The following is a 134,095-nucleotide window of genomic DNA, read 5'->3' on the forward strand; positions in this document are numbered from 1 at the left end:
ATTGCTGCTGCATCAGTGGTGAAGTCAAAGCCGGGCCGCGAGGCAGAGAGCATGACTAAGTAAATGATAAAAATACAATAAAAAGTGAAGTGAAACAGTGAAAATTGCATTGATAAAATTGCTGTCCTAAAATGTTAATGTCCTCTCCAATATATTAATGCACATTGTTAACATCTGGCTGCTGGATTATAACTGTTTAAACATGTTTCAAAAAAATCTACATACTGTATGTTTGAAAATGGCAGATCTACAAGCATTGTGAGCTCATAGATCGGCTATTTTCACATAGCCAAATATGTTTGACAATGTTTTTATTTTTATTTTTAAGCTACGTTCAGTTATCTTGCTGATAGTTACTGTGTGTGTGTGTGTGTGTGTGTGTGTGTGTGTGTGTGTGTGTGTGTGTGTGTGTGTGTGTGTGTGTGTGTGTGTGTGTTTGTGTGTGTGTGTGTGTAGGACTATTGTTACCTATACTGCATCCTGCTTTTATCCATCATCAACATATTTTCAAATCAGGTTGCATCATCCATTAGGATAATCTTATAATCTGTTCTCTATAATCTTAAACATGCAAACACTTCAACATTATAAAACAATTGCACATCAAACAGTACAGGATATAAGGTTATTGTGCACACACTTCCTGCACTGTCCTGCATCTCAGCTCTGCTACGCTACGCGGCCGTACAACAGGGTTTTTTTTCTTTCTTTTTCTTCGTTGTGGTCACATGTCTAGAGTGTGCAGCTGTAGCTGCAATGTGGCTCTAGACTAGTGGTGTTCAAAGTGGGGTCTGGGGACCCCCAGGGGTCCATGAGGGGATCAGGGGGGTCTGGGGACGCCCAGGGGTCCATGGGGGTCCCTCTAGGAGCCACCCTGTATATTTATTGACATTAATTAATCTAATTAAACCCTCACTAACAGAGGAGAGGAGAATGATTCACCGTTTTGTGGGGCTGAAATCTAGCCCAAGGAATGTTTTTCATGCTTGCAATGGATTCAGAATCATGAAGAACCCCTAGTTTGACCCCCCACATGCTACTTAAAGCAGATTTACTTTTCCTGTATAGTTAAGTCGATGGGACAGTGAATATACAAATGGCCATAACCTTTTTTTCGCAATGTTTCCGGCAGAGCAGGCCTCTCATTCTGTGGACCTTAAAACCCGTTTAATCCCACCGGTCACAATAGTGACCGACCGTAATTATTTTCTTCATTTATGAGGCTATAAAATGTTATTGAATGATTCATTCATGCATTTCCAGCAATTATTGAAAAGGTTAAAGGGTCCCAATCAAAATATGTGCAGTGTCACATGTTAACGTTAAACTTTTACTTCCTGTCTGCACCAAGAGGAGAGGATGGAAGCATCAAAGCCCCAAAAGAAAATGTTAGTAAAGTATTTTAACATAAAGATAGGACCAGGATTTTTGGTACACGTCTTCTTTAAGATGTCTGGTATTGGTGTATTCCTTTGCAATTACTCAAATCTGTTCAGTGTAGTCATAAAACGAACAAACATATCGACGGTAACAATAGTGACCCGTGGGATAATACATTAGCAACTACTGTAGCTATACACATACTAATACACATACCGTAGCAAATTATTCTCTTTCTGCTGTTTTCTTTTACTTTAACTGGGGAATTCCTGGGGACCACCGACTCCTGGTGCTCCAGAACGGAAGCAAAAGTGGTCGCGCCCCCTAGTGGCCCCCGCCACTGCAGCACACATAAAATGCCGGCAGCGCACATAACATGCCGTAACTCAGGCTAGGAGCGAACGGGAGAGCTGGGGCCAGTACCCATGCATGTGCATAGACTCGCCCCCCGAGCCACCTGACTAGGGTTGGGACCCGAAACCGGTTCTTTTTAGGAACCGGTTCCATGATAGCGGGTCCAGAACCGGGTCAATCATTTTTGCCGGTCCGATTCTCTTAACGGGTCTCATCAGCGCGCATTAGCGGTGAGTGGTGACGTCAGGCCACCTCTACAGAAGGAATGCTGGGAATGTCCGCCTAACCAACGCTTAACGTCAACGTTTAACCCCCCCGGCTCCACCGAGCGCGTCGAGCGTCACGTTAACGCTCCGGTTTTAATCATTGAAGGGTGCTCCACTGCCGCTCCACCGACGCTCAAGCAGGAAGGCTCGCTGCCAGCGTGCCTCGTTGCAGGAGCGGAGGAGAGCTCCGCGATTTTGATTGACAAAGAGAGCAGTTGAGTGCTGTGTCTACTTTGCTGCTAGAGCATAGCACTAATCAGTGCTAAGGGCTAACAACAAGAATGCTGTACAGATGCATGTCTCTGCCACTGTTTACAATGTGGAAACGACGTTTCTACTGAAAACAAGAATTGACACAGTCAATATATAAAATGGTGGGTTAGAAAGTCAGGGACTTTGAACAAGCAGTCTATCCACAATGAGACACTAGGTCTTGACTTTGATGCCCTTGGGATAATAAAGGTATCTATCTATCTATCTATCTATCTATCTATCTATCTATCTATCTAGTATTGATTTTGAAAAGAGGGTAAGAGTTGTTGTTATGCCTTAGTTTGTGTCTGGCTTACAGTACAGTTGGCTTGCTATGTACCAGAGGAAAAAGGCATTCTTTGATACAGTATTGAAAAGAGGGTAAGAGTGTTGTTTAAAAAAAGAACAGGATTTGACATTTATGAATTGACACTTTTCTGTCATTTGCTATTTGCTACCGTATAGAGGATAAGAGAACATCTACAAAATACAGGATTCCTTGTAAGACAGACAAGAGAACTGAAATGTAATAGTTTTTTTGTCATTTGATAGTTCTACTGTATTGAAAAGAGCATAAGAGAAAACTGTATCTACTACTAATATTAGAAAATATACTAACTACTGTTTGAACGCCCATTAGGCTTATGTAAACAACTACTGTTAATAATGTATATATTCGAACCGTTAAGAGAACCGTTAGGTACCGGAATCGTTAAGAGGGAATCGCTAAGGACTCGGAATCGTTAAAATCCTAACGAGTCCCAACCCTACACCTGACGGTCGCTTATCTCCCAATTATTGATGTCTCCCAATTATTGAGTCTATTGTGTTTGCCGCTCTGACATCATGCTGACTCTCACACTCTGACATCACGCTCTGACATCACTGTGATGTCAGGGGAACCAAATCCCTTTTATGCCCATATATGGAGATATGGAGATCCCTGTGATGCTAGGGGAACCAAATCCCTTTTATTTGTGATGTCATCAATATTGATGACATCAACAATATTGATGATGTCATCAATATTAAGCCCATATCTGTGAATATCTATGGGTACCAGGGGTCTCTATATATGGGTAACTGGTCCGATATATATCACTGGCCAGATGACCAAGATATGGTTGGGGTCCCTACAGTTAGAGATCTTAAGCTCTAGTAGACGGGTAAAAACAACAGTAATCAGCCCGATTCTGACATATTTCTAACCACAAATCATGACACGTTCAGAATCTTTCACAAATCCACAACCAAGCCTACCGGTATATACCCATTCTCAGAGCGACAGTCATAGCTACAAGGCAGTGCTCTGAAAAAAAAGTTCTATCCACGAGTTTCCAACGCCCCATAGTGCATTGCGCAAACGTCTGCACCGAGGTTCCGCCGCCGATTTACAAGCTCACAACGGGTTGCATCTGCGACGCGACGCGACGTGAGCTTGTATGTCTGCTGTTAAACCCGGAAGTTTGGTCCTGATAGTCTCCAGTAAACCCCCGGGGAAACTTGTGGATACAATTTCATTTTTCTCATCTTAGCAAATTAAAAACTTTGTCCTGGTGAATATATTCCAGGTTACTTTTCTCTGGATAAAGAGGAGAACAAGCTGTTGAGAGCAGGTAGGAGTAAAGGTGAATTGAGTACCTGAGATGAAAAAGTCCATATATATATATATATATTGATTTACCGGACTGTAAACCACAAACCTGTTAAATTGTTAATGCACTCCCCCCTCATTTTGTTCAATTGTCTGTTTTAATGTTAGTTGCTCCCTAATATATATATATATATATATATATATATATATATATATATATATATATATATATATATATATATATATATATATGATTTAAGTAAAACAAATCTAATTCAACACAATGAGGGGTGGTGTGCATTAAGAATTTAACAGATTAAAAACATCTAGTTTGTGGTTTACAGTCTGGTAAATCAAATAAATATCTATATTCAAAACTTTAAAATATGGTCTTAGACTCATCTCAGGTACTCAATTGATGCTCTTTGTGGTGTGATTGTTCTCTCTGTAGAGAGCAGCACCTTTTTTATTCTTACATTTGTTTTTTATTTCACCTTTACTTTACCAGGAATTATTTTTACCATTGCGATTAAAAATCTCTTTTGCATTTAAGGGATTCCTGGTCAAAACAGCAGCACACAAAGTTACACATAAAAATATAATATAAATAATATCCAATAAACAGGACAAATGCAGGACATGAGCAGCACTGGTCAGGTAGTCCTTTATCCTATGTTTAACAGCCATGCTGATAAGAGAACCAGTTTAACATGAGTCTGTAGCTTTACACCAAGTTTCACCAGAGATATTTTGTGCCAGAACTCTGCATCACATCTCAGGTTAGGCCATGGCTACACAGAGCTGGATTTTTCATATATCCTGTTTTTTCAGATATCTACATAGAAACATATCTAGGTCCACACGGAGCTGGATATTTCATATATCCCGGTTTTTCAGATATCCACACATCCATATCTAGGTCCACACGACAAAGATATCTAGGTCTAACAAGCACACACACAGTAAAGTCTTCAGAGATATCCGGGTTCCCTGCCTACACGGATCCAGTGAATCGGATATGTTTCAATCTCTCCACTTATTTATCCGGTTTAAAAAATATCCAGCTTTGCGGCCGAAATATCCAGCTTTGTGTGGCTGCAAGCCCCAACAGCACCAAAAAAATGTCTAGATTCAGAAATATCCAGCTTCATGTAGCCGGCACCTAACAACACTAGTGGGTCTTGGAGTCAATAAAGAACACAAAGGTTATGCCGGTGGAGAGAGACACTGCCTGCACACTGCAATGCCTTATTCTTGTCAAACACAGTGGTAGAACAGTAGTCAAAATGTTTACTTTAAGTAAAAGTATCAATACTGCAGCATAGAAATACTCATATAAAAGTCATATTAATAATCCGGAAATCACAATTTACTTGAGTTAAAGTATAACAGTATTTGTATGAAAATGTACCAAAAGTAGAAAGTATTCATTATGCAGAATGTCCCGTCTCACACATTTTCAATTGTAAAATCTGAAAGATCTACAAGCTCACAACTCCAGTGAAATACTCTAGTACAGTAAAAGTACCTCAAATGTTTACTTAACTACAGTACTTAGTTACTTTCCACCACTGGTCAAACAGACCCAACAGGTGTCATTAAAACAAAGTGCTACTGTACCTGAGCTCCACAGCAAGTACAATAGAATCCATTTCGTCTCCATGGTCGTGTGTAGGACAACTAACAGGACAACTGCATGTTGTGGTGCTGTTATCCAGACTGCAGCCTTCACTGAACAAGACCCTCTGTCTTATAGCCCTTTAGTTTTGGCATGTGGTTTTTCTCAGTACCTACGCAGCGTTCTTACTGGCAGTGGTGTGAAACTAACAAGAGGCGCAACGCGCTGAATATCTGACCACAAGATTGATGGGACAGGAAACATTGCTGCAGCTGCACTTATACAATTTACCCCTAAAGAAGCCTGAGACGTATGTAAGACCATGATGAAACAAAACAATAAGTTACACATAATTAAATGCAGTGGATTTCACTCCTCCAAACATGTAATCAGTCGTGTCTGGACTCTGGAAATTAAAAAAAGAATAACAATTGCATTCTCTACAGAACCCAGTAGTTTCAAGAAACTGTAATTTGAGCCCAACAAATGATCAAATAAGGTTGCATCAGACACATGATGATACTATTCATGCACACACTTCAACATTTTAAAATGATTGCACATCAAATGCTACAGGACATAAGATTATTGTGCCCCCACATTTCCATGCACCTCAGCTCTGCTATGCACTCGTACAACAGTTTTCTTTCACAAACATGTCTAAAGTCTCTCAGGGTGCCTGCAGCTGCCATGTGGTTTACTAAACAATGCTTGTGACTCCAGCAGACGTGTTCGTATTCACTAAGCTTGGTTACGCACACGTCTTATTCTTATGGGTAAATACACACGTTAAATTAACAGCAAACCATGCGTAGCTGTTTATTAGAATGCCTTATTATTAATGCTAAATAGTAGTGCCAAACCTCAGATAAGATATTTATGTGCCCAAGCATAGCATAATAAAATAAAATAATAAATCTGTTATATAAACTATTGCTTAGATGCATAATTAGACATGATGCACATCTAATTAATAATCCACCAAATGTCTGTCTGTCTGTCTGTCTGTCTGTCTGTCTGTCTGTCTGTCTGATGTCTGTCTGATATGCTCGTTGGCGTGGTCTAGACTGCCCATATTTGGGCATACCTGACACGGAACCATAAAATGGTCACAGGCAGACAGATACAGCGATCTCCATACATGGGTGTGAAAGGGACACAGACAGTTACAACGGGTATTGCATAACTGGTTGGGCATTCATTTTCCACTTGGTTCCCCAGTAGGCCAGTGCCCAACGGGCACCGCTCTAGTTTGAGTTTATATTTCAGTTGACACATTTAGAGCTGGAAATAACTGTATGTCCATCAGCAGGGGTGGACTGGTGTGACAGTGGACCCGTGTTTATCTTCTTTTTCTTGTTTAAACCAAATTATTTTTGCCAATGTTTTATGATAGTTACAGTAATTTTGGGGCTGGGCGGCCACTAAGTGAAGAGCATAGATATAAAACACAAAGCATAGATACCTGAGGCCGAACGTCTGGGAAAAACTAAGGGATTGCTGTCAGGCAAAGTGATTATTGGCCAATCACAGCGCGACTTTTCCGGGATGTGTGATATGCCCCAGAGCCAATTGGGCGTCTACCTTTGTCTATGGTGGAGAGGGGCCAATCCTTGTGCCAGTCCAGTGACACCGGCTGACAAAGCAGAGAGACATCACATGATGGCCCACCGGCTTGTCTATCATCGGAATACCGCTGTCAGTACTTTTTCCACTCGGGGTGCTTTATCGGTCCCCGGGGGTCCCTCGCCACTGACATTTATTATTAAAAGTTAGTTTTCATTATTAAGAAACGTTTTCTATTTTTGTAATGTTATTTTCCAGTGTTGAATTATGGTTTGAAGAGGAATTTTCTGCAATAAGAATTAATGCAATACTGTTATTTATTATAAAATACATACCATTCTGGAGTAAAAACTGAAAAGTGTGAGAACCACTGCTCTAGACCAGTGTTTCTCAACCTTTTTTTCTGCTAGGGCACACTTTTCACAGCCAAAAGAAAGGGGTCCCTGGTACAACATGGGGGTCCCTGGTGCAACATCATTTCGGATAGGGGTCCCTGGTACAACTTATTTTCAGATGGGGGTCCCTGGTACAACTTATTTTCAGATGGGGGTCCCTGGTACAACATCTTTTCAGATGGGGGTCCCTGGTACAACATCTTTTCAGATGGGGGTCCCTGGTACAACTTATTTTCAGATGGGGGTCCCTGGTACAACATCATTTCAGATGGGGGTCCCTGGTGTAACATTTCATTTCAGATGGGGGTCTGTGGGCCAAATACAAATTAACTTTGGGGTCCTTGACATGAAAATGTTTCAGAACCAGTGGTCTATTTTTTGCAAGATGACAAAACAGGAGTTGTGTTTGTGGTGATGAGTGTTGTGGTTTTACTCTGTAGCCTACTGGTGGATTCATAGAAATAGTGTGTGTGTGTGTGTGTGTGTGTGTGTGTGTGTGTGTGTGTGTGTGTGTGTGTGTGTGTGTGTGTGAGTGTGCGTGCGTGCGTGCGTGCGTGCGTGCATGTGTGCGTGTGTTGTAGCTGCATTAACCCATTTAGTGCTCCAGACATGAACGGGTTAAATGTCCAGCGTGCCTCTCGCAGGGCTCCATACGCGGCCAGTATCTTATTTTGAAGGCCAGAAGTCCATTGCGTAAACACTTCCGGGTTGACGTCATGACGTCATTCAACCGAAGCCATCGTCACCCCATGCCGTTCCTAAAATGGCCGATCGATGCATTTGTTATTATGTTATTGTAGCGAGAATCTAATGCCATCCTTGGCTTTAAAAGTGTTGTTTGGAGAAAATGGACAAAGATGAGATCCACCGTCGGCCTCCATGTTATGGGATTACTATTTTGTGCACGTGGATCCGTGATGATGATGAATCGGCGAGGCCGATCGTGCCAGGACGTTCCAACGGACTATAGGGTGGGAGAACCGGCGTTACTCTATATACAGTATTTTACGCGAGTATACTCGGGATCGGCACTCTAAATACTTGAGTATTTTTCACGAGTATACTCTGGATCGGCTACAAATGAGTTTAATATGTAACCCTAAAGAAGTCAGAGATGTCTGTAAGACTTTGATTATTAAAGAATAAATGCATGCAAATCTCACTACTCCACACATGTAATCAGTGGTGTCTAGGAAATCTTAAAAATGTTAAAACCATTTTGTTCTCTAGACTCTGCAGAACCCAATAGTTTTACAATTTTAATAAACTGACAGATGATCAAATCCGGTTGCATCACGCATGAGGATAATCCTATAATCTCCTCTCTATAATCTTAAACATGCACACCCTAAAACATTATAATCTTAAACATGCACACCCTAAAACATTATAATCTTACACATGCACACCCTAAAACATTATAATCTTAAACATGCACACCCTAAAACATTATAATCTTAAACATGCACACCCTAAAACATTATAATCTTAAACATGCACACCCTAAAACATTATAATCTTAAACATGCACACCCTAAAACATTATAATCTTACACATGCACACCCTAAACATTTTAAAACAATTGCACATCAAACAGTACAGGATGTAAGATCATTGCGCCCACGCATTTCCTGCATCTCAGCTACGCTAAGCTACACACGCGAACATCAGGTTTTCTTTTTTTTCCGCTTTGTGGTCACATGTCTTAAGTCTGTCACAGAGCCAGCTGCGACACAACTCTATACCAGTGGTTCTCAAAGTGTGGTCTGTGAACCCCCAGGGGTCCTTGAGGGGGGTTCCAGGGGGTCGATCCCCTTGTGGGATGTTCTATATTAAAAAAATAAAAATAACACCCAATGTGAAGTGAGCGGTGGTTGTGCATGCATAACGTAATTGGTGATGTAATATGGCTACACACACACACATATTGCTATGGCAAAACGCTGAGGAAAAAGACTAGGATATAGGTCTAGGATGTAATTGGTGATGTAATATGGCTACACACACGGCAAAACATGGCAAAACGCGGAGGAAAAGTGGCTACAGATAGGTCTAGGATGTAACTGGTGATGTAATGTGATGTAATATGGCTACACACACACATATCGCTATGGCAAAATGCTGAGGAAAACACATTGCTATGGCAAAACGCTGAGGAAAAGTGGCTACAGACACACGCACAGCCACTCTATGGAGCGGTTTACCACCGCTCGCAAAACAAATAAATAAACAAAAGTAAAAATGGGGACTATTTTTTGTAATATTTTAACAACACAAATCTTGTATATGGGGTTCCCTGTCACAAACTATTTTCAGATGGGGGTCTAATACATATCATTTTCATCTTTGACATTCAGGTTTGAGAACCACTGCTAGACAACACTTTGTTCCAGCACAAAGGTCAGAGGTCAACTATAGATATCTCAACTCAGTGGTTCTAAAACGTTTTTTTTTCAAGGACCCCCAGTTGTAAAAATAAAATAAAAATCAAACCTCGGTTCGAAGTGAAGCGGTGAATTTGTATTCTATGTGTTCTAGAGCTATGAAATCTGTGTTCTAGATCTATACATTCTGTGTTCTAGATCTATACTTTCTATGTGCTTTGGTTCTATATTTTTATGAATTCTGAATGAATGAATGATTTTATCTGGAGGGCCAAATTGTCATGTGAAGCTTGACCAATCCTCGATTCTGAACGCACGGGACACAAAAAGCCACTCCTTGGAAGCACCTGGTCAGGCGGATGGCAGAGGAGCAGGGCTGCGGCGCCTTCTTGCAGGAGGGCGTCTACTGCTTCGTGGGCGGGCCGTCTTATGAGACCATTGCAGAGTGCAAATGGACATTAAACATTTAGAAAATATAAATAATATATAAATAATAACTTGATCGGATCGGTGATTGATCGGTATCGGGTGATCAAACTTTTGTGATCGGTGCTCGGTGATCGGTTCCAAAAAACCTGATTGGACCATCCCTACTTGAGAGACATTTGTTTATACAGTGCTATTGCATTGAATATGGTTTGGAAAATGTTTTCTGTAGCTCTCCGTCAAACACTGTCCAGAATGTTAACTTTGTTAGTCAGCAGCAACATCTGAGATGTTGGTTGATCTTTGTCATTTCAGGATTCACCAACTGGTGACATGTATTCTGCCCCAGCGACTCAATCTCCTGAGTCAGTCTCTCCATCGCTGCCTTCTGCTCCATTAACTACACAAGTGACTCCCTCATCTACAGCCCCAGCGAATCCATCTCCTGAGTCAGTCTCTCCATCGCCGCCTTCTGCTCCATTACCTCCCCAAGTGACTCTCTCATCTACAGCTGAACCTTCTTACACCATCTTGACTCCTTATGACGGGCCTGGCAGAGATATGATCCTGCGAGAACTAGCGTCTGCAGTCGAGTTTCAATCACTACCACCACCTGCAAACTGCATCAATGTGGTGCGCAGCGATGTTTTGAACAGTGCCTTTAGAGCCTTCAAAAGACAGAGATTCGACCCCAAATTCAAGCTGGACATAATCTTTGTCGACAGCGCTGGTCTCGGACACTGCTGTGGACACGGGGGGACCAATGAGGGAGTTCCTGACACTCTTGATGAAGGCTATACTCGACTCCCGTTTCTTTGTTGAATCGTTGGAGAGAAAAAGTCTTGGCCTTGATGCACTTGGTATGTATGGAGAACATCTCTCAAAGTAGAAATGTGTTTGCCTTGTGTACTTTGTGTCTATGTTAAGAATGGAAAATGGATGAGAAAATCCAACACCATCCATTGTAGATTGTAATCTGGAAAACTTTACTTCCAGGTCTCAGTAAAGATGCTACATTCAGAACTAGAACTAAAGCACATAGAAAGTATAGATCACAGAATGTATAGATCTAGAACACATAGAATACAAATTCACCGCTTCACTTCGAACCGAGGTTTGATTTTTCATTATATGTACAGTGTATTGCATCATATAGCTGTACTTGTTTTCAAGCTGTAATAAGGGCAGCATCCGTCCCTGGATAAATAAAGGAAATAAAAAAGAGAGTTTAACCCTTTCAATCCGTGAAAGCATCTGTGTCATTTTAATGTTGCCACATAGCCTAAATAGCGCCACTAAAAAGTGGAGAGTCATAGGGTTCTCAAGGAGACAAACACAGAGAAGGGAGGCCACTGTCCAGTATAATGCAAACTTAGTTTTAATGCCTTCAAACAGCTATTTTCCCAGGGCAGCATTGTGCTGCCTGAGGAAGAGTTATCATAATGAAACGTGTTGCTGAAATCTGGAAGATTTTGAGACAATCCCCCTCGTTCAACCATGGCACGATTGCCAAGAAATATCCTCTTCATGCCAGCATCTAGAGTGAGTTGTGAATCTGCCTTTAGCAGCACTGGTCGCACCCTGGAGAATCGCCGAATCTGTCTCAGCACTACAAGTGTGAATGCCATGATGTTCCTTAACTGCAATATGTGAATGTGTTTTTCATTTTTAGTTATAGGTTTTTGTTGCCTATATTGTGTAATTTATGTAGATGTAGGGCAGGATATACTTTGAGGAGTGGTGCAGAGTGCACATGCTTTAGCCTCTCTTTAATATATTTTTTTCTTAGTTCTATTCGTTGAGGCTATATTTTATTTTAACTAACCTTACTGTTAATGTGCACTAAGTGACTTATAACTGACCTAAAGTTGTATTGCCTTGGGTTGGCCTGTTGGATATGTGCTTAAAAGCATGCCATTTAAAATGTTAATTTGTTTATCGCAGACAATGCGATAAACCACAATGTGAGAACCACGGAATATTTTCGTGGAGAGTTTTTTCCAGTAGCTTTAACCTCCTTTCGTTTAATTATTCAATGAAAGCAATTGCATAAAATATGCTCTCACTCAAGTTTGCAGACTTTGCACTAATGAAGGCCAATTTGTTTTGCCTTGCTCAGAAAATAAATTATATTTTTTCACCAACGACGGAGTGCCTTGGAAATCCTTTCTCTGTAAGTCTGCTGTCTACACCTTTAGAACTTAGCAGTACTTCATAGATTTTTTTTTTTTGTGAACTTGCAGTTTTGTGTGGTGAAATCCTCAGCATGTAACTCAGATTGTGTGTAGTGTAGCCTAATAAATAAATGGTCCATTTGGTTAATGTAAAATGTACGCTGAGGATTCAGCTGCGAGACTTGTCTCTATAATCATGAAATATTAATTTGTCAAACAAGTCCGTTGTTTCATTTATTCCAAATATATTTACAAAGAAAACCTTTTGCTGGTACGCATATTAGCCGCTGCGCTTATTTATTTATTTAGCCTGGCCCTGTTGTAGCCGATTTCCTTATGCGCCTGTTTGAAGGGGTGTCGTCTGGGTCGGGTCTCGGAATCATGGAAATAATCGGAATTCGGGACAATTTTCAGTGGTGCAATTAGGGTACGGGTCCTTAAAAAAAAGAGTGAAAGTCGGAAACGGGGCGGAATCGGACAAGACCGTTACGGGGCCACTCGGGTTTGGTTTTGTAATTTGATTAATATTTTCGGAACAGGTCGGAATCGGAATTTTGATTTTGGATCCATTTCTTTGGACCCGTGAAGAGCTCTACATGGCTTGCTAGTGGATGAGGCAGCCTAGAGGGCGGAGCCAAAGAGTACACCTTCCCTATGTCACTGATCACATGACCCCAACAATCAATTCCAGTTCTAGGCAACACAGAAGGGGGGAAGGGGGACCTTTTTCTTATTTCCACACAACAGCTCTAAGGTATATTATGACATGGCTCAACGTTGAACATGAGTGGTAGGCTAATCCTCCTTAACCCATTTAGAACGGGTACACATTATAGTGTATTATTATTTTATGCTTTAACTATTGAAAAATAGCAGCTATAGCTGCGAGCTTGTAGATCTGCTATTTTAGAAAAATCGTGAAAATTTGAATTTTGACCCGATTCTATAAGTGTCTTATGAATCCTTCTAAGGTTTTTTGAAAAACCTATGTTTCTATGTCAGCAATCTGGCCAGCCATCGTCAAAGAAAAGGTCCTTTTCACTTAACTGGAGCTCAGTTAGTCTGTTCTTGAGAGACTACTATGTCAGTGGTTCTCAAACTTTTTCATGTGAAGGACCCCCAAAATGACATGTATTTGGCCACGGACCCCCATCTCCAAATATTTAGTTCCAGGGACCCCCCAGAAGCTAAATTTGAGATACAAACGTTTGCTTTAAAAATACATATGTTTAAAGATTTGCACACACTTTCACAACTTTTTCAAAAAATAGCAGATCTACAAGCTCGGATGCGAGCTTGTATATCTGCTATTGTTCAATAGCTAAAGCATTAAATAATTCTAGGCCTAAATGGGTTGGGCTACAGTGTGATTGGTGGATCCCCAATGCTTGTCGGCCAGACATTGGTTGACCACCTCCAGGATGTGAGAGTTCTCCAGGGCCGCCGCCACTCTCTCCTTGTCGGCCAGCTGCTTGTTCAGGTCCTCCTCCGTGTCGTGGGTCCCCGGGGCCACGCGGACGTCCACCTTGAAGCGGTCGGGCAGGGAGCGCCGCAGGCGGACGGCCACCGACAGGCCGATGAGCGTGGCCATGCTGCAGTGGGGCACGGTGGGCGTGAAGCCCACCTCCACCGCGCCGCCCGCGTCGTCCACCCGCACCCCGGACTGCTCCACCACGCCCAGCTCCTCCAGAGACAGCTCCGGGTGCTCCGGGTCGGCGATGGAGCGGATCAGGTCGAAGATCTCCCTGGCGTCGATGGGGTCGCGCACGCCCTCGTCTTCGCCGGACGCCGTCGCGGGCCTCTCGTCAGACCGCCGGAACACGTGAGGGTTGGCGTTGTTCGGCTGACCTCCCACGGCCATCTGGGATTATGAACTCGGTTCAGCCTCACTCGACTTTAACTTTGCAGAACCGGTGGCCTGATGTAACGATACGTGACACAGGACCTGCTCTATGACGCCATCTTCTCCATAATAGGGGAGGGATTTTAACCCAATCTGTTCTGCATTGATTTCCGGTCTAAATCTACATTCATTAGCCTCATAGCATAATTTCCTAACTCTAATGTTTTCAGGAGAGACAAAACATAAATGAAGGCAGATAAACATGACACGCAACTGAGATGCATTTAATAGACATCAGACATTGCTATACATTTTGTACTACAGTCACTACGGTGACTACGTGTTGCGTTCTGTCGGTGTTGTTTGGTGTTTGTCTATTTTTTGTTTTTTATGTTATATGTGAAAAAATGATTTGAATGCAAAAATGTAGTATGCCAAAGCAAATTCCTATGTGTATTACACAATGGTTAATAAAGTAATCTGAATCTGAATCTGAATCTGAAACAGTATAAGTTATCGGTTATGTGTACAGTACACATATTTGCAAAATGCGGACACAGATTGGAGTCGTCTTTGATCTGCAAAGAGCACTCGATTAGAACTGCCTTCAATTTTCTTTCCAAAGAGTCTCGTCATTAGGGCTTAGAATGTGGCCTATGTTCTACATACAGTAATATGGAAATGCCTTCCTTATGCCTGGAGCCATAAAGACCTCTGAGGCTCCCTCTGGTGTTGGAATCTTGAAACGGCAGTCCAGTCAAAATCACACGTGCATTAGCTGTGACCAGTGCAGAACGGAAGTGACAGTTTTTTTTTATCTTTTTCTCAAATCTCCAAAAAAGGACAGAAAACTCCGGTTAACTCTTTTCCTTCAGGGAGTCCAGAATGCTCTTGATTCTCTCGCTGGCCGCTGGATCCCTCTTCCTGGTTTTGCGACCTTTGATCCCTTTCGCTGCCTCCTTGGATGGAATAAGAAGGGCGGCCAGTCCCCACGGCGAGGCCTTATTAACGGCGTCTGGCACCCTGTTTCGCGGCTGCTGGAGCAGCCAGGAGCTCTCCTGGCATAGCGTCACGAAGCGTCCGAGCTGCGTGGCGTTAACGTTCTTACTGACGTTGAGCGAGGGCTCGAAGGGGTTCTGGATGTGCAGAGGGGCGTCCCCTGGCTTGTTCTGCTCAGTACCCTTTCTGATGTTAATGGACGTTCGGTTGAAATCAAAGGTGCCGTAGAACTCGAAGAAGTCACACAGCAGTTGCTCCAACGTTTCCATGTTGCCCTGGCGGCAGACCTGCGTGAAGTCGCTGACAAACGTGCAGTCGTTCCCCTCGATTGCGCACCTGTCCTCGGGACCTGCTAGATCTCGGAGGAGGTCCAGGGTGGGGATCAGGGCCGTGCTCCTGCGCTGCAGGTAGAACAGCGCCATGACGGTGAGGGAGAAGTTGGTGATCCAGGCTCCCGGGATGCTGCTGGTGATGCCGTGGACCCTGGCCCAGCAGCGCACGGCAAACACCAGGCTGCGCACCCGCTGGTCCAGCTCTCCATACAGGTACAGCAGCTCTGTGCTCTTCATCGCCACCCTATTGTTGGCTGTAAGGTCACACTGGAAGCCCGAGGGCTGGTGGGCGAAGCGCACCAGTGGACAACGGGCGTTCAGGATCTTCATCACCCCGACACAGCCGGCCCCGAAATGGTTCACACAGTCCCCGACGACGGACAGGATGTTCTGGGTGACGGCACGCTCCGAGTTGGCCTGCTTCATCTGGTACTCCAGGGAAAAACCCGCTTTAGGCAACTTCAAGTTGCTTCCACTGATGCCGTCCAGATCCAGGCACATGTCCAGGTCACAGCCCAGTTTGCCCAGGCCATTCACAGATGACCCAAAGGGCCTGATGGTGCATTCTGGGAAATATGCGGCGGCAATGTCTTTGAGCAGGGAGCAGACCAGGAAGCGCAGGCGCGTGTTCTCCTCGGTCAACTGGTAGGCTTCTCTCAGTGCGGTGATCTGTTGGTCCATACTGTCCTCTGCAGACAGTTTCTGTACGAGCAGGCTGACAGGGATGGTGGTCTGTGGTTGGCACTGTACCCCCCCTGCCTTGCTGTTTGGTGGGTCCGCGGGGCCGAAACTCCTCAGGGACAGCAGCCTGGATTTGAACGGCACCATAGACTCGTGGTTGACACTGGGGACAGCAGTCCCTTCACGTAATGAGGCGATGCTTCCCTTGTTTGTGTACTCCACTACCGCATATATGCCATAGTTTTCATAAAAGAAGCACTTGACAATATCCCCGTATCTCGATAAATATTTGAGGATTTTCTTTTCGTTGTTGTTCTTGTTGGGACAGCTGATGAGCACAGACCTCTCAGCCTGCTCTAGTCTCTCTGTCTGGACAGCATCAAACGACTTGTATTCACCTCCTTGTTCAGTTAGTGTCGTTAAATATTTCTTCAGAGGTTCGTCTCCTGCCGCAGCAGAGACCGTGGTCCCCAGCCGTCCAAATGGCACACATCTCTGTATGCTGCGGTTACAAAAACGACTGAACATATTCAGTGTAGCCTGCCTTGTTTCAAGACCATTCCAAATAACCGACATAGCACTCTGGAACCCACGTCAAGGTTTGGAGCTTTGCCCAAATATGGAGATGACTGATGTCATGGTAGCGATGTCACAGTCCTGACGTCATAGGTGAATGACATCATGGACTGGCCACATGCCATCCAAGGTCCCCGTGGGAACCATGCCATGATTAGGTCACATGTTTTTTTTGCCAATCCATGAACAGTCCAGGACAGTGACTCCATCTTTAACCCATTTAGGAGGGGAGCCTCTTTTGGGGTTCTTGTTGCTATGTACAGCAGTGCAAGGGCGTCAATTGGGTATGGCAGGGGTATGCAGTTGCCATACCCTGGGTCCAGGGGTGAAAATAAAAGTTACTTTTAAATATAAATCCATGAATGTCTTTGTCTATCTGTGCTGGTTATTATGTTGTTAAATTACAGTAAAATAACTACAAATGCAACATTTAACAAAATGGTTATGAATATATTCTCCACACTTGTATTCTCCCCATCTTGATAAAATGGTATATTCCCAAGTTCCGCAGGTCAGCTGCAAAGGTGCAATACATTATTGTTAATTGTGGCACATTTACTAACATGCTAAGTTTAGCTTCACTTGAACAACCGTTCCAGGCTGTGCCATATCCAGCCCACAAAACCGAAAGAAAAAAAAACTGACAAAATTCTTCTCATGAGGACTCCCATCTTTGCCATACCCTAGCTTTTGCTGAACTGACAAACAGCAAATCTACAAGCTCACAACACAACATCATATGCTGGGAGCGGCACACCAACATTGAATACCTAGAGTTATTAATATTCACTGTTGGCAGTGCAACTTCATTCTGAATTCTTCACAGAGTTGCAGAGTCGATCCAACGGAGAGGTAACCTTCCTGCGATCACCAACCAACCGGCCAGCATCATATGCTGGGAGTGAGAGTTATTAATATTCACTGTTGGCAGTGCAACTTCATTCTGAATTCTTCACCGAGTTGCAGAGTCGATCCAACGGAGAGATAACCTTCCTGCGATCACCAACCAACCGGCCAGTCTAGTGCTCCAGAGAGAAGCGTTGAACAAAGGCTTTGAATGTATCCATTTGCAGAGGGCACCGCTGCCATTTAGACACCAACAAAGCCTGCAACATGACACACTAGATCAAATGAAACAGCAAACTTTAATGACTAAACATTGGCGAACCGAATGCAAAAAAATTATTTAAAAAAAATATATATATATATACGATTTGGCAGAACAAAAACAAATTTGATATTCAATAAATTTAAATGAAGAAGGCTATTCCAAAATATTTAATTGGTGCAGATTTGGCCGCACATTGGTCATATTCGATTCTGTTGCTGGTAAATGGCACTGCCCCTGCAGGACGTCCCCGAAAAGTCACCGTTGTGTGAAAAAATCAAATACCAATACCAGAGGAAATGGACACCACATTGAGAACAAAGGAGGACATACATTATGGGCCCAATTTTCAAACTCGCCCTAAGCGTGAAAATGGCATAGCGACACCCATCATGCGCGTAATTGCTATTAAGAAATGCAAGCTGAATGTAATCAGCGCGCTAAACGTTATGTTTTTGCGTCGCTCGCATATTTAACGCAGGGGGAGTTATCATAAATAAAATAAGGGGTGGTTAGGGTTAGGGTTACGCATTGCTGGGGCGCAATGCGTTCATACGTGCTCGGAGCTGCTTTTATGCCCAAAAGTACATGTTGATGTGACCACATGATCGCGCCTCCTCGGTTGTTTCCCAATGCGCGTCCATGTGTGCACACATGAACACACACACTGCACACCATGACGTCAATTAAGTCACTGTTTAAATAGCACGACTTGTTGTGGCAGAGTGAGAGAGAGAACAATGGAATATATGCTTGGCAGACTGCAGGCGTGATAGTGTCTACAGCAGGGGTGCCCAAAAGGTAGATCGTGATCTAGCAGTAGATCACCAAGGGTGTGCAGGTAGACCACATAATATGTCAATATTACATCAAGAAGGGCCTGTCAGCTCCCTTCATGGCTTCTAAAGTAGGCAAACCTCCAATGCAAAACTTTGTTCAAGAGTCAGTAGCCTTACAAAGAAGAATATAGGATACAGGAGCTCTGAGGATCATGAGCCTCCCATCCCGACTGTCATGCAGTTCTCCACATCGACCTACCAATGGCAGCTGGAAAGGTTTGAAGCCTTTGTTGCAGGCCAATGGCAGATAGGCTACAAGCTACATTAGCTACATTGCATGAGGGGTGAAATGTCATTCATTGAATGATGGACCACCCTCTTGAAAAACAGTAATATGGAGGCATTACATTTTAACATTTTGGAATTTATGTTGTTTGAACCATGCACTCTATAGCACACGCAAGGAATGAGCAGAAATTTTAATTCCTTTTATCAAAACATTGCTCCAGGACAAACCTTTTCAGCTCAAGACCTAAATACTAAAGAGCATGATATCTGCATTTATAAACAACTTGACAGTGGTGAATTCTACCCTGAAATGCGGATTATTTCTATTTTAAAATATCCTTCAAAGGACATGTATAATCCAGAAAATCTTATTATCCAGCTTTGTTTAAAAAATAGGCAAACTATCACTTTTGATGTCATTACTGCAGTTCCTTTTTGATCACCCTCTCTGACGAGGCTGTGTTTTCTCTTCTCTAGAATTTTCAGACTGGTGCTGGACAACCAGCCCTAAATCACACCCGCAGCAATGGACATGGCCATAGGGTGGCCTTCCTCATCACCGTGTGCGTCCTTTGTTATCTTCATTGCCACAAAGCCCAGTCGTCTTGACAGTGGCCTGCCTTTGAGAACACCAGCCTATGCTCAGTGTAGGTGCTCTGGTTGGTCTCTCCATCGCAGTGAACGATATGGTTCAACATCTTAATATACATTTTGAGTCTGTACTTGACATTGTGGCCCCAATGAAAACTAAAAAGAAACATGACTCCAAAGCCACTCCCTGGATAAATGATGAAATGTGCTCTCTTAATTGCCACAGAGCTGAGCGAGCTTGGAGAAAGAACAAAATCACTGTCCATCTAGAGATCTTTAAGATGGCAACAGCCACCTATAACAAAGGCATGCGGCTGGCTAGACAGGCTTACTTCTCAGGAATTATTAACGAGAACAAAAATAAAGCCAGAGTCTTGTTCTCAACAATTGATTGCCTTTTAAACCCCCCATCCCCCCCATCCTACAATCAGTCGCTCCCTGCTTCTAAAGTTGGGAATTGGCCTTTATCCAGTCCAAAATTAACACTTTATCTAAAATATTTGATCAGGTAAAACTGCATTAAGGAAAAGCCATCGGATATATTTCACTAAACACTTGATACTTAGCTATCCTTTTGCTGTTGTTAAATAGCAAAAATGGAAGGCTTGCACTAGATCTGCTATGTTCACCTGACGTTTGCCTATTTTTATTTATTTGTTTCAGAATGTGCCTATTATTCCCAGAATGAAAACACTTCTAACATTTTTATAGTCCATCAAAAAGTGTACATTTAGGCTGCCTATTCTTCCATATCTATTGGCATAGGCTACTGCCACCGCCTGACACAACATGGTAGTGTAATGATGAGTTATTATTGCTAGACTGGACTGCATGGACTAATCTATATGAATCAATAAATAAATACAGATAAAACAAATCAGGAGACAATAATAATAATAATAATAATAATAATAATAATAATACAATGTAAATAAAAAGAATGAATAGGGGGATGTTAAAGTGTTCATTTGTAATCCACAGGCAAAAGGATCTGGCTTATTGGAAGCAGTTACATCCAACGTGGGAAGGAGAGGATATGGCTTATTGGAAGCAGTTACATCCAACGTGGGAAGGAGAGCGCCAGGAAGATCATGGGAACAAATCTAGGACTGGATGCCCACATCTGATGGTTTGGCTGGGGTGGACTGAGATGGACCCAATTCCTCGACTTCTTCTACCAATCCCTGGGAGGAAGAACAGCCCCGGATGTCCTTCTTATTCATTGTGGAAGCAACGACCAACGACCTCGGGAAGATGAAGAGTATAGAGCTTGCCACAATGAAAATGAAAAAGGACTTGCTGCTCCTACACAAGCGGTTAATCCCACATGAAGCTTGTCTACTCCCAGCTCGCCCAGAGACGCCAGTGGGGTGCTGCCAATCCAGGGGCAATTAACAAGGCCAGAAAATGGGTGTACAGTGAGACAGGGACATTTTTTAGAGTTGTGGGAGGGATCGTTGTGGCTCATCCTGACATTAAGTTTGACCACCCTGACCACTTTGTGGGTGATGGAGTCCTTTGGCAAATGCTATAATTTTTAAACAGTATTGTTCAGTCCCTTAAAGCTACAATCTAGAGTGGGTGAAGCTGCCTCTTAAGCTTGTGATGTTAGTTAATTTTGACTACTTTCTCAAACTCCAAGCATAATTGGCAGCTTTACCTACACTACATCGTAGATTTGGAGACTAGAGTTTTTATACAGTATAAATAGTCTATATATAAAACAAGCCCATAACGTGGCCAGGGCACATTTCTTTATGTGAGACTTAAAAATTAAATGTAAAAAAATCCATCTCACTGTTCACTCATTTTCGATGTTCTTCCTCCCTCCACCTCCCCTTTATCCTACCTACCTACTTACTCCCCCTTCTGGTTCCTTCTCTTCTGCCCCAGCCATACCAACCTCTCCATGCCCACGTCGGATGTGACTGCTTCTAATGAGCATATATACGCACGGGGGATTTGCTGTTTTTCTATCCCACCAGGACCTCTCTAGTACTGATGGTTTTATTTACTACCAGAACCTCTCTAGTACTGCTGGTTTTCTTACCAGGACCTCTAGTACCGTAGGCTACTGCTGATGTTAAATTATATTCTACTGGGACCTCTGGTACTGCTGGTTCCTAAAAAATAAAAAAATAAATCCTTTGTGATACCTTTGTTGGTTGTCTGATAAATATTGTATCTTTATTATATCTGCATTCATACATATCATATACTATTATTTATGGAATTTTAGCACTTCATTCAGAGATTGGTATTCATTCATGCAGACTTTAAATGTCAGTGTGCAATATTCTTTTCAGAGCAAAATTAGTTCTGCATGGAAAGTGCTATAGGTTAATTGAATAAATTGTATTTTCATATTTTTTTTTCTAAATGTCAATTAGCAAAAGTAGTCCTATTTAGTCCCTTTGAATGCAAACACCCGAATAAAGTACAACAGCCTAACAATTGTAAAACTCTTAGAGTAAATTGGCAAGTTGACAGTTACAGTAAAGCAAACACTTTTCCCAGTGAGGTTTGAAAGACGACTCTTAACCAGGTTTGGTTTGGTTTAGTCTAGTAAAACTCTAGTCTAGTTAGTTCCCCCTTCTCTCAAGACAGAATAGTAGTTTCCATTACGACAGATTGAAAAGAACTGTGCAGCCTACTGCAAATAAAAAGGTTAAATAAAATGGTTTATTAGTGATTGGTGATTTTCTGTAGTAATGCCTACTGTAAGATTGAACTAAATGACCTGCAGTGCTCTAACCCAGTGCTTCTCAACATGGGTGAAAGATTCCTTTAGGGGCTTCCAGGGGGTTCACAGTTCATTGTGTTCATCTTATGTTATTCAACTTTGTTTCATAAGATACTTTATATGATAGGCTCCTTGATGTGGACATAAATACTCATATTTTAACTGGGGACCCCCCCACCCCAACAAGCACCTTTGTTTGGCTAAATATTGGGAAAATATAACTAGGCCTACAAGTTGGCATTGTGAGCTCGCAGATCTGCTAGTTTCAAAATTACTTCGGGCCTATTATATGACAATTGGCCAATGTTGTTTTTTTCCTTTTCTTTTCTTTCTCTTTTTTATATAGTTTGTTTGTCACTTTAATTCCCAATTACTGATTTAACCTTGAATTCCACCACATGGGACACTGAATTAATTGTATAGGAAATATGATTGCACTTATAGATCTGTTATGTTTTTATCTTTTCATGTGCCATTTTGTTGTGATTTGTGTTGCAGAAAGTGTTGTCACAGATAACACTTTCATACATTTCTAGAGGGCTTCAAAGACTTGCTTGACGACACTACATGTTACTGCTGATGTGCCTCAATCATGCACTTTGTCCTAGACTAAGAAATATTTGAAAAGTATCAAAACCAACTAAGAGCCTGACACACACAACACTCCAGCACAGAATGATGACCACATGGCAGAAACACCTTGGCAGGGCACCTTTATAGACTCTTGAGCTCGTCACCAAACCGGGCTCAGCTGGTCGTCACAGGTGATGACACTCACACCAATGATCACATCCACATCAAGGCTGAGAGGAGAGGAGAGGAGAGGAGAGGGGAGGGGAGGGGAGGGGAGGGGAGGGGAGGGGCGTGCGTGCGTGCGTGTGTGTGTGCATGCGTGTTTTGTTTTTAATTTTATTCAGTGCAAACAATCAAACATGTATACCTCAAGCTGCTGACAGACAATCCACAAGGATTACTTACACAAGACAGAACATACAATGACAGAACATACAACAAAAAAACAAACATAAATTAACAAAAGAAGAAAAATTAAAAAAGAGAAGCAATGAAAAACAATATCAACAATAAATAACCATAAAAGAAGGGGAAAAGGAGGGGGGGGGGTGTACCATACCATAGTGCAAGGCTCTTCAACAGGGGGTCCGGGACCCCTAGGGGGTCCTCCGAGTTACTATAGGGGGTCCTCCAAATCTTTGTGTGGTAGAAACTTTTTTCTTCTTTTTTTATATTAACCACTTGAACCCTAGAGTCCTTATTAGAGAACTTTAGTCAAAAATAGCAGATCTACAGATCAGCTATTTTTGGCAAAGAGCGTTGGCGTAGAGGGGAAAAAGAGACGACTAATTACAGAGTGAAAGGTCAAGTTTATTAAGTATTGACGGTTCAAGTGGTTAAATATCTGGAAACACAAATTAACATGAATCCAAAATACACTGATGATTGTGCTGTCAAACAATGAAACTTTAGTATATGGAATCTATGTAAAGGTTGTAGGGGTCCCTGCTTCATCTCTCGCTCAACTAAGGGGTCCTTGGCCTGAAAACGTTGAAGACCCCTGCCATAGTGCATACCAGCTCAACTATAAAATAGCTATGTTTACTACAAACCTACTTACTGTATACCGGCATAGGCATAGATGCAAAATAATCCATATGGGGTTGCCAAACGTGCCAAAAGTCCTGCTGTTTATTTTTTAATATTAGAATGAATTTTGTCCAGAGTAACTGGACAGTTGATTTAGCCAATGTGAAACTGCAGGAGGGATAGAAGACTTCCGGTGTATGGTAATACATTTCACACACATGTATTGCTTGTACACACACAAAGGACTCTATATTTGGGCATAGTGACATCATAGTAATGGCGTGAGTGCCTAGAGAGGTTAGCTTAAAACCGGACTACACAGAGTGCAAATATCGAAAGAGACACTGGATGTTCATTGTACTCTACCAGAGCTATACCTTTCAAAGGGACATTCGGAAAGAAGTCAGCGAAAACCCTTCCTCTATAAACACATGAAGAGCAGCCACAAATCGACATCGACTGCCAAACCATGAGGAATGGACAAACCTCCTCGGCCGCCAATCAGACGACCGCCAGCCCCGTATCGAGCCAGGAACGAGGTGACGCCGTCACTGACCAACCAATATCCTACAGTCTCCAGCGGTTGACGGGGACCGTATCTCGCCCCGGAGAAATAAAGACACGTCGGCCGACTCCCCGCCGCGTCTGTGATCAACAACGCGAGCGTATCCGCACCACAGGAGCGCAGCAGGAGCCTTTCCCCTGCGAACAATGTGACAAGAGTTTCAGCAAGTCGGCTAATCTGAAGGCACACCTGCGTATCCACACGCGAGAGAGACCATTCCGATGTGACCAATGTGACAAGAGTTACAGTCAGCTGGGCGATCTGAACGTACACCGGCGCACTCACACCGGAGAAAAACCCTACCTGTGCAAACAATGTTGCAAGAGCTTCACCAAGCTGGGTAACCTGAAGGCCCACCTGCGCATCCACACGGGGGAAAAACCATTCCGATGTAGCCAGTGTGGCAAGAGCTTCAACGAGTCGCGCAATCTGAAGGCGCACCGGCGCATTCACACGGGCGAAAAGCCTTTCAACTGCAAGACGTGCGACAAGGGCTTCAACGAATCGGGTAACCTGAAGGCACACCTGCGCATCCACACAGGAGAAAAACCCTTTCGATGCGACCACTGCCCCAAGAGCTTCAACGAGTCAGGCACGTTGAAGGCGCACCGGCGCATCCATACCGGGGAGAAACCTTTCTATTGCACGCGGTGCGGAAAGACCTTCCGTCAGCTGGGCTCTCTGAAGAGACACCAGCGTACTCACAGCGGGGAAAAACCCTACCGCTGTAGCCGCTGCGGCGAGAGTTTCAACTCGATGGATCAGCTGACGACGCACCAGCGCAGCGTTCACGCCGTCGGAGAGAAACGCTGCCACTGTAAACGGTGTGAGGTTTCGGTCAGTTACACATGCGTCGTCCGCATAAGACCGAGGAGCTGACTGCTGGGAGGACTGCCCATAAGTCCGAAATCTCATTAGTCCTTCATCTCATTAGTCCGAATTTAGTTAGGGTTAGGTTTTAGGCATAGTTTTACTGAGGTTATGAAGGGGTCACCAGACAAAGACAATTTCTTCATAGTATCGTGCATTGGTAGCTTGCTGCTATTTTTGAGCGGTGCAAACCGCTCCTATACGTGGCTGTGCGTGTGTCCGTAGCCTTTTTCCTCAGCGTTTTGCCATAGTAAAATGTGTGTGCGTAGCATCATTTTTGTCTAGTGATGTCATATGTCGTATGTCTGTAGCCTTTTTCCTCAGCGTTTTGCCATAGCAAAACGTGTGTGTGTAGCATAGCCTGTACATCCTAGACTTAAATCCTAGTCTGAAGATGTTATGCAAGCACGACCACCGCTCACTTCACATTGGGTTAGATTTTTTACTTATTAATTTATTTTTTTGGCTGAAGATTGTCTGTTTTCCTCTATCTGGGCTGGAAATAAATACATTTTGCGCAACAACTTATTTTTGCTTACTCTGTACGTTTGCCTCACTGATGTAGGCATACTTTTCAATTAGTATTCTTTTATTTGTTTTATGTTAGTGATCTAGTGCAGCATTTTTCATCTTCATCTTTTCCTGGATCAAGTTTGGGTCCATTCACTTACTATACAGGAAAAAAAGGATCCCCCAAAAATCTTCTTTAAGTAGCATGTGAGGGGTCTAACTAGGGGTTTTTCATGGTCCTGAATCCATTGCAAGCATTCGTTTTGCACAAATAACATTCATCGGGTTAAAAACGGACACCACAAAACGGAGCTGACCCCAGAAAAGTGATGACTCATCACTAAACCATAGTTCTATGGGTCCGTTTTTAGCCCAAGGAATGTTTTTTGTGCAAAACAAATGCTTGCAATGGATTCAGAATCATGAAAAACCCCTAGTTAGACCCCACACATGCTACTTAAAGAAGACTTTTTGGGGGTCTTTTTTTCCTGTAGGCTATAGTAAGTGAATGGACCCAAACTTGAACCCCCTGAATTTACCTTGATCCACTAAATATATAATTCACAACTTTTAATATGTTTTTGGATGACCCTAGGAATCATAAAAAACCTTGAACCATTACTATTGGGATTTCTTTTGGGTCAGGCCCTTTTTTAGCTTAGATTGACTGGCCTAAAGTTCTAGGAATAACAAAGCCTTAGATGATGTCACGGGCAGGTCAGGTTTCTGAACTGTCCACAGGCCTCTTCTGAGACACACACTGAGTAGAATGCATATTATTTACCATAATAAGTCGACGACAACTCCACACATATTGAGACGACAACTCCACACATATTGAGACGACAACTCCACACATATTGAGACGACAACTCCACACATATTGAGACGACAACTCCACACATATTGAGCAGCCAAAAGTGTGCGTTTAGAATCTCCTCCTAGAAAATACTCAAGTGATGAATTATTGACGATTGATTAAAATTTGATGTATTTTTCTTTTTGCATTTTAAGGAAGAATTTAAAATGTTTTAATTAAAGAGTCAAATCACAATAAGTTGTCGCAAGACACTTCACATGTAGAGGAGAGACTCGACAGACCCACCCTGAGCAAGCAACAAAAATACTGCAGCTAAAGCACCGTTCTCACCAGACACTATAACTATGAAGATAACTAACTATTGTTCACCATTTTCTTTGTTTTTGTCGGTGTGAACACTGCCACCCACTTGACTATACTGTTATAATTGTTTTACTAAACCTATTCATGCCTAATAATTACCAACAATAAATGTAACAAAACAAATCCAGTAGACACTACTATCCTGAAAAACAAATCTGACGTAAGCATCCGAGTACTTAAGAGCCATGGTCGTCATTCGCCGGCAGTGTAAAGCCAGACAGAAAAGCGGTGCTGGTGACAGGCCACACATCTGTTTAGTTTCATTCATTCCTTTAGGAGATTCCCATTGGCACAGGGATGGAAGCACCAACTTCAACCCTTCAGGATGACGAAGATCTCAAGGTGATGATGGCAGGGTCCAACCTGATCAAAGTCAGGTCGACTTACTGGAAGAAGCAGAGACACTTCCGCCTCCTTGAAGACAGCATGACCATCTTGTACCGCTCCAGGAAAGGCTTGGGCCTCTTTGGGAAAGGCCATTCCACCTTCTCTGCGACTGACGTGGAGTCTGTGCGGGAGGGCCACCAGTCTGAGCTGCTGGCGGCGCCGGAGATCGCGGCAGAGTTCCCCGCCGACCTCTGCTTCACCTTGGCGTTCCAAGGTCGCCAAGGCACTCTGGACCTGGTGGCAGAGACGCCCGAAGAGGCCCAGGCCTGGATCTGTGGCATGCGCAAGCTAATCGAAAAGGCCGAAAACATGGACGAGAACGAGAGGCTCGACCAGTGGGTGTGGGATTGGTTTCAAAAGGCTGACAGGAACAGCGACGGGCGGATAGAGTTCAAGGAGACGTGCAAAATGCTGAAGATGATGAACATGGACATGGACGAGGACCACGCTTTCCGCCTCTTCACCATGGCAGACAGATCGGCAAACACCGGCCTGGAGATCGACGAGTTTGTCCAATTCTACAGGATGCTGACCCAGAGGGACGAAGTGTGGAAGGTGTTCCAGGACTATTCCGAAGACGGGGAAATCTTAACCTTGGAGGAGCTGGAGAGCTTCCTCGCCCAGGAGCAGCAGGAAGGGGAACGTAGCGCAAAGTACGCCCGGGAACTGATCGACCGATACGAGCCGTCTGATGAAACCAAGCAACAGGGAGCCCTGTCTCTGGATGGCTTCCAGATGTACCTATGCTCCCAGGAAGATGGCTCCATCTTTATACACGGCCGTCGGGACCTCTACCAGGACATGAGCCAGGCACTGAGCCACTACTTCATCTCCACCTCCCATAACACCTACCTCATGGCAGACCAGCTCATCGGGCAGAGCAGCCAGGAGGCCTATATCCAGGCATTCAAGCGCGGCTGCCGCTGCATCGAGGTGGACTGCTGGGACGGCAGTGACGGGCAGCCAATCGTCTATCACGGGCACACCCTGACCTCCAGGATCCCCTACAGAGATGTCATTGCCACCATCGGGGAGTACGCTTTCATGGCGTCAAACTTCCCTGTCATCATATCAATAGAGAACCACTGCGGCGTGGACCAACAGACTATCATGGCTCAGTATCTGGAAGAGATCCTGGGCGACGCGCTTCTGAAGAGCACACTGGACGGGGAGGTCCCCGAGAAGCTGCCCTCGCCACAGGAGCTCCAAGGCAAGATTCTGGTGAAAGCCAAGAAGATCGGCCGCCTGGAGCCCAGCTCGGGCGATACGACGTCGGACGAAGGCAGTGACGAGGACGAAGACGACGAGACCTCTGAGGACGGAGACAGTGAAAGCCAAGAAAGAAAGAGAACCGAAAATAGGGACACGGCTACGTTGTCCAGCGAGCTGTCGGACCTGGTGGTTTACTGCAAGACTGTCAGCTTCCACGGCTTTGAGCACGCTCTCCTGCATTCCAAATGCTACGAGATGTCATCTTACTCCGAGAACAAGGCCAAGAAGCTCGTCAGGGACGAGGGGACACCGTTCGTACGACACAACACGAAGCACCTGAGCAGGATCTACCCCAAGGGCACAAGGACAGACTCCTCGAACTACAGGCCACATGAGATGTGGAACGGGGGATGTCAGCTCGTGGCGCTCAACTACCAGACGCCCGGGCTCTCCATGGACCTGAACGACGGAATGTTCGCTCAGAACGGCGGCTCCGGCTACGTCCTCAAACCCGACTTCATGAGGGACAACGACACACTGTTTGACCCAGAGAGACCAGAGGACCGCCCAGGCTACCGGCCGCTCAACCTGTCCATCCGGGTGATCAGCGGGCAGCAGCTTCCCAAGGTGAAACAACGCTCCATAGTAGACCCTTTGGTCAGAGTGGAGGTGTACGGAGTGCCCCTGGACGAGGCACAGCTGCAGACCCGTACCCTTAAGAACAACGGCTTTAACCCAGTGTGGAACGATACTCTGGACTTTGTCATCCACACCCCCGAGTTGGCCCTGATCCGGTTTGTGGTCGAGGACTATGACATGGCGGGCACAAACAACAACTTCATTGGACAATTCACCCTTCCGTTCGACTGCATTCAAGCAGGATATCGTCACATAAGTCTACTGTCCGAAGATGGAACGACCATCCCTCAAGCCTCGCTGTTCGTCAATGTCAGCATCTCGGACTACATACCGGAGAGTGAAATGTAAGCACAGAAAGTGAAACGGGGACGAATACATCAGCCAAACAATGGAATGTCAGTGCTTGAGAGTCCTGGAATTGATATATGACGATAGATTTATACTAAGCCTCTTAAAGGTCTGTCGTCTTGAAGATACCCAGGATGCATATTGATTAGGAGGCGAGCCATCTACAAATTGTATTAAGGTTAACATGTAAGTCCTGGGTTGAAGTTATATTGTGTTGGACCTTGTATTTATTTTACCAAAATGAAATCAACCAGAGAGAGAAAGAGAACTTGTGTAGTGTCCCCCTATTGGGTTTTGTTTTATTATTATTATTATATTGTTTTGAATGCACCAGTCGCTTTTATTTGTTTTGTTTGTGGATTATTTTTTGTCGAGTCATACATATATACTGTAGTGTATATGTATCATATAGTAACTTATTTCATCCACGTGTCTCTGAAATGCATCACTTTTATTGGCACAACCTCTGCTGCCAAAGACACCCTACAATAGATATGAAAGCCACAGTGTGACGACAGCTTGCTCATCATCCCTTGCCGATTTTCTGATGAGATGCTTCTCAACAAGGCCATCGGTACCAGCATTCCAACATTGTGTCAAGCAATCTACAGTAGTGAGGAAGTCCCATGCAATCTTTCTCAACATATCCACATCTCAGGTATGTCATCCGGACCAACTGCCTTCCCATTGGCATGATCTTCATATCTACCCATTATTTCTTTGTTCACTATCCCCACAGTATCTCTCTCTTTATCAGTCTTGTTAGCACATTTCCATCTCTGTCCTTCATCAGCTTGGCCCTACAACTCCTCCCACTCCTTAGCCTTACCCCTCCCACTTTCTTAATCCCTGGCTATCCAATTTCCTTTTCATCTGCCTCTGTATGCTTTCCTTTAGTCTCTCATTCCACCACCAGGTCTTCTTGCATCTATTCCCGAAGACACTCTTTCGTACAGCTGTTGTCAATTCAGTGGAACAAGGGGGGGAAACCGTGACATTACAGGGAATGGTCATGAGGTGGCCTCTTGGCTGACAGACGGGACCATCAGGTCCTTGAAGCCCAGCTTCTCCAGAGGCTCCTTGGCCATCAGCTGGTGTTCCATTCTGCATTCCAGGTACTCTTTGGACTGCAGGCGGCACTTGCAGTTGCCAAAGCTGTTGTCTCGTAGGCATCTCATGAACCTCTCTTTGAAGGCCGTACATTCCCCAAAGTGGTCCAGAGGGAAGGACCCTTTGTCGGGTGGCCGAGGCTTAAATGATTTGGCTCCGAAGTTCATAGCAGTCGACATGTTAAGATTGACGCTTTCTAATTCTAATACATCAGTTAGGGACGAAACTGGTTGTAACCGGCGAATGAAGTGTCGACCTCATGCTGCCTGTGTTGCCTTATATAGCATCTTATTTCCGTTGCTACGACAACATAGAACTCAGGGGTCCAATTGAACCCAAAACAGGTCTGTAACTTGCAGGAACAACGTATGGGTCCATTAGGTTCCATTTGTACAGTTTTATGTTAAATTAACCACTGAAGATTCTAGTCTAGTGTTTATGGAGGGCGATTAAAAAAGAGTATCAAATGGCGTCTGTCACCTCATGCATATCAAATTGGAGGTCTTTTACATTAATTCTTGAGTGGTGCTAACCGCTCCTACGTTTGGCTTTGTCTCTTACAGGAGGAGATTGGCTGGACAGAGACCGGCAAGTGTGGCAATGGACTGTATGCTAGGAGGGCAGAGGGGGACTTGGCTCTTAACCGTTTAGCTGACCCCACCTTTGAGAGTCGCTGACCTTGGAGATGGAAGGTGAAGCATTTTGCTGACCGCACTGACGTCAACGTCCTTTAACCTGGCGACGCCCCCTTTCTTACAGTCGTCCCTTCTCTGCGATGCAGCGTAGACATCTGTGACGTTGTCCACCGAGTGGAGCGGAGCGGTGCGGCACACGTTGACGCCAAACAGCAGTGCCACCAGAACAGCCAGCGCAACCAGGAGGTAGATGGGCACCGCGAGGGCCCAGCGTTTCTGAGGCAAGAAGGTGAGGCCTATTGCGTGAAGCCACTCGTCCGGAACGTACGCCCACAGACAATACGAAAAGAAAGCCAGCTGGGAGCAAAGGTAAAGAACAAAGCCGTAGATGGCCCTCTCGGGTAAGGGAGAGGGAGAATTATCAGCCAACGTCCACATAGCTTTTCGAAAGAAGACCGGATTTCTTCCCGAATGTACAGCGAGGTTGGTAGATAGCGTCACTAAACGGATTCGTACTGTTTACAGTAAATTCCTTATATTGAAGGAAATCACAAACCGTCTGGTACTAGATTACGTTCTGCTGGTGATAACCTTCATCGTTATCTCGATGGCCACAGTTGTCCGTATGTAGAGATACTTCACCAACTCATATCCCTTTCCGAGGAAAGTTCACCAGATAGTGTAAGGTGTACAGCACGTAGCAATTAGTTATGATTTAAATATGAATTGCTTGCTAACAATATAATCTTCCCTTATTCTTTATGATGGCCTCAAGTGACTGCACTATAATATATGGCATATGGCACCCCTTTTCTGTATTTGACATTATTGTTGTTGTCGTCATTCATCATAATTACTTGGAGGTGGGTCTGGAGCTGTGTGGGACTCCTTATTTGGCCATTTATCAAACGGACAGAAGACCTCTAGTTATGTCTGATGCCAACATTGACGACAACTGTGATTCTCAAACAGTGTTCATTTCAATGAAGTTTAATGTGACCACAGACATACCATATAATGTTCTCTGGTGACTCCAGCCTGTACTGAAGAATCCTTTAGTGTTCACTCAACTCTGAGAGCACAGGTTAATTTGGTTCCATTTGTCCACTCTCAGAGTAACAGACCTGTAAGTGTCCATTCAGGTCAGAGCGGTGCCCTGCTGCTGCTGCCGTTTTGGCCAGAGACAGAATGGGCTGAAGCTGTTCGCTCAGCGTCGGCCGAGTGCCCGCCTCGTTCCTGATCGTCCAGTCGAACCCCTCGCCGCTGTCCAGGCCGCATTCCGACTCGCTGTCGTCTACCCCGGCGGCGAAGACCCAGCCGCGGGCCGCCCTGGCCCGCTGCGAGGCGTGCACCCTGGCGCACCGGGTGAGGCCCGGGTACTCCTCCCTGAACCAGCGCAGGTCCGACGGGCGCCGGGCGTCGCTGACCACCCACACGGGCTGCCGAGCGGCGGCAGCGCTTCTAGTGGCCGTCCGGCAGAAGAACCCTGGGTCCCGCTCTCTCTGTGTCTCGCCCCAGCGGATCATGTTGGCCCGGTGCCTCTCCTTGTACTCGCCCGCGCCCAGGAGCTGGCCGACGTCCAGGCCGTGCTCCTGCGCGTACTGCCACTTGAGCGGTTCCGACAGGCGCAGCACGCAGCAGGCCTCGGTGCCGAGGCGCTCCTGGAGCAGGTTGCTCACGTAGTCCTTCCCCGACTTGCGTTTCCCGCTGAGCAAGAGAATCAGTTTTGGCTCGGCTGCCTCCATTATGTTGTCAAGTGACCACTTGACTGTCTGTCTGCCTGTCTCTCGGACTGACAGTCTGTCAGCGTCTCTTTCCCTCTCCCTGGAACTCCATATTTAGGCAAGCATGGCATTGTATTGATGACATCATATTTGTTTACATCAGTGTGGGAGCCCATATTTGGGCAAGTAGCAAAGGACAGACCTTTTTAACCCCGGGTTTGATTTGTGTGGTAGTCAAAGTGTGGTCCAGGGTTCCCTGATGGAGTTCAAAATGGACCCTTACAAGACTGTTACTCTGAACGGGAGAGTGTTTTCTGCTGGTGTTTCAGTCCGAGTGTATCAAAGGGTGCGTTCGGAAATGCGCACTGTTCTGGTTAGGGTTAGGGTTAGGGTTAGTTTTAAGCATAGTTTTACTGAGGTTAGGGTTAGGGTTAGGGTAGGGTTTAGGCATAGTTTTACTGAGGTTAGGGTTAGGATTAGGGTTAGGTTTCGGCACTCACTACACTGAGCACACACCCGGTGCGCATTTCCGAACGCACCCTTTAATACACTCGGACTGAAACACCAGCAGAAAACACTCTCCCACTCTGAACAGCGTACAAATGGAGCCATAGTTGCACTGTTCCATAATTACAGGGTTCCATGGAATTGAAATGTTTGAGAATCACTCACTTTACAACCCCCCAATTTTATTCTTTATAGAGTAACTTTTAGCCAATGAGGAAGCAGCGTTCTCGGTGAAAGGCAGGCCTGTGTATGCACTGGAAATAAGACAGTGGATGAGGAAGCCTGAAGGGGGTGCTGTTGACCTCCTTCAGGCTCTCACTGACCTCAAATTACACACAGGCATGTGTACACACACACACACACACACACACACACACACACACACACACCTATTATAGCCTACACAAGTCGGAGTGCTGGCCAGGCATGTAGTTAATTAAAGTAATTATGTAAAAAATAAATTACCTCCGTGGAATGAAGCACATTGTTTCATTAAATTCTTCATTAGGTGGAAACCAAGGTGTAATCTTGCCAATCAACGGCGCCCGGCACATACGCACACACGCACGCACACATGCACACATGCACACGGACGGACGGACGGACACACGCACGCACGCACGCACGCACATACGCACGCACACACACACACACACACACACACACACACACACACACACACACACACACACACACACACACACACACACACACGGGGGCAATTTTACAGGGGTGCCAGCCATTTTTTATCTATTGATTATGAAAAAAAGACATACAATTAAACATAATGTTATTATTATTTTCTTTTTTTTTAAGATTGATTCATTGATTCATCTAGATATGTGTGGCGTTCTCATACGTATTTGTCATTTGCATACAAGTGTCATTATAGTCCAGTCATTATATGAAAAAAACTAAAACAAATTGCAATAGTAGCAAACTCAACTGATTCTGTATCCTCATTATGTCCTTAGGGAGGGAAAAAAGTCCCAAGGAATCCCATCGGGGCAAAGTTTTGAAAACGACCTACCTACCTTCACTTACTATACACTACACTATAAAGGAGTCCCAAAAAAATCTGCTTTAAGTGCTATGTGAGGGGTCAAACTAGGGGTTTTTAATTATTCTGAATCCATAGCAAGCATTTGTTTTGCATGAAAAACATTCCTTGGGCTAAAAACGGACCCCAAAAGACTGTGAAAATTGATGACTCATCACTAAACCATCATTTTGAGGGTCCATTTCTTGCCCAAGGAATGTTTTTCGTGCAAAACAAATGCTTGCAATGGATTCAGAATAATTAAAAACCCCTAGTTTGACCCCTCACATCCCACTTAAAGCAGATTTTTTTGGGAGTCATTTTTTCCTTTATAGTGTAGTAAGTGAAGGTAGGTAGGTCGTTTTCAAAACTTTCCCCCGATGGGATTCCTTGGGACTTTTTTTCTCTCACTTAGGACATATTGAGGATACAAAATCAGTTGAGTTTGCTACTATTGCAATTTGTTTTAGGTTTAGCCTAATTTTGGCCTAAAATTACTGGACTATTAGGCATTGTAAATAGATGTGTATGAAATGAAAGCTTCTTATAACAAGGCTTTAATAAAGTGACCACCATGATGGTTTTCTCTCTGATCTCTGCTCTGCCCTGCAGGACGTAATGAGCACAGTGTTTTTCTATCAAATATGAATGATTGTAGGCCATACATGGGCAACTGGCGGCTCTGGGACCACATGCGGCCCCGGCCTTCACTTAATGTGGCCCGCAGGTTGATATCGGAATACTGCTAGATTTCAGCTGGTACAATTCCAAACACGAAAACATAACCTGCTTTATTTACTAGATATTAGCAGCTTAATGACTAGTAGTAGTACTAGTCTTTCTTTATGTCCAATGTATTTGTATTTAAGTTCATAAAGTTAACATGAGAATAACTAAATGCATTTGAAATTAAATACAATTTTTACTTTTCAGGATTCCAATTCAAATGTAGCAGATCTACAAGCTCAAAACGTGTCGCACCGCAACACGTTTTGAGCTTGTAGATCGGCTATTTTTTGTATTTTTGACTGTATATGCCCTCTGGAATGCGGGTGAAAATATAGTGGTCCTCTCCATCATCAAAGTTGCCCACCCCTGTTGTAGGCTATATCTCTCTCCTCCAGGCATGTGCACACATATAGACATCATAGGGGGCTTGAGCCCCTGCCCTTTTTATCTGTCTGTAAAAAAAGTGAAAGAAATTCCCTCTTTATACCTGAAGGCAGCATTCAAGAGAATTGCCTTGTCCAAACTCTCCTGAACATGAATGCATCAGCTTATGTTGAAAGAATTGCCCTCACTGTGTAGCAATCCATGCTGTAGTGTACGCCACATCTCCAGTATTGCCTTTTTTATGCTTAATTTAGTGTGTTATCAAGTATTGAAAATAGCCGACCTCCAAGCTCACAACGCGTCACGACGCGTTGTGAGCTTGGAGGTCTGCTATTTTCAAAATTTCAGCCCCTGCCTCTCTTAACTTTCTCTGCACTTCCCTGCTCTCCTCCCTGTACCAAATCTTGCCCTACCTCCTGACAGAGGCTAAAATCAGCTATGCACGCACGCACGCTGCACGCACGCTTGCATTCTCATACTGTCAACACGGGCCCCCAAGTGGTGGAAAGTGCAATTACTCAAGTACTGTACCTAGTATTTAAAGGCCCGCTGACACGCTCCGAGAGTATAATAGTATATGATACAGTAGGTCACGTGGTCTCTCTGAAAACGGTCTGAAATAGTCTGAAACTCATGTCACAGTGTAATCTGCCCCTCGCCCCCCAACAACAGCTGATCAGTACAGTAAGTAGTCTAAGTACAGTCAATTCATTTGATTGGCTTATAATTGCGCATTCTCACAATGACATCATAAACATATTAACTAATATTTTAAGATTACTTTTTAAAGTGACAGTCACAGTATCCCTTTAGATGACAGTCCTACCTAAGTACATTGTTGAGGTGCTTTAACTTTACTTTAATACTCCCCTTTTTTATAATACTTCTACTCTGCTACATCTGAAATGCATGTATTGTACGTTGCTTTACTACACTAAACGCTTTGGGTATTCATAAATTAAAAATGATCTACATCACAAAGGGTTCTGAGCTTGAAGATCGGCTATTTTTGTGACAAAAAAAGAAGGCTATAGGCTAAATATACTGATTGATTGTAATCACACTTCACTGAGTGTGCCCCCTGTTGCTGTTCTGCTTGTCTCTAAACATACACACTCAGACACATACTGTACACACACACACGCGTGTGTGTGTGTGTGTGTGTGTGTGTGTGTGTGTGTGTGTGTGTGTGTGTGTGTGGAGAGAGAGAGAGAGAGAGAGAGAGAGCTCAATGACATGTGCTGTTATCACATTCTCTACTGTCTACAAGTGCATGCCCTCTTGACACACGCACGCACACACACACACACACACACACACACACACACACACACACACACACACACACACACACACACACACACACACACACACACACTTTTTAGTCCATTTGTCTGATTAACAACTTTAGCATCACATAGCCCATTAAAACCGCAACAGCATCTCTGTCACTGTAGATTATTGCATAGTTGGATGTTCAAAAATAGCAGAAATACAATCTTTTTTTTTTTCTTTTTTTTTTCTCACAATCCAAGAGTGCAATGGGAACTCCTGAATCGCTGCCCTCCACTCTCTCCCACTCTTTGAGACTCATCAAATGATTGGCTTAGGAATGGGACAAGGACCCCTTAGTTGAGAGAGTGAGATGAAGCAGGGACCCCCACTACTGTTTCAAAAATTCCTTATAGTTTCATGGCTTGACAGCACGATCATCAGTGTGTTTTGGATTCATGTACATTTTCAGATATTTAACCACTTGAACCGTCAATAATAAACTTGACATTTCACTCTGTACTTAGTCTGCTGCGAGGCGTTGTGAGCTTGTAGATCTGCTATTTTTGGCAAACGTTATCAGAATATGGACACTAGGGATTAGGGTTCAAGTGGTTAATATAAAAAGAGAAAAACATGCTTCTATTCAAATGATTTGGAGGACCTCCTGTAGTAACTCTGAGGACCCCCTACGGGTCCCGGACCCCCTGTTGAAGACCCTTGCTTTAAAGTGTAGTATTCCCACATAAAATGTTGTGGTAATTTTCCACCAGTACACATTTTTTCCATTCTCCTTCCAGTGCAGGCTCTGATAAAGCAGTGGCTTTGACAGCAGAATGGACTGCATCTTGTCACACCGTGACACCCGTACCAGCTGCTCCCATCACTACAGCAGCAGCTCGACATTGTAATAAACACACCGCAATAAAACTGCAAACTGTTGTACAGTCCTCTGGGAGCTTCTCATCTAGCTGGGAGCAGAGTGACATTTTAATCATCTCCCTGTAAACATGCAAACATCCATGTCGGATGGTCTGTGCATGTGAACATACATGACTGATGGTTTGCACCATCATTCAGAATCAGATGCAGCTTTATGGCTGCATCACGTGTTTACAGTTGTGAAGAAGCGAGTGATTTTCTTTTTTTTTTTTGGTGCAAGCTCCATCGTCCGTAGTTTCAGGAAGTAAGGAATGAAGCAAGGAAGCAAGGAAAGAAAGAAAGAAAGAAAGAAAGAAAGAAAGAAAGAAAGAAATAGAAAATGGAGCGACAGAGAGAGTGAGTGCAAGCTAGGAGAAACACTTAAAATAAATTAAATATATCATAGATATCTAAGATTAATGGTCAATGTTCTTATGAGGTTTTCATTACCGTATACTGTATGCATAGACCTGTATAATATGATTGGTAACCAGAGGTTGTCGCCATGGTGGCTTGTGGTGGATATATCTATCAAAAGTATTTTTGCCACGGATATACAAAATGAGTTGACTATCTCTTTATGTGTTACCAGAAACACATAAAGAGATAGCCCTGAATGTCTGTAACAGGTCTATAACTCTGAGAGTGTTCAAATGGAACCAAATGGACCTTTAGGTCCCATTTGTACACTCTCAGAGTTAAGGGGATCCTTGCCAATACAATATTTGAGAACCACTAGCATTTGGTGTGTTTATGATGAATGCGATGTACATTAATGAGTCTCCTGTGTGTAAATACAAGCTTTGAGAGTTTCTAGGGGTGATTACAGGATTTTTTTTTTTACATAGCAACACGTTTGATGTTAACATTTTATTGTTAGATAAAAATTGAAAACATGGAATTAGATTATTTTTTCTTCTTTTTTTACTACCCCTGTAGTAACTCTGAGGACCCCCTAGGGGTCCCGTACCCCCTGTTGAAGACCCCTGCTCTATAGCAATGAGTAGTACAAACTCAACATAGAGCTATATTTTACGGGAGTTATGGAATAAACACTTTACTGGAGTGTTTGTTCTTTAACAGTGTTAAATAGCTCTTCATTGTGATAGTAATCATTGCTATATAATATAGCAATGATTAGCCTACTGAGTACTATCAGAATACAGAGCTATTTAACACTTATTGTAACCAAAGAAAAAGCACTTACCCTACCGTGAACCCTATTTATATATGTGTAGCCTGTCTGTCTAAATTGCGTTCATCAGCATGTGTGTAGTCTAATGTGACAGCCGTGCATGGTTGGGTTGAGGGAGAGCGTTGACATTATAAGCCACAGCGGAGCCTGCGTTTTACACATGAAAAGATCAGCCAATTCATCATGATTATGTTCTATTTGATCGTGTCGCTCTGTCATAATGTCACATATCATCACACATCACGGTGTGTGTTTGTGTTGGGTTGTGGCTCCACAAGAAGCACGTTGAGGAGGATACTAGGGTAAGGCATGTGAGATGAACATAGAGTGTGTAAAAAATACACAAAACTAAACACTAGTCGTTCAGCCTTGGGACCCAAAACAGAAATCGGATGTCTCCCCGGGGACTCAAACAAGTGAAAACATGTTGCATTTGTATAGCGCCGTTATCCAATGCACTTTACATAGATTGTGCATTACATTCACCTACCAAAATACACCAATGGGCGGAGGAAGGCACCAACCTGCTCACAGGGAGCAACTAGGGGTTCAGAGTCTTGCTCAAGGACTCTTCGACACCAACTCCGGGGGAGCCCGGATGCGAACTGGAAACCTTTCGGGAACCCTCTGTGATCTTATGCCGGTTTCTCTACCCCTAAGCCAATGCTGCCCCAGCAATGGTTTAGGGGTAGAGAAACCAGCTCTAGGGGTAGATATTAGAGAAACCGGCACCACAATATAATAACATATAGTTTTCACTATATCTTAACACATGTTTTCATTTGTTTTTAATTCACTTTTTTTGTTTTTTTGTATTCGGTTGGTGGAGTGTGGGGAGATACAAATCTTTTGAAACAATAATCATTGGATTAGGACCGAGTATTAGGGAAACACTGTGCTTACAATATATGTCCTCACATCAAACTATGGGATTTAGGTTGGAAATTGGCTAGATTTCTGTTTAACAGCAAGGCTCTGTGAACAACACACATTATAACGTCTTTTTGTTTGCAGTGGAAACCTGGAACATTTCCCCCCTGCAAAGCCTTGGTTTGAACTTTTTCAGTTTATCTAATTTTCACCAGGATTTTGAGATTATGTTAATCGTCTTTGGGGAATAAAGGCAAGAGAAAAGGGAAACAACATTTATATATACAGTCAGTAGTCAGCCTGTCTTCCAAGCTGCTGACTATGACCTAACCCAAGTATAGGCTACAGACGATAGTGAATGCTTCTCAGATTGACCTACCCCATAATATACACACACGCACGTGTACCCACACACTCAGTCCGCATTGCAATTTGTTTTTTTGAGACAGATTACTGGGTATAAGCATAAAGGGAACACGATGTAGGAGAAAATGACCTGAAAATGTATCTGCTGTGTGTGTGTGTGTGTGTGTGTGTGTGTGTGTGTGTGTGTGTGTGTGTGTGCGTGCGTGCGTGCGTGTGTGCGTGCGTGCGTGCGTGCGTGCGTGCGTGTGCCCGTGTGTGTGTGTGCGTGTGCCTGTGTGCGTGCGCACATAGAGCTTAGATCTTGGGAAGACGTGGCAACAGACAGGGCGACCTGGAGAAACATTGTCCATGAAGATTTTTCAAAAATGTCAGATCTACAAGCTCATTGCGCTAGCACCAGCTTGTATATCTGCTATTTTTCAATAGCCAAGGTATAAAATAATGGTTAAAGTGGTTAAAATGTTCCAGGTCCTGGTCCAACAGTCATGCTCGACCATGACTGACCGCCGCCGATGGTGCGTGCGTGCATGTCCTTGTATGTATGCCAATAATAATTCTAAGAACCGCTTCTCTGTGCTATGACATTTAAAATAGCCTCTATAATATTCATCTCACATCCCTGTTTTCCTCAGTTTGTCTTTTATGGAGCCACAGTGCAACACAAACATGCACCCTGATATATGACATGTGACATAGTGACAAAGCGACATGATCAAATAGAACGTAATTATGATAAATTGGCTGATCTTTTCGTGTAGAAACGCAGGCTTATAATGTCAATCCATACATGGCTGTCACATTAGACTACACTAATGACGCTGATAGAGGCAATTCAGATAGATCACCAGAATACTAAATTGCCTGATTACACTGCGCTCGAAGAGCGCCGTGTGCTTTAGACTTATTTGTCTCTCTGTCTGTTTTGGTGTGCTTTCTTTATTGGCAAATAATGCCGTGATCAAATTTAAATGCTGTTAAAGCTACTCCACCATTATTCATTTGTGGAATGAAGATGCATATCTGAATATATTCATTCAAAGCAAAACAAAGTTGGGCCAAGTATGGAAATCCCTGTCAGATCTTCAAAGGCCTTTTTACTCTGTTTTTCAACTTATATGTGATTCTGAAAACTATAATCAGGCTATTCTGTTAGTTTCACTTTCAAACATGTTTGGGGTAATTTTAAAGTCTACTCCATCTCCTGAATAATGGAAATCAAATATCTAAATACTGAATGCTTAAGTCTGGTTAGACTGGTTTGCTCACAAAAGCCTGAGTAGACTTTAAAATGACCCCAAACATGTTTGAAAGTAAAAAAATACCCCTTTAGTGTTTCCCAAAACAGGTATTTGGTTCACCCTCCACAGACCTTCAGGTGTGAGGTGTGTTCTTGTACAGTTTATTGATTCTAAAATTATTTTATTTATTTATTTTTTTTTTTTTCACAGCCCCCTCTGTTTGATATTAGGTCACAAAAAAACAGAAAAGCATTGGCTCTCATTAAAGTGCAGTGTGACCATTCCCTTATGCAGAATGTCTTGTTTTACACGTTTTCAAAAGTATAAATTGTGAAAATATTGTGAAAATAGCAGATAGTAGATCGGCTATTTAAAGAAAAAAAGGCCACAATGTGTATACTGTAGGGCTGAAGTGCAGTGTATGTTTTTGTTTTTAATCCAAATCTACAGAGTAACTACTGTAACACAGGTTTCCCAATAATTTAAGTGGAGTAAGAGTATAATACTTGCCTCTGAGATGTAGTGGAGTGGATGTAAAAGTAAATGTACTTAGCAGTGGTGTAAAGTAACTAAGTACATTTACTTAAGTACTGTACTTAAATACACTTTAGAGTTATTTGTACTTTACTTGAGTATTTCCAATACTTTTACTTCTACATCTCGGATTCAAATATTGTACTTTTACTCCACTACATTTATTTGAAAACTTTAGTTACTATTTACTTTGCAGATACATGATTATATTATAAAACATAGATTGGTCCACTTCAGCCCTATTTAGCTTGTAGATCTGCTATTTTCAAACATTTTGTACATTTACTTTTAGTACTTTAAGTATATTTTGATGCCAATACTTTTGTACTTTTACTCAAGTACATTTTGAATTACAGACTTTCACTTGTATCAGAGTATTTCTATATTGCAGTATTGTCTTGTTCACGAATGAGAGAAAGGGGAAGACGGAGAAGGAGATCAGCCGGAGAATCGGAGCAGCAGGAGCGGTTTTGCAGTCGCTAAATCACACTGTGGTGAAGAAAAAAGAGTTGAGCCGGAAGGCAAAGCTCTCTGTCTACTGAGCAATCTTCGTTCCTACTCTCACCTATGGTCATGAAGATAGATAGATAGATACCTTTATTATCCCAAGGGGGAAATTCAGTACGTGTGGGTCATAACCGAAAGTATAAGGTTGCGGGTGCAAGCGGACAAAATGGGTTTCCTCAGACGGGTGGCAGGTATCTCCCTTAGAGATAGGGTGAGAAGTTCAGTCACCCGAGAGAGACTTGGAGTAGAACCGCTGCTCCTACACTTGGAAAGTAGTCAGCTTAGGTGGTTCGGGCATCTAGTACGGATGCCCCCCGAGCGCCTTCCCAGGAAGGTCCTCGATGCGCGTCCCACTGGGAGGAGACCCCGTGGCAGACCAAAGACCAGATGGAGGGATTATATCTCCAGACTGGCCTGGGAACGCCTCGGTATACTCCCTGAGGGAGGAGGAAGTTACTCAGGATAAGGAGATCTGGAGGTCTCAGTTGGAACTGTTACCCCCGCGACCCGATTCCGGATAAGCGGTTGAAGATGGATGGATGGATGGATACTTTTACGTAAATCATGTGAGTACTTTTTCCACCACTGGTACTTAGTTGCTGTACTTTACAGCACTATACATAAGGCGGGTCCATTTGGTTCCATTCGTACACTCTCACAGTCACAGACCGAACGGGGACCGTCAGGACATTCATTGTTGAAGAGGGAACGCTGTCAGAATGACAACATTGGGGACGGGTGCATGGTGGGAGAAAATATGCTCTGAATCTGTTGTTCTTCTGTCAAAAGCCTAGCGTGTAAAGAATCGGGGGAGGAGGGCGTAACAAAGGCTACGAGGGAGGTTACAGCAGCTGTACTGTATGCCTAGGGTCTCAATACAGGGCTGTATTGCTAAGAGCCTGTGTAATAGAGGTGTATTTTCAAGTTTTTTTTTCTTCTCCCCAGTCTATAAATTCAGCCTTCACAGAACAGGATACCACCTCCCCACGCCTGGGCGAGACACATTGTGTGAGTGAGTGAGTGAGTGAGTGAGAGAGAGAGAGAAAGAGAAAGAGACAGAGAGAGAGAGAGAGAGATGGGAGCTCAGTGGTGGCTTTGAGTGAGCATTTCTCTCTCGCGCGCGCACACACACACACACACACACACACACACACACACACACACACACACACACACACACACACACACACACACACACACAGGCACAGGCACAGTGGCAGTGTTATTATACTAGGCTACACTGTTCACTTTATTGACATTAGTGTGGCCTATCTATGACACACACACACGCGCACACACACACACACACACACACTAACACACACACACACACACACACACACACACACACACACACACACACACACACACACACACACACACACACACACACACGTGAGTGCATATGTTTTGCGCACTTGTTTTCTCTCTGTGCAGAAAACATTATCCAGCCTCCCCCTCCCCCTCCCCCGCGGCATGTCGCACGCTTCAGACCACGTGACTTCCACAGGAAAATAGTTGAAAGCGGACGATGTGGTTCTAAAAGTCTTTGGCTGAGAGGACAGCAGGGGCTATCAAAGAAGATCTGAAACCAAACCACATAACTTTAATCCCTTTTTGTCAGTTTACCAAGAGGCAGCTTGTCGTGTGTGTCTGTGTGTTGGAGAGTGGGAGTGTTACTTTAAATCAATGGACTGAGAGGGAGTTTTTTTTCCGTGAAAGGATTCTTAAGAGTGCTTTAACTTCCGCACCGCGGTGCGAGTGACATGCTGTTCTGTTGGCTTCCCAGAAGAGCTGGGAACAAAGGAGCTGAGGCCAAACTTTAACCCATTTAGAACGGGTACACATTTTGTGTTTCATTATTTTATGCTTTAACTATTGAAAAATAGCAGATCTACAAGCTCACAGCGCGGCACCGAGTGCCGCGCTGCGAGCTTGTAGATCTGCTATTTTTGAAAAATCGTGAAAATTCGAATTTTGACCCGATTCTATAAGTGTCTTTTGAATCCTTCTAAGATTTTTGGAAAAACTATGTCAGCAATCTGGCCAGCCATCGTCAAAGAAAAGGTCCTTTTCACTCAACTGGAGCTCAGTTAGTCTGTTCTTGAGAGACTACTATGTCAGTGGTTCTCAAACCTTTTCATGTGAAGGACCCCCAAAATGATATTTATTTGGCCACGGACCCCCATTTCAAAATATCTAGTTCCCGGGACCACCCAGAAGCAAAATTTGAGTTACAACCGTTCGCTTTGAAAATACATACATTCAAAGATTTGCACACATTTTCATGACTTTTTTCAAAAATAGCAGATCTACAAGCTCGCAGCGCGGCACTCGGTGCCGCGCTGTGAGCTTGTATATCTGCTATTTTTCACTGGTTAACAGTGTGCTAAAAGAAAGTACCAGATATATAGAGGCTACTGTGAGTACAGCAATACCACATTGTAGCAATATTCTGTTACAAGGAAAAGGCCGTTATTCAAAATGTAACTGGAGTCAGTGTACAAAATGCATTATCATTAAAATGCTCTTGCAGTATGAGTCAAGACTAGCGGTAAAACTAAAACACAAATAGCACCGGATAACATATAACTTACGGGGGGCTTAAAACAACAAACATGGAGACAACGGAAGACGTGACTTGTCGTTACACAGCCTTTGTAGTGCGGGACGTTAAGGGGAGCAAATGCTAATTTCGTGCCAAATTTTGCACAGATGTAGCCCAGGGCATGCTCTAATGATTTAGCTAGGGCGCCCGAGTTTGCGACCTTCGGGGTCCCCACATCAGGCCAAGTCAAGTGGTGCTCCCATCGACTTTCTATACAGGAGGAAAATACCCAGAAAAACTTTTTTTTTCTGGGTATTTAAGTAGGATGTGAGAGGTCTAACTAGGGGTTTGTCATGATGCTGAATACATTTCCAGCATTTTCTTTGCACAAAAAACATTCCTTGGGCTACAAATGACCCCAGAAAAAGCCCACAAAACTGTGATAAGTGATGAAAAGTGATGAGTGAGTGATGAGGTCGCAAACTGGGGCGCCCTAGCTAAATAATTAGAGCATGCCCTGGGCTACATCTGGGCAAAATTTGGCGCATTAAGACACATTTGCACAAAATTAGCATTTGCTCCCCTTAATGCCCCGCACTCACTCGACTGCTCAGTACTCATGGTACTGTGAGGCATTTAATTGAACAAACCCAAATCAAGCATGAATACACACCCGTTCGGAGGTGGCTCAAATCAGGTCGTCACATCGTCAATAATCAGTCCACATTAAGTTGCCCATTAAAGTGTCCATTTAGTAAATAGAAATAAAGATATATAGCAATGTGAGCGCATAACTCAACACAGTACCAAAGCAAACAGTGCTCATCATTATACAGAATGGATCCATTTCACAATCATAATTGGATTGTTCAAGCGTGTACCTGCTATTTTGGACACGAAAAATCTCAAAAGTGATTGGAAAATGCTGGAATAATGTTGAATTCTTCTCTTCTTCTTCGCGGGTGTGTGTGTGTGTGTGTGTGTGTGTGTGTGTGTGTGTGTGCGTGTGCGTGTGTGGGGGTGTGTGCATGTGTGCGTTTGTGCGTGTGTGCGTGCGTGTGTGAGATTCTGAGACCGTTATAGAGAGAGAAGGGGAAGTTGAGAATAAGAGGACGTGCAACAGGAAGTTGTGGTAAGGGACCATTCGTTTTTTTTCCACTAGGGGGTGCTGGTTCACATGTGATATCATTTTTATATTTTTCCTTGGCCCCCCCACAACCTTCAAATATTTTTGGGTGACCCCCCCTGAGAGACTTGAGGAAAATGCATGACCCCCCCCCACTATAAACAATGTTTTTTTTGTATTCAAGACAACAGGAGAAACCCATGCAGTGTGGTAAAATAACTAAGTACATTTACTTAAGTCCTGTACTTTTTAATTTTGAGGTATTTGTTCTTTACTTGAGTATTTCCAATTTCCAATACTGTAATACTTTTACTCCACTACATCTCAGAGACAAATATTGTACTTTTGCTCCTCTACAATTATTTGAAAACTTTAGTTACTTTGTATATTTGGATTACCTACATCAACCACTTCAGCCCTATAGCCTATACATTTTTGGCCATTTGAAAATAGACGCAACACATTGTGAGCTTGTAGATCTGCTATTTTCAAAAGATCAGAAAAGAACAGGACATTCTGCATGAGTACTTTTACTTTTGGTACTTTCAGTACATTTTGATGCCAATACTTCTGTACATTTACTCAAGTACATTTTGAATTCCAGACTTTTACTTGTATCTGGGTATTTCTTCATTATTGTATTGATACTTTTACTTAAATAATTGGACTACTTTTTCCACCACTGGACCCATGACAGCCTTGAGGGTCCATATTATCCCTTCTCTGGGTTACAGAAACTCACAAAGCGGCTATTAAGAGCCACCCGTTATTTTACTAGATACTAGTTTAACATAATTGCTGCTATAGCCTATAGGTTTATCAATACCTATAGAGGCAAATTTTATAACACACTATTTGATGTTGGGGGTCCATTTGGTTCCATAGGTGCCCTCTTGGGGTTACAACAACACTCCAAACTAAAGAAAGATTGAGCAACTGTGATCCATTTTCCATGATATGAAAACCAAGCAAAGTAAACAAAGTATGCATGAGTGTTTTCTCTCTCTTTGACTCCTTCCCACTGCAGCTGTGTGTGTGTGTGTGTGTGTGAGAGTGAGAGTGAGAGAGAGAATTACACACCTTTTTTTCTACATGCTTTTCTTTTTGGGGGGGGGAAACTGGAGGTATGCTTATATTCCTCTCTTGGTAAGTGAACATTTCGAGTTGTGACAACAAATAAGGTGTTTGTTAGCCTATATATGTATCCAGCTGCTACCAGGAAACTCCTGTGTGAGCACGGCACACAGTGAATGTCCACAACAACGCATTGAACAGTGGAGAGCAGAGGAGGGGGCGGGGCCGAGGGACGTGTAGGACTGGAATGTACCAAGTTGAGTCAACTATGTAGGGGTGAAACTTTGATATACTAACTTAATGTTGTTTAGATAAACAACAAAGCTAAGCATTTTTAATTACAAAATTCGACCAATTAAAGTTGCATGACCCCCCCTACAGACAAAATAAAAAAAACATGGCCCCCCCAACTGCTCAGATAAATATTTGATGACCCCCCCCTCTTATGGACTATACCAATTATTAATTTTAAACGGACCGTCCCTAAAGGAGCTCTCTCTCTGTGTGTGTGTGTGTGTGTGTGTGTGTGTGTGTGTGTGTGTGTGTGTGTGTGTGTGTGTGTGTGTGTGTGTGCGTGCGTGCGTGCGTGTGTGCGCGTGTGCGTGCATGTGTGCGTGTGTGCAGTGTGGTCCTACTTAAAAAAAAGACGATCCCACTTCATCTTTATCACATTTATGCTTTGGTTCTTAAAAAAAGAAAGCAAGCCCTTAGCTACCTTGTAGATATCGAAAACCTTTTATTCATAAGGAGTCATATTTCATGTTGGTACTTTTTGACGCATGCAGCTACTTTTGTAGTTTTACTCTCGTAACATTGAATACATCTTCAACCACTGTGCGAGTGTGCATCACGTGTGTTTGAGTGTATACCCGTTGCTTGGTTGCAACGCGTTGAGAGCTTGTAGATCAGCTTTTGCCCAAAGGATCCTTTTAGGGAATTTAAGCCCCTGACATCTCTCTACGTCCCTGAGGTGAACCTTGCTGTGTGTCGCAGTAGTCTCTCTCTCTCTCTCTCTCTGTGTGTGTGTGTGTGTGTGTGTGTGTGTGTGTGTGTGTGTGTGTGTGTGTGTGTGTGTGTGTGTGTGTGTGTGTGTGCGTCCCTAGCATCTCTATTATCTCCCAGTCCTAATGCAATCATCCCAGCTGTAATGGCCAATATTGCCTTGCATAACTCTCTCCTAACTCATTTGCGGAATTAATTGCCGCATTATGCGCCGCCGCCTGTCCCCCGGCGGGCGAGTGAGCTCCCCTTCCCTCCCTCTGTCCCTCCCCCCTCCCCCGATAAGAGATTTTCATTAAGTTCACTTGTTTACAAGGCATTTCCTGAGACAGGCCATTGTTATTCATGTGCAGGGAAAGCACACGCACGCACGCACGCACGCACACACACACACACACACACACACACACACACACACACAAACGTTGTGGGGTTCTCAGCTTGAGATAGGGCCTTAACAAAGGGGGAAATGGAAGAAGAACAAAAAACTTCGCAAGTTGTATAGGCTAATAGCTGTTGGGTGGAAATGTCCTATTTCCAAAACTATTCACCTTGTACTATTCATCACGTGTATCAACTAGTACAGTAAGTATAGCTGTCAAATAATTGCAGTTAAGCTATAGGCCTACTGTACGCGCAATAATTGCCAGTGAGATTGCATTATCCAATCCAATCTACTTTTTTTTTTATATAGCCAAGGTTTACAAAGTGCAAAACAGTCAAGTAATACAGAATGATAAAAAAAAACTGATTTTAGGGACCACAGTTCAAGCTGGATTAAAAGCCAAAGTATAAAAAAATGCAGTGGTGTAAAGTAACTAAGTAGATTTACTTACAATTTTGAGGTATGTGTAGGCCTACTTTACTTGAGTATTTCCGATTTCCAATACTTTTACTTCCACTCCATTACATCTGGGGTCCAAATATTGTACTTTTACTCCACTACATGTATTTGAAAACTTAGTTAATAGTTACTTTGCAGATATAAATGATTATATTACAAAACATACATTATTCCACTTTAGCCCAATTTTATACACTATTTGGCACGTTGTGAGCCTGTAGATCTGCTATTTTCAAACATTTTGTGCTTTTACTTGTGTATCAAGTACGTTATTTACAGGTCCGTTTACCAATTATAGAGGGTTTAAATGGTACCGGATGTGCAGCTCTGCAAATAAAAGGTGAATTGATCTCAGTGCATGAAGTAGGACGAATTCACAATACATTTAATTTCTGTGATACGATTATTGTGTGTTTTTTATCGCGATAAACGATGATAGCGATTATTATTAACTGTCCAAAGACCTCCTCTGAGACACAGGAATGGTGCCATCGTATAATGAACATTACTGAGGACCAATTGTATGAAGATAAGGTTGAAACAATGGCAGGTATAATAAAACATATTTATGGCAGTTGAAGTGACCGCATTGAAGTGACCGCATTAAATAAATATAACTTTAACAGCAGATGAAAATAGCTCATATACAAGCTCACAGCGCTGCGAGCTTGTAGATCTGCTATTTTTGAAAAACAATTGACAATTTGTGCAAGTCTTTAAATATTTTGACCAGATTCTACAAATGTCTACAAAAGTTGAAAAACGCATATTTCTATGTCAGTGGTTCTCAAACCTTTTCATGTCAAGGACCCCTAGAATTATATGAATTTGGCCGCTGACCCCCATCTGAAAATATTATGCATCAGGGACCCCCCAGAAGCAAATATTTGAGTTACAAAAGTTTGCTTTATTCAATGATTTGCAGAAATGTTCATGATTTTTCAAAAATAGCAGATCTACAAGCTCATAGCGCGACCACACCATGAGCTTGCATATCTGCTATTTTTGAATAGCTAAAGCAGGGTTAAAATGACATAGATTCAGTTCATACCTATTGAGTGTGACTGTAGTTTGAGCATTGCTTGCAGCAGTCTGGTAGTTCTCCCTGTCTGTTCCATCTGACTGGGCTGAAAGGCACAATGCAACGGATGTCACTTCCTGGGTAGTTTTCATGTCCCGCCCCCATGAAACGACGTTCATTGCAGGGAATCTACACCGGATGTCTACAAGCTCACCACGTGTCACACACGTTGCGAGCTTGTAGATCTGTTACTTTCAAAAATATTTGTATTAATTAAGTGTGCCTGCTATGCAATAGCAGAACACTTATTGTAATCCGCCATACTTAAGTCAGTCAGTCAGTCAGTAAGTAATGTTCTTGCAAATTTCTGCTCGTAATAACTGCCGCACAATTTACGCCACCGCCGCAATATATACATCAAAACGTGCGGCTCGGCCGGGAATGGTGTGCTATTACTTTTCTTTCCAATCCGCGTTACCATTGCGACGTAATTCGCAAAAAACGACGCCAAAAAACCCCATTCACTTAGAATGGGGGAAATTTCGGCACGTAATAACTGCCGCACGATTTACGCCACCCCCGCAATATACACATCAAAACGTGCGGCTCGGCCGGGAATGGTGTGCTATTACTTTTCTTTCCGATCCGCGATACGATTGCGATGTAATTCGCAAAAAACGACGCCCAAAAACCCCATTGACTTAGAATGGGGGACTCCGAAAAAAAACCAGAAACTTTGGCGCCACATAACTCTGCCATACTTTTGCCTAGCAACGTGATTTAAACTTTAAAATGCACACCCAACTTTGGTCTTTTTCCGGCCAATAGGGATGAGCTGTAATTGATTAAGCCCCGCCCCCTCTGTAACAGGAAGTGCCTCTATAACTCATGAACCGTTTGTCGTACAGACTCGCGGCTGGTGTAATAATTTTTTTTTTTCTCAAAATTTTTTTTTCTCAAATTTTTTTTTTTCTCAAAAAAATTTTTTTCTCAAAATTTTTTTTTTCTCAAAATCTTTTTTTCTCAAATTTTTTTTTTCTCAAATTTTTTTTTCTCAAAAATGTTTTTTTCTCAAAAATGTTTTTTTCTCAAAAATTTTTTTTTCTCAAATTTTTTTTTTCTCAATTTTTTTTTTCTCAAAACATTTTTTTTCTCAAAATTTTTTTTTCTCAATTTTTTTTTTCTCACATTTTTTTTTCTCAATTTTTTTTTTCCTCAAAAAAATGTTTTTTTCTCAAAAAACTTTTTTTTTTCTCAAAAAACTTTTTTTTTCTCACAAAACTGTCGTTAAAGTGCGACCCGTGATAACGGCCAAAAATGCGCCAAAACGCCACTAATTAGTCGAAATGGCTGACTTCCTGTTTGGTTTCTGATTGGCTGCTGGCCTTGTGACGTGGGTAGAGCTGCGAGGGCCCGGTCATCGCTGCTTGCAGCTTTAATTCATTAATCGTCCATGACCTTAATTGGGGCCTATTTCGCCAAACAGGAAGTGCCCCTCACCAAACAGGAAGTGACCCTTGATCTCGTGAACCGTTTGTCATACAGACACGCGGGTTGCGTCAAATGACAAGATTAAGAGTCCTTAAACTTAATTGGGGCCTATTTCGCCAAACAGGAAGTGCCCCTCACCAAACAGGAAGTGACCCGTTTTCTCGTGAACCGTTTGTCGTACAGACATGTGGGTGGTGTCATATGAAGAACAATAATGTTAACGTTTATGCAAAAAAATGCTAATGTTAATAACGCTAATGCTAACACCAACCGCTACACAAGGTTGCACAGACTTAGCGAGCTGCAGGCACACTTAAAATTTCTTAGAAATTTTCTTTTCTAGTTTCATATACATTTGAAACATGAAATGGGACATTCTGCATAATGCATACTTTCTACTTCTGTACTTTGTGTATTTTGATACCGATACTTTTGTACATTTTGAATTCCAGACAGAGCATTTCTACATTGAAGTAGGCCTATTGACAATGTTACTTAAAGTACTTTTTTCCATCACTGAGTCAGAAGCAGATCTTAGATTCTTCTCCTGCAATACTTCAATGGTTTCCTGTGTAAATAAGCCAATTGCTTTCCTAGGATCTCCTTTTAGTTGACCTTCTACCAGTGAACTGTAGTGTCATGAAACTGTACCTTTTGCTATGCAAACTTCTAATAAAGTCTTCAATCAATCAATCAATCAATCAATCAATCAATCAATCAATCAATCAATCAATCCCCACCTGACTGACTTTAAAGTGGTGCATAAGCTACTCAAGTATATCAGTAAAAGGTAGAAATACTCTGTAAGAAGTAAAAGTCTGGCATTTAAAAAAAAAGTAGGCTATATTGTTTTAAAAATAATATAGGCTAGATCTACAAGCATACTGTACAGACGTGTCGCACTGCAACACATGGGTGAGCTTGTAGATCCCAAAAGCCCAAAATATATACAGGACCGACATGGTTAATGTATGTTTTGCAATAATAATTAAAATCTACAAAGTTACTCGTAATGAAACTTTTCAAATAGGCCTACTCGTTAGTATTGAACGTTGGAAACACTGCAGTAAAGTAAGTACACGTTGTGAGTTGGCTTCATGTCACATTAAGTGATGGATGTGGCTGCAGATTTCTGTCTATTGAGCTGGCAAGAAAAAGGGGAACATCTTATTTATTTTTTGCAACCGGCACTGCACATTAGTTCAATCTTATCTGTTTCCCTCCGTCTGTCACATCGCCTCCAAACTTTACTCGGTCACAATCTTGTTCCGTCAGACTGATCTGAGTCAGCGTTTCTCTGCACAAGTTGCTGGATCTGTACCTGTAGCCAGGGGCGTCACAAGGGGGTGGGGGAGTGGGACTGAGTTACCAGGGTCCAAGGTGGAGGGGCCTTAATTATTTTATAATAAATACCGAGTGCCGCGCTGCAAGCTTGTAGATCTGCTATTTTTGAAAAGTCGTGAAAATGTGTGCAAATCTTTGAATGTATGTGCTTTTTAAGCTAACATTTGCAACTCAAATTTTGCTTCTGGGGGGATTCCTGGAACTAAATATTTTGAGATGGGGGTCCGTGGCCAAATACGTATCATTCTGGGGCTTTTTAAAGCAAGATTTTCACGATTTAAAACAAAAATAGCTTGCAGCATGGCGCTCGGTGCCACGATGTGAGCTACTGAGCTTGTATATATGTTTATCTATATCAATACTGTAGTTAAAGCACAACATGTGAGTGAATCCTTGTACCCAGGACCCAGAATTTGATGTGACACCCCTGCCTGTAGAGTTGTGGCACACTCAGTGAGCAGTGATGGAAGAGAGGCACTCCGATTTATTGCTTAAAAGCAACACAACGCCACAATAAAAGTCCTGCATGCATTCAAAGTCGTACTTTAAGTAGAATTTGAGGTAGCCTACCAAAGTATAACTACTCATTAATGTTCCATTTCACAATTGTATTATTTGATTGTAATTAGTAATGTTGCAGCTGGTAATGGTGTGGCTGATTTGAATGAATACTTGTAAATAACAGTTTGGGTCACAAACACATAATCCCTTTTGTCCAAGTTATTACATTTTTGAGCAGTGCTTACCTGGCGTCTGGCCTTGTGTGTATGTATGTATATATATGTATGTATGTATGTATGCATGTATATATGAGTGAGCACGGAGCTCCTTGTATGGAGATAACTAACGTCAGTGTCCGTATGAGTCCATTTGATATTTGTATGCGTGCATTGATGTTGATGTATCATGTTTGCTTATTGTGTTGATGTATTACCTGGACGGAAGGGTTAGGGTTAGGGTTAGTTATGGAGTTAACTAACGTCACAGACAGAAAGGCCCATACAAGGAGATATACATGTGAGTCGTGTTTGACGACACAAAGGTGAGATTTATTTCCAGATATTTCATTATACTAGAAGCTTGGGCCGCTACTCAGCCCTCCCTACTGTACGTCGCACGGCTGAACCGACTGATATGCCCATATATGGATATCCCTGTGTCTGTCAGTTCTTGTCCCCTTTATGCCTACATACTGTACTGTATGTATGGGCATGCTACTGATGTCATCAGTATATATATGCCCATATATGGACATGCTCCATTTTGTGCCCATATATGGAGCTGGGCGCTCTATTGGCCCTTGTGTCCATGACATCAGCTGTGGTGATGTGGGTCTCTGTGTACTTTCTATGACATTAGTCCCGGTAGTGCATACATACTGTAGGGACAAAGAGACTTAGGGACCTACACACAAAGTCAAATATAGGAGCGGTTTGCACCTCTCAAAAATAGTCAAACTAGCAGATCTACAAGCTCACAACAGCGTTTTACTTTGCCTTCCCTTCCTGGATACTGCTGCAGGCATACGTAACATGTTTTCACCACAGACCATTTGAAGGACCCGCACATATATTTTTTAAAGCGTTCTTTCTTTCTTTCTTTCTTTCTTTCTTTCTTTCTTCCTGGATAAACTTTATTTTGCCACGCTACTCCTCCCACAGTTTTGATGGCACACACTTGGGCCATATGTCAAATCTACCGGCTTCTTGGATTTTGCTAAGAGATATTGTATGTTGAATGTTGTATATAGTTTCATTTAGATTAATGTATTCATGAATTAATTTTTGCAACTGACTTGAAAGGGAAAATGCAGATCTCCAAATATGGAGATAACTCACATGATACATGTCTGACATAGACCACATGAAACTGACACAGCATGTGTGCTCTCCATATATGGGCAAAAATGGGACACGGATGGAATGGTTAGCACCGCTAAAATAGAGACAAGGACAGAAATATATAGATATTCATATATGGGCATGAAAGGGACAAATGGTAAGACGGAATACATTTCTCATCGGATTCCTCGTGTCTCGTGTCAGGGCAACCACACTTGTAATTTCCCAGAATTGCGTTTTATTTTTATAGTCCATCTGCAAACTTGTAGGTCTTCCCTAAATCTGCCCTAAACCCTTAAACTTCCATCTCCAGCCTTCCTCTTCAAGGCTCAAGGTTCAAATTTATTGTCAACAATACCAATTACAAGTAAAAGTAAAAGGCAAGTGCAATTCATTGTGCGCTAAAACCAGAGAAGCCACATTAAAAATAGTGTTAAGAGTTGTTGAAAAAAAACAAGCTGCTTAAATACGGTAGTCTATTAAGCTAAACTACCTAACAAGTGCAAAAGCTCAGGCGCAAACTGCAAAATTGTGCAAAATGCCAATACATGAGCCACAGACATGAACAAATAATCCGTTAAATGTTTGCTCATGACTCTGATAGCGGCCAAGAAGAAGGTAGTCCAAAGTCTTTGAGTGTGGCTGGCAAGGCTAAGGCTGGCAGGGCTCTTCTCCTCCCGTCTTGTGGTTCCATCATCAGCATCCTTCTCCCATTCATTGTACTTTACCCCTGGTCCGTCCTCTGCACATGTCCAAACCATGTCAGCCTTGCCACTCTTACAGTTGGTCTGATTAAAATAGAATACTTGTGTTTTCAAGCCGTGTCATTCCCTGCTTTCGTGTCTGCTGCCAGTGCTTCTCTAAGCAGTCTTTTCCTCTCCAGCGTTGTGTTTGCTCTCCTCCTCTTCTCGTGTTTCCTCTGCTCAGACTTGTGTTTCTTTTTTACAATCTCACTTTCTTCTCCTTTGCATAAGACGTCGAGTTTCTCCCTCATGATTTCCCGTGCTCGTTGTCGGTTTATGGCCACTGATCTCGTCTGATGACACTGTGTAGGTGGAGAAAAAAAGCCAAACACATGATTCAGTGAATTTGTGAAAATTTGTCATTTGTCTGAAAATGATGAAATCATTGGTCTACCACTGGTTCCCAAAGGGGATCTTGAGGGGCTGCAGGGGGTCCCCCAGCTAAATTATTGATATATTTAGGAATACCAAATGGACCCTTAGAGGTCTTTAACTCCGAGAGTGTAAACATGGAACCAAATGGACCGTTACGGGTTCATTTGGTTCCATCCATGTATCCTCTCAAGTTTTGGCAGCACTGTGCAGTGTGCAAGACAACATGCAAAAAGATGAAACAGACAGTAATCAACAACGTACCTTCACTACGGTGCCAGTGGGGAGGTATTTGAGCACCACGCAGTTGCTGGTCTTATTGGTGGCCTGACCGCCGGGGCCGGAACCTCGCACAAACTGCTCTAGAAGCTCGTCTTCATCCAGGACCGGGAGGTCCTTTACCAGGTCCTTTTTACCGGCCGCACAGATCCACCACCACGGTGTTCCAGTGCGTGGAGGCGGTCTGGAGAGGGCAGAGACACCGCTGGACGTTCCCCATGGAACTGTCCTTAATGGAGGCAGTCTGAAGAGGGAAGAGACACTGGACCTTCTCCATGGAACTGTCCTTAACACCACGCTGTGCATGATGCTGTTGATGAAGGGTAAAACAGAGGGCATTATTAGTATCGGCCCGCAATACGATCTGCGGTGGAAGAAGTAATCGGATTTTATGATGTATATGCAAAAGTAGCAATGCTGTAATATTATAATAATAATACAAAAGTATTGGCGTCAAAATGCAGTAGTATCAGTGAATATACAATTTTCTTTGAAAAGTACTGTGAAAATAGCCAATCTACAAGCTCACAAAGGGTTTTTGTGAGGTTTTAGATATATATTTTGTCTGTTTTCTAATAGCCAAAGTATCAAATCGGGCTTAAGTATTTAATGTATATACTTATTAATAATCCTAATCAGCAAAGTAACTAAGCCATGGTGGAGTAAAAAGTGCAATATGTGCCTCTGAGTAACTATGTGAAATACCCAAGTAAAGTTGAAAGCAACTCAAAATCATGTACAAAAATACCTTGAGTTACTTTCTAGCACTGTTATCAGACTATATCCCCAAAGGTACGACGTAAAGCTGGGATAACGAGCCGGTGACGATGAGACCCCAAACAAGACTAAATGAGAACATCACTCATTTAGCGTTCCCACTATAAGGTTGGATGCAGTCTCTCACTGACACTAAGGTTGTTTATATCCGGCGCTGACACTCTGGTCATTACGATGAGGTCACCCTCAGTTATCCATGCCCAAACAAGGAAATCCAGATCAGGCTGTGCCCTATAAGGAATCCATGATATGAAACCGTATAACCAAATAAACAGTTTGACTTTGGTACAAAAAGACAACTTTAAAATGATCACATCACTGTGATGTCAGAGCACTCAATGTGATGTCAGAGGACTGATCAATTAAAATTGACCAAGTCACTGTGATGTCAGAGCACTGACCAATCAGAATCAGAGTCCAGACCACTGGCTTTATATAGTACATTCTCTCCAAACATTATAAAAGAAACTCCTATATATGGTGTTAACCTGTTCAAATAAAGACATACAGTATATACAGTATGTTCTGTGTGTCTTTAACTCCAACTGCGTAATGGATCCAAAATATCTGATCCGATTCGTCTGTTGAAGCAGTTGACACAGCATCAAAGATGGCAGTGACCTCAACGGGGCGCGTTTTGAAACCATTTCAAAACGTTTTTAGGATCTCCTTCTCAGCGACATCAGCTCAACACTCTTCTGGAGGCTTGACCAAACACCATTCCTATCTAAACGGGCAAACCTCTTCATTCATCTCCCCGGCTTGGCACTGTCACATGGGCGCTGTCAGCCAACGCAGGCCGCTGCACGCAACCGTCAACCGCAGGGGAATGGAGGAGTTCTTTGACTCGCCTGCGAACTGGGGCGAGACCACGGTCAAGTCAGGCGCACCGTGGGACGCCAAACAACTGAGGACGAAAAGCAACGAAGACTTGCATAAACTCTGGTATGTACTCTTGAAAGAAAAGAACATGCTGCTCACCCTTGAGCAGGAGTCAAAAAGGCAGCAGGTCTCGATGCCCAGCCCAGAACGATTAAAAAAGATCGAGCGGTCAATGGCTAGGCTGGAGTCCGTGGTGATGGAGAGAGAGACTGCCCTGCGCTCGCTACAGACGGGCCAGGAGAAAGCCCAGCCGGGAGCCTGGAGGAGGGATGTATTCGGACGGGTCAACTGGTACACATTCAGAGGGTATCCCGTTCCTTGGTACATGAACAGAGGACACAATAAGAAGAGATTCTTCACACCATGTTTTGTTGAGCCGCACGTACGGCTCCGTGTAGAGAAACATCTCCGGGCGAGGGCCAGGAAGCTCAGTCACGAGAGGAAAGAGCTGGCTCTACTCGAGAGAAAGTTTCCTCACATGAAGGTTTCTTCATGCGAGCGATATACATGAATTGGACATTTTTGAGCGGTGGTTAACTTCTCCATAGAGTGGCTGTGCGCGTGTCTGTAGCCTTTTTCCTCAGCGTTTTGCCATAGCAAAATGTGTGTACGTAGCATCATGATGTCATATGTCTTATGTCTGTAGCCTTTTTCCTCAGCGTTTTGCCATAGCAAAACGTGTGTGTGTAGCATAGCCAGTACATCCTAGACTCAAATCCTAGTCTACGCAAGCACGACCACCGCTCACTTCACATTGGGTGTGATTTTTATATTTACTACTCAAGTGGGCCCAGGCGGCAAGGTCGCTCCAATGAATGATTTTTTCGATGACATAAATAAATAAATAGGACCCCAATATAAACATGCCACAGGCTTTCTTGGAAAATCATATTAGATGTCCCTGTATTGTACTGTACTTCCCTGTACTTGTCTTTGCAATTTACAATTTACAATTTAAGCATTTAGCAGACAGTCCAAATCCAGAACGACTTAAGCAAGGTAATACATCAGTACATCCAATGCAAAATGATTATTCTATCATTATTTCACGCTCTTTGTGGTCATTTATTGCGACCGTAAGGTCGCAGTTTAGTATCAAAACCTCCACCGGCCGTCCGTCACGTCACACGTCACACCTTTGCCCTGCTCATATCTGGGCTCGTTTGTGTATTGTATGACATCACGCCACATCATCGGCTGAGGACTGTGGATGTCATCATATCTCCATATATGGAGACATAAGTTGCTCATGCCCAAATATGGGCTGGTGAGGTCAGACTTAGTGTGATGCGTAGGTTATCTCCATATATGGAGATTCAACTTCAATGAGTAACCATGGCAAACTGTCAACTGCCAAAACAAACTTTTGGCCTATTTGTGGAGATATCTCCCGATTAGGGAGTCTTACTGGTGAATAGAAACATATATATGAAGCTTAATCTTTTTTATAAAATATTTTCGAAACATTATTTTTATTTTAGAGTCCGTTTTTCAAGAAAACGTTGACTATAGCTCCTTTAAGTAATGCCCAGAATTCAAACCCAGGTCTCCCGTGTGAAAGTTTAACATCTTAACCATCAGACCAAAGGAATATACCTATGGACTGGGGAGATACTTGACTTTCACGCTGGAGACCCGGGTTCGAGGTGGTCAAAAGAGTGTAGCAGAGAGACTCACTGCCTCAGCCTGATGGCCCCAAAAGTCTAGTATCTCCCCCAGGACCAAAGGGATGTCTAGTGGTTAAGATGTTGTACTTTCACACCTGAGACCCAGGTTTGAATCCCGGGCGTTATTACTGACAAGTTCTGTTCAGTTGCTTACTATCAACACTTGAACCTCATAGTATTTCAAATCCAAATAGCTGGAGTAGAGAATTAAGACTGTCCAAAAACTGTAAGTAGCTGTTGCACATGTCTGTATCATGCCTATTTATGGATATCGCTTTCTGCCCATTACTTTAATATTCATAATGATTTGATTTGGAGAAAACCCAGTTACAAATGGACTTGGACAAAAGACAGATAAAATAAAAGTTGACTCCAAGTAGGTTAGTCAAAAGACAGTTGTTCATATTTATTAGAGTTGATTAATCAAAGTCAGGCTGACTTTTTTCCTTGAATGTAAAAAAAAGAAGGTAAAACAAAGAATGATTTGCCACATGTCCATTTTGCTCTGGAATACACACCTTCAAACTGTCCCCGATACTGCCACACAGAGCTAGCAAAAGTGAGTTGATAAAAAAAAAGCATATCTCCTTGTATAGGCCGTTCTGTCCGTGCCATCAGTTATTTTAGTACAGATCTCCAAAAACGGAGATCTTTGCTCAATTCTTTGGCTAATACACACAAAGTGAAATGTAGGAGTGGTTTGCCCCGCTCAAAAAGACATGTCCAAGTGAAAAAAATCTAGTTTAAAACACATGGTTTTAATACAAAACCCCATCATAATTGTTTGTACGGTTGGTCACGGAAAATGTGGACAGAGAAGTTGTGCTCATTTGGTTTGGATTGGCTGGGGTTCAAGACAATTCTTCTTTGGGCAACCAAACTGTGATCAGTATTCTACCACTATTCACTGGGAAGGGTGATACTACTTTTGTTTCTGGGCCTCCTGGTCACCGTAGCTAGAGCCGGTGTTCTTCACCTCTGTGACGCCGATCAGGCAGCGGGTCCCTACGTAGGCCACGGCGAGGAAGAGCACGAAGCCGATGATGAGGAGGGGCGAGCCACTGACGGCCACGCCACTGGCAAAGTTGATGAGCGGCGACAGCACCAGGGTCGCCCAGAACAGGAAGTTGAGGGCCGTCCATGGCCGGCGGGCCGGGATAACGGTGGGTCCTGGGAAGGAGCCCTCCTTCTGGTAGTGCTCCTGTAGTGCGTCCTTCTCCTGGTAGAGCTTGTGGAGCCAGCCGGCGCACTCCTTCTCCCCGTCCGGGATCTCCTCCACGGGGAAGCGCCTCACGCTCATGTCGGCCTTGTACTTCTTTCCCTGGAAGATGCCCAGCAGGGTGGGCGTTTGCTTGTCTTTGAAGCTGAGCGTCACGTCGTAGACGGCGCTCACCGTGCCCCTGAGGCACTGCAGTGTGGTGGTGAAGCCCTTGGTGCGGGGCAGCAGGTGGTACTTGAGCTTGGGCAGACCTTTGCTCTCCGCCACCTGCATGCTGATCTCGTGCTTCTTCTCTGTGAAGCGAGTGCCCTCGCAGTACAGCAGGAACCACATGAACTCGGGGTAGTCCTTGAGTCGCTCCAGGCCTCCGATGACCGTCTCTCTGTCCTCCTCCCACTTCCTCTTGCAGAAGACGATCTCCAGGAAATACCAGGTCCAGCCGACCAGGGGAACCTTTAGCAGCTCGTGTTTGGCCAGCACCTTGGAGCTCCCCAGGACGCCGTATCTCTCGCTGATGGTCCAGCCGCAGAGGGAGTCTATCTCGAAGCTGTGGTTGAGGATGACGACGGCGTGCTCCTTGCCAAATTTGTCCACTGTGGCTTGGTCGGTGTAGAGTGTGCATTCCGTGCCCGACCACCACTCCAGCAGCATCACAAGCTGGCTCCAGAGGGAGTAGGCGAGCCGGCAGTTGATCCTGCGGTAGAGCTGCTTGTTGACGGGCCACAGGGCGCAGGTGCACAGCTGGACGAGGTTGATGACGAGGCCGCTCACCACGATCACAAAGCCGATCAGCAGCTGCGGGAAGAGCAGGCTCTTCAGGTAGGCTAGTGGCTGCATGGATGGAGGGGCCTGTGGAGAATGCTCCTCTCCACAGACTCTGCGACCAACTGCGGTCGGCGACCACAGAGGCCCTTTACAAGCCTCTGCGTCCCTTGTATGCCTGTATATGGAGATACCTGATGTCGTCATTATGGTGTCATAGCTGTCGCTCGGGACGTTCACACAGAGATTATGATTCTTCAGCATTCTTCATATATGGAGATCTATCGCCATACTACAGTTTTGGATAATAGACATCCAAGTCTCCCGGAAGTTGCAGGAGGCTCCCGAAAATAAGCGTTGCTACCGGACACCCGCGAGTAACACTAAAACTCCCGGAAATCTCGGCCTCTCCCACAAATGCCTGCCATATCCGGCGTGATCCGGTCTAGAAACCGAAACACGCGCACATGGGACCTCTTGCAAATGCGGATCTCCAAGTTGGGATGAAACATGAAACAAAATCCTTTATAGTTATTCACATTTGAATCTTTTTAAGTTATTGATATCCATGTCAGTTAATAAAAGGTGCCCCAGTCCAGCTCCTGCATAGCTCTGTGGCTCTCTCAGTATAATCTCCAGATCTCCGCAGTGTTTATACTGGGGTTCAGGTGGCTCTATCCAACTGCATTGAGGTAGTTTGCTGAGGCCACTGGAAGGGTTGACAACTGTGTTGTTGAAGACATCAATGAGATGGGATGGACAAGGCAAGGGTCTCTCTTCACACACAACTAATTAATGCCTTAGCAATGTAGCCATAGTCTAGCTGGATTTCTCTCTCAATCATCGTGTCCTGCATGCCAGAGAAGCTGTTTCCTATGATGGTCAACTGAGGCAGCGTTTCTTTACTCCAGTTCTTCCATAGCAGGTTGTTGTAAAGAGCTTTCCCACAATGCATCAGGTAGAAGAGGGTGGGCTGAGTTGCCAACCGCTTCCCCTCCTCATTCTCTGTGATTACGGTTAAACCTAGATCTCTTATGACATTCCTCTCCCCTGAGGAGAACACAGGATCATAGACACAGCAGTCCTTTAATGGTATCTGGAGGATGTCAAGAAATAGTATCAACATCGCAAGCTGATATCGAGTTGACACACAGGATGAGAAGGATCCCAGACCATAACACACACAGTGTTGTTCTAAATGAGTTCTGCCATCAGGCGTCTCAATGGACAGAGTCTTTCCTGTCGTTTAAGGTCTGGGGTGTTCTGTTAGTCCTGCCATTGTCAGCTGTTCTTTCCATTCCTTCCAAAATTGCTCACATCTCAGATCAGACATTGTTTCTCTTATCCGTTGTATGATTTTGCCCCTTTACGACGCCGTGCCACCTGCCACTCCTCTCCCGTGTCTGACATATTCAAAAGCATAAATACTGTCAAATCATAAAGTCACATATCATCTGATTTAAGACAGCAAATTTCAAAAGTTAAATCTATAAGGGTAGTTTTCACCATATAGCCTATGTACGGTATGCGGTTTTGCACTGGGACTGTTGAGTAACTCACGTTTTGTGAGTGGCATGGCATGCCAATTTATAGGAATATATGGAGACTTTGCTGTCCAGAGCCACACGGTATATACCCATATACAGGCATGCCCATATATTCCATTCCATTTCATAGCACAGGTGCTGGAGCTGGGTCCAGGGTTCCAGATCGAAGAGAAGGAAATGACAGCGCTCAATGTGTTTCAGGAAGGAGATGCCAAGGATCAAATCACGGTTGTTTCGCATTTAATCAGGTTCTTTCAAGGCTGCAAGAGAGAAACCTGGGTTCTCTGGGGAGAAACGGGTCTCTGCATATGGAGCAGATAACGCCAGCGTTAATTATGGGGTACAGATATCGGCCTATAAAAAGTTAAAAGACGAGAATGGTAAATCAGCCTATACAAAGTTAAAAGACGAGAATGGTGCATTCATTAAAGCCAATCCATTGCCCACATTCTGCATAATTGTGGGAGGAATTCAGGTGACAAGCTTAACGTGGATGTTGAGAGTGTAGTCACGGAAATATACAGCCACTTTTCAATATCTGCAAAACGAGTCCAAGAATTGAAAGACATTTTTGATTTTGTGGATGATGAATATACATGACACTTAACCGGCACATACCAACACGGTGGCTCAGTTTATGGACAGCTTTTTGTCTCTGGGTGAAGAGAACTGCCCATCAGCTCTATGGAAGTTGTTTCGTGATGACGAGGATGGCGAGGGAGTGCCATGTAAACTCCAGGCATACATTGCGTTTTTGAAGAATAGCCTAAAACTGCTATGATGCTGTGCTTGACAGAAAACTGTCTGTGAGGTTTTCGATCTCATGACGAATCTAAAGCTGAAACTTTAACAACAATTAAAGGATTGTTTCTTTGGATTTGAGACAAGCACTCTCCTGCATAGAGTCTTCATGAAGACCCGCAGGGGTTGAAACGTTGTATCTAATAAAATATTTGCTGGAGCTCTGGAATATATGATGCAAACATACTGAATTATAGAATACAAATTAAGAAATACATGTGTGGTTTTCCCAATCCTTTTCGCAGAGAGAGGCTTTTTGAAGAATTGATATTTCTTCTCTGCTCTACGCTGGTAAAGATATGGAGGACAAATTTGTGTAAATTTGGTAGGACTATCATGTCTTTTGATTGACAATACGGGAAAAAATAGTTCACAATGACTGCAGTGCACAGCTAGCTGCCTGTTGATGATTTAGAGGCAGAGACAATTCAAACACAGCAACCAAATTCGGCCCCAGAACTAACACCGGATCAGGTCAAGGCTATGCCCAAATATATACACACAAGAAAATACCCCCCTACTTGAATTGCCAAAGAATTTAAGGTGTATGGAGACAGAATTAAAAATTCCTCCCAAGTTTGTGCCAAACGAAATCTACTGCCCATACTGTCCTTCACCAAAGCCCCTACAAAATGAGCCAGTGGAAATCACAAAGGCCACAGTGTTCGGTCTACAGGGACGGACAGAAGGTAAGTTAAACTTCTTTTTTTTTTTAACGATGGCCACTGATTGTTTGGGCCTCATTTGATTTCACACGATTATGGAGATAGAATAAATCACTCAAATGTAGTTATTGTGTATTGTCCTACTTTTTACATTTCATTATTGTTTTGTGATACTTACAGGTGTACCGGTATACCATAAGATGTGTTCGGAAATCCGACCCAAATATATACAGCACAAAATGCAGGCACCAGCAAAGCTAATAATTGTCAATTACCGGTAAGTCATAAAGTAAAATAACAGCATCGCTATCAAAATCATATATGTACTGTCAAACTCTGAACGTAGAAATGCAACTAATCCTACAACGTTCTTCTGGGATTGAAACCAAATTATCAATTTACACCATAAAGTAACTCCTGCTACAATGTCTAGCCGTCTCTCCCTCCAATGGGTGCTGAGTAACTCCTGCTACAATTTCTAGCCTTCTCTCCCTCCAATGGGTGCTGAATGGTCATCCCCTTTGGCCTTAATGCTCTTATGCAGTGGGCATTTCTCTATCTGAGAGGATCCAAATATATACAGCAAACATTAATTGTATTCTTAACTGCTGCCCTGCAGGACATTACACAACCAAATTCACCAACACATACTACAGCATTGCTGGTTGATCATCTTGCGTCAGTTCCTTTACAGAGACTTGCAAAACCAACATTTTTTAGTTTTTCTTTTTGACAGATGCATTGTTTCTTAGTCGACTAGGACCTGTAGCAGAAGTCTTCATCCTAACAAGCCATAGCCTTGTGTTTCTTGGGCATCTGAATAGTTTTTTGGACAGATGCTCATTAAGCGTTCTGAAAACTATTCATTCGTTAAATATTTTTGTGTGAAAAGCTCTTTGCTGATGTCCAATCAATTAAAATAACACGTTGTTGAATTACACAGCATGGCATTGTAAAATGTTGAGGTTTCAAAACGTTCTTGTAACATAAAAAACGCATGAAAGAGCATTACTTGCTGTTGATTCAGTAGTAGAGGGAACCATAGAAGTGATAGAGGAGAACGAGGTGAGCGGAGGGGAGGAGAAAAAGAAGAAAAATAAAACCCTGCACACAGCTTCACATTACGGTAGTCAACAAAGTAATGGCTACGTTAATTTTCAGAGAGCCCTTTTTTTCGGGGTTGCTCTGGCTTTGGCACACTGACATTTCTGATGCCACCAGCAGCAACAGGAGCTGATGGCCACCTCACAGCTGCAGAACATCTGGACGTCAACAAGGCTGATCTATTCTTAACGTACGTGTGTGTGTGTGTGTGTGTGTGTGTGTGTGTGTGTGTGTGTGTGTGTGTGTGTGTGTGTGTGTGCGTGTGTGTGTGTGTGTGTGTGTGTGTGTAAAAACAAAAAAATCAAACCTCGGTTCGAAGTGAAGCGGTGAACTTTTATTCTATGTGTTCTAGAGTTATGAACTCTGTGATCTATACATTCTTTATATTCTGAATGAATTAATGATTTTATCTGGAGGGCCGAATTGTCCTGTTCATTCTGAACTGAAATGGCCATATATGGACATGGGACACACATTTTGCTTTTTGAAAAAGCCTATTCATTCTGGACTGATATTCTGGTCGTACGGGACAGAAAAAACCTGTTCATTCTGGACTGGAGTGACCATATATGGACATGAGGTGACATACATTTTGTTTTTGAAAAGGCCTGTTCATTCTGGACTGAGATGACCATATATGGACATGAAACACACATTTTGTTTTTGAAAAAACCTGTTCATTCTGGACTGAAATGACCATATATGGGCGTGGGACACACAAAGCCACTCATTGGAAGCGGTTTTCACCACTTCAAAAAGGATGCCTTGAGGCATGTCACACTTGCAAATATCACTATATCTGTCAGTCCTTGTCCCTATTCGAGCGATGCTAGCCATTCCGTCCTTGTCCCTTTCATGCCCATATATGGAGATCCATGATGTCATCAATAATAAGCCCATATTCCTGTATTGCCCATAATGTATATGGACATACTGGGTCAGTCTCACGTGGTCTATGATGTCAGTCATCTCCATATTTGGGAAAATGTTTTACAGTCGGACAAGTAATATATAGTCTGGTTGCCCCTGCAGGGCAACAACATTAATAATATAATAACATAATTCAGGACCACTGTGGCGTGTTGCTCTTCAGCCAGCATGTATGTAAAACGTTTGAATATTAATATCACACGAGAGCAGGAGACACTTCTACACTGTTGATCCTCAGTACGGTCTGGGGCTGGACCGCCCATGTCCTCCTCTCGTGTCTCTTGCGTTTCCTGAACCGCTGCAGGACTTTGGGCCACGACTCTGTCTTCTCCACCACGGTGGCTTCCACCCGGACCAGGTCGAGCCCCAGCAGAGGCCTGCCGATCAGCGTGAAGTCCTCTCCCCCGACCATCAGCACCTTCTCCAGGCGGATCCTGTCTCCGCACCGGGCCTCCTCATCCAGGTGGTTCTCCACCAGGATCAGGTCCTCGCCGGTCACCTTCCACTGCCGGCCGGAGAACTGGACCACGGCGAGCAGTCTGTCGTGGCGCTGTCCGGAGAGCAGACCGTTGACCTCCAGGACCACGGCGGCGTGCCGCCGGCGCTGCTCCTCAGGGTGGACGGGCTGCTGCGGCTCTGGCCAGGGAGGTCTGGAGAGAGACGTATGTGGGGAAACAACACCACCTGCTGGCAGCTGGGCGACAACGCGAGAACTCTGTTGCCGGGTGAGGACAAGGGTTGGAAACACGACACCGTGGTTGAGCTTTAATGTTCTGAACATGTGAACAGCACAGCTCCTCAAAGCCACCGCCATCCTGGTGTGGCCACCTACGACAACCCTGAGATTAAACTTGAAACCTAATCTGGTTATTAGATTATTTTACCCGTTTGGTCCGTTGATATGTCATCACACGTCATAGATAGATAGGCGTGCGTGATGACATCATGATGCATCAGCCCAAGAGTGGGGCCAAAACGTAGCAAAAAAAGTGTGGTTGCCGTGACGAAAGTCACACTTGCAAATGAATTCCGTCTTACCGTTTGAATTTTCCCCAAAAGGCCTATTCACTAATAAATTAATGGTCATATATGGAAATATCTGTTTCAGTCCCTTGTACCTTTTATGCCCATATATGGAGATCCCTGATGTCATCAATATTAAGCCCATATCTTGGAACGTGCATACCGTATCTCCTTAAGATAGAGGTAAGGGCCATTCTGTCCGTGATCTCAGTTACTTTATTTGTATGAGCACGGATCTCCATACATGGGGATCCGTGCAATTTATTTTGGCTAATATCAGATTTTTCAGTTGTAGTGAAAACACAGTTAATCTCACTGGAAGGGTTTTGTTAGTTCACTGTGTCTTGGTGAGACACAGCCATCGCTGTGGCACTTCATGGCTAGTCCTCTGCTCAACCGAGTCGTCATAGGGAATATGCCAAGTGTTATCTCCAGACTGTAGTATGGTGTCATAACCAGGGATACTCTGGAAGCGAACCCTCCTGTTGGGTGCGATCATTCCGCGCACCACCAGCTGATGTCCTCTCTGCCATTTGAAGAAGAGGCGTCTGGAGCCTCCGTCCGGCAGGCTTGCCTTGTGGTCCCTCATCAGGTCGCGACTCACGAACCGACAGTGGTTCCCGGAGTGCAACGCGGCATACAGGAGGAAGGGGTCGTCCTCTGAAACGTTGTCCGTGAAGAAGCAGTGTGCCTTCTCCTGGACGAGTCTCATGCTCTGCTGGTCCCAGGACCGGGAGGGCCGAAGCATGTGTCTCCTGCCCAGCACCAAAACAACCTGACCCTGATGCTTCAACTCAGACACCACCGCCAACAACGTCTCCGCGAGCTTACCATTGCGCGCGATATTGGCCACGTTCAGTCCGTCCACGACCACGTCAAACGCCGGCCTCTGCTTCACAAATTCCTCGAACGTGTTTAATTCCTCAGGCGTGGTCTTCTTGAAGACGTCTCTTCCTCGGATGACGCTGGTCATCACCGCGTCTTTCAGTTGTTGGTACTCCTCAGCAGTGAGTTGAATGGACTCTAACAAAGACCCACAACATCTGCACGCGCCCTGGGGCGTGGCGGTGGTCCAACCTGCTTTCCAGTTCTGTCCCGGAATAGTTTCGAACCAGGTTTTGATGGTGCCGGCTAGTCTCTGCTGCGGATACACCTGGTTGTTTCTCATGTTGTGCAGAATGCCCAGAAGCCTCTCCTGATGCTCAGACTGGGAGACTCTCCCTTGTCGCTCACTCTCTTCCTGTTCTGCCTCGCTCTGTCCTCCCCTGAACAGCACTTCCCAGGTCTCCTGGTCTGGGCTGAGGCCCTTCTCGGTAAGCTCGTCGTAGAGTGCCCAGGCCGTTGCTGAATCGCCGTGTATAATGGCTCCGGCGATGATTTTACCATAGTTGCGAGGCGAGGGGAGGGAGACCTTGTTGATATCATGCAGGATGCCGAGGGCCTCCCTCCACCTATCTGTCCGGCTGAAGGACTGGATGAGCAGGCTGCAAGCCCCTGTCTCCAGCAGTGGGAAACGTGCATGCATGATCTCGTACATGTCCGCCGCCTCGCCGTCATGGCCGCCCTTCACGCACATCGTCAGGTAATGCAGCAACAGCTCGTAGGACAGTGTCCCGGTCTCTGTGGCGACGAATGACAGCAGGGACTTGGCGATATCCGGCTCTGCTCCGGACTTGTGCAGTGATGCCATCATGTGAACGTCAAAGCGCTTTGGATTGCGTGATGCCTCTTTCATCTGCCTCCACTCAGCCACAGACAGAGGGCGCTCAGGAGGCTCGTCCTCCCTTGCTTGGCTACGTCTCCCGACAGCCTCCTGGTCCTCCCTCTGCTCATCACTCAGGGACGCCAGGGCTTCTTTTCTCCTCAGCATCTCTGCTGTCCTCTTTGCCGTACCAGCAGCAAACACAGAATTGGGGAAGGAAGCACTCCGCTCCAGCCTGGGGCTGTCAGGCCCACCAGCCCCTCCATTGCTGCACAGAGCTCGTGTTATAGACAGGGACGCTACCGCCATGTTTAAGGTGTAGAAACCCGAGCTTCCTTTTTGGAGGAGAGGGTTTGCAAGCTGCAGGCATATCTTTGCTTTATAAATCAGGGTGGAGGCCATCATTTGTTGCAGTATTATCCTGTGATAACTGAGAGCACTAACTTATTAACTTAATTGTTTGCATATTGCCATGTCAAATGTCTGATACAGTAATAATGACAATAACAATAATGTATGTTTACAAAAATAACACTAAAGAAGAGTAAAGTACATAATAAATGCTTAATAAATAAACGAAATAATCTGCTGCTACATGCCAGAATGCAAAACTATTCTCCTGCTATTGACAGCAAGAGTCAGCCCTTAAATAAGACTGACCTATCACTTTATAGATTCAAGTTGACCACTTAATTTAGCTGTATTTCCAACCAAACTTCAGGGACACACGCTGGATCACATCACTTCAGTCGCATGCCTTCATCCATCACTTATTTTCACTGACCTAGTCACGAGTTACCTATTGTTTTAACACCAAAATTCACAATACCAGATAAGTTAAGTGTGTTGCTCACCAATGAAACTAAAAAGAAGCAATAAACAATTGCTTTGATTATTTTGGCGGTTGATTCAAGACTCGTTGAAGTGGTGTTCAATAGAACTTAACCAAACTGATGTCTTGCCTATGAAAACTAGAGACTCTCTCGATAACTTGAATATGTTTTACCCCAATGTCTGGAGAGAATGAGTCACTGTGCTACTACAAGGTCACTGCTCCACGAGTGTGACAGTGTGCTCCTTTTATACTGTGCATGGCAGGATGTCATCCCGCTCGTGTCACAATGACTCAGCCATAACCAAATCATCACAAATATGGCCAATTATGGTTTACGTTGTCTATAAACAATTCAGGTGGCTCCATATCAAATATAGAGTATGTGAGGTTGCTCACTCGTACCTCTCCATTTGGCCAAAAATATCCATTTGAGGGTTAAGGTCAGGTAGATTTTTGAGTTTGGGCCACTTTTCGGGTGAGATATGAATAGATTTAGGACCGTGGGTCCCTGAATGTGTTTAAGTCTTTACGCAATGTGCTCCATCTGTTTTAGGTCAAGGAGTAGTAGAAGAACAAAGTAGAGGAAGTGGAGTGATCCTGAAACAAGCATGATGTATATGATGATGTTCTACAAGACAATCATATCATGTAGTAGTCTTTTATCATAGTTGCTGTCTGTCTGCTGATCATATAGTGACTGTACTGTCTGTACTGTACAGTGTTTTTGTGAAACACACGGGCTGGCTGGATGCACAGGATGACGTTGCCATGTCTTCGACTCTGCACCCGGTCCGGGAGGAGAGTGGCATCAGGGTTCCGTTGCCACACAACAGTCGGCGGTGCTACGGCCTCCAAATCACGGGAGAAATTGGATGATGTTCCAGTTTTTCAGTATGTTGGCCAGCACAGGAAACCAAACCACAAAGTGTTTGTATGGGGATTCAGCTACACTGGCGTTCTGGGTATCCCCAGCTTTGTTGTACCCGACACTGGCAGGAAAAAACCCAGGAAATACCAGTCCACCCCATACAGACTGGACACTGAAGATCAGATCTCATCTGCAGCGTGTGGCTACGGCTTCACTCTCATGGCCTCGTCCACCAGAGACGTGACTAAGTTGTGGGGCATGGGCCTCAACAAGGACTCTCAGCTGGGCTTCCAACGGACCCAACATGATCGCCAGAAGAGCTATGACTATGTGTTGGAGCCTTCAACGGTGGCCCTACCGCTCCGCAGGCCCCAGGAGACCCGGGTGCTGCAGGTAGCCTGTGGCCGCGCTCATTCCCTGGTGCTCACCGATCTGGAGGGCGCTTTCAGCATGGGAAACAATGCTTATGGACAGTGCGGGAGACGGATAGTTGAAGACGAAGTCTACAGTGGCAGTCATGTGATTCACAAGATCCGAGGCTTCGATGAGAGGCTCATCCAGGTGGCTTGTGGACAAGACCACAGTCTCTTCCTCACTGAGACTGGGAAGGTGTATGTGTGTGGATGGGGAGCTGACGGACAGACAGGACTGGGACATCACAACATGAGCTCCAGGCCGGTCCAGGTAGGAGGGGAGCTGTCTGGGGTGGAGGTGCAGCAGATCAACACCTACGCAGACTGTAGCCTGGCTGTGTCCAGAGAAGGACAGCTTTATGGCTGGGGCAACTCTGAATACCGCCAGCTGGCCTCGGTCACCGAGGCTACGCAGCTGAACTCTCCTCGACAGATTCCTCTGAAAGGGCTTGGCAAAGTGGTCCAGGCAGCATGCGGGGGAACACAGGTGGCCATTCTCAATGACAAAGGAGAGGTGTTTGTGTGGGGATATGGTATTCTTGGTAAAGGACCAAAGCTTTCTGAATCCTCCACCCCTGAGATGATTCCCCAGACGCTGTTTGGCCAGTCTGAGTTCAACCCGTCTGTGTCTGTCAGGAGCATCCGCTGTGGCCTCAGTCACTTTGCTGCAGTCACAGATCGAGGAGAGTTGTTCGTATGGGGCAAGAACGTGCGAGGCTGCCTGGGCATCGGGAAGAAAGAGGACCAGTACTTCCCATGGAGGGTGACAGTGCCAGGTCACGTGATGGACGTGGCGTGTGGCGTCGACCACACAGTGGCGCTGGTCAAGTCCCTTATCTGACCGACCCGGCTCTCTTCTCCTATAGCGTGGACTGAAGCTGTGGTGGTGATGTTTGCACACAGTTTACAGTTTACAGTTTAGGCATTTAGCAGACGCTTTTAATCCAAAGCGACTTACAATCAGCAGATAACATCACAATAATAAACAAGATAATATGTCAGTACATCATCAACAATATAACAACACACTACAGGAACTGACCCCATTGTGGTGGTTCGTTCAAGCACCGCCCGCCAGGTAGGCCCCTAATGTCGTAGAAGCGCACCCTGGACGGGAGAGCGAGGCCCTGCAGAGCAGCACACACGCTTGGCCAAGTTATTGAAGGGAGGTACCTACCTCCTTACCTGCTTCATCAAATGGAACTGCCTACACCTGTGCCACTCACCAAACACAGTGTACAAGTAAAAGCCTTGCTCTCCCCTCAGTGTGTGCTGGGTCTCCGACGTGCACAGACATGGGCTAACGGGTGGTAAGAACCACGACTTCCATTCTCACATCCACATCTGTGTTGAATGAAAGAAAATTATAGTGACATGTATTTTACTTACCTTCCAGGCTTGCATGGGGAGCTAAATATCTCTAGAGAGAGCGTACACAATGGAAACCTGTGGAAAAGGAGAAGGAAAAGGAGGGCCAACCTTACCTGCCGGATCCCAGGAATCCACCCTTAAACAAAACCAACGGGGAAACCTAGAGTAGAATCATACTCACCTTTTGCTGGGGATAGAAACACAGTACCAACCTACCTTATGCTCACCGTAAACCTGTGGGAAAGAAATACCATAGTTACCTTTACTTACCTTAAACCTGTGGGGGGAAAAAAAGATTATACCTACCTTATACTCACCGTAAACCTGTGGAAAGAAAAACCCTATCTAACCTTTACTTACCTCGAACCTGGGCTAAGAGGAAAAGAAGAGAAGAGCGCCAGCCCCCGACTGGGGAAGAACATTCTTTATTCATTATCTTACCTTATGTTGCATTATTCTGTTGTTGATTTCCCATACTTAATTTGATTTAAACTGCCTGTAAAGCAAAGAGAAAATAAATGCCCAGTTTGGCAACGCTTGATTTTGTTGTCTTGTGTCCTGGTTTGGTTCAAATCAAATCAAATCAAATCAACCTTTATTTATAAAGCACATTTACACAATCGAAATTGACCAAAGTGCTGTACAACGGAACACAAAACCATCACCAACATTACTGTAAACAAAAACAATGTTAAAAACAATAGAGACAAAATGTACACATCAGAAACAATAAGCAACTCCAACATGAGTTTAAGTGTGAGTAAAAGCTAGAGAATAAAAGTACGTTTTAAGCCGGGATTTAAAAGACTCAATGGAGTTTGCACTTCTAATAGAGATGGGCAGGCTGTTCCAGAGCCTCGGGGCGGCTGAGGCAAAGGCGCGGTCGCCTCTACTTCTCAGCCCGTTGGGCCTATTTGGAACTTCTAAGAGCAGCTGGTTGGCTGACCTCAGTGCTCTATTTGGGACATAGATCCACCAGTTCAGACAGGTATAGGGGGGCCAGGCCGTTCAGGGATTTATAAGTAAATAAAATAATTTTAAAATCAATTCTAAAATTGACAGGGAGCCAGTGCAGTGCTGCTAAAACTGGAGTTATGTGCTCATGCTTTTTTGTGCGAGTAAGAAGGCGTGCAGCCGCGTTCTGTACTAGCTGCAGACGCCGGAGTGAAGACTGATCAATGCCAGAGAGGAGAGAGTTACAATAGTCCAATCTAGAGGATATGAATGTATGTATTGCCATTTCCAGTTGTTTTGGTGGGAGGTATGGTTTGACTTGGGCTATTAGGCGTAGTTGAAAGAAGCTGTTTTTGACTATAGAACTAATGTGTTTGGTAAATGTGAAATTACTGTCAAAGGTGACACCCAGTTTTTTGACGGAGGGACAGATGTTAGTACTAAGGGAACCCAGGTTAGTATTGGTGGATGGAGCAGTACCGAAGAATATGACTTATGTCTTGTTTTGATTTAAGTTTAAAAAGTTGGTGTCCATCCAGGATTTTATGTCATCTAGTCAGTCTCTACAATATTTATTGCCAGGTCATTCAAGATTTGTGTTATTAAAATGTTTCAAAAATAAAATGTTGAAAATGACATTTTGAAAATGGCAAATCTACAAGTTGTGAGCTTATAGTACCTCACCTGTGTTATTTTGTCCTACTTCTTAATGAATTCCCTTCCCGTGATCAATATAGGTTTATCTTATCTCATGTCACCTTATTGTATCTTATGTTGACCTGGTAGAGGGTTTGCTGGTTCCTCCCACCAAGCTGACAGAGGCACCCGCAGAGTGGTTGGTGCGCTTGAGCTTTTTGTGTTTTTAAAGGAGTAGTTCACCCCCAAAATGACTTTTTTTCTATTGATTAGTCACGCCATGGAGACTAGAGTTCAATAATATGTTTTGGTTTTTGTAACCCTAAGACAAAAATTTGATTCGAGTAAATTTACCCCCATTGATTCCGGATGGGGACCCATTTCGAAACGGGTCCCCATCCGGAACGAATGGGGGTAAATTTACTCAAATCAAATTTTTGTCTTAGGAATGCGACAAAAAACTAAAAATATTATTGAACTCTAGTCTCCATGGCATGACTAATCAATAGAAAAAAAGTCATTTTGGGGGTGAACTACTCCTTTAAACAAAATGTACACATCTCTTCTGTGAACTATTAGTGTTGTATTAAATAACGAAACACTTGAGCTTGTAGAGCGGCTCGCTTGTGGGGTAAATGCACTGTGCTCACCGCAACGCCGCATAAATGGGTCAAATCTCGCTCTTTTGAACGACCATCATTTCGACCGGAGGGTTAGCGACTCACCCCACGGAGGTTAGGTTTAGAGTAATGGTTAGAGTCGGGTGTCGAACAGATGACATGTAGTAACAGCGAAGTGCTCCCACATAAATGACAGGCAGCGGACGGGTTGCGAGTGGACACAGACTGGCAGACTGGGACCATTCACCAGACAGCCTCCGCACCAAGCCACAGGATGTTTACGCTCGCATGAGGTCCTGCTCAGCTGTTTGCCTCCTGCCAGAGTATTTTCGCTGTCTTTAATATTTCCTGTTTTATTTTGCTCATTATTGTTAAATTCAGTGTTTGTGTGACAACCTCTGTGAAGTTGGCACCCCATATGTTGAAAACATATATAAAAATGGTGTCATTATTTAGTGCTGGATTTGTGCTGAATTGTGCCGTAAATGTTATAATTTGTGCTGCTATCATTATTGAGATATTGATATTCTAACGTTATAATTTTGCTGAGGCTTGCACCCCCCACTTTTTTGGCTCCAAATCGGGAAAAAATGGGCTCAATCTTTAGTGCTGGATGTGCTCTAATTTGTGCCATTGAAATCATCAACTGTGCTTTTATATATATTTATATATATACATATTTATATGGTTGAATTAGCAGATCTAGCAGCAGTATACTGTTTGACCTACAGAGGGCGGTGTAGAGCAGCAGTGTTTCATGGTAGAAGATAGGAGCAGAACAGTGGTGTTTTGTAGAATATCTCAATAATGATAGCAGCACAAATTATAAAATTTACGGCACAAATTAGAGCACATCCAGCACTAAAGATTGAGCCCATTTTTCCCCGATTTGGAGCCAAAAAAGTGGGGGTGCAAGCCTCAGCAAAATTATAGCTTTAGAATATCAATATCTCAATAATGATAGCAGCACAAATTATAAAATTTACGGCACAATTCAGCACAAATCCAGCACTAAATAATGACACCATTTTTATATATGTTTTCAACATATGGGGTGCCAACTTCACGCACCTTGTGTGACAAACCTTTATGGGGCATTTGGGAAATAAGGAAAAAACAACATTTCATTCTCAAAAACTGGACGAATCCATACTTTACGGGAACGGTGGCAACCCTAATCATAAGGATGTCTTATAATGCCATCAAAGTAGCTTAACTTTGTGATTTTATAGAAAAATATCCATCCATTGTTTCCGGTAACATGTCCCTAGGTCGAACACCCTTTGGTACCACCACCAAAACCTAACCTTAACCCTAACCTCAGTAAAACTATGCCTAAACCTAACCCTAACCTCAGTAACCGTGACGCGGGTGATTATCTAACCTGCCGACGTGGGTGATTATCTAACCTGCCGGCGCTGTTCGACTCAGAGGGAGTTCGACCTCCCCTTGTTTCCATTAGTTCCAAGTCGAACGGGCACTGCCATTCCAATGAACGAGGCTGAAGTTTGTCCCTCGGTTGTACCAGTTCTAGACATAGAAATGGAGAAACTAGATCCAGGCATAGAAAACGACCAGAAAAGTTATCCCGCCGCCATTGTTGTTCATGTGCGCACCAGATTTGAGAATAGCGTTACGGGAGCTGCTGCTACTGTACACACCCGCGACACCCCTCATCTGCTCAGACAGGCTCAGCCGCTGAAAGAACGAACGCTCATTATGCCATTACGTCACATTGAGGTTAGACAACACAGACCATATTTGGGCGTAGCTGCATTGGGATCTCCTTAAATGCCTATGGCTGAGCCAGAGGTCCACCGGCCGGCCCACCCTCCCATTAACCAATTTTTATTTAGGATAGGATACCACACTACAAGTCCTAGTACTCCATATTTGGGTGCATATTACCACCTAACCGACATATCTACACGTACGTCTGACATCCTGGACTCCACATTTGGGCACGACTGACATCAGCACTCCATATGTATGTGACTGACACACATGCACTATAGACAGCGATATAAAAGGAACTGACATCTCAGAATCTAATAATCTCCCTGGCTCAATTATTCAGCAAGGCTTTATCTATTGGACGCATTGTTATTATAATGCTAAAGTCTCTTGTTCGTGGGGTGGGAACCGCTGTTCGAGTCTCTACAGCTACGTCGTCAACGGCCCGGTCTCTTCCACTCGCAAGCCCGACGCTATGCAACCCCAGCTCAGCCAAAACTCGGCCGTTCACCCGGTCCCTCTGGATGATGAACAGTCCCAAACTGTTCAGCTCAAAGATACAGAGGCCGTCTGTGTTGCATGGATGCGGGGGGCTGCACACAGGAGACAAAGCATTCACTGATTTCTTGTCTGATGGAATCAAAGTTGAGACGAAGATCCAGAAAAACAAAACACTGCCGAAGATGTCTGGAGGGTGGAAGATGGAGATGAATGGCACAGAAGCCAAACTCATTAGGTTTATTTCTGGAGACAAAGTCTCTGTCACCTTCAACATCAATAACAGTGTTTCTCCTAACTTTGAGGAGGAGGCTGATCAAGGACAGCAGTCTAAAGAGAACGAGCCAGAAGTTGTGTCAACACCAAACTTTGTTGTTGAAGTAACAAAACAGTCTGCAAAACATTCCCTAGTATTTGACTGCCATTATCCTGAAGATGAGGTTGGCCATGGTGGTGGTGAAGAAGAGAGTGACAACTTTACCATTCGTGAGGTCAGTTTCCAGCCTGAGGGAGATTGGAAGGAGAACAGCTATGCACTCAACACAGACCCTCTGGACTGGGCCGGCCTGTACGACCACCTAATGGACTTCTTAGCAGACCGAGGGGTTGACAACACGTTTGCTGATGAACTGATAGAGCTTAGCACAGCTATTGAACACCAGGAGTTTATCAGCTTCCTGGAACAGCTCAATGGCTTCGTCAAATGCAACTAATGTCAAGAATATAGAATTCTACATCTGACCTCACAGACTCCATATATAGATATAGCTGATCTGTTCTGACATCACAGTGATGACTCGACCAGCTCAGAAGAAGGGTATACACATACGGCGCCCATGTGCACACACCCATGTGCACACAACCACGAGGTCCGTTCTCTCCCTACAGGGCGAGTTCGCTTGATCCCTTAGGGCGTCTTACTGGTTTCTATTTTATTGCCTAACAAGAAAATACATGAGACAAAGAAAAAAGAAGAGAAAGAAAGACAAAAAAAGAAATAATGAAACAAAGAGAGAAAGAAAAAATAAATAACAATGCTAAGAATCGTGTCAGCCTACTGTCCTATCAATAAAGGCATAAGGCCTTTAAGCCATGACCATCAGGTCGCACTGTGCTTTTACGGTATAAGTAAAGCCAGCAACAAAACCCAAGATTGAACCAGGAAACTTTAGACACTCTTCCAATTGAGCTGCTTTGGCTTGCACAAGTTATTCCAAGATATAATACTACAGGCATCATACAACACTCTTATGAACTGAACATGTAACACGTATAGTATTATTGTATTCCTCAAGTAAAGCCAATGCCATCAAATATAGTGTTAAGCACCTCATTGCATCAGTGTCACATTGTGTTCAGTACCCCATTGCAACTGTCAAAACCCAAAATTGAGCCTCAGACATTTAGAGCTTCAGTCTAACCCCCTCCTAACTGCTATTTCAGCTTACGAGAATGTTTATCATGGGTTTGTTTTCCAGTTAAACAAGACAGTTCTCCATGGTACAGGTATCATACAACTGCACCCTTGTGACTGAACATGTATGAGGATGCATATTCTTGTCTAAACCATCACATTGCATTGTACTCAGCACCTCATCATTTTAATTGCCGAAACCTGGAATCGAAACCAGGGACCTTTTGATCTTCAGTCTGAAGCTGGTTGCACACTGCTGCGTTTTTCGTTGCGGAATGCGTTTTTCAGGGCAAGGAGAGAGAGAGAGATAGAGAGAGCAAGGGACAGAGTGGTGCGCGAAACGAGCGGCAGTGTGCAAACGTGACTGACATAACGCGAGTTCGATTTTTTTATTTGCGTTCTCCGAAATTCACTCCGATATTCGGCCCGAATAACGCAGCAGTGTGCAACCACCTTAACTCCCTCCCCGGATTATGTTTTGAAATCTCTGTGTAATGATGTGGCAATATGTAATCCCAGCACCACACCACTCTTTTGTACTGAATAAATTATATGTTCATATTCTTATCTTCCTGATAAACTGGGACATTTCTCTGCAAGTAAAGCCAGCACCATCAAATAATATAGTGTTCAGCACCATGTTGCAACTGCAAAAAGCCAACATTGAACCAGGGACCTTTAGATAGTCTAACGCAGGGGTCTTCAACAGGGGGTCCGGGACCCCTAGGGGGTCCTCAGTGTTACTACAGGGGGTCCTCCAAATCTTTGTATGAAAGAAACTTTTTTTCTTCTTTTCTATATTAACCACTTGAACCCTAGTGTCCATATTCTGAGATCTTTAGCCAAAAATAGCAGATCTACAAACTCTTGTGAGCTTGTAGATCGGCTATTTTCGTCAAAGAAGTTTCGTGTAGAGGAGAAAAAGAGCAGACCAAGTACAGAGTGAAAGGTCAAGTTTATTAAGTATCGACGGTATGCACTGATGATTTTGCTGTCAAAATGGGTTGTGGGGGTCCCTGCTTCATCTCTCTCTCTCAACTAAGGGGTCCTTGGCCTGAAAACGTTGAAAACCCCTGGTCTAACGTTCTCCTACTTGAGCTACTTCAGCTTACACATGTGTCTCATCCAGGATTTTGTTTTGCAATGGCTGTGTAATGAGGTAGCGCTTAATATTACAGCCATCATACACCATTATTATAAGCTGAACATGTAAACAGTTGCATAATGCCGTCTTCCTCTTTGGGAAATGTTCCGGTATAAGTTAAGCTATAAGTTAAAGGGATATTCCACTCTCATCAGGGAAACAGCTTATGGGCCTCTCTCCACATACACACCCATTGTAACTTCAAACTCCATTTTAACCATGATAGATTCATTAAAAACCTCATACTACTACCCATTCATTTATTTTTAATAATTCTTTGGGAAAATGGAAAAAATGTTATACGGGTAATAATCATTAAAAATAAATGAAAAAAGTTATCGAAAAAACACAGCCTGCTCACATAATTAGAAGGGTATTATGAGTCACCAGAAAAAAATAATGGGTGTTCTTAATGAATCTATCATGGTTAAAATGGAGTTTGAAGTTACAATGGGTGTGTATGGGGAGAGGCCCTGGAGGAGGAGGGCCTAGTAACATTTACATCAAATATCTAAATATTGAATCAAGCAAATTAAAAACTGTTCAGGGTGTTCATAAAAGCCTGATTAGACGATAAAATGACCAAAAGTTTTTTTGAAAGTTGTGTCCCTGGCACAAAATATTTTCAGATTGGTGTCCCCAGCCTAATACATATCAATGGCAGGGATAACCTTCCAATTCCTCTATGGCCACTGCCAATTAAATGTTATTAAATGTCTGCAATCTGCAGAGCTGTGGTCTGCAATAATATTATCAGAACCTTTTTCTGCTGCAACTTCTTTCCGAGGCCAAATCTAAAGAATAGAAGGTTACCCCAATTATTTGGGCTGCCATAGATACATTTACAGTACATAGGACGGCCACAACATCTTTCGTTATTGTGAGGATCTCTCCAGGTTTAGGCAATGGCCTAAAGTCTGCAAACACACTTTTATGGTATCTAATGAATGGGATTCAGTTATACTTATACATCACAGATTAGGTGCTGCCCAATTCAGGAACTTAATAGCAACCTCAAATCCTAAGAAACAAGCAGCGTTGGCAGGGAAAGCTCTGAGCATGACAGCAGTGAAGCCTTTATACAGAGAGGCCAGGCCTTCCTCTCGAATCAGCTCACGTAGAACATCCCGGAACCCGCTTGGATACTTTCCCTCGGGAGCGGTTTGGAAACGAGACTTGAGAACATCAGGTGGAATTGCCACAGCCCAGTTAGCGATGCCAGCCATTCCTCCTGCAAAGAGAATACTCGGAACGCTGAGCTCATCGTGACTCTTTCCCTCTGGTCTGAGAATGTTCTTAAACCATTCATAGGTCATGAAGTACATCCCACTCGCCGGCATGTCTCGCATAAGTGTGAGAGCAGTGCCTCTGTAGAGTCCTCTGATCCCACTCTCTCTGTACAGCTGTTTGGCACAATCCACCGGCCCTGCATATTTCACCTCTCCAGATGCTGCCTGGACCTGTAGAAGGCATTTGATACGCTCTCCGGGAGCCATGATGGCCGTGGTGAACACCCCGGACAGCGTTCCTGCGGCAAAGAGCTGTGGGTATGTAAGAATATCATCAGGACTTTTCAGCTGTAATCTCTTTCCCAGGCCAAATCCAAAGAAACAGACAGCGTACATGGGCGTTACTCCAATTATCGGGGCTGCCATACCTTTATATAGGCCTTTTGCGCCCTCTTTAGCAAGGGTCTTTCTGAAGCAATCAATGGTTCCTGTATAAAGAGGGGTCTCCCCGGGTTTAGGCTTCGGCTGTGTCTGCAAAAGGACCTTTATGGTATCTAGTGGATGCCCCACAAAGACCAAGCACGTACCTCCAAACCCCCCTGCGAGCAAGCTCTTCACTTGACTTACTGGTTTTGGTAACTCAGACATAATTAAGTGTGTAGCGTTTTCACAGTCACTTCGGCAACACTGCAAAATGAAGAAAGACCAATAAAACTGTAGACATTTACATACTGTTTATTTGACAAAGAAATTGGTTTGACCATTATGCTGGTTGATTCAAGAATTGCAGTTTTGTTCAATGGAACTAATCGAATTGATTGATGTTTTGCCTATGGAAACTAGCGACATCCTTGATAAAGTCAATGAATGACAGTTGTGTATTTACCCAATGCCTGAAGAGAATCAGTCAATGTTCTACTCATCTCAGCTACACATGTGTGATTCCTCTGTGACTGTATACTCCTTTTATAATTTATATGGAGTGATCGTCACAGCTACGCCCAATTGTGGATTATGTCGTCTATAAACGATTGAGATGGCTCCATATATGGAGTTCCGGGTTAACAATTATGTCAGAATATGGAGTACATGAGGTCGCTCACTCGAACCTCTTAGGAACTCATGGTGATCTAATGTGGCCATTCTCATGACGTGAAGGTGTACTCAAGTTCCACTATATTTTGCATCCTACTTTTTTTAGGGTTTGTTACATGTGTAGGCCGAAATAGCTTGTCATATTACAAAGTCATTTCAAAACAAAATCTTGGACACACTAAATGTGTAGGCCAAAATGGCTCAGTTGGGATGGTGTTAGACTGAAGATCTAAAGGTCCCTGGTTCGACCCTGGGTTTTGGCAGTTGAAATTAGGTAAAGGACGCAATGAAACTCTGGTTGTTTCGCCCTAACTCATTCGGAATAATGAATGAGATGAAGATGACAATAATATGCAACCTCCTCATTCAGCATTACTTAGGATTGTTTTTGTATGAGGCCTGTGATATTTAGTGCTACCTCATCACACAATCATTCTAGTGAGGTCCACTATGTAAAAAAATATGCTTTCGTTCAAAGTTTGTGGAAATTAGCAAAACAATACATTTTTGTTAATTTAAGAATATGGGGAATCCAAAAATCTATGTTTGCATTTGCACAGACACCTGTACAGCCGCCATATTGGACGCTCAAAATGGCCACCATATAATATAAAATCTGTGCTATCTTGACTTTTAGACAACATAGAAAGTTAATTAGACATGCTAATCCCATGTTTTCTGGGTCAAGGAATACAATAGTGACATAGAGGATTGTGCACAGGGACTTAAAGTAGTGCCACCTAGGGGATGGCCAAGGAAATTCAAGTTTACTGTGTTAAAAATGTACTTTAATTAAATAATTTAATTTAACTATACACCAATTATACATTTTTGGAATCTTCAGAGTATGGGGATTACAAAAAAAATCATTGTTTGCATTTGCACAGATACCTGCATGGCTGCCATATTTAATATTCAATATGTCGCTATCTTGGATTCTATACAACAAACCTTATTTAAATTATGTTTTTCAGGTCAAGGTGTTTTTCAGGTCAAGGAGTCCAATACAGACCTAAATTTGGTTCTCAGGTTTATACAGTATATTACAAATTGAAATTAGAGAAAAATATAGCAGTAATAGAAAACATGTCAAGAATATACAAATGGCGTTTGCATGTTCTCCCCGTGTCTCGTCCTAGGGTAGGTACCCTAAGAAAAAACATGCAGTAATTCTGGTCTCTATAATGCCTCCCCCTGGCCAGCCGTGGCACCATTATGGAGGGGAAAGCAACTGGTTGGAATAACGTGTTCACTTCACACGCTACATCCTAAGGGGGAAACTCCCCCGTAAGGTGATAAGAAGCGGTCTGCTCACTCTTCATGTACTGAAGGAAGCATGAACTCAGTTTGGGGCTCTGCCCAGGTTGGCAGAGTTAAGGTAGCGCCCAGGATTTCACTTTAGGCAACTGGCACATGGGTGAATGATGGGTTACAAAGTCATGGGATAAATTATAGTTACAAAAATAATATACAAATGGCATAAACCAACAGATGCATTAAGTACATGAGGTTATTGACATTAAGGTGCAAGATGGTGTCACTTTGGTATATGTCTACATTCTATGTACATGAGATTAGACATTAAAGGGGTCATGACATCAAAAAAATAAAATAAAACATTTGTCATGTTTCCTGACCTCAATTACACCCCCCAAAAAATGAACATTCAACATTCCGTGATTTTTTCTGTAATCTGTAGTTTTTGTAATAGGCTCAGGAAAGTGGGTTCATTTGCCTCTGGACTAACGCATTATCATCCAGGGGAGGAGGTGGTTGTAGATGAGGGTGAACGCAACAACTGAACTGGTAAATGGTGCATTGGAACGATACAAACACAGTGGGAAAAACATGGGATTAGCAAGTCTAATACATTTTCTATGTTGTCTAGAAGCCAAGATAGCACATATTTTATATTTTATGGTGGCCATTTTGAACGTCCAATATGGCGGCCATACAGGTGTCTGTGCAAATGCAAACATAGATTTATGGATTCCCCATATTCTGAAGATTACAAAAATGTATTGTTTTGCTAATCTCCACAAATCTTAAACAAAAACACATAATGGACCTGACTATTCCAAAACAAAATCTTGGACACACCACATGTGTAGCCTGGAAAAGCTCTGTCAACCAGGGTCACCTTTAGACAGGTAGACCCCTCAGTGACGGCACCCACTAGCTGTTTTGTTGTGAGCGTTGGCTTACAGCTTTCTTCTGAAAATTTCTATTTAAGGATCTTATCAACTTCTTTATTTTGTGTGAATTTGATCATTAGTGGTTGTGGCCTGCAGTAGGGGATGGGGCACTGGCTGTTTAAAAGAGCTGGCTGGATTGACATGCTGTAACAAAGAAAATGGAGAAATTATGTATTTGACATGTAAAGCATTGATTCTTTAATTAATTTCCTCCTTAAAAGAAATGCTCCAAATGAAAATAAAGACAAGTATGAGAACTTACACACATTAAGGTCACCTGCCCTCTCCTTGTCCTTGGAGGATGAGGGAGGGGGGGGGGGGGAATAGTGGAATCCAATTCATTATGGAAGTCACATGGTTTTATGCCTCTAGCAAGCCTCTAAGTAAATCAAGCTTGATTTAAGCCAAGAGGCATGACACATTGTGACTTCCATAGGGAATGAATTTCCAAAGACAGACAATCTACAAGCTCTTAGCATGGCACAAAGTGATGCTTTATGAGCATTACTTTGATTGTTTTGATTAGCCAGCCCTGCCGTGTGAGATATATAGCTAAAAGGACAGAAGAAAGCTTGTGACTAAATAACTACCATCAAGGTAGTAACTTGGTATTTATATATAATGTACATTAACCAATTTAAAAGCCCTTTTTAAAGTGATCATTTGAAAAATAGATCTAAGCCCACGACACGTAGCAATGGTGAGCTTGTCATTTTGCCATTTTCTATATTTGTATTACCCATATCAACAAATGTGTTGATATGGGTCATTCTGTATTGAGTACAAACACTTGAACTTAATTTAAGTACATTTTGAATACCAGACGTATAATTGAAACAGTATTTGTGGTAATGCTACATTTACTTGAGTGAAAAATCAGTACTTCCATAGGGTTAGGGTTACTTTTTGGAACGCTTCTAGACTCTAGATGTCCTTTGAAAACAAATAAGGAACATGGCTAGGTGACATAGACAAAATTAAATAGCACATATAGAACGAATCAGGGAGAGCATTGTGGCATGTCACAATAACCCAGACACTTTCTAGTCTGTATCACAATGACATCCAAATTCCCCAGTCCCTTTCTAACTTTCCAGTTATATCTGGAAAAAAGGCCAGGATACAAAGTGTGGGTTAAGAGTCGTCTGATTACCCAATTACAACAAACTTTACAAGTCATTTTGGGACAATGTTTTAGTATAAAACAACTTAATCAATCATCAGTCAGAGTTGTAACTGTCACAGAGGATCTCATCACCAGCATCATCAATATCAAAGTAACCGATGAAATCCAGATCGGGCTCCAACAATCTCTCGACTATGTCATCAAAGATATCAGCAATTATCTTTAGAATCTCTTCGGCATGCTGCAGTTTAAATACAGGAATGTTGTCCATAATGTAACGGATATCAAATATGTACTGACATGTTTCTACAAAAGCCATAATCAATTCAGTACTGAAACCAGAGCATGCTGACCTGTCAGTGTACAGACATGTGTCTTTTACAAGTGTTGACCTGAAGTCCTCTAACAAGTCCCTGATCAAGTTTCTGTCTGATAGCTCTACAGGTACAAGCAGAATGACAATAAGTACAACACAAATAACCTGGTTCCATGTTGGTTTGGTTGCTTTAAAAGTAGCCATAGCCAACAGTTTTTTTCCTAATACAACCCTTTTTCAAGTTTACAAGTTTCCTGACTGATTGGTCAACATGAATATATTGTGTAGATTGATAAGATTGCATTGGCATTCACACCATTTCTGCCAGCTCGGCCGATTTGCTGGACAACATCCTCTACATCTTCTGGGGCAGAAAGTTCAACCCCATCCCTAAGGACGTTTACATGAAACTGTCCCAACACTGAAATTGGGTGACTTAATGTAATTGACCATGTTTAAAACACTATTGGATTTTAAAGTGTAAATCCTCTCTCACACTGGCCAGTACGTGTGCCAGCCCAGTGATCCTCCCCACCAACATGGCAACATGGAAAGTAAATGGTTTAGTAGGCTAGTCAGAACACAACTTGATCATCGAAAGGTACAACTATGACTCCAAAATTTTACAATTTAGACACGTTTAACCAGCTTTGACAAGACACCAGGGGCTTTAAGTAGATTATCTTAATCCTCTAATGGTACTTAACATTTGTATGTCATGTGGACTTCATCCACAACGATACCGAACAGCTTCTCTCTGTAGATTTCAGAGTTCACCATGTCCCTCCATTTATCATTAAGTATCCATGCCTCTGGGGTACCAAAAGCCAGCGAGCATTGGCCGTTCATTATGCCACTGTCGTGTCCTCACCGATCTGCAACGCTGTTAAACCAAACTTTGACCTGGTCATCCATTAGTGCGAGGAATGGAGAAATAATAATGAGTATCTTCTTATCCATACCCATCTCCTCGAGAACAAGAGGCACGAGTAGGCACTTTTGCCGAAATCCAGTTGGCAGAACACAAAAAACATTGAATGAATGCCTTCAACATCGCCCTTTTGAATGAATGCCTTCAAAGCATAAGTGTTGTTCAGATTTCAAAGTAATTGTTACTTTTAATCATTTTAAAACAGCCTCGATAGCAGCGTCAACATAATCCGTAGCAGTAGCCATTGTTTACTCTCTCTCTCTCTCCTCTGTAAAAAATGACACTTAGTTGCTCAGTTGCTGCATGTCGTTAGACCCCTCCTCCGACTGGTTATTGGATAATACAGCCTGGTACCGAAGAAACTCTAGGTTCATATTACAACACCAGACCAAGAGAGACAGTCTGCTCAGACAGTGGGCGGGGTCTATGGGCTGGAGCCAGGCAAAGGCCCTGTGTGACCGTGGCTCTTGCACCCCTCTTGCGGCGGCTCTGCTGCAAGTCATCCAAGCTAACCATTGAGTAGACCCAAACTTGGCACTATCTCCTCTAAATGAAGACACTAGTTGAGCCGGATGAAGAATTTACTCTAAACCACATGCATTTGAATGCATGTGTGACTTGACAGATGTAAGATGTCTGTTGAATCACAATAATGTATATTGTGTGACATTTCTCCAAAATTAAGGCATTTTGACTCAAAATAAAATAAGCTCAAATCTGCAGAATCAGGTCTCATGTCACCGTCCAAGGTGATGGGCTTTCCAGACTGCTTTGACCTCTCTCTCATCACCTGCTGCTATTCAGCCCGCTATTTGCCTGCAGGTGTCGCTGTTGAGGGATTTTGGCTGTCAATCATCGCCGCTGGAAGAAAGTCAGAGAAGTACTATATAGTCTGGTTGCCCTGTTAATACTGACCATTTTATTAGTAACACACTTTACATTTTCACAAATCTCAAAATACTACTGGGTTTAAAATCAATTGCATTAAAAAGAGTAAAGGGGGAAGAAAGTAAGTTATTAAAGTGGTCTTTAATAGCAAAAATAAAAAAAAATTACAAGCGCACAATGCATCACATTGCACCACATTATAAGCTTTGTAGATTGGCTACTGGAGTATAAAATAGGGCATGACAAATAAAACTTTAACTTTTCTAGTTTTGAAAGTCTAGAATAGCCAAAAATTGGCAGATCTACACACATTCCAAAATAGCAGATCTACACACTCAAAACACATCACAATGCCATGCCTTTTGAAATTGTAGATCTGCTATTTTCGGTAATTTTGTCTGACTCTTTAGTATGTTTTTGGTAAAATTGTGTCCTACTTCATCAAACATTTAGAAGATAAAATATGGATATAACATGATGGTACAAGGTATCCCTGCCTGACAGCAACGATTTACGGTAAAAAATTACGCACCATTTATCATGTTATTTTTCTGTAATTAATTAATCAAACTTAATCAGTTAAAGTCCCAGCCCTAGTTTCAAACAATAAAAAAATGTTGTAACCTTAATGGTTTCAGATCCATTATACACACTGGTGTTCAATGATAATACATGCAGATTGCCAGATCTAGGCAACTTTTCTAAAACAGAGATAGAATGCAGGCATAAGGATCATTCAAACAGGAACTAGTAACAGGAACTAGGTTCATTTGTTGTCCTGTCATCTTATAGTTTGAAGAGTTTCAATTTCCTTTTTCCCCCCCCACATTTACATTCTACTGTTTTGACTGATGATGGTTTCTTGGTTTACCTTTGATCCTTGATGACTAATAACATTAATGTTTATTGTCTCCGAAGCGATATTTGTCTTCACAAGTCTCTTCGAAAACAACAACAAAAACAACACATATCTATAAAACACAAAACAACATTATCACAAAGACAACACGAGGTCCCCACTGTACATGTACATGTGTTCAGTTTGTATAGTACCCAGGGGCATAGTTCTGCCGATTTAAAATGACTCCATTACGGAACTAAAACTTCCTATGATTGGCCGCTAGTTAAGCTGTTTTCCCCCCCGGCCAATCGCAAAAAGAATTGCCCTCCATTGGATCCCATTCATTTTCCCCTTTCGTTTTCTAACCTTAATTAACATTTTCATGAATACTGTATGGTTCCTATCGCTAGTTAAAAATTGCCTTTCAATCACCATCATATTCGTTTTGTCAAAATGTGGTCCAATGTATTTTAAAATAAATGATAAAGTTGCGGGGGGGGGGGGGGGGGGGGGGCAACTAAACTGATACCCGCCGGCTGTGTTCTTCTTCGTGTGCTGTATTTGGGGAGGCTCCGACCACATTCTCCCATGTATCCCTGCGTTGCACGTGACCGTTTGCAGCCAATAGCATCTCTGATGCCTTTACAATTCTATGATGGCGACACCCATTCCAAGGGGTAGAAAGGGCCATTTGCGCTGCATAGAAACCAATGGCTTCGCTTCGTCCATATTTTTCTACAGTCTATGATAGTACCACTATTCTGTTGGGACAAAACTCCTGCTAAAACAAACCTTTTCCCCAGGAGTTCCATGTAGCGATACAGGGGATGATCAGTGTAATTTGTTATTGAAAGTTTTAAGCGTATGATGGCCTTATTGTTCACATAAGCATATAAGCAATACAGGTAATACTGTAAAGTTTCACAGGTAATACTGTAAAGTTTGTTTCTCTTAGGCACGGACAGTATTGTTAACTTGCAGAACAACACAACAGAACAGCTTGAATAATGCTTTTGTACAGTAATTGTGATGTATTGCCTTGTGTATACCTTGCTTACTGTACATCACTCTGGATTAAGAGTGTCTGCTAAATGCCAAAATTGTAAATTAGGGCTTGTGTCAGAAACAGAAAGCATTTTTTTGAGTGGAGGAGCGCTTTGGAAATCATTTCCGCGAAGTTCAAACCTGTCAATCGTTGCTATGCTCAAACAACTTGCCATCTGTGTTATAAGCACAAGATAGCTTCAACAATGCTTGCCTTACATATCAGGCTGTAAATTACAGGGTTGTCAGACACAGCCAGGGGAATCAAATGTGACATTAAAGAGCGGCAATCCTCTGCGACTGTGAACTATTTTCAGCTTGAAGCTCAAGCTGAAAATAAAAAAATAAAAACACTGATGGCACTGAAACCTGATGCTCACTGTTGGGAAGAGGAGCTCCCCAGCGTGTCTTTACCTAGTATAGAGCCCTTAGGAACATAGAATATATAGGGTTTAAGTGCATTAGTGAAAGTGCTTCTTTCCTGTATGAATGCTCTAGTGTTTTTAGGTTACTGTTCTGGCTGAACTTGATCCCACAGTGGCGACAGTGATAGGGCTTCTGTCCTGTATGAATTGTCAGGTGGTGTTTGAATTGACTGCTCTTTCCCCACGCTGTTAACAATTAATAAAGGGTGTCTCTTCAGCGTGAATTCTCTGGTGATACTTGAACGTATTTATAAGACGGAAGCTTGCCCCGCATGTGCTGCAGTGGAAGGGTTTCTCTCCTGTATGAATTCTCTGGTGACATCTGAGGTTACTGGTCGTGCTGAATGTTTTCTCACACTGGTCGCAATTGTAGGGTTTCTCTCCAGTGTGACTTATCTTGTGAATTTTGAGGTTACTGTTTGAGCTGAACCTTTTCCCACACTGGTCACAGTGGTAGGGCTTCTCTCCTGTATGAATGATCTGGTGACTTTTGAGATTGCCGGACGTGCTGAACCTTTTCCCACATTCGTCACAACGGTAGGGCTTCTCCCCTGTATGAGTTCTCTGGTGACTTTTGAGTTGACTGCTCCGGCTGAAACTCTTCCCACACTGGCCACAGTGGTAGGGCTTCTCTCCTGTATGAAACCTCTGGTGACATATGAGATTACTGCTCATGCTGAACCTTTTCCCACATTGGTCACAGTGAAAGGGCTTCTCTGCTGTATGGCATTTCTGGTGTCTTTTAAGTAGACAGCTCTGGCTAAATCTCTTCCCACAATGGTCACAATGGTGGAGCTTCTCCCCTCTGTGCGTTCTCTTATGGCTTTTGAGTTCATAGGTTGTGGTAAACACTGCCTCACACTTGTCACAGTGGCGGGGTTTCCCTACTGTGTGCATTCTCTGGTGACATTTGAGAAAATTGCTTCTACTGAACCTTTTACCACACTGACCACAGTCAAAAGGCTTCTCTCCCGTATGAGTTCTCTGGTGACGTCGCAGATCACATCTCTGGCGGTAGCTTTTCTCACAGCGGTCACAGTGGTAGGACTTCTTTTCCGTATGGGTTCGCTGGTGTATTTCGAGTTTCTTGCTTGTGGAGCCATTTTCCCCACCCTGTTCACAGTAGGTCTGTTTATTCGCTGATAACAGGGAAGCGTATGCATCTGCGATGGAAAGTGAGGAGATTAAAATAGTAGGTCTAACATGACTAACATTCTAATTGTATCAATATTTCATTTAAGCACATCACACTACTTGTAGCTTCAAATTGATCTAGGCCTAGAGTCTGTTTCATCCATCATTTATACTGTTACAGATTGATTGATTGATTGATCGATCGATCTAGATGAGGGGGAAAAAGTACATGAGATGCATGCCTCTACTGAGATAACACATCAAAGTTAATAACATGCTAAATCAAATCTCAATTGTGGCCCTTCTTTTTTCTTTCACCAGGTATATTTAGGTATGCTATAAAAGCGTGAAAGACATTTTTTTGTAATTTCACTGCTGTTAAACCACCAGTAAATGCAATAGTATGTAATACCCTGTACAACTTTAACCCTCTAAGGCCCACTGTTGTAATATTACAACGTTTGTATTTTATCCAAAAAAAGGTTTAAATCATTTTATTTTAGCTCCCCCTACCACCTAAACATCACCATTGGATTCTATTGTTTAGTATTACAAGGCCATTGGCCACAATATTTGCACTGTTACTGTTATTTACCACCAGTAAATAACAGTACTTGCCTTTCCTGTTCGACTCTAGTACAGGGTTCAAGTTTGCGTTATGCAGTCCATGTCCATCGCACGTCTCTCGCTGTTCCTCTGACGTTGACTGTGTTTCGGATGCCGTCTCCCTGGATGCCGTAGGCCTCTCCGTGAGGCGCTCTGGAAATCACCAGAAGAATAGACTTTAAGTTAACATTTAGAAACCAAACATAAAATCTGTGTGATCCTCAAAGTATGGTCCAGGGGCCCCCATACATATCAGTTTGAAATGTTTTAGAACCACTGCATAAGATCAATTCAGAACTTACAACTATGCAGTGTTTCTTTTTTTTTTTTTTTTTTTTAATCAAATCACATTTTAATCCAATCGAACTGTTGCAGTGTCATCATCCAGCTACTGTATGTCGGACGGCTCTACGTCCTCCTGGTGGGGGCTCCTCACTGGCAGGTGAGTTATTAGGATACGACAGCAGTGACAACATCAATGTGTGTGGGGAGGCATAACAAGTAAATTGGGTACTAAATCAAATCAAATAAAAAGTAAGTAAACCTGCAGCCTGCAAAATGAATGCCGGCCATTGATTCTCAACACAGTGTTCGGGTCCACCAGAGCTCCAAATGGACCATGTAGACTTTTAAAAGTCATAAAACTACAACATTGCGTCATTTGCCGCGGTGAAGAGCCATCACCGTGGACCTAGACATCTGTTCTCTGTTTTTACTTTCAGACATCTCCCCATCACCCCGTTCACTGATTGGTCGATCTTCAGTGTGCCCCCTGGTTTCAGAGGCACAGAGGCGCGGTGATAGAACTTCACTGTGAGTCCGTGACTATGACGGCCTCCACTTGTTTTCAAATTTTTAGGTGATAGCTTATCACCTAAAAGTTGAGGTGATAGCTCTTCACCTTGGACTCTGAGAGTTACGGTTCCCTTTTGTTGCTTTAGTGTCTCCCAGCAAGCCCAGTAAATGGCAGCACATCAGATTATGCAAGGCATGCAAATACCATACTGTAGACTTATGAACTGTCCACAGCCCTCAGAGACACAGAGCGAGTGGACAGGCTTCGAAGCAGCCCTCCTCTGAGACACAGAGTGGGTGGACAGGTTTCTGAACTGTCCACAGCCCTCCTCTGAGACACAGAGCGAGTGGACAGGTTTTTGAACTGTCTGCAGTCCTCCTCTGAGACACAGAGCGAGTGGACAGGTTTCTGAACTGTCCACAGCCCTCCTCTGAGACACAGAGTGAGTGGACAGGTTTCTGAACTGTCCAAAGCCCTCCTCTGAGACACAGAGTGAGTGGACAGGTTTATGAGTGAGTAGACAGAAATTGCACCATCTCAGAATGAGCATTTGTATGATAGTTTAAGTGCATTTATTTTTCTCTTTCTTTCTTTCTTTGTCTAATACTTTTTCTTTTGTTTGGGGGGGGGGGGGGGGGGTCCTTTGTGAGGTCACTGTCACCTTATCATTTGACCTTTGACCACCTACCTCTAATCACGAGAACGGACGGACGGACAGACGGACGAGCTGAAAACATAACGTCTCCGACCATGGCTGTCATCATAGAAACACATGCAGAAGAGAAAAACAGAGGTAGCATTCAGTAACTCCTTATGCTGGTCCAATGAGTCAAGTGATTAGTAACTAGTAACTAAAGGTGTAAAATAAATTTAGTTGAGTACAAAAGTACAATATTTCACTCAGAGATGCTGTGTTCGACCAGTATACAGTAGAGAAAGGATTAAGTAAAATAAATCACATCCAAAATATACTTAATTACCGTACTTGAGTAAAATCTGCTCAGTAACTGTCCACCATTGGCTACAGATTAAATAAAAATAGCTGCAAGGAAACGAGAGAGAAAAAGAAAAGAAAAAAAGGCTCTTGGCGACCACTTGTCCACTTGTCAGAGCTCCTTTGACGCGCACGCACGCACACACGCCTCCTCTACCAGAACTTCCCTTTTTCTCTGTTGCACTTCCTCTTAAACTTAACTTCCTCTTTTTCACACACACACACACACGCACACGCACACACACACACACACACACACACACACACACACACACACACACACACACACACACACACACACACACACTTCCCGTCTCGGCCATAAAGGAGTAGTTCACCCTCAAAATAAAAAAATAAAAAATAAAAGAAATTGTACTTTTACTCCACTACAATTATCACTTAATAACATGTGTTACTAGATTTTGATTATTATTACAAAATAAAACATACACATTAACCACTCAAGCCTTTTTATATACAGTAAATCTATAAGCTCGCAATGTGCTAGTAGATCTGCTATTTTCAACAACAAAAAAAGAAAAAAGATTTTAATACATTATATATTTCAAAACTTGTGAAAAGGGGGACATTCTGCACAACGAGTACTTTCTACTTTAAGTATATACAACTTATGTACTTTTACTCAAGTCACTTTTGAATTCCTATTTCTACAATGGCCTATTGATACTTTTACTCAAGTAAAACAAGTCTTAGTAGGCCTACAAGCTTCTTCCATCACATACATTTCTATATAAAGGGAACTCTTTACAGTGACATAGAAACAGTACCTGGTCTGTGTGACTTCTTTCCAGGTTTCAGCATTGTGTGCAGTAGTCTGGTAGATCTCTCTGTTTGTAGTAGTCTGGTAGATCCCTCTCTCTCTCTCTCTGTGCTCCTCCTCTGGCGGAGTTTAACAGTGAAATGCTAAACGATCAGAGGATCGTCACCCTGGCTGTAGTTAGGGTGACGTTGTGTGAAAGACAGTTGCTGGGAAGTACCCAAAGTTGTGAAACCGTAAATGACTTGTTGAACAGGAAACAAGTGGACACGCATAGCACGCACGCCCGCAGCCACGCACATGCGCGCTTGCGCACACACACGCACATCACGCACACACACAGACACATGCATGTGTCCTCCTTATTCAGCAATATTTTTTGTTATGAGACATCATGTGATAGTCAGCACTACATTATGGAGAGATTACACAGCCATTCCAAAACAACATCTTGGACACAACACATGTGTAGGCCTAAATACTCTACCCAGTCCCTGATGGACTGTAAGGAAGATTTCTGATGGACTGTAAGGAAGATTTATTTACTGACCATTCACTGAGATCCCTGCTTTAATTCCTGCCAATAAAAAAGACCCTGCTTCAATTCCTGCCAAAAAAAAAAAGAAAAAAGTCTCATTTACATTCTACATTCCTGGCCAATGACCCATGGGTCGGCAGTTCAAATCCCGGCTCCTCTCGTCCCCATGCCAAAGAGTCCTTGAGCAAGACTCTGAACCCCTAGTTACTCCCGGTGAGCAGGTTTAGTTAGGTCAAATTAGCCAAAAGTTAAACCAATCTGGGAACTAAATCAAAATCAATATCTTTCTTCACAAATGTGTTCATAAAGGTGTCAACTATCACCTCTGAACTTTCTCAATCACAACTCCCTTGGGGAACTTTGTGGGAACCAATCAAAGTTGGGGGTATCGGGATACCTGGGCCTGGGATTAAAGGGGATAAAATGAAAGAAATGCCAATATGAGCATATGGGGTGTGTAATTAGGGTATTTTTGGGCTGCTGAATCCATTCCAACCATTCGTTTTCAGTTTAAATGACTCCTTGGCCATAAAATAGGCCTAATTGGCTAAGGCTTAGCCAATCATGTCATTCGAGTTCACCTGTGTCCTGTAAGTCCCTATGCTTTAAACCCTTTTGAGTGTTCCTTGTCAGATTGTATCATGTTATCATGTGTGTCATGATGTGCGCTTACCCACCTGATCTTGAATAGTTTTCATGAATTCAAACCCTACTCCAACCATTTTTTTATTGACAATATTATGTCTTGTGGACACAAAAAGGTAGTTTGTTGTGGCCTATTTTATGGCCAAGGAGTAATTTTTACTCATAACTAATGGTTGGAATGGATTCAGCAGCCCCCAAATACCCTAATTACACACCTCATACACTCATATTGGCCATTTTTTATTTCCCCCCCTTTAATCCCAGGCCCACAGGATACCCCCAACTTTGATTGGCTCCCACAAAGTCCCCCAAGGGAGTTGTGATTGAGAAAGTTCAGAGGTGATAGATGACACCTTTATGAACACATTTGTGAAAAAAGATTTTGATTTTGATTTAGTTCCCAGATTGGTTTAACTTTTGGCTAATTTGACCTAACTAGTTGGTGCCTTGCATGGTTTCCTCTGCCATTGGTGGGTGAATGTAATGCACAATCTATGTAAATCACCATGGATAAAGGCGCTATACAAATGCACCATTTACAATCCTCTTGTCCTATTTGCCAGACCCAGGGGGTCGGCCTAGATAAGCCTTTGTCGGTCTGTCGGTCGGTCGGTCTGTCTGTCTGTCGGTCCCTCTTTTCCTCAGCAGCTCGTCAGCCAACTCAACTCAGCTGGTCCCGTACAGGTGACGGCACTCGAGGCAATCAGCCGAGCAAGGGAAGGGAGGGGCAGATGAGCAGTCAGAGGCAAACACAGGCACACTGATTCAGTGCCATACTAGTTTTCATTGCGGGTCTGGCACAACCAGGTGACCTGGTCTAGTTATACCCACATATGGAGATCCCTAATGTCGTCAATATTAAGCCCTTATCTTGGAAGGCCCATATATGGGCTTTTTGTCCATATATTGTCAATATTAAGCCCTTATTTTGGAAGGCCCATATATGGACTTTTTGTCCATATATTGTCGGTCTCATGTGGTCTATGACATCAGACATCTATGATGTCAGTCATCTCCATATTTGGGGGGGAAATGGCCCATTCAATTCAATGTAGAAAATGAGATCACACCTCCGCCTAGACTCAAGGTAATGCATTAACAAAGGTAAAAGAAAAAAGAAAAAAACAAGACATGGAGATAGGATCAATGATTAGCAATTACATATTTGATCTCTCTTTCACATCTTTATGTTGATTTTAGGAGTAACCCAATTATAGCTAGACTAGAAGGGTGCAATTCCGGGAAATTGCAAGTGTGGTTGCACTGACGGGAGGAATCCACTGGGAAATGAATTGTGTCTTACCGTTTATATTATATATTGTGATGTCCAGTGAATCATGACCAATCCTGTGTGATTGGACATGATTGCCCAAGATATCAAGCCTTGTGGCCATATCATAGTGTAGTAGTCTCTAAAGTCAGAAAACTATATTAACTACATTATGTCATTAGCCACGGTGAAGAGCCATCACCGCGGACCTAGACATCTCTCCTCTGTTTTTACTTTCAAACATGTTCACTGATTGGTCGATCTAGACCAATCAGTGTGCCCTGGTTTCAGAGGCACAGAGGCACAGTGATAGCTCTTCACCTCGCACTCTGATAAAGCCTTTACAGTCAAAAGGTTAACAAAAACATTTCACTTCACTGGCAAAAAAAAGAAAAGAAAAAAATATCGGAGCTAGAACAATGGTGTGCTGCCAATAGCAACCACTCTAATTACTTGATTAATTAGTTAGCCAAAAATGAAGAGAGGTGATTATTGTATTTGATGTACAAAATAAATAGTGTGAACGCAAACGTTGATCTTTAACGTGGTTATTGAACAAGTTTGGATGCACACACACACCACCATGTCCAAATATGTTTGGAAACCTGCTTCTGCAAGCACAGTTGTAACACATGTTTTCCTTTCTATAGAGGCTTGGCCCCTTCAGCATGTGATTACAATTAGGATATGATTGAACTACATTTCTATTGTATTGACCATGCCATTTTTGAAAAAAAAAGTTGCATTCATGCTATTTTGTATATATTTGTGAAAAATAGCCTCTTTCCAGTAGCATTTTGAAGGCAATTACAGGCAAAGAGTATTGAGACGCAAAACCCTGTTTGGCGATCTTTGTCAAATGACTCCCAAGCCTATTTTGTTGTTTTTAAAAAAGGGGAAAAAAATAGTAGGCCTATTTGTGTTTGAGGCACACCCTATGGGTGGAGGTGAAATGTAAACTATGCACAATTATCCATGCAATGCTGTTTGTTGTGTATTGGTATTCACCTTTGTTACTTGGGTGCATTGCATTGATTGCACTCTTCCACAATGATGAGGGAAAGAGAGAACAACACTTATTGGCCATTTTTACACTTTGTTCATTTTAAACTGTGTCAGGGGGGCCAAATTGAGAGTGACTGCCAGCCGAACGTTATTGCAGACCATTTTGGAACCTTTTTTTGGGGGGGCTATGCACACGTTTAGCTGTGCTGCTCATTCCACAAATACACGCTGCTTACAAGCTGTACCTCATTGTAAAGGTGACCAATCAAGGATAAAAATTATATCAAGCACAATATATAGTATAATAGACCGAAATTGAGTTTCCTAACCATCTGTGCATAGTTTATTTTGGTTCTGCGTTGTTTAGAGGCCCCTCAATGTGTGGTTATCTCCTCCAGGCCAGATAGGGCCTGGGGGAAAATATTGTTTTTGCTGTCTTTGCATTTGTGTTGTGTATGTGTGTCTAATCTCAGACACCCCAGGGCTGATTGATTTGAAACATTGCATGCACACTCCCTGTAGGAGATTCAACAACAAAATCATGAAAAGTGATGACTCATAACTAATCAATAGTTTTCTGGTGCTGTTTTTAGCCCAAGGAATCTTTTTTCATGCCAAACAAATGCTTGCAAAGGATTCAAAATAAAAAAAAAATACAAAAAATAAAAATAGTTTGACCCCTCACATGCTACTTAAAGCAGATTTTTGGGGGTATTTCTTTTTTCCTTTATAGTATAGTGTACAGTAGTAAGTGAATGGGCCCCACACTTTTACCCCCATAAAAGAAATTGCTCAATGCTGACAGGCAGTCAGCAAGTGGATTCATGACTGTATGTATATAGACAATATTTTAGGCCATTAAAAAATAAACTATATACCACATTTCATACCCCACCTCAGTCCCCACAAAACTGTGAAAAGTGATGACTCATCACTAGTTTTCTGGGGCTGTTTTTAGCCCAAGGAATGTTTTTTTTTTTTCATGCCAAACAAATGCTTGCAATGGATTCAGAATATTTAAAAACCCCTAGTTTGCCCCTCACATGCTACTTAAAGCGGGGGAGTATTCTTTTTTCCTTTATAGTATAGTGTATAGTGATGGACCCCCTATAAAATATTGCTGACAGGCGGTCAGCAGGTGGATCCAATAAAAAAAGATATATACCAAATGTCATACCCCACCGGACTAGTGGGCAGCCGGACTAGTAGCATTAAACAATGGGGCAGAGGTTATTCCTTGTCTACTGGGAATGTCCATGCATAGTTCCATGCCAATCAACCCAGCATTGTCTGAGATTAGTTGTAAAGACAGAGCTAGGCAGATATGAGTAATAGCAAAGTAATACAGAGAGCTTAAATGACTATGAGCCATAGCCTATTCATACACTGCTTCACCAACCAAACCAACAATCTTCATCTTCAAAAACGCAATCTCATTGTTGCAACGTTTGTTTGTGTGAGTCACTTTCTTCACAGATGAGTTGGTAACAGCGTCTCTCCATTCTCCTCTGTGGAAGGGTTGCCCAGTTCAGGATCTTTGTTTTGCAGTTCTGCACGCGACAGATGCTCCACAATGCCCGCGCCAAGAGAGTCACCCAGCACGTTGATGGTGGTACGCACGCGGTCTAGGAACCAATCCACTATGAGGATCAGCGTTATGCCCTCCATCGGCAGGCCCACCGATGCCAATACGATCACCATGGTGATCAGACCAGCCTGAGGGATGCCTGCTGCTCCAATGCTGGCAAGGGTCGCTGTGAGACTGATGGTGATAATCTGGCCAAAGTGGAGGTCCATGTTATAGACCTGAGCGATGAAAATGGCTGCCACAGCCTCATAGAGGGCAGTGCCGTCCATGTTGATGGTGGCACCGACGGGGAGGACAAACCGTGTCACTCGCTTGTCCACGTGGTTGTTTTCTTCCAGACAACTGAAGGTGATTGGCAGGGTGGCAGAACTGGAGGAGGTGCCCAGAGCGGTGAGGAGGGCCTGAATCAATCCTCCAATGAAGACGTACGGGTTCTTCTTCGTCACCAGGAAAAACATCAGTGGCAGGACAACAAGGCCGTGGATGAGGAGGCCCACAATGACTGTCAGAGTGTACATCCCAAGCTGACTTCCCACCTCCGTAAGGTCATTCATCTCCATGATCTTTCCCGCAATCAAGAACATGATTCCCACAGGTGCGTACCAGATGATCACGGCAACAAGTCTCATGATGGCTTCGTTTAGGCCGTTGAAGAAGTCCATGAGCACTTTTCCCTGCTCCTTCATTTTGCTGATGACAAGTCCAAGGCACAGGGAGAATACCACTAGGCCCAGAACGTTCACGCCAGAGGAGGAACCTGCTACTGGAACCAGCTCCTCAACTGTCTCCAGCACAGTGACATTGCCCTTGATCACATTCCTGGTGCTGACAATCTTCTTGTACGTGGTTTTGTACTGCTTGAAGCAAGCCTCCACCAGGTTAGGGGGGATCATGTTCCTGATGAGGTCCAGGAAAGCATCAGCGGCCTGTACCGGCTCCACAGTCCCACCGGAAACGTTAGGGCTGTCACCGCCCCCCTTTCCTGGCCTGATGACCACGACCAAGATGATGCCCAGGAAGACGGCGAGGAGGGTGGTCACCATGTAATAGGCCACCGCGCGCATTCCCATCTTGCCCGAAGCCTTGCTGTCCAGAGAGGCAATGCCCGTGACCAGACTGGAGACGACCAGTGGTATCATCACCATCTGCAGCATCCTCATCAGCATCTCCCCCGGATAGGAGAAGTACTTGATCTGCGGCAGCGTGAGGTTCAGGGGGCGCAGGGCAAAGCCCAGGATCACCCCCACGATCACCGCTGTGATGGTGAACAGCACAAAGAGGTTGCTCATCAGGAAGCCTTTGACGTTCTCCCGGGTGATGGAGCGGATCCTCTCCTTCATACTGCTGGCTCTTTGTTCCATTGTTGCCCTTTTGGGTTGAGCAATAATTGATTATTGATCGACTGGGCCCAGGGCCCCTCCCGCTGCAGTAGTCGTGTTCGATCAGAGCCTAATGACCAGAGATCTTTGCTCTTGTGATGGGGTAATGTCTTTGGCAACTACAGCAAGGGTATTTAAATATAGTTCTCAGAAGAGGCTTCTTCGAGTGTCTTGAAGGTCGTCTCTGAGTGTCTTGAAGGTGAGGCTTTTACAATTACGATTCTTGATGTTCCTACGTCAAACTCCACGACGAACGGAGAGCGCACTTTTATGCTGTTTGGCAGGGTTTGCTCTCAACATGATGAGGTCACGAGTTAGTCATGCCCAAACATAGCATTCCGTGTCTGCGTCTTTGCACAAAGCGGCCAAAGTTTGTTGTACACACATTGGCCAAGCACCACGGGGCGCTTAATGTCATAGCACCGCTCACTTCACACTGGGTGTGTGTTTTTAAGTGCCTATCCCAAACGTATTCAGGATTTCAGAACCGGGCAGTAGTGTGCATAACTAATTCGGGAAATATACCATATTTAATAATGTTTTATTAAAAAACGTAGATAGATAGATAGATAGATAGATAGATACCTTTATTATCCCAAGGGGGAAATTTAGTTGTCCGCACTGTCGGGGGGGGGGGGGGGGGGGGTCTGCTGGTGGATCCGTTTACATTGGACAATGAAATTGCAGTGCCAAGAAAATCCTCCATAGAAATCCATTAATTGTGCTGCAAAAAAGCTGCTTTATCTCCAAAAAACGTTTGGATCACCCAGAACCACATTTCTTCATGGCAAAAATAGCAAGACAATGATCGACCGTGGTGGCAAATGGATGCTCCATATTGAAACATCACAACCTCCAGGTTATAGTTGAAATGCCCAGAACCAATGCCTGAGAATCAGTGCATTACAGTATGACCAGAGAAAGACGGTGTGATGGACTGCCAGGTGGAACAGTCACACATAGTGGGTTGGCTTAACGAAATTATCGAAACGAAGCGGATAAAAGCGCCAAACTTCTTTAGGGTTAGGTTAGGCTTCTGAATCTGAAATGGCCCCACAAAACGATGGTTTAGTGATGAGTCATAATTTTTCACAGTTTTTTGGGTGTTTTGGGGGGCCATTTCTAGGCCAAGGAAAGTTTTTAGTACAAATGCTTGCAATGGATTCAGAATCACGACAAACCCCTAGTTAGAACCCTCACATCCTACTTAAAGCAGATTTTTTTCTGGGTATTTTCCTCCTGTATAGAAAGTCGATGGGAGCCCAACGTGATATGGATATTATATGGGTAAACATCAAAATAAATTTTGGTACCCAAGGCTAAAATCCATCGTTAGGTCCTAAAGAAGCCTCAAAAAATGTTCGGAGCTTTTATCCGCTTCGTTTCGATAATGTCAAAAACCAGCGTTAAGCAACCAGGATAACATGTGTAGAACCACTTCCAAAGTTGTTTGTTCACACCGATGCAGCGTGGTTTTACGGCTCTTCAGCAACGTCATAGACTAGAGAACACACGGCGTGAGCCATGACATCACACGTTTTGCGGATTCCCCCGTGTTGCCCTTTTACAGGTTAACACGGCAGCTGACTCAGCAGCCCCACATTGAGACAGCCTATACTGTATGGTGACTTTTCTATTTGTCTTTATTTCATTTATTTAGCCACAGTAGTGCATTGTATATGATGAAATAACCACACGCAACTAGTTTAACAGTTTATTGTTGGTGTGGTTGCCCAACAGGGCAACACATTATAGTCCTGGGGAAACTTTATTTATTACTAGGGTAACTTTTCCGCTGCCATTGGAAATTGACACAGACAGACTTCTGTATGACAGGGATAGCTAGTCAATAGGAAATCAATGGGAGTGGGAATCAATAGGGAATCAATTGGTCGAGCTTCACATGACAGTTAGCTTACTGTAGAATATAGTCACGTCAGCAACCACACTCGCAATTTCCAATTGCATATTTTCTAGTTATTAGTGTGGTTGCTTAACACACTATTGTTCTAGTGCGGCAATAATGTTTTTGTGGATCAACTTAGCCAACCAAGTTAGTGGTGCTACTGTAGCTTGAGGATTGGTCAATCTTCACATGACAATGTGGCTACCCAGACAATAAATGGGCAACCACACTCGCAATTTCCAATTTCATATTTTTTCTAGTTTAGTTGTTATATTGGTGAGTTATATATTTTCATTTGATTTAACTGAGTTGTCTTTGAGCGTTCTGAAAGATTTTCAATCTGGAAGAAATCCATAGAGTTCAAAGGACCTTATCCTGTAAACTTTTTTTTTCCGTAAACCCCAAACCCTAAAAAGTCCATTGAGTTAAAAAACACGACTTTGCTACAACATCATACTTTCACATTGCAATGTTCAATGATGCTATAGTTTCTTGGTTTACCTATGATCCTAGATTGCCGTGTTTACCATGAGCGTCTGCCTAAATTGTCATTGTAAATTGTAACATTTATGGAATGGCAACCGTTTGTCTTATGTCACAGATGAACAGCATGCCTACTGTATGTGTGTGAGATTGCTTGGGTTTTCAGTTTGCGGGGTTGTGTGGGTAATGCTGTTTGGTTCAGATTTGTGTGAAAAGGTTGAAGCTCTGTATGGTGGTCATTGGTGTGTAGTGTTTGTTGAGAGTCAGGCTTCTATAATCCCTGTCTCTCCAGCCCTTTAGTGCAGGGCTCTTCAACGTTTTCAGGCCAAGGACCCCTTAGTTGAGAGAGAGATGAAGCAAGGACCCCCAAAACCTGTTCATAGATTCCATATAGTTTCATCTTATGACAGCACAATCATCAGTGTATTTTGGATTTCATGTCAATTTGAGTTCAGATATTTAACCACTTGAACAGTCAATGCTTAATAAACTTTACCTTTCACTGTACTTAGTCTGCTCTTTTCCCCAAAGCTCTTTTGCTGAGAGGCGTTGTGAGCTTGTAGATCGGCTATTTTTGGCTAAAGTTCTCCGAATATGGACGCTAGGGTTCAAGTGGTTAATAGAAGTTTCTATCATACAAAGATTTGGAGAACCCCCTGTAGTAACTCTGGGGACCCCCTGTTGAAGACCCCTGCTTTAGAGAATGGAAAGTGCTGTCACTGTGTGTGTGTGTGTGTGTGTGTGTGTGTGTGTGTGTGCGTGCATGCACTGTCAGTAGATAACCAGGTATTGTACACGGGTCGACTCTGATAAAGCCTTAAGAACTATAATAGGGATGGGACAATTTCATGTCAATATTTACGATTTACAATATTAACGCAATGATCAAAATATCCCCAACATCCATTATCCTGGGGCTGAACATTTGCCAAAAATAGCAGATCTACAAGCTCACAACATTGTGAGCTTGTAGATCGGCTATTTTTTGTCTAAGAGATTTGGTAGAGAGTGAAAAGACTATCAAGTACGTTATTTCCAATTATAGAGGGTATAAATGGTACCGGATGTGCAGCTTGGCAAATAAAAGGTGAATTGATCCCAGTGCAGTGCATGACGGAGGATAATTTCATGATAAATGTAAACCTCCATAATACGATTGAGTGTTTTTTTATCACGACAATAAGGATTATCGTTACATCCCTAACTATATTATTATTATTGCAACCGTAGGTCGCAGTTTACTGTCAGAACCGGCACACCTTGTCCGTATGTATGTTAGGTGTAACGGCTGACACTGTGGTTCCCCTGACACATCACAGGTGACATCACAGGTGACATCGGTGATGTCAGATACTCAGACTGACCTTACTAGTGATTTATGTTGTCATAAAACTCTACTCTTTTCTATTGCAAACTGCTAATAAACTCTTCAATCAATCAAACACACATCAAAAGAGTGGCCGATATGGAAAGAAATAGCTGTCTGTCTGGTTTCCTTTCTGTGGCTGTGTTTATAATTAATAAGGAATTGGATAAAAATAATGACCCGCCACATAATAAAATGCAATTTTATTCAGTAGCCTTTTCATTTAGTATCTTGTCTATTTTATGGTATTGGTTATTATGGATAAAAGCAACAGTGACAAAGTAGTCTATATTCGGTTCCATTTATATTCCTTCTGATAAATATGATATAAAATACCATAACAATTGGTATTATCGAAGGGAAGAAATAATAAATAAATAAACTAACTTTTGTCTATTATTTCTTCTCTTCAATAATACCAATTGTTATTGTATAAAAGATACAATAAAAATTGGTATTATTGAGGGAAGAAATAATAGACAAAAGTCATGTTTTTTTTCTCTTTTTTAATAGACAATCACAATGTGTGTTGAGACAATTAATAGCAGCAAGGAATCAGTTGTTGAAAAAAGGCAACATTTCAAACTAGAAATATTGTTCCTACGAAACAGTGCGGGCTCGCATGGAACACCATGTATGGGCATAAAGATCTACCCACGGGTCTCTCTTCCTCTCTCTCTAGATTAATTTCCCATTGGAAATGCATTGGATGCTTAAAGTTAAATATTTCAAAAACTACAAAAGATTTCATGTGGGTGTAGTTGTTATTTATATCAGGTTGCACTTGTTGGTGATGTCACCAAGAACACTGCTGCCTCATTGGCTAAAGGCCTGCCTTTGTACTGTCGGCCAGTTTTGAGTAGAATAACCTTACTATATATACATAATTTAGTTGGGAGAACATACTGGTCTCGTTATCAGCGAGCCCACAATTATACAGATTAGATCAGGATGTATTAAAGGTCATTAGTGCTATGGTTATTCTGATGTACAGCACTCAGCTTTTGGCCTTGTGTCACAGCAGATCAGTGGTCCAAGGTCCAAGGTATGTTGTCGTTTAAATGGCCTGTCTTGGTTTAAAGCCCACTCACCACGACAAGGCGCAGGCCGAGAGCGGGGGACACACAGGGGAAGGGGGGACACATGACAGAACACATGGGGAGGGGTGACAAGACAAGACAAACTCTGACGAGACAACATGAAACAGATAATATAAAAATAGATGTGTATACAACATGGTTACAATAAGATCAATATTTAAATGTATAATATTTACACATATCCATCCAAACATTCATGTACATGAGATTTCAAGGAAGCTGACAAACAATAAAAACAATAAACTTAAGTGGCTGTCTCACAGATAAGGCACAGCTTGTCCGCAGATTTGTCTACAGATTTCTCCAGTGTGGTTTGTCTTTGTATTGTCCTGCGCACATCTGACACGCCCCTTTGCATCAGGTATCATCTGTATGACTCCTCGATCTCTTCCAAAACAAGTCAGCAAGACCCTTAACTTGCTTCCAACTTTAGTGTGCATCCTTTGTGAACGGTCCAAGTGGCATGACAGTCTGTTCCTTCATTAGCAATAGTTGTTATACGTCAGTGACTCAAGGTCTGTAGGATCATCTGATGACGTGGTAAGTGGTTGGTCATTTAATATTGGTTCCACTAAACAAAACAATGTTCATAAACATTCAAAGTTGAGGGTTTGCTCCTTCAGAACAGACTATTATTTTCCTCACAGAACAAATCTGTCTCTCCCAGATCCCTCCAAAGGGATACCTGTCAGGTGGATTGAACACAGTGAGACCTGATAGGTGGATTGAACAGCCACTGTATTGCTTTTTGCATCATGAGTGTGTCCCGGATCTTCCGCTGGTTCCACTGATGAAGGGTTTCTTGCGGCTCACACTCGGCCACGTTCGATTTGTTTGATTATCGGAACGCATGATGGATACCTCGTCTGCACAGAAAGTGACTGATAGTGTTGAAGTCCCCTGCATAGATGGCAGGTGCAGGTACCAGAGGGAGTGGTGAGTTCACAGTACTGCAACGCTGCTTCACATCTAATAGTCCACCTCCATGTTAGTGAACGGTGGCATGCAGGTAATAACGTGTCTTGAGGTAGGTTTGCCATTTTCTATCCTAATGCCTTGCCTTTGATTATTCTCCAGGTAATACATCCTGGTTGCCGGAACCTCCTAACTACAGAGTTTGCTGAAGGGGACATATATCTCTGACGCAGTTGTGAGAGCATATAGTTCCTTACCTAAAGTCTGATCTTCTCATGAATGTCTTGCAGAATCAGCATTGTGACGTGCAAGTCTTTCGGAATGATAGCTGGATGCTTTCCATGTTGACATGGCATATGCATGGAGAGTCTCCAACTCTCAACACTCCATCTTGGATTATTAGACCACAAGCTCTGTCAATGGATGACTCTTCGCATGACTTCCTCTTTTCAAACTTGAGTCAAACACTCGGTGTAAGAGCATTTCTTCAGGGCTGACTGGTCATGTCTTTTCTGCATCAGAGTTGTCGTTTGAAAGCTGGGATCTGTCTGAACATCTCCATGATTCTTTCTGCAACATTGTAGAAGCAGACCCTAGACACAGAATCCAGGCCACAGCTCTCAACAGGCACCAAATGGAGTAATGGTTCATGAGCTTGCTCACAAAATCCATCTTCAGCTACATGTGCGACATGTACGTAGGCCTAATGTCTCACCTCGCGGTCATCTTCAATTAGAACTTGTCATGTCTATTTGGCCACCAACTCTCTCATTCCTGCAGGAGAGGTGGACATTGGAATCAGCTCAGGATATTCATTGACTTAGAAGGCATCAGTCCTTGGTGCACAGTCAGATGGATTTTCTGAGGTAATGACGTATTTCCGTCTGAGTTGGTATGGGTGTTACATCGTGCAGTCAAGAAGCTTGGGGCTCTTTTGGGTCAAACAGCCTCTAGAAGCCCATTGGCTCTGTGTCTCTACATTTTCTGATGTTTGGCACTGCCAACACAAATCCTTGTGTTGGCAGTTGAAGTCCCCTGCATAGATGGCAGGTGCAGGTACCAGTGGGAGTGGTGAGTTCACATTGTCATGCGTCTTCTACAGACCATCTTCCTCCACCTCCTTCTAAGACCTCATGGAAAGAGGAGATAGGAGGTGTTATGAAGTGGTGTTAGAAGATGGTGTTAGAAAGAGGTGTTAGAAGGAGGTAGTGTTAGAAAGAGGTGTTAGAAGGAGGTGGTGTTAGAAAGAAGTGTTAGAAGGTGGTGGTGGAAGTTGATCTGTAGAAGACACATGGCAATGACAATTTCAGCCAAACATCAGCAAATGTAGAGAAAACAAAATAACAGCATTATCTATTCAATCTTCTTTTGCGTAACGTCAGAGGTCCAACTCTGTGTTGCGTAGCCATGCCCGCATCTCGGGTCCTAGGTCAAAGAGGCTTGCTTCCGAGAGTGGTTGTGTAATGGGCATGTGGTGATTATATGGTCGGCAGTTTGCTCAGGGTCACCGCACTCGCATGCCGCATTCTCCGCCAGGCACCACTTCTTCATTGATGTTTTAAAGCGACCATGACCAGTTTGTAGGCAATTCAGTGTGGTCCATTGCCGGCGTGGTAGGTCGTCTCCTCCTATGGCGCCACCTCCTAGGTCCGGGTTGTAGCGATGGACGCGGGAGGGCCCGGCTGGCTCCGACTCCGGCTTCCAAGCTGCTGCCAACCATGCATCTCTGGAGGTGTCCCCAGAGGTGGAGTTGAGCATCTCATGTCAAATGATCATTATAGAATGACGCCCAAAGAACCTTCATCATCAACATCAAATAAGTGTCTGTCTCACAGATGAGGCATAAGCTTGTCAACAAGTCTTTCCAGTGTGTTGTCGTTGGCTTGTCCTGCACAAAGGTTGCATCAGGTTTCATCGGTGGGACTCTACCCCATCTCTCCTTTTGTGAACAGTCCAAGATCCATGACTGGCTTCTTCTTCAAGTCCGTAGCAATCGCAGATGACGTGCTGTCAATATTGGGCACAAGCCACAGCTGATGGGGTAGGTTCTGCCAGGTATTCTGGACTGCATTTTCCAGTAGGTGGGACCTTGTGTGCACTGATCCACAGCTGCACATGTCATGTTGTGTAGTTCCAGACTTTCATGCGTTGCACCTCCCTTGTTCACACGCAGTCTATTAAGTGACTTCCAGACTGTCCAGCCAAGGTTGTGGCCACTATAGCGAGGCTTTCCGTTGGTGTGATTCCCCTGTGTAACCATTCAGGAGCTTGTGTGTCGTTTACTTGCCATTCATCTTCCCAGATGTTGGCCCTTGCTTCTTCTTTGATTGCCTGGAGGGCAGGACTGATTGCATAAAACTGAGCCTGCGTGGGGGTGCTACCTGGCAATGCAAGGGGTGTATAATGTCCCTCTCCTGTGTCGTTTGTTCAACTTGAGCAATATGCATTCTTCTGATCCCAACTGGCCCTTATTCATGCACAATGCAAAAAAAAGAAAGAACATATATGAATCATTTGTTCAAATTGCATGGGGGGCTGAATTCATAGGGCCGGATGACCCTTGAGGTCTTCTAAGTCCACTGTGTGTATAATGTCCATCTCCAGTGTTCTCCGTTCATCTTGAGCGATATGCATTCTTCCAATGTATGGGGGAGAGATGCCGGCTATTCCCAACCAGCCCTTCTTCACATTCCTCCTGGCGGTTTCACAAAGGGTTTTCACTCTGGTTCAGTAGTCATCCCCACCACCTCTCACACTTGCCAGAACCTCCAATCCGAAAAAAAAAAAAAAATCTGTACAGGAAGGGGGTTGCAGGTTATTTGAGACATTTGGGAGGGCAACCGTGATTGTTTCCATGTGCACTTCCATAGTGTGGGTCCAGACATCCTCAAGCTTGAGGTTTGGATTGCTGAAAACAGCTGATCCATCCAGTCTCTGTCGGATATCTATGGCCATGTCCATTCCAGTAGGTCAGTCAGGGTCAAACGTATTTGTTGACAGTTTCCACATGTGGTTACACCACTCACTTATGAATGAACCCATCATGCAAACTAAAGCAAAATCTTATGGATCTCACCCCACCAATCAATATGAACAAACAAACTAGAAAGCAACACATTTGCGCTGCTTTTCATTCCAAATAAAAGCTGCACAACGCACAGCTTACCTCAGGTACACAAATTTAGAACGCAATTGCACAGTTGCACAACTGCAAAACATTGTTCACTAAGTAATGGAGGCCTAAAATGACTAAAATGCCACTTACACAGTTGTGCAATGGCTAACAGTTAAATTACCTCAGCTACACAAATTATTTCCTTTGCTGACACACGGCATAGGCTAGTTCTGGGTTGGTATGGGTGTTGCATTGTGCAGTGAAGAAGCTTGGGGCGCTTTTGGGTCAAACAATAGCCTCTAGAGGTCCACGGTCTCTGTATCTCTACATTTGATGTTTAGCTGTAACCCCAATCCTTGAGTTAACAGTTGAAGTCCCCTGCCTAGATGGCAGGTGCAGGTACCAGTGGGAGTGGCGAGTCAACATTGTCATGCCTCTTTTACAGATCAGCTTCCACCACCACCACTAAGACCTCATGGAAAGAGGTTGTGTTAGGAGGTGGTGTTAGAAGGTGGTGTTAGAAAAAGGTGTTAGAAAGAGGTGTTAGAAGGAGGTGGTGGAAGCCGATCTGTTGAAGACACATGACAATGTGGACTCGCCAATCCCACTGGTACCTGCACCTGCCATCTATGCAGGGAACTTCAACTGCTAACACAAGGATTGGGGTTACAGCTAAACATCAAATGTAGAGATACAGAGCCCATGGGCCTCTAGAGGTTGTTGTTTGACCCAAAAGAGCTCTCAAGCTTCTTCACTGCACACTGTAACACCCAGACCAAAGAATAATATATGCCAGTAAAGCATTGTTTGATATTATTTGCGATTTAAGCTTAACATAAAGCCAGTCCAAGGTCTGTTGTGCCAAATTACATTGCAGGAGTCAAATTGGATTTAATTACAGGTTTGAAAGATGAGGCCAATGTAATGGAGGCCTAAAATGACTAAAATGACGCTTGCACAGTTGCGCAATGGCTGGTAGGTGAGGGCTAACAGTTAAATTACCTCAGCTACACAAATTTAGAATGCATTCGCACAGTTGCACAAACGCAAAAAGAAAATCATACAAACAATGGAAGCCTAAAGTGACTAAACTGCCTCTTGCACAGTTGCGCAATGGCTGGTAGCTGAGGGCTAACCGTTAAATATAATGTACTTTTAAAAAAGACCCGTCTTCCATTTGTTCAAATTGCATGGTGGGCTGAATTCATAGGGCCGGATGATTCTTGAGGTCTTCTAAGTACACTGTAGTATTCTTCCAGACGGTGCCATGCATTTCTGCAAGATCAAAAAGGCAAACAAGCGGCCATCCTATGCCCTCCTTCAACTTCACCTCCATCTTGGTAGTTGCTTTCATAACCCCATGATGTACTCTGGGCATTGAAGTCGCCGATGCTGATGTGAAATTTCCTATTGCATCTTTCTGGTAGTTCTGTGTACAGAAAGGGGGTTGCGGGTGATGTGAGACATTTGGGAGGGCAACCGTGATGGTTTCCATGTGCACTTCCATAGTTTGGGTCCAGACTTCCTCAAGTTTGAGGTTTGGTTTGCTGAGAACAGCTGATCCATACTGTCTCTGGGATATCTATGGCCATTGTCATTCCAGTAGGTTCATTCAGGGGTCAAACGTTTTCGCTGACAGCTTCCAAAGATGGTTCTTCTTCGACTTTGAGTTCTAGTCATCTTATGGCTTACGATGCAAAGCAGTAGGGATCTATGACCAGAGAGGAATATATGCCACCAAAGCATTGTTTGATATTATTTGCGATTTGAGGTTTAACATCCAAGGTCTGTTGTGCCAAATGACATTGCAGGAGTCAAATTGGATTTGATTACAGGTTTGAAAGATGACAGGATCTTACTGCATACTCCAGATAAGACTCACTTATGAATGAACCCGTCATGCAAATTGATTCCTGAAAGAGAAATCTCATGGATACCCCCCCACCCCCAATAAACACCAACAAACAACTAATTTAGAAAGCAACACATTTGCACTGCTTTTCATATCAAATAAAAGCTGCACAACGCACTGCTTTCCTCAGCTTCAGCTAGACAAATTTTGAACGCAATTGCGCAGTTGCACAACCGCAAAACATTGTTCACTAAGTAATGGAGGCCTAAAATGACTAAAATGCCACTTACACAGTTGCGCAATGGCTGGTAGGTGAGGGCTAACAGTTAAAGTTGTACTATGTAACTTTTTTTATAAAACAAATCTTAAAATTCTCCTAACTATTAAATCACAAAAGTTTTAGAAGATCCGCGCCGTGAATTTCAGCCTGTAAAGCCTTCTCTGTATGTAAACTGAGATCCTTGCCGTGGACCGGATCTCGCGCCAAAATTGCGTCATCACACTACCGGCCAATCACAGCGAGGGTTATACAACTGCCGGCCAATCACAGCGCATCTTGAAGTGGGGTCGCTATGGCAGCCATATTTGTTGTCGCCCGTTTGTACCATCCCTTCTCTAGGTAATTTCGCCTACCAGGCAGGGTGAAGGAGTCCGTATCTCTGGAATTACTGAACGCACAGGAACAAGGGACCCCTTAAAAGATAGATCTCAGCGAGGTGGAGGCAGACGCGGGGGTCTGAAGGTACGAAAAACGTCCGAAAGACGCGGACGCGACCGTGGTTTGCTATAGGGCTAATGACCACTAGTTGGGCATCTTACACAGTATGGCTTTAAATTACCTCAGCTACACAAATGATTTCCTTTGCTGACACACGGCATAGGCCAGGTCTGGATTGGTATGGGTGTTACATTGTGCTGTGAAGAAGCTTGGGGGCTCTTTTGCGTCAAACAACAGCCGCTAGATGCCCATGGTCTCTGTTTCTCTACATTTGATGTTTAGCTGTGACCCCAATCCTTGTGTTAGCAGTTGAAGTCCCTGCCTTGATGGCAAGTGCAGGTACCAGTGGGAGTGGCAGGTCACATTGTCATGTGTCTTCTACAGACCATCTTCCACCACCACCACTAAGACCTCATGGAAAGAGGTGGTGTTAGAAGGTGGTGTTAGAAAGAGTGGTTAGAAGGAGTTGGGGTTAGAAAGAGGTGTTAGAAGGAGGTGTTAGAAGGAGGTGGTGGAAGCCGATCTGTTGAAGACATGACAATGTGAACTCGCCACTCCCACTCGTACCTGCACCTGCCATCTATGCAGGGAACTTCAACTGCAAACACAAGGATTGTGGTTACAGCTAAACATCAAATGTAGAGAAACAGAGCCCATGGGCCTCTAGCGGCTGTTGTTTGTCCCAGAAGAGCCACACAAGCTTCTTCACTGCACAATGTAACACCCATACCAAAGAGTAATATATGCCAGTAAAGCATTATTTGATATTGATATATTGATATTTTTATATGATGCCAATGTAATGGAGGCCTAAAATGACTAAACTGCCTCTTGCACAGTTGCGCAATGGCTGGTAGCTGAGGGCTAACCGTTAAATATAATGTACTTTAAAAAAAGACCCGTCTTCCATTTGTTCAAATTGCATGGTGGGCTGAATTCATAGGGCCGGATGATTCTTGAGGTCTTCTAAGTACACTGTATGTACAAAGTATTCTTCCAGACGGTGCCATGCATTTCTGCAAGATCAAAAAGGCAAACAAGCGGCCATCCTATGCCCTCCTTCAACTTCACCTCCATCTTGGTAGTTGCTTTCATAACCCCATGATGTACTCTGGGCATTGAAGTCGCCGATGCTGATGTGAAATTTCCTATTGCATCTTTCCGGTAGTTCTGTGTACAGAAAGGGGGTTGCGGGTGATGTGAGACATTTGGGAGGGCAACCGTGATGGTTTCCATGTGCACTTCCATAGTTTGGGTCCAGACTTCCTCAAGTTTGAGGTTTGGTTTGCTGAGAACAGCTGATCCATACTGTCTCTGGGATATCTATGGCCATTGTCATTCCAGTAGGTTCATTCAGGGGTCAAACGTTTTCGCTGACAGCTTCCAAAGATGGTTCTTCTTCGACTTTGAGTTCTAGTCATCTTATGGCTTACGATGCAAAGCAGTAGGGATCTATGACCAGAGAGGAATATATGCCACCAAAGCATTGTTTGATATTATTTGCGATTTGAGGTTTAACATCCAAGGTCTGTTGTGCCAAATGACATTGCAGGAGTCAAATTGGATTTGATTACAGGTTTGAAAGATGACAGGATCTTATTGCATACTACAGATAAGACTCACTTATGAATGAACCCGTCATGCAAATTGATTCCTGAAAGAGAAATCTCATGGATACCCCCCCACCCCCAATCAACACCAACAAACAACTAATTTAGAAAGCAACACATTTGCACTGCTTTTCATATCAAATAAAAGCTGCACAACGCACTGCTTTCCTCAGCTTCAGCTAGACAAATATTTAACGCAATTGCGCAGTTGCACAACCGCAAAACATTGTTCACTAAGTAATGGAGGCCTAAAATGACTAAAATGCCACTTACACAGTTGCGCAATGGCTGGTAGGTGAGGGCTAACAGTTAAATTACCTCAGCTACACAAATTATTTCCTTTGCTGACACACGGCATAGGCCAGGTCTGGATTGGTATGGGTGTTACATTGTGCTGTGAAGAAGCTTGGGGGCTCTTTTGCGTCAAACAACAGCCGCTAGATGCCCATGGTCTCTGTTTCTCTACATTTGATGTTTAGCTGTGACCCCAATCCTTGTGTTAGCAGTTGAAGTCCCTGCCTTGATGGCAAGTGCAGGTACCAGTGGGAGTGGCAGGTCACATTGTCATGTGTCTTCTACAGACCATCTTCCACCACCACCACTAAGACCTCATGGAAAGAGGTGGTGTTAGAAGGTGGTGTTAGAAAGAGTGGTTAGAAGGAGTTGGGGTTAGAAAGAGGTGTTAGAAGGAGGTGTTAGAAGGAGGTGGTGGAAGCCGATCTGTTGAAGACATGACAATGTGAACTCGCCACTCCCACTCGTACCTGCACCTGCCATCTATGCAGGGAACTTCAACTGCAAACACAAGGATTGTGGTTACAGCTAAACATCAAATGTAGAGAAACAGAGCCCATGGGCCTCTAGCGGCTGTTGTTTGTCCCAGAAGAGCCACACAAGCTTCTTCACTGCACAATGTAACACCCATACCAAAGAGTAATATATGCCAGTAAAGCATTATTTGATATTGATATATTGATATTTTTATATGATGCCAATGTAATGCAGGCCTAAAATGACTAAACTGCCTCTTGCACAGTTGCGCAATGGCTGGTAGCTGAGGGCTAACCGTTAAATATAATGTACTTTAAAAAAAGACCCGTCTTCCATTTGTTCAAATTGCATGGTGGGCTGAATTCATAGGGCCGGATGATTCTTGAGGTCTTCTAAGTACACTGTATGTACAAAGTATTCTTCCAGACGGTGCCATGCATTTCTGCAAGATCAAAAAGGCAAACAAGCGGCCATCCTATGCCCTCCTTCAACTTCACCTCCATCTTGGTAGTTGCTTTCATAACCCCATGATGTACTCTGGGCATTGAAGTCGCCGATGCTGATGTGAAATTTCCTATTGCATCTTTCTGGTAGTTCTGTGTACAGAAAGGGGGTTGCGGGTGATGTGAGACATTTGGGAGGGCAACCGTGATGGTTTCCATGTGCACTTCCATAGTTTGGGTCCAGACTTCCTCAAGTTTGAGGTTTGGTTTGCTGAGAACAGCTGATCCATACTGTCTCTGGGATATCTATGGCCATTGTCATTCCAGTAGGTTCATTCAGGGGTCAAACGTTTTCGCTGACAGCTTCCAAAGATGGTTCTTCTTCGACTTTGAGTTCTAGTCATCTTATGGCTTACGATGCAAAGCAGTAGGGATCTATGACCAGAGAGGAATATATGCCACCAAAGCATTGTTTGATATTATTTGCGATTTGAGGTTTAACATCCAAGGTCTGTTGTGCCAAATGACATTGCAGTTGTCAAATTGGATTTGATTACAGGTTTGAAAGATGACAGGATCTTACTGCATACTCCAGATAAGACTCACTTATGAATGAACCCGTCATGCAAATTGATTCCTGAAAGAGAAATCTCATGGATACCCCCCCACCCCCAATCAACACCAACAAACAACTAATTTAGAAAGCAACACATTTGCACTGCTTTTCATATCAAATAAAAGCTGCACAACGCACTGCTTTCCTCAGCTTCAGCTAGACAAATTTTTAACGCAATTGCGCAGTTGCACAACCGCAAAACATTGTTCACTAAGTAATGGAGGCCTAAAATGACTAAAATGCCACTTACACAGTTGCGCAATGGCTGGTAGGTGAGGGCTAACAGTTAAATTACCTCAGCTACACAAATTATTTCCTTTGCTGACACACGGCATAGGCCAGGTCTGGATTGGTATGGGTGTTACATTGTGCTGTGAAGAAGCTTGGGGGCTCTTTTGCGTCAAACAACAGCCGCTAGATGCCCATGGTCTCTGTTTCTCTACATTTGATGTTTAGCTGTGACCCCAATCCTTGTGTTAGCAGTTGAAGTCCCTGCCTTGATGGCAAGTGCAGGTACCAGTGGGAGTGGCAGGTCACATTGTCATGTGTCTTCTACAGACCATCTTCCACCACCACCACTAAGACCTCATGGAAAGAGGTGGTGTTAGAAGGTGGTGTTAGAAAGAGTGGTTAGAAGGAGTTGGGGTTAGAAAGAGGTGTTAGAAGGAGGTGTTAGAAGGAGGTGGTGGAAGCCGATCTGTTGAAGACATGACAATGTGAACTCGCCACTCCCACTCGTACCTGCACCTGCCATCTATGCAGGGAACTTCAACTGCAAACACAAGGATTGTGGTTACAGCTAAACATCAAATGTAGAGAAACAGAGCCCATGGGCCTCTAGCGGCTGTTGTTTGTCCCAGAAGAGCCACACAAGCTTCTTCACTGCACAATGTAACACCCATACCAAAGAGTAATATATGCCAGTAAAGCATTATTTGATATTGATATATTGATATTTTTATATGATGCCAATGTAATGGAGGCCTAAAATGACTAAACTGCCTCTTGCACAGTTGCGCAATGGCTGGTAGCTGAGGGCTAACCGTTAAATATAATGTACTTTAAAAAAAGACCCGTCTTCCATTTGTTCAAATTGCATGGTGGGCTGAATTCATAGGGCCGGATGATTCTTGAGGTCTTCTAAGTACACTGTATGTACAAAGTATTCTTCCAGACGGTGCCATGCATTTCTGCAAGATCAAAAAGGCAAACAAGCGGCCATCCTATGCCCTCCTTCAACTTCACCTCCATCTTGGTAGTTGCTTTCATAACCCCATGATGTACTCTGGGCATTGAAGTCGCCGATGCTGATGTGAAATTTCCTATTGCATCTTTCTGGTAGTTCTGTGTACAGAAAGGGGGTTGCGGGTGATGTGAGACATTTGGGAGGGCAACCGTGATGGTTTCCATGTGCACTTCCATAGTTTGGGTCCAGACTTCCTCAAGTTTGAGGTTTGGTTTGCTGAGAACAGCTGATCCATACTGTCTCTGGGATATCTATGGCCATTGTCATTCCAGTAGGTTCATTCAGGGGTCAAACGTTTTCGCTGACAGCTTCCAAAGATGGTTCTTCTTCGACTTTGAGTTCTAGTCATCTTATGGCTTACGATGCAAAGCAGTAGGGATCTATGACCAGAGAGGAATATATGCCACCAAAGCATTGTTTGATATTATTTGCGATTTGAGGTTTAACATCCAAGGTCTGTTGTGCCAAATGACATTGCAGGAGTCAAATTGGATTTGATTACAGGTTTGAAAGATGACAGGATCTTACTGCATACTCCAGATAAGACTCACTTATGAATGAACCCGTCATGCAAATTGATTCCTGAAAGAGAAATCTCATGGATACCCCCCCACCCCCAATCAACACCAACAAACAACTAATTTAGAAAGCAACACATTTGCACTGCTTTTCAAATCAAATAAAAGCTGCACAACGCACTGCTTTCCTCAGCTTCAGCTAGACAAATTTTTAACGCAATTGCGCAGTTGCACAACCGCAAAACATTGTTCACTAAGTAATGGAGGCCTAAAATGACTAAAATGCCACTTACACAGTTGCGCAATGGCTGGTAGGTGAGGGCTAACAGTTAAATTACCTCAGCTACACAAATTATTTCCTTTGCTGACACACGGCATAGGCCAGGTCTGGATTGGTATGGGTGTTACATTGTGCTGTGAAGAAGCTTGGGGGCTCTTTTGCGTCAAACAACAGCCGCTAGATGCCCATGGTCTCTGTTTCTCTACATTTGATGTTTAGCTGTGACCCCAATCCTTGTGTTAGCAGTTGAAGTCCCTGCCTTGATGGCAAGTGCAGGTACCAGTGGGAGTGGCAGGTCACATTGTCATGTGTCTTCTACAGACCATCTTCCACCACCACCACTAAGACCTCATGGAAAGAGGTGGTGTTAGAAGGTGGTGTTAGAAGGTGGTGTTAGAAAGAGTGGTTAGAAGGAGTTGGGGTTAGAAAGAGGTGTTAGAAGGAGGTGTTAGAAGGAGGTGGTGGAAGCCGATCTGTTGAAGACATGACAATGTGAACTCGCCACTCCCACTCGTACCTGCACCTGCCATCTATGCAGGGAACTTCAACTGCAAACACAAGGATTGTGGTTACAGCTAAACATCAAATGTAGAGAAACAGAGCCCATGGGCCTCTAGCGGCTGTTGTTTGTCCCAGAAGAGCCACACAAGCTTCTTCACTGCACAATGTAACACCCATACCAAAGAGTAATATATGCCAGTAAAGCATTATTTGATATTGATATATTGATATTTTTATATGATGCCAATGTAATGGAGGCCTAAAATGACTAAACTGCCTCTTGCACAGTTGCGCAATGGCTGGTAGCTGAGGGCTAACCGTTAAATATAATGTACTTTAAAAAAAGACCCGTCTTCCATTTGTTCAAATTGCATGGTGGGCTGAATTCATAGGGCCGGATGATTCTTGAGGTCTTCTAAGTACACTGTATGTACAAAGTATTCTTCCAGACGGTGCCATGCATTTCTGCAAGATCAAAAAGGCAAACAAGCGGCCATCCTATGCCCTCCTTCAACTTCACCTCCATCTTGGTAGTTGCTTTCATAACCCCATGATGTACTCTGGGCATTGAAGTCGCCGATGCTGATGTGAAATTTCCTATTGCATCTTTCTGGTAGTTCTGTGTACAGAAAGGGGGTTGCGGGTGATGTGAGACATTTGGGAGGGCAACCGTGATGGTTTCCATGTGCACTTCCATAGTTTGGGTCCAGACTTCCTCAAGTTTGAGGTTTGGTTTGCTGAGAACAGCTGATCCATACTGTCTCTGGGATATCTATGGCCATTGTCATTCCAGTAGGTTCATTCAGGGGTCAAACGTTTTCGCTGACAGCTTCCAAAGATGGTTCTTCTTCGACTTTGAGTTCTAGTCATCTTATGGCTTACGATGCAAAGCAGTAGGGATCTATGACCAGAGAGGAATATATGCCACCAAAGCATTGTTTGATATTATTTGCGATTTGAGGTTTAACATCCAAGGTCTGTTGTGCCAAATGACATTGCAGGAGTCAAATTGGATTTGATTACAGGTTTGAAAGATGACAGGATCTTACTGCATACTCCAGATAAGACTCACTTATGAATGAACCCGTCATGCAAATTGATTCCTGAAAGAGAAATCTCATGGATACCCCCCCACCCCCAATCAACACCAACAAACAACTAATTTAGAAAGCAACACATTTGCACTGCTTTTCATATCAAATAAAAGCTGCACAACGCACTGCTTTCCTCAGCTTCAGCTAGACAAATTTTTAACGCAATTGCGCAGTTGCACAACCGCAAAACATTGTTCACTAAGTAATGGAGGCCTAAAATGACTAAAATGCCACTTACACAGTTGCGCAATGGCTGGTAGGTGAGGGCTAACAGTTAAATTACCTCAGCTACACAAATTATTTCCTTTGCCGACACACGGCATAGGCCAGGTCTGGATTGGTATGGGTGTTACATTGTGCTGTGAAGAAGCTTGGGGGCTCTTTTGCGTCAAACAACAGCCGCTAGATGCCCATGGTCTCTGTTTCTCTACATTTGATGTTTAGCTGTGACCCCAATCCTTGTGTTAGCAGTTGAAGTCCCTGCCTTGATGGCAAGTGCAGGTACCAGTGGGAGTGGCAGGTCACATTGTCATGTGTCTTCTACAGACCATCTTCCACCACCACCACTAAGACCTCATGGAAAGAGGTGGTGTTAGAAGGTGGTGTTAGAAGGTGGTGTTAGAAAGAGTGGTTAGAAGGAGTTGGGGTTAGAAAGAGGTGTTAGAAGGAGGTGTTAGAAGGAGGTGGTGGAAGCCGATCTGTTGAAGACATGACAATGTGAACTCGCCACTCCCACTCGTACCTGCACCTGCCATCTATGCAGGGAACTTCAACTGCAAACACAAGAATTGTGGTTACAGCTAAACATCAAATGTAGAGAAACAGAGCCCATGGGCCTCTAGCGGCTGTTGTTTGTCCCAGAAGAGCCACCAAGCTTCTTCACTCCACAATGTAACACCCATACCAAAGAGTAATATATGCCAGTAAAGCATTATTTGATATTGATATATTGATATTTTTATATGATGCCAATGTAATGGAGGCCTAAAATGACTAAACTGCCTCTTGCACAGTTGCGCAATGGCTGGTAGCTGAGGGCTAACCGTTAAATATAATGTACTTTTAAAAAAGACCCGTCTTCCATTTGTTAAAATTGCATGACGGGTTGAATTCATAGGGCCGGATGATTCTTGAGGTCTTCTAAGTACACTGTATACATACAATGTATCCTTCCAGACGGCGTCATGCAATTCTGCAAGATCAAAAAGGCCAACAAGCGGCAATCCTATGCATAGAGTTATAAGAAGAATAGAGAGGACACCAGATATCCCCGCCCGTCCACTTGCATTGTGTTGCTCACCCAGCGCATGAGGCGTTTTCACCCATTCATCCATGTAGTAAAACGTGACGTAATGGAGCCTATGTGACGCGTTTTGCGTCATAGTTTGTGTTCATGGACGCGCTGGGGATCCAATTCATGAACGAGCACTTCCGGTATGAACGTGCAGTCAATACAAAGAAGCCTAGATGCGCGTTCATGTTTCTGGCCCCAACTGCAGTACCTCAAAACGGCCAACATTTCCATGGCGCTTCAGAGCTCCCCCAAGGTTCCGGGGGCTTGATCCTATGCCCTATTTCAACTTCACTTCCATCTTGGTTGTTGTTCTCATAACCCCATGATGTACTCTGGGCATTGAGGTCGAGAGCCTTGCGAGAATAGTCAGTTCAGACGTCATAATTGTGACAGCCCTAAATGGGGGTCCTACCAAGAGACGTTTTCGGAGGAAACCCCCGGCGGGCACCAAGGTCAACGGGCACGAAACCACCGAAGACCAGACCGGCGGCACGGAGGAATCCTCCCCTCCTCCCACGCAGACCAATCCACGGTTGGAGAGAGATCTCCAGATCTCCATCTCTAAGGGCTTCCTCGGGTGTAGTGGATACATCCTATTGGCTCTGTAGTGGCACAATGTCACATCCTCCTTGCTCTGGCTGCGGCCACACAGTAGGATTTGTAAAGAGTGGATCTCTACTTTGTACAGATGCAATTCCTGCTGTACCTTTGAACTTTGACACTTGAGTGGCTGATGGGAGTCTCAAAAAAGTGCCAGTTCTTATACCAGCGTTTAGGTCTGTCCCATTGGTTAGTGTCTATCACTGCCAAGTGACAGTTAAGCAGTGCTGTAGTCAACCCTTGTGTATGTGGACCCTGTAATGGCAAAAATTATGCTCCGGTTGTCATCCTAACACCACTTCCGGGTTATCTCCACCGCACAGATGACTTCTTCTTGTCAACTTCATGTTCTGTAAAGACAAAAAAGAAAGAAGACATAAGCGTTTGAGTCGGGTCGGCTAACAGGGTGACATTTTGTTATTGTTATCATCATCATCACCATAATCTGGTGGTCACTGACAGGACTGTGTCACCATTATCACATTTCTTTTTACCATTAATTGTCACAAGTAATTTTGATCAACGATTTAAATTGTTTGGCATGGAACATTTGCATCATTGATGTCAGAACAGGTCAGTGCAAATTAATTCTGTCTCGGCCATTCATTTGCAACATCAGTGTTTTCTCAGAAAAACATGAGGAGTGACAGACAGGTGGACGGAAGGACGGACGGACGGACGGACGGACGGACGGACGGACGGACGGACGGACGGACGGACGGACGGACGGACGGACGGACGGACGGACGGACGGACGGACGGACAGACAGACAGACAGACAGACAGACAGACAGACAGACAGACAGACAGACAGACAGACAGACAGACATGAGCTGGAGGTTTTCATACTAAACAGCGACCTACAGTCGCAACCATCTCATAGTGCATTTGGCCAATTAAGGATTAATAATGAATGAATTAAGGACCCCAAATCTGAAACTCTTGTGGGCCAGGGATCCACATGAAAGATTTGTGTTTGAAAGGAAGATTTCAAACACATTCTAAAATGTTCAAGCTTGGAAAATTGGGATATCTACAAGCTTGCATTGCGGCACTTTGTGAGCTTGCAGATGGGATATATTCTCTAATAGCCAATGCACTCTATAAACTTAAAGGGTGATGTCATAATATTGAGGGGCCATGAGAGGGGCCGTCTATGCCAGTAGCAGCATAGATGGGCATGATGAGCTTCACATGACACTTTGACCAGACTATAAGAGGGCCAATTTCCATGATTGGTCAGGTTTCACTTCACTATGAAACGGGCAAACCGGGCGGAAACCTCTAATCCTGACTACTTCCCGACTACTAATTGAAGCCAAGGCCGAATTGGCCCAAATCGCATGAAAGAGGTCTCGCAGCACATGGTTGGTTCTACAGACTCCAACTTTCACATGCAGATAGCTCAGATCATTGCCTACGTTCTTAGCTACTTCCCTTGTCATTACTGTATATTTTCAGTAGAACCGCCAATCCAAAAAATATGGCCATAAAAGGGGATCCTGACTACTAATTGAAGCCAAGGCCAAATTGGCCCGAATCGCATCAAAGAGGTCTCACAGCACATGGTTGGTTCTACAGACTCCAACATTTGCACGCAGATAGTTCAGATCTTTGGCTACAGTACTTCCCCTGCCGTTACTGTACTTGCATGATGTACAGTTGTACAAAATATGTTTCAGTAGAACCAATATACCCATAAAAGGGGACAAGGACAGAGATACAGAGATATCCATATATGGGCACATATTCGTTTTCCATCTCACTGACATCACACTGACAAGGACTGAGAGATACAGATATCTCCATATATGGGCACATATCTGTTTTACAGCACACTGACACACTGACACAAGCATGTGACTCGGAGGATGACTTGAATTATGCAGATTTCGATGACTACAGCTTTTGCTGAAGAGAACAAGAAGTCGAGATCTGAGTTGGCTGAGGCGCAGATGGAGGAGACAAACATAAGACCAGGGGAAAAGAGAGCCAGTGCTGTAAACGTTTTCATTGTGGATAATGACAAGGGCATTACTGACAGCATTGTTTATAGCGAACTCCTTTAGGATAATGGGCATAAAGGGACAGACAGATACAGAGATCTCCATATACGGGCATAAAAGGGACACAGACAGACAGATACAGAGATCTCCATATATGGGCATAAAATGGACGCACACAGACAGATATTTCCATATATGGGCATAAATGCACACAGGCAAACATAGTCAAAACGGGACCTATGACAAATGGGGTTTGCATTAAAAGGTGGGGCATTCATTCCCTATTTACATCATCACAGGTCCTCTCAAATGTTGGGCCCGTGGCTCCCCGGCTATCGGGAAAGCACAAAGTGACGTCATCCAATGGGATAACCCTTGAAAAAACAGAGGATGACGTCATCAATCAGGTGATGACATCATCATCGCCATAAAAGCAAATGAGGGACCAGCAGTCTTGGTGACGTCACCATCAATAAGTGTGACCTGATATAAATCTAAAGGGTGCTGTCATAATATTGAGGCATACAATATATAAGGGCCACAAGGTATACAGTATTTGCCTGGCTCCAGCCAATAGACCCGCCCACTCTCTGAGTGGACTGCTTCGCAGAGTCTGAAATCAGGCTAATACAGTATGGGGAGATTGTGATGTCTTATTGGCTGAAAGTTACATGGGAGGATGAGTAAAAACGCAGGGAACAACAGTGTGTTGCCCTGCGGGACAACCACACTAATTGCACACGTATGTTATCTTCATTATTTATCTATCAGTCAAGTTCTCCTCGACAGTACAAAGGCAGGGCCCTTAGCCAATGAGGTGCAGCCAAAAGGTAGAAAAATGACGTAATCTATCAGTCAAGTTCTCCTCAAAAATGACATAATCTATCAGTCAAGTTCTCCTAAATAATGACAAAATGACTTAAGACACTGCCTTTGTACCGATAGTACAAAGGCAGGGCCCTTAGCCAATGAGGGCAGCCAAAGGGTAGATCTTTGTGCCCATACATGGTGTTACATGCGAGCACTGTTTCGTAGGAACAGTATTTCTAGTTAGAAAGTTGAAATTCTGGGAAATTGCAAGGGTGGTTGCCTGACCAACATGACCAACAGCTTAACCTTACAACCAGGATAACATCACTTAAAAAGTTTACAAAAAAACAGGTTTTCACTTTTCTGGCAAAACATTCTTGGAATGAATACAATAGTGTGTTGCTTATAGCAGGGGTCTTCAACAGGGGGTCCGTTACTACAGGGGGTCCTCCAAATCTTTGAGTGATATAAACTTTTTTCTACTTTTTTATATTTACCACTTGAACCCTAGCGTCCTTATTCTGAGAACTTTAGCCAATAATAGCAGATCTATGTTACACACTTGGTTATTTCGATAGAAATAATGACTCCAGTGTGCAGGTATAAGGGTTTTACTCTGTAAACACACATCAAATGCACATTTCAGCAACAATGCTACACGTTGGAAACACTGATCCATTCTTCAAAATAATATAATAATAATAAATCTCAAATTCTCAAAATAGTCTAAATATCAAAATCAATAAGGTGCATTTCCTGGTTAGCAATCAAATAGCAATAATCAATAATCAACTCTCTTGTATACAGTATCACAATTCAACCAGTTACCAAATATATCAAACTCCTCCCCATTACTATAACATCAGTAGAAAACGTTTTCATCTTGTAAATAAAATAAAGATTCTCCTTGGCATCATATAGTAACATTCACATCAAAATAATACTGTTTCCCCAAAACGAAATATATAACTGCTGGCTGCTGCATTACATTACCCTGGTACAGTAAGTAGAACCATAATAAAATCGTAATAAAACACTGCATTCATCTCATTCATTCCAGGCTACAGGTGAGCTTCTTTACCCCACTGGACTTCATAGAAAGTATCATTCATAATGAGTAAGCATTTCTAATGTCACCAACATGCATTCCACACACACATTTGCTTCACAGAAACTCCCCTCAGTTTATACTTTCATCTAACATAGTCCTCAATAACATTTATATACTTTATCATCGCCATTTCTCACCTGTAAACACACATCAAATGCACATTTCAGCAACAATGCTACACGTTGGAAACACTGATCCATTCTGAAGTGGAAGGACCCCTGCTGTCCTAAATGTGCGTCGCACAGAGTGTATTTAGCTGCCCAACAGATTGCCTGTCTAAAATGACGTCATTTCAGTGCAAGACCCAGAATGATAGTGTGTTTCACAACTTCAGTGAATGTACATTATGCAACGTTTTTAACCAGTTCCCAGTATAATATAAACAGCATCCTAATGAAATGAAATACAATAAAATAATGAAATATGGGGGGGTATAAATGAAATACAATAAAATAATCATGTACTGTATCTCTAATTAATCATGTATCTCACATCTACAAGCTCACAACGCTTTTAGATCTTCTAGTTTTGGCAAAGAGCTTTGGTGTAGAGTACAGAGTGAAAGGTCAAGTTTATTAAGTATTGACGGTTCCAGTGGTTAAATATCTGAAAACACAAATTGGCATGAATCCAAAATACGCTGATGATTGTGCTGTCAAACAATGAAACTATATGGAATCTGGGGGTCCCTGCTTCATCTCTCTCTCAGCTAAGGGGTCCTTGGCCTGAAAAGGTTGAAGACCCCTGGCCATTAGCAACCACTATCTGACTATAAATGTGCCAAATCAAAGTCCGTCTGTGTGTCTGTCTGTGCTTACGTCCATCCAATGGGAAAACCCCTGAAAAAAACCCTTGGTGCCACGGCATTGGTCCGACTTCTCATTGTTCCCATTAGTCTGAAATATGGTGAATGTTAACCTGGTGAAAATACTATGCCTAATCCTAAACCAAACCCTAAACCTAACCCCAGTAAAACTATGCCTAACCCTAAGCCTAAAACCTAACTCTAACCAAATTAGGACTAATGAGATGTAGGACTTATGGGCAGTCCCCAAACCCTTGAAACCAACCAATGAGGGACCAGCATTGTTGTTCTTGGTGATGTCACCATCAACAAGTACGGCCTGATACAAATTACAAGGCGCGCTCTGCTGGAGCATAAGTAGGCCATACAAATCTATGTATGTCTGTGTGTGTGTTTATGCCCACGCGTAGCCAATCACAGGCTGCGAGCCATGGGCCTGTAGCCAATCAGAGAGGGGAAAGAGTGACGACGTCATAATATCGGGCATAAGGGCCACGAGAGGGGCCGTCTATGCTCGTAGCCAATCAGATGGGTGTAAACGGGCATTGAGGATTGGTGGGTTGGTGAGCTTCACATGACATTTCAGCCAACCAGACAATAAATGGGCCAATCTCCATGATTGGTCAAGGTTTTCACTATAAAACGTGAAGAGCGGGCGCAAACTTCTAGTTGCGACCGTAGGTCGCAGTTTGTATGTGAACGGTCACAGCATGTCCGTATCTCCCTCTGTCTATAACGCCTGATACTAGGGATGGTCCGATCAGGTTTTTTGGAACCGATCACCGAGCACCGATCACAAAAGTTTGATCACCCGATACCGATTAATCACCGATCCGATCAAGTTATTATTTATATATTATTTATATTTTCTAAATGTTAATGTTTTAACTTTAATTAATTAATTCACTCATTAATTCATTTATATATTTGCCTTATAGTTATTTACCAGCATTACTATGTATTTATTATCATAGCAGTAACTAATTATTCCTTCAGCACTGTGGAAATCAATACCCCAAAATGGCCTTAAGTGGGTATACTGAAAGGCTGGTTGATCGGATGCACCGATCGGATCGGATCGGTGAATTTACCTTTTGTTCTAAACCACCGATTATTGCCGATCACGCTTTGATCGGCCCGATCCGATCCATTGCCGATTGATCGGTAACATCTCTACCTGATACTGTGGTTCCCCTTACACATCACTGTGACAATGTGTGACATCATGCTCTGACATCACTGTGATGTCAGAGGAACCACTCTTAACAGAATGTGTTTTCCACTCCGCTCTGACATCACACTCTGGCTTCACTGTGATCACACTAACAGGTCGCATGTCGCCCTGAGGCATCTTACTAGTTCCTTAAAAGGTGGACTCAGGCCAAATCATGTTTTTTTAAACACATTTTTAACACATTTTTGAAGATTACCTATGAAATCCTGGTGGTTTTTAGCACTCTGCTCTTCATTAGCATTCATTAGATTTTTACCCCCAAAAATGTCCTTCAGAGCCCCCTGTCTGTGAGAGCAGGTTTGACACCCAGTGTCAAGTGTGTTGTCATCCTGTACAGCCAGGAACAGGCCAATCACGTCTCTTCAAAGAGATGTGTACCCGCCCAGCACGCATGTTAATGCTTGTGAAGTCACCCTCTGATTGATCAGGAAGTAAATGGTACAGAACACACAGAGGCCCAATTCCAATCCGTTGACTTGCTGACTCACTGACTTAGCAAAGTCTAAGAGCTTGAGGGTTGTTCCAATGTAAATCGGTAAGTCAGTGAGGGTGCGGAAACGCCCCTTTTTGTTGACTTTCCGTAAGTCTGTACATTTGCAGCCTTTGGCAAAGTAATCATGAATCGGAAACAGAATGAAAGATATAGGCTATATTTAGTTTAAAAAAATTAGGGGACACGTAAGAAATGTGCAAAGTAGAATATGGAAATGCAATTTAAAATGAATAACATTATAACCCTTATCTAAATAGAAATTAAAATGAATTGATTAGGGTAAATATAATAATAATAATAATAATAATCAACAATGATAGCCTTTAAAGCAATGACTAAATATGTACAGTAAAGAGTTTTAGATGTGATGTAAAGTGAATGAAACACTCATCTAAAGTGCTGTTCCACTCATTTTGGAGAAGTCCCCAGAAGTTATTTTGCTCACCACTAGGGGGATGTACCCTCAAGCCCTTACCATGTTGACATCACTTAAAGGAGCCTGAAACCCCGCCTCTATGTTCATTTTATCAGAATTCAGATTATGAAAAGAAATCTAAAATGTAGGCATGGTTATGTTGTTGTGAGGCGAGTGGGCGGAGTAATGTGTGCATATCATTATATTCTGAAAGTAGCCACAGAGACTGAGCTGTCCGCACTCGCTGTTAGCATTTCAGAAACCAATTAAAACTAGGCACTGCAGGTGGAAAAAATTATAACGATTCTGCATATATTCTGTATATTTACCGGTAAAAATGCGCTAGTCTTTTACTAACAAGCCGTCTAAGAGCCGTATGGTTTTAACTTTCTCATCCGCGTGCTCTGTGGGCTGTTTATGCCATGCTGTGTAATCCGCTGGGACAACCGGAGGGATGGACGCTAGGACTGTCGGCTATTTTCTGTGTGTCTGTGTGTGTGTGTGTGTGTGTGTGTGTGTGTGTGTGTGTGTGTGTGTGTGTGTGTGTGTGTGTGTGTGTGTGTGTGTGTTTGTTTGTGTGTGTGTGGTGACAGTGCGCGCACACACAACGTTCACATGCACAGAACATAGCCGATCTACAAGCTCACAACGCATTGCGGAAGCAACGCGTTGTGAACTTGTAGATCGGCTATTTTTACTGTTACTCAAGTACACGATGAATTCCAGAGTAGCTCTACATTGTAGTATTGATGATTTTTACACTATCAAGAAAATAAAAACATGGCACTTCATGTCAAAAAGGTTTCCGGCCCCTGGTCTATTAGGTATGCGTTCAGAATGAACAGAACCAGAGGCTGATGTAACAAAAGTGTCAAGTTTATGTAGAAAAAGAAAGTTAAAATACAGAAGGGAAGAGGGTTTATTACATCTGTGAGAAATCATGATGCTAAAAGTGGAAGTGAGGGCTTCAGGGCCTACTGGGTCCTCTCTAAACCAAGGGTTCTCAACCTTTTCAGGCCGTGACCCCCAGAATAATCATATTTTAACCGGGGTCCTTAAATTGTCACTTTAGAAATGTGCAGATACCCTCCATACACTTAAAGGGATATTTCACTTTCAACAGGGAGCAGTGGAAGGGCCTCTCTCCACATACACACCCATTGTAACTTCAAACTCCATTTTAACCATGATAGATTCATTAAAAACACCCATTATTTTTTTTATACGTGAGCAGGCCGTGTTTTTTCGATACTTTTTTCAGTTATTTTTAATAATTATTTGGGAAAATGGAAAAAATTAAATACAAAAAAATAATTATTAAAAATAAATGAAAAAGGTTATCGAAAAAACACGGCCTGCTCACGTATTAGGAGTCATCAGAAAAAATAATGGGTGTTTTTTAGCCGCAAATTGCAACACTCGATTTTTTTAATACTCGGATGAATCTAGGGTTGCAATACCTCCCATAGGGATCCAATGCATGAAAACGTTTTTTTGCTATCTGATTGTATTAAACGACTTCAAACTCTCCAATATTGCGGCTCTATGGAAAGCTTAGAATTTACTCTTGCTATCTGCAAAGTGTTTATTTCTGAAAAATCCACCGTAGAATTGTTATGATTTATTTTCTGTCAAGAAATCCGAGCAGACATGGTTTATTTTCTAAGTGTTGAACTTCGGAAGCGCTCGTCTTCTATTTACGCAGCGTCCCGCTGCCTCCTGCATTATGTGACATTTAGAACCAGCTGGTACACAGGACCGCTGAGTGCCTTCCCACAAGCGCTTCCAAACTCCAGCACTTAGAAAAAATAATCACCTAAAGCCAATTTCTTGATAGAAAGTAGCTCCTAACATGTCTACGGTGGATTTTTCAGAAACAAACACTTTGCAGATAGCAAGAGTAAATTCTAAGCTTTCCATAGAGCCACAATATTGGTGAGTTTGAAGTCGTTTAATACAATCAGATAGCAAAAAAACGTTGTCATGCATTGGATCCCTATGGGAGGTATTGCAACCCTAGATTCATCCGAGTATAAAAAGATCTAGTGTTGCAATTTGCGGCTAGGTGTTTTTAATGAATCTATCATGGTTAAAATTAAGTTTGAAGTTACAATGGGTGTGTGTGGGGAGAGGCCATGGGCGTGGGGAGAGGCCCTGGGCCTGGAGGGCCTGGTAACATTTACATCAAATATCTAAATATTCAATCAAGCTAATTAAAAACTGTTCAGGGTGTTCATTAAAGCCTGATTAGATGATAAAATTACCAAAAGTTGTTTTGAAAGTGAAATATCCCTTTAATTAAACTTTATGTTGGTTTGTTTACTGTTGAAAGAGAAACAATGCTGCACATCTGAGAACCCCCCCTGTGCCCACAGGTTGAGAACCACTGCTCTAAACTAAACATACACAGCAAATAAACTCATCAAATTAAAATATAACGCAAAACCAACAGCAAATAAAGTAATTCAAGTAATTTAAGTAACTACAGCAAACAGAATCCAAACTATGCAATATGCCCTCAGCACAACAAACACAATCTGATAAAAGCCAGTCTCTAATATAGGCCTACTATGGGCAAGGTTGGAAAAACAGTGAAAGTTTGTAGGCTAGGTTAGGTTGGTTAGTTGTCCTTCTACAATAGATATCATACTAGCCTACATCTGGTTAGTGGTTACCCCTCAATACAGATGCATTACATTACACAAAATATAGCAACATGACTAAAATACAACAAAATACCAAAACTTACCCAGTCAATATACCCGGTGGAGGTCAACTCAAAACACCTCATGCTTCCAGGTTCACAACAAAGACTCAAATTCTGGCCAAAACAGCTTGCAGTCAAAATGGCCACCTCTTATATGCACTTCCCTTACTTCCCTTAAAGGGACAGTGCATATTAAGAGGTTGCCATCTTTGAGATGCATGGGCTGTCAATGGTTGGTGTTGCAACTCTAGATTCAACATATTAAAGAATCTTGAGTTGCAATGTGAGGCTTTTAATGTATTTGTGTATCAATGACCGTATTTTTCTGTCTCTGTATTGTGGTATTGATACATTTCATAAGTCAGTGGGGGGAATTCTGGGAGATTTCAAAAAAGCAAGATGGCTGAAGCCAGTCCAAAATGAACTTTTGTCAAGAATAAATAAGTCATAAGTTCATGTTTAACACCCCTTGGAAAGCGGAATGAGGTTAGTAAGATCAATAAGATGAACATTTCATAAAGTGCAAAGTGTTTGTGTGTTTATTCATGGTTAAAAAGACAGTTTTTACTGCTCAAATGTAAACACTTTAAAGCCATGCAGGATGAATGCAACACGTTAGGCCTATAGTCTAAAATTCATTTCATTGTCCAAAGAGAAATGTTTGTTTACTTTACATGAATTTCATTATTCAATGTTGTATTGTGCTAAGATGTCTTATTTGTACAATTTAAGAATTATTATTTGCTTTGTTGACAAGTCAAGTTTAGCTATTTCTGGTTAACTGTTTAGTGACTATAGACTTTATTGTACTTTTGTGTGACCATAGACTAGTTGTTAATATACCATATTTTGTCTTATTTTGTCTATAGTTTCACAGTGCTTCGAATGGTGCTAGTGCTTCACCAAAATAAAGCAGCATTTGATTGGAATTCTACTGTCTTATCATTCTCGTCCACTACCAATCCGGAGGGCTGTTACACAGTGTTCTTCCGAGAACATGTCTCCGGCAGGTCAGATAGGTTTTTTTTGGCCTCCTGGTGGCGCTATAATAGGCTAATTTGAAAAGGGTGCCACGTGTTCTTGGGCTTATCACGGCAAACGGACGCTGCATGCGTGATTTGAGGCATTTTGTTCCAAAAATGTGTTGTCAAAAGTTGACCCGCTGGTGGCGCTATAAGAGGCCAATGTGAGAAAGGTGGCATCTGTTCCTTGACCCTGTAGGAATGTGCAGGCTGTTCATGATTTGAGGTGTTTTGGCCACTTTATCGCTGCTTGCAGCTATATTCATTATTATTATTATTATTGTTATTATATTACCCTTATTATTAATATTATTATTATTAGGGGGTGTCCGATGAAAATGTATATCAAATATCTAAATATTGAATCAAGCAACTTAAAACCTGTCCGGGGTGCTCCCAAAAGCCAGAGTAGACGATGAAATGATGATGTTTTGAAAGTGAAATAGCCCTTTAACGTGGCTGTGGAGTCATGGACCGAAGCGGACAACTTTATGATCTTGACACGGGACACCGATCGGATGGCCGTGGAACATAAACACTTGCCTGAAGCCATCGTGTACCAACTGTGACATTAGTAAACTAAACACCGTTTCCAGACGGTTCCCACTGACATTACCACTGTGGTCTATATAGTCCCACACAGTTTATTTTAACGCGAGCTAAAACCACCGATGTATCCTAGAGCAGTGGTTCTCAAACGTATTTTTTTCCACTCATGGCACCTCTGTAAATAACTTTTTCATCCAAGGCACCCCTGAATTTTTATAATCTTACATCATACTACGTTATGTAAATATGCAAATCTTTCCCTCTAATAGTATTTGGCGAGGAAAACTTGAGAGAAAACCTGTTTCCATTAGGACAGCTCAAATATAACTTTTACTTGTTCTCCACTACATCTCACAGGCAAATATTGTACTATTACTCCACTACAATCATTTGAAAACTTTAGTTACGTTGTAGATGTATGGTATTATACTAGTAAGACGCCTCAGGGCGACAAGCGACCTCGCCCTAAAGGGTGAGGTTGCGCCATGTCTTGGCCGTCTGGCCAGTGATGTATATCGGACCAGTTACCCATATATGGAGACCCCTGGTACCCATATGGAGATCCATGTACTGTAATGTACAGTATATGGAGATGTGCTGTGAGACCCCAAACATGCTTACTCAGTTATTCGTTATGTGAAAATCCTATGATGTCTATCATATCTGACATCATAGAATAGAATAGAGCTTTATTGTCACATCACATGAATTACAGGTAAAACAGTGGGTGAAAAACATTGTGGTGCAGCTGAAAACAACAGCAGCAGTTAAAAGTGAAAACAGTGCAAAACCTCCTGAAACCTTAATTAAAGCCTAACAACCATAAAAGAATAAAAGACACTGTAATAAATAAAATACACTACTCAAGTCCAATGTGTCTAGCAGTCCTACACTACTGCTTATTAAGCATTTTCACAAAACCCATTCTGTTAATTAAGAGTGGTTCCCCTGACATCACACAGTGATGTCAGGGCATGATGTCAGAGCGACAAACTCATAGAACCACAGTGTCAGGTGATAGACAGAGATACATTCATATACGGACACGCTGCGACCGTTCACATACTAAACTGCGACATACAGACGCAATTAACCACTCCAGCCCTATATACTGTACATACGTTGGTAGACGATCTACAACAAGTTGTGAGCTTGAAGATCTGCTATTTTCAAAGATGTTTATACATTTTATACATAATAGGATAACTTGTAAAACGGGACATTCTGCAAAACAACTAGGCCTACTTTTACTTGTGGTCGTTCTGATTAAGTATATTTTGATGCCAATACATTTTGCCAATACTTTTTGATGCCAAGTACATTTTTAATACCGAACATGTACTGATTCTGTTATCACTGATAGAGAGTTTGTGAAAAAGGGGACAGGGAGAAGCATAATGTTAATGGAGCCTCTACCCCTGGCTCAGGTTGCATGAATAAATGAAGCGGTCACAGTGTTCACAGCACGCTCCAAGGATTGACATGGTGTTTTGCACACATTCAAACAGCATGTCCTCCCACATGTGTCCCTCCCTCGATCGTTCCCTCTCGCTCTCTTTCAGCAGGGATGCAAATTATCATTTGCATACACAGTAACACATCATACAATCAACACCAGTAAGACACCCTAATCAGGAGATAAGCCACCGCCAGTGTAGCAGGTATATTAGATATACTGAATGCATTCCACCAAAGTCCCTCACATTGTTATCTGGTCTCACTTTTATTTTGATAGACCGTTTTGGGA

General features: G+C 43.2%; 13 protein-coding genes and 2 pseudogenes across 15 annotated transcripts; 4 read left to right on the forward strand and 11 right to left on the reverse strand.

The window, feature by feature from the left end:
* Positions 1–13,755: 13,755 nt before the first annotated feature.
* LOC308285790 (cytosolic iron-sulfur assembly component 2B-like) lies at positions 13,756–14,271 on the reverse strand (the record flags this gene model as incomplete). The annotated part of the gene is made up of 1 exon (XM_080726664.1): positions 13,756–14,271. The coding sequence occupies one exon, from the start codon at positions 14,269–14,271 to the stop codon at positions 13,756–13,758; it is 516 nt and encodes a 171-aa protein (XP_080582790.1).
* An 839-nt stretch (positions 14,272–15,110) lies between these two features.
* On the reverse strand, positions 15,111–16,793 carry LOC308285796 (poly(A) RNA polymerase, mitochondrial-like; the record flags this gene model as incomplete). Its single annotated transcript, XM_080726676.1, has 1 exon — positions 15,111–16,793. One exon carries the CDS (start codon positions 16,791–16,793, stop codon positions 15,111–15,113), a length of 1,683 nt encoding a protein of 560 aa, XP_080582802.1.
* A 10,632-nt stretch (positions 16,794–27,425) lies between these two features.
* LOC308285805 (1-phosphatidylinositol 4,5-bisphosphate phosphodiesterase delta-4-like) lies at positions 27,426–29,666 on the forward strand (the record flags this gene model as incomplete). The annotated part of the gene is made up of 1 exon (XM_080726688.1): positions 27,426–29,666. The coding sequence occupies one exon, from the start codon at positions 27,426–27,428 to the stop codon at positions 29,664–29,666; it is 2,241 nt and encodes a 746-aa protein (XP_080582814.1).
* A 1,010-nt stretch (positions 29,667–30,676) lies between these two features.
* LOC308285816 (cytochrome c oxidase assembly protein COX19-like) lies at positions 30,677–30,955 on the reverse strand (the record flags this gene model as incomplete). The annotated part of the gene is made up of 1 exon (XM_080726700.1): positions 30,677–30,955. One exon carries the CDS (start codon positions 30,953–30,955, stop codon positions 30,677–30,679), a length of 279 nt encoding a protein of 92 aa, XP_080582826.1.
* A 468-nt stretch (positions 30,956–31,423) lies between these two features.
* LOC308285822 (phosphomevalonate kinase-like) lies at positions 31,424–33,156 on the reverse strand (the record flags this gene model as incomplete). Its single annotated transcript, XM_080726712.1, has 2 exons — positions 31,424–31,807; positions 32,536–33,156. The coding sequence occupies 2 exons, from the start codon at positions 33,154–33,156 to the stop codon at positions 31,424–31,426; spliced, it is 1,005 nt and encodes a 334-aa protein (XP_080582838.1).
* A 22,643-nt stretch (positions 33,157–55,799) lies between these two features.
* Positions 55,800–56,718, reverse strand: mtrfr (mitochondrial translation release factor in rescue; the record flags this gene model as incomplete). Its single annotated transcript, XM_080726724.1, has 2 exons — positions 55,800–56,030; positions 56,365–56,718. 2 exons carry the CDS (start codon positions 56,716–56,718, stop codon positions 55,800–55,802), a joined length of 585 nt encoding a protein of 194 aa, XP_080582850.1.
* A 1,048-nt stretch (positions 56,719–57,766) lies between these two features.
* Positions 57,767–58,549, forward strand: LOC308285844 (large ribosomal subunit protein uL29m-like; the record flags this gene model as incomplete). Its single annotated transcript, XM_080726733.1, has 1 exon — positions 57,767–58,549. One exon carries the CDS (start codon positions 57,767–57,769, stop codon positions 58,547–58,549), a length of 783 nt encoding a protein of 260 aa, XP_080582859.1.
* A 2,078-nt stretch (positions 58,550–60,627) lies between these two features.
* LOC308282093 (1-acyl-sn-glycerol-3-phosphate acyltransferase gamma-like) lies at positions 60,628–61,761 on the reverse strand (the record flags this gene model as incomplete). The annotated part of the gene is made up of 1 exon (XM_080722437.1): positions 60,628–61,761. The coding sequence occupies one exon, from the start codon at positions 61,759–61,761 to the stop codon at positions 60,628–60,630; it is 1,134 nt and encodes a 377-aa protein (XP_080578563.1).
* Positions 61,762–62,217: 456 nt separating this feature from the next.
* LOC308285856 (SRR1-like protein) lies at positions 62,218–63,096 on the reverse strand (annotated as a pseudogene). Its single transcript has 2 exons — positions 63,057–63,096; positions 62,218–62,925 (listed from the first exon to the last, which is right to left on the reverse strand). The product of its transcript is annotated as an SRR1-like protein (transcript).
* A 3,833-nt stretch (positions 63,097–66,929) lies between these two features.
* LOC308285866 (large ribosomal subunit protein bL21m-like) lies at positions 66,930–67,547 on the reverse strand (the record flags this gene model as incomplete). The annotated part of the gene is made up of 1 exon (XM_080726753.1): positions 66,930–67,547. The coding sequence occupies one exon, from the start codon at positions 67,545–67,547 to the stop codon at positions 66,930–66,932; it is 618 nt and encodes a 205-aa protein (XP_080582879.1).
* A 543-nt stretch (positions 67,548–68,090) lies between these two features.
* On the reverse strand, positions 68,091–69,767 carry LOC308285876 (mitochondrial ribonuclease P catalytic subunit-like; the record flags this gene model as incomplete). Its single annotated transcript, XM_080726764.1, has 1 exon — positions 68,091–69,767. The coding sequence occupies one exon, from the start codon at positions 69,765–69,767 to the stop codon at positions 68,091–68,093; it is 1,677 nt and encodes a 558-aa protein (XP_080582890.1).
* A 1,652-nt stretch (positions 69,768–71,419) lies between these two features.
* LOC308282233 (RCC1-like G exchanging factor-like protein) lies at positions 71,420–72,415 on the forward strand (the record flags this gene model as incomplete). Its single annotated transcript, XM_080722578.1, has 1 exon — positions 71,420–72,415. The coding sequence occupies one exon, from the start codon at positions 71,420–71,422 to the stop codon at positions 72,413–72,415; it is 996 nt and encodes a 331-aa protein (XP_080578704.1).
* A 4,851-nt stretch (positions 72,416–77,266) lies between these two features.
* On the forward strand, positions 77,267–78,100 carry LOC308282572 (complement component 1 Q subcomponent-binding protein, mitochondrial-like; the record flags this gene model as incomplete). Its single annotated transcript, XM_080722958.1, has 1 exon — positions 77,267–78,100. One exon carries the CDS (start codon positions 77,267–77,269, stop codon positions 78,098–78,100), a length of 834 nt encoding a protein of 277 aa, XP_080579084.1.
* A 2,816-nt stretch (positions 78,101–80,916) lies between these two features.
* Positions 80,917–81,822, reverse strand: LOC308286709 (mitochondrial carnitine/acylcarnitine carrier protein-like; the record flags this gene model as incomplete). The annotated part of the gene is made up of 1 exon (XM_080727809.1): positions 80,917–81,822. One exon carries the CDS (start codon positions 81,820–81,822, stop codon positions 80,917–80,919), a length of 906 nt encoding a protein of 301 aa, XP_080583935.1.
* Positions 81,823–99,234: 17,412 nt separating this feature from the next.
* LOC308285886 (excitatory amino acid transporter 1-like) lies at positions 99,235–100,750 on the reverse strand (annotated as a pseudogene). Its single transcript has one exon. The product of its transcript is annotated as an excitatory amino acid transporter 1-like (transcript).
* Between the last annotated feature and the right edge of the window lie 33,345 nt (positions 100,751–134,095).

Source organism: Nannobrachium achirus (assembly GCF_963921795.1).
Source record: "Nannobrachium achirus genome assembly, chromosome: 1".
Lineage (NCBI taxonomy): Eukaryota > Metazoa > Chordata > Actinopteri > Myctophiformes > Myctophidae > Nannobrachium > Nannobrachium achirus.